Source organism: Cyanistes caeruleus, chromosome 15, assembly GCF_971803275.1.
Source record: "Cyanistes caeruleus chromosome 15, bCyaCae1.hap1.1, whole genome shotgun sequence".
Classification (NCBI taxonomy): Eukaryota; Metazoa; Chordata; class Aves; order Passeriformes; family Paridae; genus Cyanistes; species Cyanistes caeruleus.
The window spans coordinates 17,426,369-17,567,716 of record NC_141715.1 but is presented as its reverse complement, the minus strand read 5'-3'; the positions used below and the strand labels follow the sequence as shown (position 1 = coordinate 17,567,716).

Genomic DNA, 141,348 nt, shown 5'->3' with positions numbered 1-141,348 from the left:
GGACCACCTCTTGTGAAATGAAACCTAATTAAATATTTGGCTTCACAGCGGAGGTGGGGAGTAACCATCTCTTTCCAAGAATTTGGTTTCTGATCTCTAAATGTCCTCTTATTTTCAAATCAAATGACTTTCAGAAGTGACATTATGTTCCTAAAATGTGTTTGGCATGAAGTAAACAGACACTGGCAGCACCACACTTCTGGAGAGGCAAGGGAAGCTGGCTCTGCCAAAGCCCTGCCTGCATTACCTCCAGCTCCCACCCCTTCGTGGTGCATGAACTTCTGACCCACAATGCAACCAGAGCCCAAGGGGAAGAATTCAAATTTGCTGTTTATCATCCCTCATTTTTCCTTCCAATTGTTAATTCAGGTTTGGGATTATTCTTCAAATTCTGACAGTCAGAGAGCACATTCTGCTTTGAGCTTATCTCTGCCTACAACCCAATTTAGCACCAGCTGCAGTTAAGTCCTAACTCTCACCCTTGGAAACAGTCTAGGAGGATTTGGTCAATCTTTGTGGTAAAATAGCAAATGACAGGATTTTTGCGCTACATCAAGTATATTTTACTGTATTAAAAAATCACAACCTTTGGATTTGTTTTTAAAAACAATAACAATTATAAATATATAACTCTAGAAATGCTAATATGACTCCCTAAGCTCTAACCCTCTGACAGAAACAAGATGATCTTATTAAAGATCCAGGCAAATATTTGAAGAAAAAACATTTTGGTATTCAGAGACAAAAATGCTTCATCACATCTAAGATGGAAGCCTTAAATTTAAGAGCTTCTCCACATTGCTGTGAAACATGGAAGAATGGGGAAAGTACAAAACTGTGGAAGAACAACAAAAACAGGAAGAGGAAGAGAAAGTTAACCTTAAAGCTAAGTTTAGTTTTTATTGGTACTCAGTCTCTACATTTTAAACACTGTTCAAAGCTTCTTTTGACAGCCCTTTAGGGAAATCATTTGTGGAAAGTACTTTAAAGGGTGATTTATTTGAAAAATTCTAATAGACATTTGGAAGTCAAAGAATTATTGAGTCCTTGACTATCATCACAAATATCAACCCCAGTCCAGGTCAGAGACCTGGCAAAAAAAAAAAAGGAATATTTCAGAGGGCTTGAGGGAATAGGTAAGCAGGGGAAAGTCTGCTGTGGCAGAAACACACTCATTGGTACAATACATTTTTAAATCCTACTCTTTTCCCGCTCTCAGCTATTCAAAGACTGGCAATTCTTTTATAATTATTACTGATATTAGGGTTGAGAGAAGCATGAGGGGCTTGGGTTTTTCCTACTTGTTCATCCTAGCAAGAGGAATTCAATTCAGGAGCTTTGTTTCTGTGCACTGAAAAGCAAATCTACAGCAACTAAAGAAGCAAAGCATTAAAGAGCAGATTGGGATAATCCAAAAGCCCTCAAAACACCTTCAAGGAGTCCTACACAAATGTTCCACTTATACAAATGAGTTTCAGAAGAATAACACTAAAAGTGAGTTACAGTAATGCCAAACTGTTTTAGTGCTCTATGCAAACATTTTCATGCTGCTTTTTGCCCACTTTCTTTACAGAACTTAGCCTGAACTGTGCAGAAAGCAAGAAAATACCACACTAAAAGCTCTTAATCCCACAGGCTTCTTATCATTGCAGTATCACCCTCAAGCCTACAGGGAAAATCCATCTCCCCTCCAATAACAGAGAAGATCATTCAGCTCACAGGTAAATATCAAGTTTGGTTATATTTTGCCTAGGGCGTATTTCATGCTCAGTTCTTTATCTTTAAATGTCTATAAATGATGTAGCAAGGTTTATAAAAAGGTATTTGGAAAATACATTATAGCTTCCAGCAGAACCATTTTACAGCTGGATTCAGAGTTGAGGATAATTTTGTTTTCTGAGTGCTAAGCAGCACAAATTGCCATTTGCCATTCTGCAGAGTGGTTCCATTAGCTCACATCTGTCTTCAACATCAAAACACATTTCCCCACTAATGAATTTCAGACCAATAATTTCCCATCCTGAAATAAATCCATGACAGTCTGTGGTGAAACTTCAGAGCTTTGTGGTGAGAACAGCAAACAGAACAAGACACATTTTCTCCTGCTGGCAGAATACTGGGATGATCCTGATTTATCAGAAATATTTATATATTTAAATTGATTTATATTTAAATATATATATATAAATATTTGCAATTATATATATATTTATATTTAAATATGATTTATCAGAAATATTTATATAATATACCAAGCAAGCCCAGCTCTGTAAATCTCAAAACAAGATAAGCAAAATTTTATATCTGAAGCTTCTTTACCACTGATGCCCCTGTGGGTTCATCATTACAGGACTGATGATTGTCCCTATCAAACCACTGCAGAGAGGAAAATCCTCCATGGGGACCAAACCTGTATTTGCAACAGTCAGTCAATGCTTTAGAAGTGATAAGTTACATTTTAAATATTTGGTGTTTAAGGCATCAACCTCAAATCACCTTCTGAGCGAGTGTTGCCAGTATACTGAACATTCAGCAATACAGGGAATTATCTTGGAGTAGTGTGTCCGAAACCTGCTATTTTATTAAAATCCTTGCTCTCAGAAGAGTTCCAAAACTCTTTAAATGCAAAAAGGATTTGCAAACACCTAACCCAAAGCACTTGTCAAGGCAGGGAGTTGCTGAGGGTGTTTTTCACATCATCCCAAGAGCAGCAGTGGCACTGATTCATTGCTGCAACATTCACCAGCTTTGGAACCCCAAAATCAGCACCATGACCTGCCTGCAGACAGGATAGATAAGAACACCCACCTCTATATCCTGGATTATCTTTGGGTATAAGGACCTGTAAAACGAATTGGGGGGCCCATCTGTTGGTCTGTTTTTAAACAGGTACTGATCCCTAGAAAGAAGAAGAAACACAGTTCTCAATGTACCACAAAGGATCCAAACTTCACAGGAATGCAAAGCCTGCCCAGAACAAACCCTCAGCACATATGCTCAGAAATACTTGGAAGAATTTTTAGTATCACTATTACAACCCTTGTGACTTTGTGATGTGACAAATATTTAAAATGTCCAAGGTTAAAAAGATAAGTGTTTTCCAGTTCTGATTCCCTGCTCCACAAGGCTTCCAGGCAGCAGGGAGCCATCCCCTCGCTCTGTCCATGCCTTTGCTCAGGCACACCACTAGAGAGCATAGGGAAACAGGTTTCTGAGGCAGAACTGCTCTCCAGAATCTTGGGAAGGACAGGAAAACTCCACTGCCACAAACAGCAAGGGCTCCTCTTTGAGAGGCTTCTGCAGCCCAAGCCGTTATTTTATGCTTTAAGAAAAAAACCCAAAAAACCAAACCAAAAACCAACCAAACCAAACGAAGCAAAGAAAGGCAAACTGGAAATACTTCAGTCGAGAAAAAAGCCTGCAAATGTGCTGCCATTGTTTTTTGTGAGCTGATGGAATTGATGGTTCTCCCTGCAATACGGAAATTCCAAATTTGCAGAGACTCAAGCAAGAAAAAATGGTGACAGGCACGGGAGCACAAAAGGACAGGGACAAAGCCAGAGCAGAAAGGGGAGCTGACAGCTTTGGCCTCCAGTCCCAGCAGAGATCAGGAGCTCAGCAATAGGCATTTCTTCTAACCTTCCTTGTGGGCAGAGCTGAGTGTGAGGGATCTGGGCAGGAAGGCAGTGCAGTACTTACCAACCCCTCCTCTCCGAGAGCCCCTTCCAGAGCGGGTCTGTGCGTACCATCCTCTCAATGAGCTTCTTCCACAGCATCCCCTCCGAGATGACTCTCTGCCACTCCTTACACACCAGCTCTGCTGCACATAGGGATCTGGCATCGAGATAGGAAAGGATGTTTTCTGCTATGTGATCTAAGCCTTGCTCTACAAAGAAATGAAGAGCAGTCAGTGAGTGCATGGAAACAACCAAACCAGCTTTGCAAGACACTGAGAATCCAGAGCTTTGGGGCCCGGCAGCAACATGAGAACAGTGCCATTGGCAGAGGCACTGCAGTTACAGCTGAGGGCACGGAGAGACACCAAAATATATCCAAGGTTTTATGTCTTTTGTCTATTGGACTCTCCTTCTTCTTGTTCTGGAGGGAGAATCAGCACAACAGTGCAGCAAAAGCAGTGTGGACAGGCCTGGGGAGGGATTGTCCCCTGCACCCTGGTCTCTGGAAATGCCACCTGGAGCTGGTGTCCCCAGCACAAGGACATGGAGCTCTTGCAGCAAGTCCAGGGGAGGCCACAGAGCTGCTGCAGGGACAGGAGCAGCTCCCCTAGAAAGCCAGGCTGGGAGAGCTGAGAATGTTCAGCCTGGAGAAGGGAAGGTTCTGTGGAGACCTCAGAGCCCTGCCAGTGCCTGAAACGGCTGCAGGAAAGTTCTCTGCAGCAGGAACTGGAGTGCTAGCACAGGGGGAATGGCTTCGTTAGACAGATATTGGAGAGAAATCCTGCCCTGTGAAAAAGTCACTGCTAGGTCTGTTCCTTATTTCAGAGGACCTGCAATTTTGCTTTCCACAAAACTCCCCTGAACCTGAAATGGCAAATAACTTCATTTTCATGAGTAACATACACCCCTTGGCCAAGCATGAAAACAACCTTTCAAACCAGGAGATGACGACCTTTTCAATTTTCCACTTTATCTCATGACAGCCCACTTTAGCCTTCACATAGTCCTGACAAATCAAAGGAACTACTGTTATGTTTTTATAGCATGAAGAAAGTGTGTTCATACAGCTCTCCACTGCACACTGAATTTCACATGGCCTTCATAAAAATGAACAGCAGCAGAAAGCAGAAACTAATACATGTATGTCTTACTCATTTATTGATTTATTCTACATAATTATTCTACATAATAAGTCTAGTAGGTCTGTCCTTTGTGTCTGTGCTTTGGACCTGTTCCTATTATGTTAATTAGGGTAAATATTTCAGTTGACATCTCTTTTGAATGTAGCAATTTAAATCTGTGCACTTCTGTTAGCAGTAAAAATCTCAGGAATAGATTTGATGTCAGACAACATGCAGGACTAAGTTTAAGATACATTAAGGCCTGAAATAGCTGCATATCCCTATTTTATATTAAAAGACTGGGATCTGCTTTAGAAAATTTCTGAAATAGGTACTAAAACCTATTCATTTTCTGAAATAAAATGAATTTGACATCTATTGGTAGACTTTTCAAAGGAAAACATGACCCCCATCCCTTATGCCTCTGTGGAGCCTTTGCAGTTTTACAGAAAATGGTGAAAAAGAGCTCTTGTTGATTATAGAGGGAGCAACTGGAGGTTTGGTTGAATTTCAATAATAAATTCAAACAATTAAAATTCACAGGGATTTCAAAGGTCTGTGTATAAATATCATTATGTATGACAATGACATGCAAATGTGGGATGTCAACTCTCTAACATTAGATACAAAACAGTCTCTTAGATCAGGCAACACACCACAGTTACCACTCTGTCCCTGAAAACAAGGGAAGATTCCATCAGCTCTTCTTTCATTTTTCCTACATTTTCACAGGTGTAAAATTGGTCAGGACAGCAGTAAGCAAAAACCACTCGTGTTTAAAACAAAAGCATTTGACTTCTTCAAGACAAGTGGAGCCATCTTTTAAAAAGGCATCATGGAATATCCTGAGTTGGGAGGGACCCACAAGGATCATCAACTCCAGCTCCTGGCCCTGCATAGGATGACCCCAAAAATCCCTCCATGTGCCTGAGAGTGGTACTCCAGTTATCCTTTAATGGGACTGCAGCCCAACACAGGACTGACTTCAGTCAGCTGGGATTAAGTTCCTGGGTAAATTTAGACAGATGTTCTTTGCACACCACAGCACCTGAATATGGGAACAATTCCCAGTATTTGCATTGGGAAAAAGCAACAGAAGTTGTAAAGATGTATTTTGATATATACAAATGTGGTGTAAACAAGTGTCCTCTTATAAAGCTCCCCGAAATTTTCTTAGGCAGAAATATGTTACATGAAAGAACTGCATAACTCTGTATCAGTGCTGAGGTATAAAAGCAAACAAAATAAAATTTCAGTTGAAGATCAGACTTGCACACGAAGGGTCTGGGGAGTCAGTCCTAGGAGGAGCAGGTTTGATTTGGATTTTTAGGATTTAGCTATTAGGCTCTACATGGCATCCTGGCATTCCTGGGATAACCCCACAGGACACACTGATCACCTACCCAGGCTGACATTCCACTCTACAATGTCCACACATTTCCCTTTCCAAGAATCAAACACATCACTGTCCCCAGCAGCAAGAATCCAGAGATACAACTTCTTCCAAAGATTAATGGAAAAACAAATACAACCTTACCAGCAGATTACAACCTAGAGATTCTATATATCCACTACTGCTGCTCTGCATTTTTGAGAAAAAATTCACAGAGCAAGTGTAAAGACAGATTTTGTATCTGAACTTATCACACAGGCTGACACTTGTGGGTGTCAGAAGAGGTTGTGAGTAACTGAAAGGAGGAACCAGGGCTGGATGACAACATAAAAATCCACAAGAGTTTTTGCTCTCAGGTCAGCAACAAGAGTAGACAAACCAGATGCACCCATCTAAACAGAAACTCAGCACAACATTAGAATGTTGCTCCTAAACTAAAATACCTCTATATTAGTATTTTCTGTATGAAAAAGGAGTTCAGACCGAAGCTTGCAGATACACAACTTTTGTGACAACTCAGTTCCAATTCCAGCACAAACTCTTTGGGCTACACCAGTCCAACTACTTTAACGTGGAACAACACTGGCATCCAGTGGCCAATTCAATTAATCACAGAAGGGATTCAGCCACCCTGCTGCCCTTCTCTGCACCAGGAAGCAGCTCTGCAGCTCTAAGAGGCACTGGAAATGTGGAGGAGGCTCCCAAGAGGCTGCAGACCCCAGAGCAATCCCTTGCTCCGTGCCTGGGATTTACCTGGCAGCGCAGTGATGAAGTCCCGTTGTAACATGGGCTTCAGGTAAGAGTTAATATGTCCATGCTGATAGTGACACATTCGGGAAATGAGGTGTTCCACAAATTCCACTTGATCTGATTCAGACCACTGGTCAAAATATTTTATACACAAGTCTTTTTCCTTTTCGTAGTTTCCTTCCGATGGTCTTTTTCTTGAGACAATCACAGATGAAGTTCCATTACTTATCTGGGGGTGGAAAAAGGACATTAGTTATATATTAGTATATATTTAAGTATTGGTATTTATATATAAACTATAGGAACAGCTTACTAAAAACTCTCTCAAGGAAGAACATGTAAGAAGATGAAAAGAAATAATCAAAACTACATTTTAAAACATTCTTTAAGAAATGAGTTACATCAGATGAATTCCAAAGACTTTGCTCCTACATTACTTCTTACACTGGAAGTCCTGAATTCTTCCCCTACACCTCTTACCACTTAAACACTTTGTAAGAGATGTAATTGTTTTTAGAACTACCTTTCCCAGCTCAAAGCAATGGTGTCTGGACACACTGCAGCTTGTCTCCACAAATGTTATGCTCAGTTTCTGGCAGTTAAAATAAGAATTCAAGACCCTCATGTGAGTGTTGCACTGGTTGTCCATAAATAAAAGCTGAGAATCAAGGGCTTGGTTTGTTTTTGCAAAACAGCTCCTGTCAATGTTTGGGACATCCACATGAACAGCTCATTAAAATCCTGGGAGCTTCAGCTCCACATGAGGATACCCCAGAACACACTGGCAGGAGTCACTGCTAATTAGTGAGCACAGCCCCAGAGTGATGCCAGCTCCTCTGAGCCCCTCAGGAGCCAAGGGGCTGCTGGGGAGCAATTGGCAGCTCCAAAATATTCCCAAACTTCTTCAAAGCAAATGGGTTGCAAGTCCTTGCCATATTGAACTTCTCTTTTTAAACAAGACTCTCAGAAATATAAACGAACTTTATTCCCAAGGATGCTTTGACACAGCAATGTCCTTCTGAGGTCAGCACTAGCTACAAAATCTGAGCAAAACTGGCAATTTCTCCAGGATACCCACTGGCATACTTCACTCAAAGGCTGAGCTAATTTTAGGCGGATACAGCCAACATCATCCCAGGATGATTATGCAGCCCTGAGATCTGGACATTTCTCAAAAGCAGGAGTGTACAAAATCCTGGCACCTCTCCTACATCCATGTGAGTCCTACCTGCCACAGGGTATTTTTCTTTGGAGACTCATCTTCATTCTGATCCTCCATTACTGACGTGTTCTGGAAAAAAAGAACAAATATTACTTCAGCTCTTTACTCTGTGACAATTTCTTGCTCTACAAGCATTACGAAAAAGCAAATCAATTGAACAGATAAAATTCATTTTCCCAGTGAACGGAATTCTCAAAGACTTCTGGCCACAAAACCTGAGTATTATAAATAAATTCCCCTTTTAACTGACATGTTTATCAATTCCATTTACTGTAAAGATAACTCCCCAACCCCGCTTCAATTTCCTTTGACAGGTTTTCATGCAGCCTTTCAACGCTTTTCTCACTGGGAAATAAATTCACTTTCATCCTACTCAAGCCAAAGCAATTAAACCTGTCAATGTATTCAACCAGCACTTTCTGCCAAAGTTAAATTGCATACAGCTAGGAAAAAAAAAATAATAAAAAATATCACTATACACTACTTACATGCAACAGAATATACTTTTTTCCCAGCTCTAGGAATAGGGATCATTCTCTGCAGAACATCTCTGCAATTCACTGCCCAGGCTGTGTCTACAACCCTTGGCAGGCACCCCTGCCTTTATTGCAGTGCTCTTCCCACAACACAATTGCTCCTTACTACTGCTTCCCTCCCTTCCCCAGCAAAAGATGGAAAGATTACTCTAAACCTTCAGTTGCAAATGCTTCTCTGAGCTCACCTCTGTCTCCCAAAATCTTTCCCTCCTTTCTGCTCCTGTTGTTGATGAGCTGCTCCCATGGCACACCCTCCATCTCCTCCCAAGTCCCTCATTCCCAGGCAGTTCCAGCTTCCCATGCCCATGCCCAGGAGACTGGCAGAGGGTTAGCAGGACAAACTGAGTGTCCTCAAGCACTGTCTGTATTTATTTCACCCTTCTTCTCTTCTGTCTCAACAGACACAGGAACTCAGATAAAACACACAATGGAGTAAGTCACACCATTCCCTTACTCCTGCCATCCTGGATATTGGATAACTCCTTAAAAACTACATCCACCCCCACTCAAAACACAGTTCCTCTCAAAAGCATTCATCCCCTCCTCTTTATTCCGTAAGGAGGTGCTGCACAAGCCCAGAGAACCTGGAGAACAAGCACTATATAGCAACCCTTCCTCCCCTGCCAGCTGCCTCGGCTCCAGCTTACCCGGAGTCCTCCCTGAAGGTGTGGGAAAACATGTGCCACGTGGACTTTGGATGAAAGGATAACTGTGGCCACAGAGATGGACAGACTCAACTACCTGGTTATGACACACATGACAATGACATGCACAAGCTCAGGGAGGTGGTTGGAGGGGAATCCAGAAAGGGATAAAGGCAGGAGGTGTTTGGAGTGACTCCACAAAAACATGGATTTTAGTGTTTCTGGACACAGACAGAACAGACAGCCACACCTTCCATGGTTTATGAAGCCACAGCCTCTGCAGGGCCATCCCAGTTATCCACAAGTCCCAGCCAGCCCCTCTCACTGGGGTGCAAAGCAGAGCAAGGGAACACACAGCAGCCCCTCACTGGCTGGGGCCTGGCCAGCCCACAGCACTTACACCATTCTGGAGAGCAAACATGCCACCAGGGAACTATGCAGGGTATCTTTGATTTCATTTTTTCAATATGAATATGTAAAAATACTCATTAGAGTGATTATATGTTGTTAACAGTGCATCCAATTAGCATGTCCTTAAAAGAGTAAGGAACATCTCATCTCCTCTGGCAGCTGAAGGCTAAATAAACCCATGGATCCTGGGAGCTCTGAGCAAGGAACACTGAGAACATCAAACAGGTGGCTTGGGTCAGCAAATTCAGCAGAAATCCCACATTTTATCCATTTATCCCCCCAACCTTCCTTTAGCAGGCTATGATGGGACTCTGCCATTGCATTTCTCCCTTTATCAGAAAATATCTCAGAGATCTTTGCCAGCTTTCCCAGGGATGGAGACTAAGAACTGCCTCCTGAAAATGATGCATTTCTGGGAACAGCCAAAAAAACTACACCACAGCAGCGTTGTGACACAGGAGTGCAGGGACACAAATGCCACCAAAATCACCAGAATTCCACATCAGCAGATCGAAGTTTCTCTCTGTGCTGTGCCTCTCTCAATTCCATTGTGCCTCCACTGATGCCCAGGGAAAGAATTGGGCAGCAGGCTTTGGGGAGAGGATAGAGCCCTGGAGTGTCACGGGATCACAGGATCAGTAAGGCTGGAAAAGACCTCAAGGACCATCAAGTCCCAGCTGTGCCCGATGCCCACCTTGTCCCCAGCCCAGAGCACTCAGTGCCACCTCCAGGGATGGGCACTCCAAACTGCACTGCTGCCCAGAGGCACTCCCATGTCCTGTCACCATCTGAGCCATGGCTGCGGGGGCAGATAACACAGCTTGATTTTTAGGCTGGACATGAACACTCTATCCAGATACTTCACCAGGAAGTTGGCAGCTCCATAAATTTAATGGCATCTACTACTACAGCTTGTGTTCTCTTTTCCCATCCTGACTCATTCCACACTTTCTTACTGTATTTTAGAGCTTTTAAATCTTTCATCCTTTCCATTTCTGCTCCCAAATACATTTTTTCCCCCTATTATATTTTCTTAATAAGCTTGCTCTTCTCTCTTGAAACGCTTAAAACATTTTGGGGTCATTTCCCCCATCACACACATCCCAGTTCGGACTCCAATCTCTCTCTACAGCACTTAAGCCTATAATGGAGACCAGATGATGGGTGGATCCTACCCTGCTGTCTGGAAGAAGCAATTAGACAGCTCTGATATGTCCTGTCCATTCCCAGCACTGGCAGAAGGAGGGTTTCAGAATTCCTGACAGCTCGTGTCAGCAGTCCTGGCTCCTGGGCTCCAGCCCTTGTGCAAGAACACCGATAGGCATCTCAGAGTGCAGCTCTCCCCTCTCCTTCACCCCACCCACCTCCACACACAGCCGGTTTCCCAAGTGCCTTTGAAGTGGCATCACCACGGAATTCAGCCCAATTCCCTGCAGCTCTGCTGCTGAACAGCTCCAAGGCCTGATGGAAGCACTGACATCTCATCCCAGTGACCCCAGCAAGGCCGAGCTGCCCTTGCACACATTCCCCAGGCGTGACTCCGACCCTACAGGAGCCTTGCAGCCTCTCACACTGCAAGCAGAGCTTCTAAATATTGTCAAATCATCTTGTTTATAGGTTCGTTTTTTTCCAAGAGATTCCTGTGAAGTTGCTCACGGCTCCTGCAAAAGTAGAATGATTATTTCCAACCAGCTGTCATTCCTTAATTAGTCAGCCTGGAGTAAGTGCTCTCCATCCCTACTGGGAGCAGCATCGACAGCCAAGAGATAACAATGGGTCCAAGCTGGGATGTTTTGTTGCTGCCTCAGAGTTGTTAAAACCCAACTGAATCGAGTTACACTGAGCAAAGCCCCAGCCCCTATTTCCACTGACTGTAACCAGAAATGGCAGTAAAATTCACACACTGCTCCACAAGCTGGGCAAGTTTAAACGCTCATTTCCTGGAGATTTGCATCCCGCATTCCTTGCTTAGTCCCGAAGAAACTTCAGGCTTTCTTTAGTCTTTCTACTCCACAATACCTCAAGTTTCTGGGATTTCTGTGGGGTGCAGAAAACCATGGCAAAAACAGGTTCACAAGTTACTTGAAGAGAAAAAGGTTCTGACAAGCCTAATTACATCGAACTAATTCCCTTTGGAGATTATGAACAGCTTCTGAAATAGAAACAACTACGAATGATCCTCAAAGGCAAAGAAATCGTAGGTATTCTAAAACTCCATAAATCAGAGTGTCAATTAAGATCCTTGGATCCCAGGTAGCAAGTGATGTCTCAAGCACAGCAGCTCCATGGCTGTGAGGGGCAAAAGCACCCCACATTTTCCTGCAGGTGAGTGGGACTTCAATGCTCCCCTTGCTCAGCAGGTGCAAGAAAAGCTGCACTTTTCCAGCAGAAATCCACCAAACCTGGACAGGCTGCTCCAGATTTCCAGCAGGCTGCTCTCAGCCTGGGTCTGCAGCAGGCTCCAGGAGCTGGGAGTGCCTTGAGTCACTCTAATTGCCTGGGCAGGGGAACAGCCCAGGGCAGCTTTGTTCTTAACCCACTTGGAGCTCCAGTATCGGGAGAGCAATTATGGAAGTGATAGCAGGAAATCCTGGGAACTGGGGCAGGACACACGAGTTCCAGCACTGAGCCAGGCTCACAACACTGTTAAGTTTCTCTGATGATCAAGTTTGCCCTGACAAAAAAAGGATTCACAGGATACAGAGGATGGATGGGCAAAACAAGACAAGAGCTGTGTTACCTTGGAAAAAAGAAGAGAGTCTTATGTTTGAGCTTCAATGAAAGGAAAATGAAAGGAAGTAAGAACCTCCATGTCCCACTGCCCTTGAAACTACACCAGTAATTCTCATATCAGTTAAAGACCCAGCTAAGTCTTCAACAGTCCCCAAGATTCCCACTCTCTGGAAAAAAAACACCAGGAAATTTCAGTTAAAGTTACAAAGTAAGCAACACCAATTAAAACAATTCAGCTAAACAGGCTCTGATGCCCCTTAACAAACCACATCTGACTTCAAAGGAGCTGAAGAGCCAACACAAAATAGCTAATACATACATGGATACCTCGGAGTCAAAACTACAGGTGGAGCACACGGAGCTGGAGCTTCAGTCCCCTCCTGAAGCCAGCTCTGCCACACAGGGACTGCTGGAGGTCCTGGCACACATTTCCCAGGGAAAGTGAGGAATCTGCCATCCTCTGGGACAGCTGGAGCCAGCAGAAGGGAGGGAGCTGGGCAGCCATCTGCCCCGGCTCAAAGTGATGAGCACGTGCCCCTCGTGCCTTCCTGCTTTTAACAGAGCCAGGAACTGCCAAGTGCTGCAGAACATTTTCACAGGGATGTGAGCCTCTCCTTGGGAGAAAAGGGCAGCATTTGCTAACCCAGGAACCTGCTAAAGAATGTTTATTAACAACATTTTGATACTTGATCAGAGATAAGAGGAGGTTTTCCTCTTTTAACTGTGGAGAGGCTCTTAGTAAAAATATCCTCTGGCACAAATATGAAATTAATCTGGAGAACCTCTCACCTAGACTGCACAAGATGGGAACCAGCCCCTCTCACAGCAAGGACCAAATCCTTTCCTTCTCACCCTCCTCAAGATCTGTCTGTGAAAAAATGCAAAAATGCTGATGTCCCCAGGTTCCATTGGCCTCCCTGGCCCCCAGGGACAGCTGGCTGCCCACCAAACATAAAGGTTCTCTCTGCTGACCATGGCCATGTCTATATTTGATGTCTGTATTAGTAACTGCTTGTTTCAGCTTAAACTAAACTATTTATGTAAGCACTGGGGATCTGCACGAAGCAGGCTGAACATGCTTCAATTCTTACCTAGCTCGCTGCTCTCCCAGTTGCCAGGTTTTATTTTAGTGCAGCTATTGCTGGAAGTTCAAACAAAAATATACTTAAAATACTTAAAGAGTCTACCAAGAGCCAACAGCTGAAGGCAAAATTAGAAAAAAACCCTCATAACTGAAAATAGGGCATCAATTTTTATTTGGCTTCTGACTAACCACCAAAAAGTTTAAAGGAAGACATGCTGAATTCAGCACCAGTTCCCCAGTTTGTGTTCCAAGCTGCTGCAAACTCTAAAGTTTGACCACAAGTTATAGATGGTAAGTTTACAAAAGATACCTAATGCTCCTCCATACCTCAGTTTGACACCTCACAAGGGTTTGTTTTGCAGGTTTTGGCCAGAGCAATAAATTCCCCAAAACTAGAATTGCTTGCTCTTGCCTCTGCTCAGAGAAGGAAAATCTCAAACCATTCCTCACCTAAATGTTCCAGAACAGCTTTTTATGCAAGTTCCAAAGACTACAAGCAGTCACTGAGCAGTTCACTCTGCTGAATCACCAATACTTTGATGATTGGCACTTAGTACCACTATTTTAACTTTGTTTCAAGAGTATCAGTCCTCACCTTAAACTCATTACAAATTAACTTGGTGATATTGTGTTTGTGCATATATATATATATATATATATTATCTCTGAGTATTTGAGTATTCAGTATATCTGCCTTCACACAGAACTAATAAAATCATGTGAATAATCTCTCTCCATGTTTCTTGTCAGCTCTCCCTTCAGCTCCTGGAAGGCCAAAATTCCATCTCCTTGGAGTGTTCTCTTCCCCAGGCTGAACAATCCCAGTGTCCTCAGCCTTTCCTCATGGGAGAAGTGCCCAATCCCTTTGATCACCCTGGTGGCCCTCAGAAGTCAGGTCAGTGTGGCTGTGCCCAGAGTCACACCACACAACTTGTTTTTAAACTGAAATTACACATGAAGATGCTCAGCAGCTCAGGATTACCTTTCTGATCCAGTTCCATGAAACACTAAGCAAGAACTCCAGCTGCAGCAGTGAGCCTTTGCTGATGGCACATCCTTTTACCCATCAGCTCTGTTCCCAAACCGCAGCCTGAGCCTGCCTGGCAGGGCAGGAACTCAATCCCTACCCCACAGGACCCCAGCTGATGGAGAACCCTAACAGCAACGTCATTCTGGGCCTTTTAGAGCTTCTCAAATAATATATTACATGTCCTCAGAAAGATTTACATCAAAAATATTCACTGACTGACTGCTAGTTCAATTTAGGTTGTCATAAGAAACAGAACAATTGCACTTGTGTCCAAGTTCAGAGCTGTTTTCCAGCAGGCCTCCATTTCCACACAGCAAGCTGATGTCACCAGAAAAACAACGTAATTACTGCAATCCCAGGAGACATCCAGTGGGGGTTTGGTTTGGTTTTGTTGGGTTTTCAATACGCAGTAACTGGACAGTTCTTACGGACAGCCTTACCTCAACAGGTACTGCAGAATGACATTTAACAACACCTTCCTTGCTGAACTGTTTCAAAGACACCCTAAACTCTCATTTAATGCTCGGAGTAAAGAGTCAGTAACCCAAACCTGCCCTTACCCATGCTATAAAAACACCTCGTATTTACAAGGACAATGAGCAGGGAATTGTGTAATTGTAGCAATTTGATGACTCATCCCTGCACCACTCCAGCACCAAAGCAAGGCCTGCAAAACTCAAATCCTGCAAACCCTTGAGCTGGGTGGAAAAGCAAACACACAGAGAAACCACTCTGTGCACTGCCCCTCAGACACACAGCACCACTGATGCAGGAACAGGAGAAATAGCAAAAGTAGCTGGCACTTCAGGCCAGGGCTACATTAAGGTGCCCCCATGCTCAGCTTGTGCTGCCAGGGGGAAACTTTCTATCAAGAATAATAAGAATAATAATAACAATAATAACTGTAATACTCTCCCAGCTTGTGCAAGAGCAGCCAGCAATAAGAGCAGCCAGCAAAGCCTCACCTGAGGCTCACCCCTATGAAAACTGGATTCATTTTCCCACCCCTGCCCAGCCCAACAGGAGCTTTAATTCCACCTTCTGCCTGCAAGTGGTGTTTGTTTTCTAGGTGTCTCAGGTTGTGCCTTTCACTGTCCAGTCACTCAGCCTTCCTTGGCAGACACTGCTGTGTGCAATAATCCCAATCCACACTCCTGCCAGAGCAGCAAAATCTCAATACTCAAATTGTGTATCAAAGCATCAAGCTTATCACTGATATCACTGCTAACACTTGCAGTCACTTGCCTAAAACATCTCTCAATTAACTTTCACTACTCTAGAGGCCAAATACCTGAAAAGAAAAATCCTTACTGCCTGTGAATAACCTTTTTAAACATCAAAATGTTTAAACCAGAAACATGGCCCTGACAAACTGGCTGTAGGAAGGTACACAGATGTCAGGAGCAGGTACTGGTTTGCTTTTTCAACTGATTTTTTTAAGTTATGAGAAGTTACCACAAGTTCTCAGCTACAATTAGTAGTAGTAGTAGTTTTGCACTAACAGTTCATCTATTTTCCACATAAATTCATTTATGTAGAATCTGCACTTTTAATCTTAATTCATCCCAAAGCAGAGGAGTTTTTCCTCTGTACTTTTAAGACTCAGGGCAAACTTCACACCATGTTATTTACATAGTGAACTCACTGAAAGTTCTGAAGGAAAAGCAGAGCCTAAGTTTTCAAAGCTTTGCCTACACCACGTTACACATTTGTTCAGAACATCTGCACCTACAACTGTATTGAAAGCTACTCTAAATAACTGGATTTTGTAGGCACTCAGGAAGATTAGGTATGTCAAGCTTTTGGGATGGTTTTATTTTTTGTTATACTGAAAACATTAAGTCATATTTACTACCTTAGAAGCTGTCTCAATGTCTAGTAAAGAGCCCCTTTAGCTTTTATTTCCTGCATTAAAAAAGCATCCAAAAACGAAAACTTGAAGGGAAAATACTGGGTCCAGATGATCATCCCTTTTCTTCCTTTAGAACAGATGCAAAGAGACCACTTCAGATCCACTCATCTCATCATTTACAGGACTTGTAAAAGGAAAACAAACTATTTAAAGCTGCATTTCAGTGCTGACTGCTCAGATTAACACATCTGACCGAGGGTTGAGCACAGAGCAGCAGCTGAATTCCACTCCAGAGGCAGCTGAGGCATCCCTGCAACACCCAACTGCTCCATCAGCACTGCTGCTGCACAGCCCAGAACCTGCCCCATCCTCTCCTACAAGCTCTGCCATTCCCAAGGAGCATCCTTTCCAAAATCCCAGGGGCTGTGGGACACCCCCACAGCCAAGTCAAGGCAAAATCAAATTCCAAAAGCTCCAAAAGGTTTTTCTCTGCGCCACATTCATGGCTAAACAAGGCAGAAGACAGCACTCCGCCCCACAATTAATAAGTGTTAACAGTATTCCAGATTAAAGGTAGGATAAGTAACATCTGGGAAGCAAATTTCAGGCTAAGCTAGTAATTAGATCAGTTCAAATTCATCAAAAATAAATTAGCCTCTGTTAAGATTAACTACACATTTGCAACTTGGCTGCCTGGTGCAAAGTTAAAATACTTCAAAGGTTATTCCTGGTTTCCCAGAGGGAATTTAGGTTCAGATCTCTCCTGCTGTTTCCACATTAAACCAAAGGGAGTTATCTCAAATTGCCAGCCCAAAGCACAACCCTCAGCATGAGAGGCTGGAAGAGCTGTGAGAGGGACAGGACACTCAAGGGCCTCAGACACTGCAAAACTTTAAGCAGGTTTTGAACAGGCTTCTATACAAACTTTTACAGTAAAAGCTACACAAAGGCTACTCAAAGCCACCAAACAGTCTGAAATACTAGACCTGCAGTAACCCTCGATTATTCATCTTTTGAAAAACAGAAGGTATTTGCACACAAAAGAAATACAGAAAAAGCAGCCACCACAATCAAAATTCAGTAAAACTGCAGCCTAGAATCAGTGAGCCACTCCAAGGAAGAATCCTGTCCTGTTTGAAGTTCACTTGTTTCCTCTGGAGATGTATGGCACTGTATTCCAGACTTGGCAGCTCATGAAAGTGTATCAATCTTCACAACTCCTCAGGAAATTCTAATCACTCACTAATAGTCTGAAACACAAGCTTTTGTTTATGCACAAGTTCAGTATGGGTTTGGAACTGCTGATATCCAAGCAGCCCAGAACCTGGAGAAAATCTTATCTCCAAGAGGGCTGCAGCCTAACTGCAGCTAAAGGAAAATACCTTCAGTAATACAAGATGTAAAAAAATACTCAAATAATTTTTTTTGAATATCCACCCAGCCTTGCCTGGGGTTAGGCAGACACTCTGCACCAGAGTGCTGATTTTATCTGGCTATTCAAAGGCATGTGCAATTGCATAATTTAGATTTCACATGATTTATATAATGGATGAAAAATGTTCCTAACCTGGAAGGTCAGCGCCACTTCCCTCTACAACTTCAAGATCCAGCTGATGAATACAAAAGCACCTCACTGTAAGACTCTACAGAACAGGATTTGAGAACAGCAGGAACACTTGCCCCACATCTCAGGTTATTTTCCATCCTGATGTCACAGCACAGCTCACACAAGTTGTGAGAGGAAGGTGGCAGAGCTGTGGCACAGGGCAAAGCAAGGCAGGACCACCTGAGACCCCGTGCACTGCAGCCCCAGTGCTGTGCCCATGGCAGTGCCAGCAGTGTCCCCTCCCCATGGGGATGGCACCAAGGAAGAAAAGCTGCTGGCCCTGGCTTCTGAACCCAGGGCCAGCCCCAGAGAGTCCCAGCTCTGCTGCCTGGGGCCCGACCCACCATCTGAAGGGGCTTTGGGAAGGGTAACTCTGGAGTCAGCAAGGCTGAAATAGAACTTCACAGATACTGCAGGACCACACAAATCAGTTACAGCATTGGTCCTCGAGGGCAACAACATCATCTCAAACTTCTCAGGAATCCCAAATCCACTTGGGAGCAATGAGAGACCATCCTGCACCACAAAGCCAAGCCTTTCCACAGTGGGGTTTTGCAAACAGGACTATTTTGCCACAGAAATATTACACAGAGGAGTAAAAAGCTCAATTTATAGTTCCTCCTTTCTCTGCTGTAGCACTTCCTCCAGCCCTGCCAGAGGGGGATTGGTACAATTTGCTCAATCCCCTGCTGTGTCTGGAGTACTCCTGACCCTGATGCCTCCCTTGATGTACTTGGATTCTCCCACCATTCCAAAGGATCACCATAAACCAACCACCAATGTGCAGACTCTTATATGTCAATCCTGAAGGCCCACAAAACAACTCATCAGATGCAGATCTCGGAGGCTCAGGGAAAGCTGGGAAGGGGCAGCCTGCTCAGCACCCAGGAGTCTGTCCTGGCAAGGGTAAGTGTCCCTTTGATGGTGACTCAGAGTGGCACCATCAGTATCAGCGAAACCATCAACCCTGGTACCCACACAGCTGCTCAACTCCCCTGAGAAAGGGACCTACCCTCCTGCCAGGGGGGTCTGAGGAGGAGTCTGCAGTGCAAAGACACTGCACAAATATTGTTTCAACCTTGGTGGGAAATATTTGGTTATGTATTTCTGTTTCCTAAAAAATTCCTCTGTGGGAAAGAGACAACACCTGCAAGGAAGAAGACTGACACACACCCAGAACAGACTGCCTTGTATCTCCTGCTCTCCTCGGGCAGATTTCCCTCCTCCATCCCTCCCAGCATGAGCCAGAAGGGAGGCAGGGAGCAAGACACGTTTCCTAACACATTTCTTTCCACCGTAACAGGATCAGAGAGAGAAAAATCCTCTCTTCCACAGGAGGCTGAGAAAGCATCAACACGAGGCCGTGGCTAACAGCATCCCTTCTGCAGAGGCTTCCAAAAAGCCCTCAGCAATGACAGCTCCTGCCCACCACTTGTGAAACCTCTCAGGCTTCGTGGGACTGTGCTGTGCTTTCTGAGGGACACGATTAATGTCTGACACTGCACTCGCTGCTGCAGCTCTCAACAACAGGCACCGGATCTGCCAATTTGTCCAGTGCCCTGTGGTGATCCGTGAATTCAGCATGGAGAACCTGCCTCCACAGGGACATCTCCTGCCCAGTGTGGACAGATTGGGATCTCTGAACAGGAGAGGAACACTAACAAAAGGCAGGCCAGCGAGGAGGTAAGGCCCAAAGGAGAAAGGATTGGATATCTAAGATCCCATGACTTTTGCTGTATTCAGAGCCCTTCCTGTAGCAGCAGCTTAGTGATGTATCCCAGAGGGACTCACATCACCATTCTGCCTCATCTGGCTCACAAAGACCACTGATTAAGTAAATTACTGGCTCCTAAATACCAATAACTTCTGGAGAGAAGACCACAATGAGGAGCAGGCTCCTGAAAGGGGTCACTCTTCTGTTCAAGCCCACTTGGCAGCCTGGGGATGAAGTGTATGACCTTTAGTGCTCTCCAAAAACCACTGAAAACAACAAAGTCCAAAAAAAGCACTCATGTGTATCAGGTTGGTTGTAGCAGCGAAAGTCCTTCCCCATGAGCAGAAAGGTCAATGCTTGGCAACACCCAAATGGTGCCAGCCAAGGGAGGCCACCACAGGTGACCCCAACCTGCCACGTGGTTTCACAGCCTGCTCCCTGCCTTTGCTGAGCACAGGGAATACAGCTGGAATCCTCAGCAGGAGCCACAGCCAGCTCTAAGTGACAGATGCACATCATGTCCCAGACAAATCAGGAACCAAAACCCACAGATATTTACTCCATTTTTCTGCTTCTCACACATCAGGGACACATTTCTGCTCCTCAGCTGGGGAAAGCAAAGAGCAGAGCTCTGGCTCAGAGCTCAGTCCTGGAATTTACTTACAATCACTTCCACTTCCAAACAAACACTGGGAACTGACCCAAGACAGAGAAGGTCCCTTCCTGCCCCTAGGAATGAACAGGCTCAGTTGAAAACTAAAGTCATAAAGCCCAAAGCACTCAGATACAAGAAGGACACCAGAGAAGTGCTTACCAAAATCCTTCCCTTTGGATGAAAAATCATGCTTGGAAAAAGTAATCCCTGCATTTCACATTTCCCCATCCTCCTGGTGTCTGGATCCAGCACCAAGCCATGGCTGGCCACACCACAAGAAGCTGCTGTGACTGTAAGAGGTGCCCAGAATGCTCATCCCAATTCAGGAACTCCAAAGGAAACAGGCTGGGATACAGTGGAGACAACCAGGATGGCCAAGCACCGAAGCACCAGGGGAATACAATGCAATGGATTTGCAAAAATAACATTTGCAAAATACCTGCAGTATGTGCAACTGCCACCAAACTGAGCTGTTGGATCAGGCCTCAAAATCTCTAACACCCACACTGAGAACTAAAAAAAACGTTATTACAAGAAACTGCTGAAAACAAACCCCAAGCTGGTGTTACTTTTCACTGAGAGGATACTCCAGCCAGAAGGAACAATGCTGGAAAGCACCACTGATTACCAGAGGGAAAACTGGCCATTTCTACCTCGGATTTAGGGACTGGGGAATCCAGGCCATCCCCAGGCCCACACTGCCCCCAGACCCACCATGGGTAGCTTTAATTGCTTCTACACTGCTGGCCTTGGTTTGAAAGCTCTGTGTCTCTGTTTGAACACAGGGAACAAGCACAAATATTTCAGATATTGGAGAGAACATTCTGTTCCTTTAAAGAAAATGAATCAAATATGTATTTCTTTTTAATGGATCTGTTGGACTGTTTCCAAAATGAAATGGTAACAGTTCCACTGTTTTGAGGCAAAATACCAGAAAACATGTCAGAGGTGTTTGTAAATTACTTCAGACCTAGCAGAAGCAGCAAAGCAGTTGTCTGGTTATGACAACTCATTTCAACAGCTGCAGAGAATAACATTTCCAAAGGGATGCAGGCTGCAGAGCGACAGGCCACTCATCATTTCCCATTTGTGATTTCATGCTCTGGAGGAGAAAGTTTGAGCAAAGCCCATCTCTGGCACTCACTGTGGTTTTATGAAAACTGCATCATGTCTGTGCCTGAATTTGTACTGCGAAAAGAGGATGAAAAAGTTTTCATGTTCAATTCTTAGCTTTCAACCAGAAGTTTTTCCAACCACACTTTCTGTTGTTGTGCTTCCCTCTGGTATCAGAATAGAAACATCAACAGAAGCTCAAAATTAGTAAAGAAAAACAAGCATAAGCTTAAGCAAGTTAATGCTAAATTGTAACATCAGTAAACAGAAAGATAAACTTCCTTCTGGAAACTTCTGTGTTTAAACTGAAAGAAAGGAAATTTTTGTTAGATACCCAGCCCAGAGCACTGAGTGCCACCTCCAGGGACAGAGACTCCATGAAAAGGAAAATGCAGACCCAGGAGCACCTGTGGAGCTGAGCATCCCTCTGGGCAGAAAAGGCCAGGAAAGCCAGGGGTGCTATCCCTGCACTCCGGAGAACTGGGAGGAGTCAGGGAAGACTCAAGTCTGAGAAAGCCACTGCAGGAAGGTTAAGATCTGGTCTGTGGAGAAACAAGCTGACATCTCCCACTGGCAGCTCTGGAAGGGAGATGTTTCTTGTTCCTGCAGTGAATGAACTCTGCTAAAGCTTTCAGGCCACGCAGCCCATGTGGGAACACACAGGGAAAGAGGAGCAGGGCACTATGTGCCATTAGCTGAAAACTTCAAGAACAGATGGAAAAGTGTAGGAAAGAACCTTTTCTAAGAACCCCAAAGACGTTGGGAGGGTGTAAATAAGCATGACAAAACCTAAGTGGAGTTTCAGAAGAGAGATAAAATTATTTTTTTTAAAAACAGAAGTGGAAGAGTGGAAGAAAAGTGTAACTGAAGACAGGGAAGAAACTTGGTGGGGCAGTATTTGGTTACTGGGTTAATTTCATTATATCTCTCTAATAATTCATTTCCCAAGACTTATTTCATCACCTCCTACATTATGCAATAATTCAAAGTGATGCCTGGGCTCTGATCTTCTGCTGCTTAATGAGCAGTGCTCACTTCACACTGGAGATGTTTACTCAAAGAGCCCAGAACCCTGCCTGTCTCTGTCTGGCAGCCCTGCTGGAGCCATTTCCCAAACCAGCACCACAAAACCCACTCCAAACCCTGCCGTGCTCCAAGGATGAAGCCATGGAAGGTGCTGTCTCCACAGGGTTGCATCACACACCTGCCAACAGAACCAGTTTCTCTAAACACCTAAACAAGAGTTTTGGTTTTAATCTTGCAGAGAAATCCATATCAAAGCAAATGAAAACAGGAGCTATTGGATACCTGCGTGTTCATGTACAAAAACATCATTCAAGGTAACTAAGCAGTTATAACTAAGGCCTTGTAGCAGTTTCAAGTATTATGAACTGGCATTTAATAGGTACTTCTCCATGCAACAGAAACAAGTGTTACATGTCAGGGACTTTATTTCCTAATAATATCAATTAAACCAAAAGCCAGATTAGATGAGAGCAAACCTCAAGTACCACAAATAGGAATAAATATTTTTTAATAAATTACCTGCTTCTCTTCTGCATTCACTAACAGCTCACAGAATGCAGAAAGCAAATATTTCTCCAGTAACCTGCAGGCACTATGGAAGTATTTTACTGGATGAGGAGAAGCACAGAATACACACCCAGACTGTGTACAGTCTGGAACACCTCCCCCAATCCATGGGCAGAGGGGATTTGCTGAAATGCTACAGCTTGATTTTAAACAGCCTTGTTAGGGTTTGATGATTGCTAACATCATTGTTAACAATCCCTCCTTTCCTCCTTTAGGTGGATGGCAGGTGACTGCTGAAGCCCAGAGGTTTGAAAAAGCCCCAGCACTGAGTAAGAGCTTCCTGGAGAGGTTCTCCAAGGCTCGAGTGAAGGCTGCTCTTCCCCCCCTTTTCTGGCCTGTCCACTGGTTCCTCTACACACACCACACACAACAGACACAGTCCCAGATCACTCCTGTCAACCACCCAGGAGCTTCTGGACTTCCCTTCCAGCACTTTCTATTAATCATTTCACCCTAAGTGAATGTGTGCTACTGAACCAAGAGCTCCTGCTATCTGTGCCCCACCTGATTGCTATGTGGGCTTAGAGCTCAGCAAACAATGAAGGGCAAGTCACAGTGCCAAAAATAATAAATGGGGAAAGCAGCTGGTGCCACTTTTGCTTCCAAGTTCCCCTTCAGGCATCACTGAGTCACACACCCAAAAAGAGAACTTTTTTTAAAAATAATCCTTCACAGACACTTCCAAAAGTCTCAAAGCCTCTTCTGTTGCAGCTTTACAAAAACAATCCAACCTTAATAAAAAGAAAAGAGCCTTTATTTTGGCACAATATTTCACTGAACCATGGAATATCCTCAGCTAGAAGGGACCCACAAGGATCACCAAAGTCCAACCAGTGGCCCTGAAGATACCCCAACAATCCCACCATGTCGAAATCACAAGTAGCTGCCAAGTATTGCCAAGACAGACACCAAACCTCTGGGACTCTGCCCTGACATGACTTAGGCATTCTTCTATAAGCACTATTTGGCCATGAAACTGTTCATTTCTATAAAACTGAATTATCCATCTATGAGTTTGTCTTGGACATGAGTTTTTGTCCTTTCTTTGAATACTGTTTCAATGTTGGAAATATAAAGTGTTCAGGTGGAAAAACAGATCTGTATTTTAACAAAAATTTCAAAGGAATTTCTTGTTCTGAAATTCAGAATTGCTGAATTTCAAGTGGCCACATTTTGCAGGTGAGAGGAGAGGTTTTGAAAAAACTGATTACTCTCTAAGGTAAGACACTGATGTTCTCCAGTGGCTGACCTCAAATGGAGTGACACACAAAACTCAATTGTTCATTTTCTTTCACAAAAAAGCAATTTCTTTTAAGTACCCATTTTATACACATGAAAGAGTGAACCATTGAATGTTACCAAACAGACCAACGTTAAATAATCCTTGTGTTCTGCTAAAAAATGTTACATTGAGAAACACTTTGGGAAGTGCCACACAGTTGCTACACATATTCAGCATTTTCTTTCCAAGGTAAATACCCTGGGAATTCAAAATTGTTAACTGGTCCCAAAAGCTCCCTTTTCATCATTTTCAGTCCCTCACAAACCAATGAAGCAGCAATTCCCCATCTATAAATTATGCAGGCTCAGCTCCAACAGCTTACTAGAAGAAAAACAACAGAGAACTTGGGATTTAGTAGTTTTCTATGCAGACCAACAGCCCCCCCCACCCCCCATCCCTTGTTCTTCCCTTCTTTAAAGTTAAAAAACTGAGTTAACAGGGCAACCCAAAGACCCCAGGGCTCCATGCTCACTATTCTGCATTCAAACATGTGCAAAGACAAAGGTAAAGCTAAACCCAGAATCACGCTTAGGAGCAAATAAAAGCTTATCCTTTCTAAATTAAATCACACAAATATCACAGGCTGGTCAGTTCATTGCAATTTAAGAGAAATGGCAAAGCTCAATATGTTATTTTTAAGTTAAACAAGAAAGCAAAACGTAGCAGGCAACATGCAGAACTATGCTACTGATATCACAACTTCAGTAAACAGGCAATAAAACACAACAGCTCATCCCCCCAGCCCTACCGCACAGAAAGCCCTTAAAGAGTCACTCCTACAATGCAGTTAAGTAGAAGATTTCAGAAAAGGATGCACAAAAAACATTTAGCAGACTTAACAATTTGATTAAACAGAGTCCTGAGAGTTTAACACAAGTTCAACAGCATAACATTTACAACAAGAAAGAAGAAAGGCACCTGGAGACATCTGACACTGGGCATGCTCTGCAGGCATCTCAGTGCGCACATGCTCTCTACCAGGTTGGAGCAGCCTAGCCACAAAGACCTTGGCACAGAACACTGCAGGGTGACAAAAAGGAAGGAAGAGAAGAAGCAGTTAGATGCCACAACAAATCACTCAAGGCAGGCAACTCATTAGAATGTTAACGTGGGTATTTATCGATGTTATTTCTACATTCATCACAGTTAGCGCCAAGGGTAAAATAACCACTGAAGATCCTGTGCAGCAATCAAGGACAAGCCACCCCTCTGGCCTGTCCAGGACAAGCCACCCCTCTGGCCTGAGCTCCTTTTCCCCCTCTGTACCCTCATGGCTTTAGTGCCCAGCTGAAGGTTTTCACTGACTCCCAAGCAGCAGGAGAGTTTCAGTTCCCCCATGCCGCTGCCCACAGCAGAGCTGCTGGGGCAGAGCCTCAGCCACAAACCCAGCCTGGCCAAAATCCCTGCCCTGCACAGTCCCCCAGGGGACAGGAGGTGCCACTGGGGCAGCAAGGCTTTAGAACCCACCAGGAGGAGCTTTGGGAATTAAGGTTTAGCACTCCCCAGTGTCTCAGGTTTTTCAAAATGTGGTTCTTTATTCTGCACTGGGACAGACAATCTGACAGTGGGAGCATGTTTTAGATAGGAACCAAACTTCATTAAGCTCAAACTGCATGACCAAGTTCTGCTTAGTCAAGGAATCCTATTGAACTGGGGAGAAATGCTGGAATTATAGTTGAAGATATCCTAAAGCTGAATTATCCCCTGGTTACATTTACTACTCATCTTGCCACCCAAACTTAGCTACTGAACTTCCCACTGCTGACACGACAATTTAGGAAAAGTCTGGAGATCCCTTTTGTTTCTTTTCTGAAGATGAAGAAATTTCATCCAGACAGACTCCCCAGAACGTTTGTAGCTCCCCAATATTATATCCCAGTTCATTTTAAGGACAGAGTAGTACATGCACTGGATAAAGTTAGGGAAAAGGATTCAATTCTTCAAGCAGTGCACAAACCCAGCTCCAATATTTGGCACAGAGTGAGCTTTCACTATTTTCCACACAGGCTTCCAATTTAGTTACAACAAACACCAAAACTTTCAAAGAAAAGCCCCATGCAGGTCAAAAACTGAGAGTGGAATAACTGGAGGTGAAGCCTCATGGGAAGCAGTTTGTGCTAGGATCGAGGAGGGGGACAGAGCTCACAGCACCTGAAGGGGTTAAAAACTCTTTTTTTGGTTTCATATCTTATGAATAAAACAAAAGACTCATCTTTTCATCTCCATGCTAAGGAGAGAAATTACAGCAAAAGCAGCACAAGAATGCCCCTAGCAGCACCGAAACACATTGAAATTCCCTCTCTTATCCAGCAGGAAGGTGCTGATTCCACAGGGATGTGCTGTGCTATGCACTTGGCATGGCAAGAGTGGGAGAATGTATCTTATGGACAGGGGTAAAAATAGTCATGTTTATGTTTTATTGTATTATTCTTTCTTTAATAGCAAAACAAACCCACAATTTTCAATTACTGGAAGGTTTTAAAACTTAATTTCATATTTAGAGAAATGGGATTTAGATATAAATTACTCCAGTGTATCTGTAATTACTCTGCAGCACTTAACTGACATATCCTCACACTAACATTGGAAATTTAGTTCCCAGGACACTTCTAAGACAGTCAACCACCACTGACAACAAGGAAACTACCTTAACTTCAACAAGACACCAAAAAACCAAAGAAGTTTTCATATTTTCAAAAAAGATGGGATGTACTGTTAAAACCCACTGATTGAAGACACACTTTTAAGGTCTGCTTTCCAAAACAAGAGTGTATAATTTAAGGAACTCCCTTTCCAATCTGTTCCATTCTTTGTTCCTATTTATTTTTTATTTATTTAAGACAATATCTTCATGGAGGTTCTGCAACACTGAACCAGCAAAATTCAGGGTATTGCTGCAGGTGTTGATTAAAGCCCAAAAACATTTTTAAACATACAGGCCTGGTAGAAAAAAGTCACTTTGGTCACGTGACTTAATAAAAATCATTGATAAAAAACACAGCACAGTCCTCTCCTGAGATGTTCAGATCAGGTGTACAAAGCTGAGTGTAATGTTCATAATGAACTTACATCTGTAGGTGTTCACAAATTATAAGCTAAAAATCATTGGTTTAGAGGTTATTATGTGGCAGGGTTTATGAATTACTCTGGCTAAATAAATTGAATTTTAACTGCTTAAGAGAAAAATGGGTAACTTGAGAACATTTTTAAAAATTTAACTCAAAACGCATTAGACACCGAGGCCATTTCCATGCCAAGGTCAAGCCACACAAAAACCTTTCACAGCATTATGAAACCCTGCATGAAAGGGTTTAGAAAACTCCCTGGACACTCAGCTGCAGCACTGCTATTGCACAATGCTACAAATTCAATGTTGTGTCCCACTTCACACCGAAACAGGAATGTGCAAATATTTGTGTGCTTCCTTGACATGTTACTGCTTGACCCTATCATGAATAAAAACTTAACAATGTTCCAAAGGCTTCACTTTGCACTGGCCCTTCTTCCCAGGAGGTAAAGCTCTATTTAATAAAGTCTGAGAAGGGGAAAGTGCCCGTGGCTGACAGGCACAGAATTAAAGGAGAACACAGAGAACAGAACTGCACAGGTTAAGGTAAGGCCAAGTGAAACTCAGATTTTAAGGAATAAGGTAATTTGCAATGCAGAGCTCTAACTGCCTCACATTCTGAGGGCTGTGGATCACCTGTAGGTTCTGTTTGCAGAGCTGAGAGGGGCTCTGAGCTCCAGGGCAAGGAGGGAACAGACACAGAAATCCTCATACTGATCTCTTCAATGCTTTGTGCTTGTGAAGATTAGTACTGTAATTTTATTATTAGATGATTGATGTTAATTCCATACACAAAGAACTGCTTTGGTGGTCTAGTCCCAGGAATTACATTTCAAGCTTTACGTTTCAATCTTAAATCTTAAATCTCAAATTTAAGCAGCCTATACAAAATGCTGCATTCCCAGTGAAACCTGAAAATCCTCAGTAAAAAGGGAAGATGCTTCAATGTCTTCAGGACTCAAATGTTAAGAACTTCTTTTATTAAGAGCAAAGCACACAGCAGTGTGCATCCAATAAACCAAATCTGCAGCTGGGAAGTTTAGGATGGAGGTATAAAAAAACCCTTTTGGGCCCTGAATTATCCAAAGTTTTCCTTCACTCTGGACTTTTCCCAGGTTACAGCACAGCCTGCTTAAAGCAGTGTAAAATGCCCGGAAATTGTTTCTTTCAGTGCATCTTATACTGTCACAAAGAAATCCGCACACTTTTGTATCCCTTAAAAAAACCTGGCCCATTAAGTTGCTCAAGCAATGCCTATAGCCTGTGCCCCTGATGGAATCAGAACACCTTTGCAACCCAGGCATGGCAATATTGCAGTGTCATAATCAAGAATGATAGCATTTACATAACCCAGACTTATACTGCAAGTCTTATAAAACACTCAAATTATGACCTCGGACTTTTGCACTGCATTCATTTTATTTATACAAGATAATTTAGGGAATCCAAATTTATTGGTGTGTTTATAGTTTGGGAAATCCTGGTCTCAAGGCAAAAATATGCAAAAAAGGTACAACTGAATAACCTCAACCTTCACTGTGAATTTTTTTCAGGTTTTTAGCTATAAGAAACTCACATGCTACTCACCATTGGTGATTTCCTAGTTAGTTTTTCTTTGATTTAGGCATGGACCGACAACATTGGTATTTCTTTTTTTCCATCAACATTCAATACTGATAATTTTAAGGGTAAGTGGTGCTACTGAAACCCCCTCCATGGCCCTGGGCTCAGTTTAATGCAGCCCAAGGAGCGCTCTGAAAGGTAGTTTGGATTTGAGGGCAGTCTGACAGTCTGGGAAAGCTTTATGCTCCCACCTCCAACTTAACGGCAAGCTCAGATCTCCTCAAAAATCAGCATAAACCACACTAAGACATGAAAAATACGAGCAGTACCACTGTTTCAAGGCCTTCAGTATTATTTTACACTGGGCAGGAACAGCAGCCAACACCAACTCCCTCCCAGTTTGCAGGCTGGGATTTCCTCCAGATCTTACCTGGTGCTTTTCCCGTTAGGGCTTCACTCAGACAGTGCCAAGCAGAGCAGTGGTGCAGCCCTGGCCTGGGAAAGTGTCCCGAGTGCGCACGGGTGGGAAAGCAGAACATCCAAGGGTCTGTGTGAACACTGTGGACATGCAGGGAGCAGTGCCACGAGCTCCCGCGGGGACGGCGCGGCTGCCAGGGGACGGTCCCCGCACGTCTCTGGGGGCACAGACACGAGTGCCCGGCCAAAGGAGCGCTGGGAGCGCTGCCCTGAGCAGCCAGGCTGTGCCCAGGGAGCTCCCCGTGCCCGCGGGCTCCGCACCAGCCTGCTGGAACCGGTGCCATCGCATCACTGCCCTTCCCACGGCCAAACGCAGCCTCGCCGGCCGCGGGGATTCGGAGGGCTGCTGGAGTACCATCCACACAACACGCTCCTCTGCAGGGAGGTGCACATGTGCGTGCCACAACCGGACTCTCAGGTCAACAAAGATGTTTTAGATGTAATTTACTCTTGCATTTGTTTCTGCTCTTCTGTGAGCTACAAATGCAAAAGTGAATTTGTCAAAAATAAATAACCACAGAGTGGAAAACTCATTTTAACTTGTGAAAATTTTTTGATTATTCTTTTACAGCTATCGGATCATTCTAAAAAAAATAGGTAACCGATAGCTGAGTCACAGTGCCATTGGGAAAATCAATTTAGCCAAATCATTGCCATTCACAATAAAAACTGCTCAATGGGACAACCTTCCAACAGCCATTCGAGATCGGCACATAAGCTCTTGCATTTGGGGAAAAACACTAAGTGAGGAATCGGGAAATTTAAAGCAAGACAAAGGAAAAGAATTGGTCAGAGAAATTCTCCTCATTACCACAGTGATGCTCTAGATAGGACACTGAATTCACAGGAAGCTGATGGATAACGCTGTCCCACTCTGCTCCTGAAGATCAAAGTGTGTGTTTGCTACACACAGTCAATGCTACAAAAGGAATATGGGTTCAGTGGAGAGAAGATTAAATTATTTCTTTGAATAGAATAACCATCTTACTCTATTATAATTTATTCATCAGGATAAGACTCAGATGCAGATGCTCGATTTCAAGAAGATACAAAGGACTGGGAAGAAAATCCTAAGATGTTTGCATAAGCCACTCTGAGCATTAACTGAAATAATCTCAATTTTCCAAAATACACAGCATTTAGATTAGCCCTTGCTTCCCTCATGTACATACACCCAACTCCCGCAGCTGTGTGATACACCTTTCTGCACTAACACCCCATCTTTCACTAAAAAGGCCATTTCTAAAGCAAAACACTTCGTCCTGCAGCAGAACAGGGGCTTACACACATCTCCAGCACACAGCCAGCAGCTCAGGGCAAATCCTGACTGAGGAACACTGACACAGGAGTACTGCCAATCTTGAAACTTGCAGGGTGTCAAACACAGCAAAAAGTGTGGCTAACACATTAAAAGCTGTCTCAGACCTTTCTGCATTAGGTTTTTGAGGCTGAGGCCTAACAGAGCTAACAATAAATCCTATAACAGCCAAGGCAGGGTAGAAGCACTCGACAAGTTCTGATACCTGTGGAGCCTGGGCTGCCAGGAACAAGCCCAGGATTGCCAGACAGGGGCAGCACATGAACACTGACACAGCTCTGAGAGCTGCCCCATACCACACTCTCTGGAATGTAACATTCAAACACAGGAAAGAGCAAAGCCTCCATCCTGCTCAGCTCTACTGCTGCCTTCATAGGGCTGGCTGATGTTTCCAGAGTTAAGCAATATTAAATAACACTGAGGATCTCGATCAGCAGGAGCACTCATTTATGCTTCCTCTTTTTTTCCCTGCTCAGGGTATTTTAAATTATTTCCTCTTTTCAGTTTCATCACTGAAGATGCCAAGTTCACTTCTGCCTCCCTGGTCTCTCATTTTAGAAAAAGGCACACCCTGAACAGCAAATATTCCACAGGAAGATGTTATTTTACAGTTTTAACTCCAAAGTGAGTCTGATGGGTGTGTGGAACAAATTCAATTTGATACTAGATGAGAATGCAAGAAGTGTGTCAGTCTAAGGTTAGTAAGTATTTCCCTTAAATTCTCCCTCTGGTTTAAAGAGTCACACTAAAACAGACTTCTCCACCCTAACCAAATACAATTCAACTACTTGAAAAATCAAACCAGGAAACAACAGCACTGTTTGCACATGTAATTCATTACAAATGTACTTATCAATTAAATTCAAATATAATTTTGGCACAAAATACCACACCAGCAAAACAAACGCAGAACTAAAACCATGCATGAGATCAACAGCACCTACAGGAGTTTCTGCTATAGGAGGTTAAATACTGAGGCCTCAGCATTCACTGCAGTAACTGCCTACAAAGGAGAACACACAAGGCCGAGCCTTACTGCTGTTACTGTCCACAGGAATCCAGGCACACTGTTTCATATAACTTTGCAAATAAGCTGCCAAGTCCATCAAAGCACCAATTTACAGTAAAGCTGGGCACTGGGAGGTGCAGCTCTCCCATTCACACCAGATATGATATTGAACTCACATAACTTTATTTTCCTGCCAGCCAGGGACCCAGCTTGCCTTCCTGAGGCACACAGACACCTTCCAAACCCATCTCCAAGAGAACCTGTTGTAGCCTTTTGTAGGTATCCCAAATCTCAGAGCAAAGTGGCTGCAGGTACAATTGCTCTCCCTCACTGAAATAAACCCACTGTGAGGTACCTCCTGCCACCCCTGCCCCGAAACAGCTGGGGCCAGCACTTCACACTGCCATCTCAGGAAGGGTTCAGGACACTGACTCCAGGTGCTGCCCACAACAGAATTTCAAATGGCATTTCAGCAGGAAAAGCTAAAGGAAACTATCCTAGGAAGAACCAGAGTTCCTTCAGTTCTGATGGACAGAAGACAGGGTTCTGAGGACAGGGACAGAACTCAGAGCTGGGACTCCCTGAACTCCACGGGGAGCCCAAGGCAGTCACTGGCGAGGCTGCTCTCCCATTCCAGAAGCAGGATGCGGCAGCCAACGGCTCCGTGCCTGTTCCTGCACACACACAAATTCACCTCGTGCTCCCAGGCCTGTGCTCCACAGCAGACTGGCAATTCCCTGCAGTACTGCTCCTGTACCTCCTGGCCATGCCCTGTCTGGCTGTAAGCTCAGCAGCTGACTCCCTGTGCCCTAACACTCAGGGGACACGAAGCAGTTAAAGCGAGGGACTGAATGTGCGGACAAACTCATCTAAGCAGAAGCAGCAAGATATAGTACAGGGTGACTTCTTACCTGAAACTTTGTTTCTGGGCTTCAGATCCACCAATCCAGAATGAAAGGGGATTCGAATGGGTTTTCCTTCTCAGACTTGTCTGTTAAAAGAGAGCAGCCAATCATCTTCAGCTTGGTGTATCTACTTCTTGCTTGAATGAAATCCCAATTACTGCTAATGCTGTTAGAGACAAGGCAGCCCAGGCACCTGCCCAGCCCGGGACCGACTACGTTAGTGGGGTCGTCGGATTGGTGGATCTAAGACAGAGAAACGCATTTACAGACAAGAAATTCCTCCTTCCCTTACCCTGGCTCACCCAAACAAGTGTTTTGGGGTACAGCTCACTTTGCTAAGATTAAGGAAGATGAGAAGGAGCTACAAAGCAAATAACAAAGCAAGTCTTAAAGCTTCAACCACCAGCTCGCACCTCGCAGGCCTGCTCCAGGAGCACAGGTTCGCACAACAGCTCGATGCAGTTCTCCTGGTCTGCCACAAACATCCTCTAAAGCACTTTACTGCAATGATTATTTCCCTGTTTCCAGGTTCAAAATGACCTCGTTTGCCTTACATGTCTGCAGCACAAAGATGGAGTTGTCAGGATACTCCTGATCTGAACGGCAGCACTGAATTCAGTGCATCTGCAGTACTGCTGTGTCTCTGGAATCTAGAACCAGAAGAGAGTAAGGCACTGTACACCACTCCTGAGACAAGAAACAGTCACCTTTTGCTAAGCAGGGAGACAGAAGGCCTCCAGCCAGTCCTGCCAGCAGCACAGTGAGTGTGACTACTTTAAAGCAGGTGGAACAGTGATACCTCAGAGAAGATGGGGTCTGCAGTCAACTCACACTCCACGTGCAACAGAAAGCTCAGCCTACAGAGATCAAACTGTGCAACCTCCACCAAGAGCTTCAAAACTTTGGGCCGTGGCCTGCAGAGCTTCCCCTACCAGCAGTGAGAACAAAATGCTGCAAGATTCCCAGAGGGACAGCATCACCACCACCTCCTCTCACCTCTGCTCTGCAGCCCCTCCAGAGAGCTGAACCTCAGCCTCTACTGCTGTGCCCCATATCTCAAACTCCAGTAACTCACAGAAGGGTGGAGAAACTGTCCCCAGCTGTGCCAAGACTGTCTCCATGAGGACAGGACTGTCCCTGGCTGCCCACTGCTCCCCAAAGACAGGAGTATCTCCATGCTGGGGTGATTCCTGCCTTGCCAGCCTCTGGCAAAGGCGGTCACTCCCAGGGCAGCATCTCAAGGACAAAGTGGCGCTGCAGGCCCAGTACCATGTCCAATGCATGATTTCTAAGGCTGCCAAGGAAAGTGCTAGGATGTCAAGGCATATGACTCAGAATTTTCAGAGTACAATATAGCTCAGCAAGAAGCCAGCTATCAAATTATATAAATGTACCGATTTGCTAAGTCACTGCAGAGCCAGCAGGGTGCTGGAAGGAGAGGCACTTCTCCAGGAAGCCAAACCTTAACATTATTTGCAAGTGTAACAGCACAGGTCTGATTTTTGTCTCTAGAAGGACTGGTGTGCTGCAGACAGCCTGAATAACAAGTTTCCCTGGCTAGTCCTCCCTTGCCCTAAGAGAATTGCCAACAGAGATTCACTATCAAGTCCAAGTTGGAACTTACTAAGTTTTGCAGATTCTGAGTATAGATTTTCAAAAAGCTTTAGGCATTTTTGTCTGAAAACCAAAAATTTGCTTCACTGCAAAGGTTGGAAGACTTGAAAACAGCCCCATCGTGCAAACCATGCTGAAATAAAACCTCACGCCTCTCAAAAAGGCAAACAGTGCACATTGGCACAACTTTTGTACCAAACTCCACATTCAAGAACTCCTCAACAGGAGTTGAAACTCAGAGCAAACTTGCAACACTGAATATATACATATATCTAGTGGTTCTTCTCCTCTCCTCTAAGTCAATGAGTAAACCAAAATTCTGTAGTGTTGCCAACAGCTTGAAGTTGACCCAAAAAGCTTTTTTTGCCATTTTACCCAGAAAACACATCACTCCCTATTCCTAGCAAGTAGGTCCCTACCTACATCTTACAAATTTCCATCTGTATTCATCCTACAAACGAGCCCAGGAAGCTCAACTACTCTTTGATCCCAAACAAAACTGTTAATTTCCTGGGGTGGAAGTACAAGGATGCAAGTCCTGCGGGGATGTGGATTAACAAAGCACCAAAGAAACAACATGCCTTCAAATGTTCCCGTTGTTAATTTAGCCTGCATGAAAAGCAAATTAAGTTTTCAGAAAGAGTCAGTGCTTTTGGTTGTTAAAACACCAATGACATTTCCTTATTTTTGCATTATCTGCTCTCGGTCATGCATTGTTCATATTGGGAAATGTGTGGAAGTTGCACAGGAAAACAGAGTAGGTTGTCAGATGTCACACCACTGAGCTCATAAATACATCAATAAACTGGGGAAGGAAGGGATTTTCCAGAAAAAGTGGATTTTCTGTAAATAATGATGCCATAAAAATCAAACCAGGAAATCAGATTATGTAACAACATAAACAGTGGCATTCGTATAAAGAAGACGTCACCCAAGGAAAAAGCTGGAAGGAAAGGATTGTTACCCATCAGCATTAATTTAAACAACTCAGTCAATATTCTCATTTTCCTTCGATTCATTTTCTGCCCTGCAACAAAAAAATTCCTTGTCACGGAGCAGCCCTCTCATAAGCACAGTCTCTTGTTCTCTCCCACACATCATTCCTCTCGCATTGGCACATTTGCTGCAACATCCACTCCATCTGAAAGCCATCAGCAATCTCCCTGAGCACGCTGCTGCACGAGCACGCCGAGCTGCCCAGGGATGGGCAACTGGAAATGCCAAAGCACCAGCGACCTCAAAACCGCGCAGCAATAAACCCAGCGCACCCAGAGACACACGGCAAGCTGATTTAACAAGCAGCAGAGGTGGTTTAGAAAACATGAAATGAAATGGAAAGGTACATCCATCCTTGAAAGAACGTTCCCAGGTCTCGCTGAGGGTACAGCTTGTAACAAAGCAGGTTGTTTTGCTGCGATGCTGTTCACAACACTCCTCAGTGACCCAAATCTTAGCAGCGCTCAAAGCTCTGTATCCTGAGGGACACAGTCTGACATGCAGCAAAGGCAGACTTTTCAAAGCAGCAGCCCCAGAGCACTTCAGAGAGGGCAGCTGCACCCACAGCAGCTGCCTGCAGAGACAGGATCTTGTAGCACACCTGGGCAGGCATTTACTCCGGAGCTCTGGGGCAGCCCGTGGAGCCCAAGGCTCCCGGTCACACTCACACAGAGGAGCCCTGCACGTGCTCCAGGCTGCAGGGAACTCCCTCTGCTGCACCCCACTAGCAGCGGGCAGAGCTCAGGGAATGTTGTCATGTTAGAAAATATAAGTGCATCGTGAGGTGAGACATCTCTGAATCTGGAATGAAAAAAAGCCTCAGGTGAAATACCAGGGCTTAGTCTCCCCAAGAATTGTTAACTTCCTTTTATTAAGAACCAAAAGCAATTTAGCTTCAGAAGTTCCCCCACAACTGGCACATCTGCAGCTTTCCTTCACCTGAGTAATCTGATGGCTACTGCCACCATCACCATAAACCTTAGATAACTTTTCTTTACACACTTCTGCATCTTTATAGCCTACTTCCCTCTGCCATCTCATTTCCCCAGCCAGGCCATTGCTCCAGCTAAACCCTCCCAAAAGATAAAGCTTTCCACACACCTTTCACCACTCCACTGGCTCTGAGTGCAGTTGCCTTGCTCTAATTCATGTTCTTAAGCTCTTCCTTCCCATTTTCTGCACCACAGCCAAAGTCACAGAAATCTCTTCAGATCTGCATCCTCCCTCTTTGAGGCACTCTCTGAAACAGGACTGTCACTCTGAGAGCCTGGCAGCAGCACAGACCTCACATTCCCTGCCCCAAGGCTCATCCCAAGGCTGTGCCCTCCTCACATTCATCCCACCACCACCTCTTCAGCCACTGGCTCCAGCAGCTGCATTACCCATATGTGAAACCCTGCTTGTCCAACGTGCAGCTCTCAACTCTGCTCATTTATCTACTGAACATTAAAAAAAGACACCAGCAAGGCAAACAGATCGTTATCCTGCTGAAAAAAGCACATCTAGGTTACACAAAGGTTTACAACTGCCTTACTAACACTCCATCTTCTCCCAGGCTTCAGTTAAGAACCAGTGACATTTCAGCTAGAACAGTACCTCCTTTGTTTCAGCTGCAAAGATGATCATTGCCTGTATCTGTGTTGCTACAAAAGTCAACTCTTTGAAGGATTCCTCTAAGAATATGTGGGAAAAAAAATCCCACAAATCCAACTGCCTGCTTGGCTTGCAATGACTGAGAAGAAAAAAACCAGAGCACTACAGCCCTACTGAGATATATATACAGCAGAATATTGGAATTTATTTTGCACTTTAAGTTTTAAATAGTTTGGGGGCACAACCATCTCCAGCTGCAGTAACCCAAGGAAGTTCAGGAACCCCTCGAGTGATTTACAGCAGGAGCTGCTGCTGCTCAGGCAGGCCTGTGTGAAATGCTTCCTTCTCAGACTGGTACCTCTGAATTGAACACCTCCACCTCACATCAAAGTCCTGCCAGGAGAAACAGAAAGATTTTTGCCAAGATATTCAATTATAATTCTTCATTTATTATTTACCAAGGTACTTAAACACTAGATGTTTTTATAAGAGCCAGAGAGAGGCATTCTAGATGCTGAGGGCTGTGTGTTAGGAAGATTATTTCCATGTACATAACTTCAAGATACAAATGATGGCAGTGTAAACGCTTGCCCATTTTATTCCCAGGCATGGCCTGTCCCAAACTTTTTCATACTCCTACCACACAGCAGAGAATGCTGAATTTAACCTGCCAGCACAGGGATATGTGTTTGGAGAGCAGCTTGGGCAGCAAGGCCACAGTGAAACACAAGGGTCAGAAGCTCAGTGAGGGGCAGAATTCCCACACACCTGGATTCCTGCTCAGGAGCCTTCTCCTGTAGGTGGCTGGTGGGTACAGGAATCTGAGAGCAGCAGGTTTATTTTGTTAAGCCATCCACATCTGAAGCTGCACAAAGTCCTCCCCATAATGTATAAAAAGCCCCCCAAACTACTCGCCACTCTGATGCATTCTGTTACAGCCACCTCAGCACAACCTACGCAGATAACCCCCCACACTGTGAAAGCTGCTGGTAACACTAAATAACAATTATGGGAAACTTGCTGGGAAAATGAAGAACACAAGGCTTTTAGCAGGTATTGAAGATAAACACAAACCAAAGGGTTGATGCAACCAAACACAGATTTTATACACAACTTGGATCTGCAGGTAACAAAACTTATTCACAAAGCATTGCTGTCGGTTCTTTAAAAGAGCAAAAAGGTCACAGTTATCTAATTTCACAGAGAAAACCAAAACCAGGGGCAGAAAGAACCCTTTCAGTGACTGTGGCTGGCCCTCCATCTGTTCTGGATTACTTCCTCACTCCTCAGCTGCCTGCTCACATCCAGCATTTCCCTGAGCCCATGACCGGACCAGCCCCAACCCTGCCAGACACTGTGGGCCTCAGCCTGGGCATCCCAGTCAGTCCCAGTGAACCTGGGGGAATCTCACCCCTACAGGTGGGCACCACCCACACATGGAAGCAATGGAATGGCATCACTCAATGCTCATGCCCTTGGGAATGACAGGACCCACGGCACAGGAAGCCTTCAGCTGTCCTGAGGGACACAGCGGCTTGGGAACACTCACTAGAACTTCACACAGCAAATCAAAGTTGTCATTCTGAAACCTTAAAATATTTCTCTGAGATTCCAGCCTTAAAAATAGAACAGTATTATTTCCATGACTGATTTTCCTTTAAATAAATACAAATGATCTATCCAGGGAAGGCACAGTTGAGGGCTAGAGCAGCATGTTCTGAAACGTACATGCAATTAACATGTTGACACATTACCTCATAGCAATCAGCCCCTCAGAATTAAGGTGTATTTGCTCCTCAGAACTTTCACATCCCACATTTGCTTCTGTATTTACTACAGATTCATCCCTGGCACTGGAGGGAAGTGACTGAGCAAAAGTGCACCAAACCCCATCTCCCTGATCCAAGAGAGGCATAAAACTTATGCTTTTAGGAATGTGGAACACTCTTAGAGAGAGCAGCATCCCCCTGAGTCTGCCAGGCAGGGATGATCCCAGGTTTGGGATGTCTCCCACAGCACTGACTCCCATGTTTCCAGGTCACACAGAAATCCCCAACAGGGAACTCAGCCCAAACAGCTTCTGCCCTGTGGATTCAAACAAATCTCCTGGAGAATCTCCCCTTCTGCACCACACCAGAAGGCAAAGCCTCCACCTCTGCCTTTAGGAATGATTTTCAATGATTTTAGGGAAACATCTCCACTCAAGCACAAGTGATCCTGTGCAAGCCTCCACTAAGGTTAAAGTTAAATTCAACTACCAACTACATTGTACAGAGCACCATTTTCTCCTGGAAACTACAGAATTAATTGTAGTTCTTATTCAATTTTATTTATCCATTTCTTATGAAAGAGACAGAAGTGTGTTTCTAAAACCTCCTACTACGTACTAAAACTCCTACTAACCCCACTGATAACTGCACAGATTAGCACATTTCCCAGCTCCAGCCAGTGGAGGATACAACACTCACCAGCAAAAATCCCATTTGCTTCCTCCTCATAAAACCTGGCTGCAAAGAGGAGAGACTAAAACAGGAGAGCAAAACCACAAAGAAGTGGGGGCTTTTGAAAGTCCAGGGAGCCAAACCTCCCAGCTCCAAATGCTATTTGAGCACCTCACAGAACCCAGAGCTGAGGAGTGTTGGTGCCTTGTTCCAGTGAGGAAAAAAACACCAGAGCACAGTTCCTACTCGGGAATTGAGGCGGCATCTCTTGGGATCAACCTCTGGGAGGCTGCTCCCGAGCAGGATGGCCACAGAGCTGCCCCAGCCTTGTCCTCCCTGCTGAGGGCACTGAAGCGCTGATGTCCCCCAGGGCAAGTGCGACATCACAGCCCCAGGGCAAGAGGCTCCCTAAGCCCCCGTCCTCAATGATCAAGAAAAATAATGAAAGATACACAAAGGCTTTGTAGGTTTCCCTCTCATTTTATTTCTGCTTTTCGAGACCAGATGGCACAATTAAAGAAAGTTCGTATTTTCTGGACCAGGTAGTTTAGCAACAACTCCACTGCCAAAAAAACCCATTTATGTCTCCACTGAACCCAGCTCACCTTCAGAATGCCTTAAAGGGAAATTATTTGAATTTTGCCCCTCAGTTCTGGAGAACTGCATGAAATTCAGTATGCGAGAGCTAATTATGCTTAAGAGAAAAAGCAATTATGCTTATAACAAATAAATTAGAAGATATTTACCGATTACTATTCTCTCTCAGCTCCTAACTTAATTTTACTCATGCCTAAAGGCAGTAAAACGAGGGGCCTCTGATATTTGCCTACAGAGATCTAATTTGCTTATATTAAAAAAAAAGCCCAACACCTCTTTCTGCTGCTCCCACCTGGCTGCCTCTCCACTAACGCGTAAGAATTTAACGGCGTAAGCGTTAATTAGGGGCATAACCAATACACCAATTAGGTCTCGTTAGGTAATTCCGTGGGTGCCGGAGCGGAGCTGCAGCAGCGGCGCTGCCCCGGCCCGGAGCCCCGAGCCCGCCCGGCGGGGTTTGATCGGCCCCGGGGGCTCGGGCCGGGGCAGGAGCCGGACCCCCCGCCCGGAGCATTTCGCTTTCGGTTCGTGCAGCGCGGCCGCTCCGCTGAGCGCCGCCGGCCCGGGCCCGCCTCCCGGGGGGGTTAATTGGTTAATTGTTGTTATTTATTTCTTTTCAATGAGACGGAGGCGCTTGTGGCGCGCAGGGCGGGCCGCGGCGGAGGCGGGAGCGAGCGGATCCCCCCGCGGGGGCAGCGCGGCCGGGCCGGGGCCGAGTGCGGGCTCAGCACGGCCCCCGCAGCGGCGGCGCCGGACCCCGCGGGCCGGGCGCGCCGGCGGGGCCTGAGCCGGGGGGGGCGAGAGGGAGCGGCAGGGAGTGCGCGGGGGCCGGGGGGACTCACCATGAGCTCGATGGTCTTGTCCTCGATGACCGAGTCGGGCTCCATCGCGGCGGCCACTCCGCTCCGCCCGCCCGGCCCGGCCCGGCCCGGCCCCGCCGCCGCCGCCCCGCGCCCGCCAGGCCCCGCCGCGGCCCGCCCGCCCCCGCCACGCGCACGCGCACACGCACGCGCGCTGCGCCCGCCACAACGTCACGGCGCGCGCGGAACGGGCGGGGCCTCGGGGAGTCAGGCCCCGCCCCCGGGAAGCCCCGCGCTGCCCCATTGGGCTCGGGGGGGCGCGCGGGGGATGCCGGGAGTGGGGGGGGGGGGACGGCATGAGGGAACGGGAATAGGGAACGGGAATAGGAATGGGGAAGGGGAATGGGGAAGGGGATTGGGGAATGGGGAATAGGGAACGGGAACCGGGAACCGGAAGCGTTGCGGCAGCGAGCGCCTCGTGGGACGGCGGAAGCGGCTGGAGCCGCAAAGCGGAGCAGAATCGCGCGGGAAAGGCCGAGGCGGGTTTAGAACTGGACACCGGGGGATGGAAAGCTTGGAAAGCGCATTCGAGACCCCCCCAGCCGCTCCCTCCGTGCCCTGGCACAGGTGCCCAGAGCAGCTGGGGCTGCCCCTGGATCCCTGGCAGTGCCACAGGCCAGGCTGGGACAGTGGGAGGTGTGGCGCTGGATGGGCTGTGAGGTCTCTTCCAGCCCAAAGCTGTCTGGGATTCTGGGATATATGGACCCATGAGATGGCTGTGCATGTTGCACTGCTCACCTGATAAACAGTTCTAATCTGTGCCTTGGCCCTGGTCTTGCTGCCACCACTGGGCATTTCTAGGTAGCTGACCTCAGCCCTTGGCAACGAGCAGCTTTTCCAGCCTTTAGGGTCTGGATCCTGCTGGCAAATTGCCACTGGCACAGGAGCCACGGAGCCTCCAGGAGCCGTCCAGAGCTCAGCTGCTTTGGGGACCAAGGACCCTCGGGCTGCCCTCTGGCCATGCAGCAGGGACCAGCTGCAGCCACAGGCAGTGGAAATTGGAAGCAAAACTGTCCTAGGCAGCAGTGTGATGTGACAGCACAGCACTGGGCTTGCCATGAAAATGGACCTAGAGCTTCCTGCTAAGCATTTTTTCCTGTTACCTGTTCAAATCTTTGCCAAATGGTGAAGAGATGGAGGATGAGCAAATGGAAATGGTGCAAAGTCCTTTCTTCCTGACAGTTCACCTGCTCCACAGGGCATTGATGTCAGCAGAAATGTCCTTCATCCACTCAAAATCACTTAGAATACCTACCATGAGGTCTAAGCCCTTTTTAGAGCATTTGAAAGGAAAAACAAGAGTTTCAAATGTCCATCTCCATCAAACCCCTGCTGCTGCTCACAGCCTGAGGGTGACAATTTGATGTGCCCCAAAAGCTGCTCCATTTCCATTCATGGGGACAAAGCCAAACCCAAAGATGCCACTGCCCCAAAGTCCCTCTGAGGCTACAAACCCAAATGCACCCAGGGGTGCCCACAGTCTGCTCACCCTGACACCCCCGTCAGGGTGTCAGGATTTTCCGTGGAAAATCCATCCTTTTCTTGCTGCAGCTGAGCCGGCCCTTCCCACCTTCCCATGACAGCCCCCATGCAGCACCCGCAGGTGGAACCCAGCACCCCCACACAGAGCTGCCACTGAGAAACGAGGGACAAAGCCCAGTTCTGGGTCTGATGTCCCTGGCATCAGCCCTTGGCTCTGGACAGCACCCAAGGCAGCAGAGATTTGTTTGGGACACCGAAGTAAAAAATCAGCATGTCTCAGTCTAAATATACCCAGAGCAGGGATCTGCTGACAGCACAGCGCTCCTGGTGCTTTCCAAAGCACAGCCTGCTGTTCTGAGTACGGCAAAGATTCCCAGGGCAGAGGAAATGAAGAGAAAATGAAAAAGAAAAAGAAGGGGGGAAAAAAAGTCTTCCATTAATTTGTACAAAGAGTAAATCAGTTTTGCCATCCCGGCAGTTCCAGGGGCTCCTGCACCACAGCAATGGATGCTGCACATGAGGATGGGTCTCACTCTGGCAGGAGACCTCAGATGCAATTGGAGTTCCTGTAACCTGCTTTTAATGGTGTGGTAAAAGCAATTCCTATGAGAGGAAGAGAAAAATATAGAAATTAATTAAGGAAAGCATTATAAAAACATCAAATGTTTTGCCTTTAGTGTGGAGCACCAAGGAAAGCAAGAGTGGGGATACCAATCCCTGTACCTGTACATTCAAACTGCTTCTGACCAATGCACAACTTAAGACCTTATGAGGACTGAACAACATGTCCAAGGCATAATAAGATGAAAAAACAACTTTTGATAAATTTATTCTGAAGAAACTCACTGGGAAAGAGTCAGTCCTAGAAGGAGCAGCTGAGGGAGCTGGGAAGGGGCTGGAGCTCCAGGAGAGGCTGAGGGAGCTGGAAAGGGGCTCAGCCTGGAGAAAAGGAGACTCAGGGGGCCCTTCTGGCTCTGCACAAGTCCCTGCCAGGAGGGGACAGCCGGGGGGTTGGGCTCTGCTGCCAGGGAACAGGGACAGGAGGAGAGGGAATGGCCTCAGGCTGGGCCAGGGGAGGCTCAGGGTGGACAGCAGCAGGAATTTCCCCATGGAAAGGGAGCTCAGGGATTGGAACTGCCCAGGGAGGTTTGCAGTGCCCATCCCTGGAGGTGTCCCAGGAAGGGCTGGAGGTGGCACTGAGTGCTCTGGGCTGGGGACAGGGTGGGGATGGGGCACAGCTTGGACCGGATCTTGGGAGATCTTTTCCTCCCTCAATGATTCCATGAGTCAAGCACAATATTGCCATGCCTACCTGGCTCTAGGAATGCGAGGAGCAGTCTCTGGGTGTGCCCTGCTCAGACAAGGCTGTGCCCATGACTCCTCCCCAGGTGTGTGACAGATCTGTGTCACATCTGCACAGCAGCCACCAGCTGCTCATTAGTGCTAATGAGGGCCCTGCTCAGGTGGAGGCACAGCAGGGCGGTGGGGCAGTTCCAGTCCAAGAGAACTTGCTCTGCCAGTTCTCCTGTGAGGATGAGAATGAGGGGGAAGTGGAAGGGAAAGTCCTGGTGCCACCTGGAGATATCTCAGTGTTGTGCAACAGGGCAGGGATTCCTTGAGGGTCACCTCAGCCTCGCTGTGTGGAAGCAAAAGTAATCCCGTGCCTAGAAAAACCTGGGAAAGCCCCATCCCCCTGGGCTGATTCCACTGGAACTCAGCCATCAGCTCAGGCTGTGTTTTCTCATCCCAGGGAAGGATTTGCTCTCTGGAGCTCCCCACCCAGGCTGTGTGTGTGTCTCACAGTCCTGGTACCGCCACAGCACACCTGGGGCAGGATACCACAACTGGCACTGTTTGATTTTGTCTCACCACATCTTTTTTGGATAAAGAGCTGAACTGTTTCTCCTGACATCCTCCCACACTGGGCTGTCCTGGACTCAGCCAAGCTTCTTGTCTGCACAGCCCAGTGTCACCAGGGTCCTTCCAGGATCCACTTCCCCTCTTACCTCCACAGGCTCAGAGAGAACTGGAGATCCTGAGAGCCTCAGCCAAGCTGATTTGAACCTTTTGGAAGATTCCCCTTTCCAAGCAAGTCCTGGAGTCCAAGCACAGAGAAGCAAAGCAGCAAAGCAGCCCCTTGGGCCTCTCCAGGCACATGGCAGGGAGCAGCCAGGCAGGGAACAGCTCTGAGGATCCCTTAGCCAGGGAGGAGGGGGTTGTGCCAGTGTGGGAACCTGGTGGCCAAACAGGTGAAGTGGCTTCTCAGGGGACTCCTGCCCTGACACTGAAAAGGAGAAACTGTGGGTGAGCAACAGCTTGTGTCTCACAGCTCTGGAGATGGCTGGGAAGGAAGGGGAGAGTCCCACACCAGGGATATTCACTCATCTGGACTTACAGAGGTCCTTCAGCAGCTCCTCCTCCATCCCAGCTGTCCAAGAGCTACCACGTCCAAGGTGGGCCCTGCGGTGGCTCTGGGGAGAGCAGAGCTGCACACAGGGCACAGCAGAGCCAGCAGGGCCACCTGGGGACACAGGGGGAACAGGGGAGAACTGACCCCAAAAGGGGCACAGTGAGATGAGCAAGGAGCCCAGAGCCACCCCCATACCAGTGACCATGGGACAGCTGCACAGGGGGGACAGACAGGTGGCTGTGGCAGTGACAGGGCAGTGTCTGGGACAGTGACAGGGCTGTGGCTGTGGCAGGGCTATGATAGTGACAGGGATGTGACAGGGCTGTGGCAGTGGCTGTGGCAGGGCTGTGACAGGGCAGTGGCAGTGGTTGTGGCAGGGCAGTGGCTGTGACAGGGCAGTGGCAGTGACAGGGCAGTGACAGTGGCAGGGCTGTGGCAGTGACAGGGCAGTGGCTGTGGCAGGGCAGTGGCAGGACAGGGCTGTGGCAGTGGCAGCAATGTCTGACCCCTCACAGCCCCTTCCCAGCTCCCCACCTCACCCATTCCCAGCTCAGCCCTGCAGCAGCTCCAGGTCACCTCCTCACCCGGCTCCTTACAGCAGCCAGAACCTGCCCTTTGATTTATTTAAGCACTGACAGCGATTCAAAAGTGTTGGAAGTGCAATTTTTCACCACTGACTAAAAATAGCGGAATGAAATTCCAGAGCTGCCTCCAGCGCCGCTGGCCGGGCCCGGCTGCCCGGGACAATGGCATTTGTAGCCCACGAGTGACAACAGCACAGGCCGAGCTCCAGCTCCCAAAATAACAACTCAGAAAGGGCAAATTCTGGCTTTAATTCCAGCCAGACAAAAAGGATCGGTTCAGAAGAGCATTATCAGAATATCTGAGCACGTGGTGCCAGCTGGAAACTGAGCGGGGAATGCAGAGGGAGTGGGGTGGTCTCACCACAGACACCCCAAACTCCAGGTATTCCTGAGGGAGGAGGCAGCTGGAGCTTTCAGAAGAGCTGAAGCCTTTGGCACAAGGAAAGGAAACCCTTCAGGCAGCCAGAAGGAGCTGATGATCCACGACAAGGAGCCTCCAGCCCCACATCCAAACACAGGTGCACACAGGGATGGGCCCTCTGAACCTCTCCAACAAGCACAGAAGCAGCTCCATGTGGCATCCTGGAAGTGACTCTTTTTTCTCTCAGTTTCACATAATCAAGATTGATCCCTTCTGGGGGATAAGTTATTCCCCAGCAGAAAGCCACCAATCCTTCCTGGCTTCCCACCCCAAACCTGCTGGAAGTACCTAAACATGGCCCCATCGAACTCCCTTCCCAATTCCAGCAGCCATCCCAAAAACTTGGGATTTGTATTGCTTTGGATCCAGAGAAATTTGGATTTGGATGCAAAGCAACCACAAAAATGTGCTGGAGGCAGTTGAGGTTCCTGCATGGGAGCCCTGGCAGGTGATGCCCACCTTTACAGGGCAGGGAGGACCCACCTGATGCTCTGCAATACTTGGGTGTGAAAAAAGGCACTTTTGGATACAGAGCAACGTGAGCACACCTGGAGTGAAAGCCAGGCTGCAGCAGAGCTGCTTTCTGAAAGGGTGAAAGGGACCCAGCAACCTGAGCCCAGCAGCTGAAACGTTTCACCACGTCTCTCTCCAGGGCCAGCACTGAGGGGACCCAGCACACCAAACACAGCTGTGCTCCCACTGAAACGTGCAGGGGAAGAGCCAGGAACCAGCTCTGGGCATCCCCCACAGCAGCCAGGCCTCGCTGCTCCTGCTTCCTTGGAATGCACAGCTGGGAAGCAGACACCAGGCTTGGTGCTGCCAGCGAAGGGTCAACTGAGAAATGTTTGAGATTTTATTAAACAATACACACCATGTGCCTGGCTGCAAGTAGGGAGACTGCAGGAGCAGTTCTCTGCAGGCAGCAGCTTCCCCTGACTGCGCCAACTGAAGAGATTATTTTTATATTTAATTTAGTGCTGAGCTCAGCTTGATGCCTTGACCTACACCGTGAGCTGAACAGTACCACTGGGTCACAGACAGTGTGAGATTTGAGCATCACTTTTGTGTCTGCTCCAGCAGAAACCTCCCATGTCCAAAATTTGTGAATCCAGAGAAGAGAACAAGCCAGGCTGCTATGCCTGGCCCAGCTCAGATCAGAGACTGAGGCAGGGCACAAACTGAGAAGTCTCAGCTCCCAGGAATAACTGCCCAAGTGTGACAGCAGCAAGAGCCTCAAACCCAAATCCTGCTGTTCCCATGAAAGGTGGAGGCTCAGCCTCGGCCAAGAGCACCTGCTGAGAGGGGATTCAAAACATCCTTTAAAAGCCCTGATATTTAGGATGTCCCTCACAAACTGCCTGTCCAGCTGGGGGAGGAGGCAGCCGTGGCTACACCTGGGCTGGCCCCAGGACAGGCCAGAAGGATCAGGGCAGGCCCGTGGAGCCAGGACACTTCTGTCCAGGTTGGCCTGGCCCCAAGAGGCAGAGCAGAAAAGACTTCTTAAAAAAACACCTCGGAGTTCTGGGACTGGGGTGTTAAGGGCAGGCACTGCTGCTGTCCTTCCTCTGCCTCAGGTGTTCAGAGCAGCCCAGGTAACAGCACACCTGCCTTTGGACTGTATTCAATTTCTCCCTCCTTCTGAAGCCACAGTTTTAAGCTCCAGCTTCAAAGAGCAACTGAGTGTGCTGGAGAAACATAGAACCATGGAATCATGGAACCACTGAGGTTGGAAAATCCCTCCCAGCCCATGGAGTCCCAGCTGTGCCCCATCCCCACCCTGTCCCCAGCCCAGAGCACTCAGTGCCACCTCCAGCCCTTCCTGGGACACCTCCAGGGATGGGCACTGCAAACCCCCCTGGGCAGTTCCAATCCCTGAGCTCCCTTTCCATGGGGAAATTCCTGCTGCTGTCCACCCTGAGCCACCCCTGGCCCAGCCTGAGGCCGTTCCCTCTCCTCCTGTCCCTGTTCCCTGGCAGCAGAGCCCAACCCCCCGGCTGTCCCCTCCTGGCAGGGACTTGTGCAGAGCCAGAAGGGCCCCCTGAGTCTCCTTTTCTCCAGGCTGAGCCCCTTTCCAGCTCCCTCAGCCCCTCCTGGGGCTCCAGCCCCTTCCCAGCTCCGTTCCCTGCCCTGGACACGCTCCAGCCCCTCCAGGGCTCTCTGGCCATGAGGGACCAGAACTGGACACAGCCCTCAGGGGCCTCAGCAGGGCCAGCACAGGGAAAAACATCCAGAAACACAAACTGTGAAGAGCTGCCTCCAACCTCCAGCCCTGAAGCTGGCACCGAGCTGAGAGCAAAAATCAGGAGTTTCCTGGACTAGAGAAAACAAACCAGGAGTCTGTACTATATTCTTAAATATGGTTTAATACTCTTCTCCATTTCTGTACATCACAACACCAAGATATCACTGCTTGGGATCTCTCTGCAGAGGCTATATAGTATGCGAAGGCTAGGATCTCCCACCCCCACTGAGTGTGTTTGCATGTGTAAGTGTAATACATATCAGTATATATTGATATACACATCAATATATAATGCAATATATATCACTGAAGAGAACACATTGATTAAAGAAATACAAAAAATTTGGCATCATTTCCAAACTTAAATAGTAAAAATAAAAACTACAAAAAGGAGCTGCATACCCTAATGTATCATGTGAAACAACAAGCAGTATATTCAAAAATGTAAATTTACATCCAATTTTTGTGGTCTTGTCATGTCACATTAGACCCATTTACAATGGCAAAATCCAGAACATACTGCTGTGAGGGCCAGGGCTGTGCTTAGCCCTGAGCAGACCCAGCCCCACCTCCCGGGAGAGATTCCAGCTTGGATGTGAGGACAGCAGCAAAGCTGCCGGCCAGGTTAGGGACAGGGGGAGAAATGGTATTGCTCACAAGGACAGGAATTTTGGACCTCAAACAACAGCGTGGCAGAAATTTGAAGAGAAGCTCCCTCTGTTCAAGTGAACCAGGACAAGAGGCAAAGGTTTGCAGCTGGAACAGGAGCTGCTCCTGAGGGAAGCACCGGGAGCGACGCTGGGAGAGCCCCCAGGGAGGGAGCAGGACCTGAGCTGTGCCACTGCTCCCCTGGACCAGGACAGGACCTGAGCTGTGCCACTGCTCCCCTGGGCCAGGACAGGACCTGAGCTGTGCCACTGCTCCCCTGGGCCAGGACAGGACCTGAGCTGTGCCACTGCTCCCCTGGCCTGCAGGGCCCCAGACCCCCAGAGTGTCACACCAGCAGCCTGGACACACACCAAGGATGAGCTCCCTGATCTGTGGGTGCTCTGTGGCCCAGGCAGGACACAAAGCCTGGGCAGTCTGGGATCTCCTAGAGGTGATTCCTCACCCCCTGTGGCACTTCCCCACAGCACAGACACTGCTGGGAGCTGCCTGTGCCCAGGGCTGTGCCAGCACTCCACGGAGCAGAATCCAATATTCCACACTCCCAGCACAAATTCAGCCTTCACTCCACTGACTCAGTATTCCTGTCAAACACCCACATCCATTAAAGACCTGTGGGCTCAAATTCACATAATCAAGGAAACCTTACGCAGTCCTAAAGCAGAAAGAAAAACTTACTGAGGAACAAAAAGCCAAGTGTACCTTACTTCACTGAAATCTCATGTTTATTTTTGTCAAGACTGAAAAAAAAAAAATAAATTCCTGAAGGCTGCACTGCTCAAATCCAAATTAAGCCCAAGACTCCAGCAGCATTTTCATTGCAATCCATGAAGTGCATTTCCTAGTTTGTAAGAGCAGTGTTTCTGCAAATAGATTAAAGCACGTTTGGCTGGTGAGCCTCCCCAAACCATCAGAATTTGCAAGCCACATGTAATGAACCAGCACTCAGGTCAGTGCCTCCTCAAGTTTTTGAAGAGAATTACGGCTCCAACCTCATTCCATTTCTTCTGCAGGCTAAGCTGAGAATGCCATGTAAATGGGTCACGGTGCTGCCAAATGCAGCAATTGATTTCTCCAATCAAAGTATAAAGAAATAAACCAGTAGGATCTTACTTCTATTAATTTTGGAAGGAAGAGGTTTACAGCAGTTAATGTATCATGAAGGTTAAAAAAATCATTTCCATAAAATACAAGAGCAACCAATTTCACCATTGAGTAAAAGTAAAAACTGGGATTCTTTTTAAATTAGTCCAAAGTGGCATATAGGAACTTAGTAGTTTGCTGCTGTACTGACACTATGACAAATCAAAGTGTAGGGTTTTGCTTTCTTAAATCCAAATGCTCGCGGATCAAGTTCTGGAAATGTTCCAATTCTAAGGCAGGGATCTGTTGTGTTTTCCACCATGAGTTTGCTCCTTGGGTTGGATGCTGGAGGGGCGAGGCACGTGTTGCCGGACCCAGCTCGACTACCTAGTAGTCATCAAGGTCAAAAAATTCATCGTCTCCTCCTTGGTACTCCATGCCCTGGAAGTCCACCCGGTACCGCAAGATACCTGCCAAAGAAACAGCCTTTAGCTTCCCCAGATTCCCACAGCCACAGCTTCCCCAGCCCCGCTTCCAGAGCTTCCCAGCCCTGTCTGGCTGAGGCCTGGCAGCTGCACTGAGAAATGCCACAGCACCGGGAAGGTCTTGCCCAAAGGAAGCTGAGCCTGCTCTGCCAGCCCAGCCTGGCAAAGCTGAGCCTGCTCTGGGGCTGCCCCTGTCCAGCCTGGCCTGGCAAAGCTGAGCCTGCTCTGGGGCTGCCCCTCCAGAGAGCACCAGGGCACATCCCCGGTCCCTGAGGCAGCGCCCAGAGTGAGGCCTGGCATCAGGATCCAGAGGGCAGCTGCCAGTGCAGCTACCTTCACAATGCACTAACAGCTCAGTGGCTGTGTTCCACCCCGAACACCAGCCCAGGGCTCTGGAAATCCTGGAGCCTGGAATCATTTACTGAAGTGAAGGACATTTTCAACGACATTTCCTTTCAAGCCTGCAGAGCATGGGAGTAAGGAAGATCCCACCATGCAGAGAGGCTGGATCTGGCAGGAAATGAGACTCCTGTGACTACAAACCTTGAAAACCTGGAAACCTGTTGCTCCTTATGAAGCCAAACAGCCCGAGGTTCTTCCCTCCCGACTGGTGCTCTCTCTAGGAGTTTCCCTAGAAATTCCTCTTTACAATGCACTCCATCCATCAAAAGCAAGCACAGCCAGTGGCCCGGCTGTGCCCTGGAACCCCTGCCCAGGCAGGACATGGAGCATGGCACATGGCCCTACAGGATTTGTCACACTGGCACAGGGACCAGAGCTGCACCTCTGCCCGGTGTGGCTGATGCTCACTGAGCTCCAGAGCAGGACTGGCTTCCAGAGGCCTTGCTGCTCCAGGAGGGACTAAAAATCCTCTTCTTTAGAAAAGAAGCAGAAGATGAGGGAGCAAAGTACAGGGAGGCTCTGAGAGGTGAGCAGGAGCTCTGAGTGCTTCAGGAACAGGGCTGGGGCTGCCACCAAAGCCCTGTGCACAGACAGGGCCAGAAGCACAGGGCCTTCCTGAGCTCCAGCAGCTACACGGGGAGCCAGCCCATCCCTGAGCCCTCCAAGGACACAGGGATTGAGGAACATAGCTGTAAAGGGACAGGGCCCAACACGGACCAACATCCAGCTGGACAGGGAATGAATCCACCCTGGTGAACACAACTGTTTGTTGAACTGCTTTCATGACTAACAGGAATAAGATTAATCCCACTTGTGCTGGCACCAGATTATCAAACCAACCAATAAACAAGACAAACACATCTTCCTCTTGCAGTTTACCTCCAATTCCACCAAATCCTTTCACAAATTGGGATCCTTCTTGTGATTTGTCTGTAACAATTTCCAATGTTGCTCCAAATTTCTTGTAGTTGTTTGCAAACCACTCCAGGAGGGGCATACTTTCTATGAGTTCATGTTCCTGCCCAGTCTGTGGAGACATTGGAGGGGAGAAATAAATAACAAAATCCTGTTACAGTCACTGTGTGCTCAGTACTGAGAAAATTCCCCCCCAGTTGGCTCCGAGGCTTTGCCAGCCCTGGAGGGACAGCAGCCCTCATGCTCCACAGGGACATTCCTGGGGGAAGGCATTCCTGGCACAACTGCACCAGGCAACGGCAGGCACAACCACCAGCTCCTGGTGCTACAAAACTCATCACTGACGGTGTTTTGGGTCTCTAATATGAAATTTACTGCAGAAGCAGGAGAAAAACTACTTTGATTCTTCTGCTTCAGCATCACCCCATGCTACAGCTAAGCTTCACTGCTCATTCAGACTTGCTCTGCCCCCTGCACAGATTGCAGCCCCTGTTCTCAGGCAGGATCACTGATCCATGCAAGCACAGAGCCAAAAGGCACCGTTTTCTAAGCAGGAAGAGCAGTGATTATGGTGAAATAGAAACACCTCACTGCAGGTCACACTGCAAGCCCTCCATGCACAGCAGGGACTGGCAGTCCCCCCTCCAGGAGGGAAAACAGCTGGAAATGGCCCCCTGGCACAACCAAAGTGGGACAGATCCCACCCTCCTGACAGGGGACACTTTTTTCCCAGTTCATTCTGCCCAGTAACACAGAACCCTGGTCCACCAGGGCTGTTTGACCTGCACAGGCAGGAAACTCAGGCAGCAAATGACAGCTCCACGTGTCAAACACATCCCAAAGCAGACTCTCCCTTGGCACCCGACCCAGGCCACGATTCCTGACCTCACAGTGGTTCTGCATGGCCAAACCGGTGCCCCACAAGCAGGAAGCAATGGTCTGGGGCCTTGCCTGCATGGTGGCTACCAAACCCTTGTAGATGATGGTTTGGTGCTGGTCGAAGATCCCACACTGCCCATTTACACAACCCTGGCAGCAGGGAAGACTGGAGAAAAGCAGGTGTAGAATCCAGGGGCTACACAGGAAGAGCCACAGGTTCCTGCCCTGAGGTGTCACCGAGTGCCAGAAGGTCCCTGTGCTCATGTGCTTGGGACTAACTTAGCCCAGGTGTCCAGAGCTCTGCACCAACACACTGAGAACAAACCCAGAAGGCCCAAAGCTGAAATACCTCCTTGTCTGTGAAGTGGGATTTATCCTTCTCTTGCTCTGGTGTCAAATACAGGATCTTCTCCTCTGAGAAGGGGGGAAAAATTATAATATTAGTTTGGGTAAGGCTGCAAGATGCAGTTTAAAGACAGCAGGCGACTGAGCACAGCCAACAACTGCAACACAGAGGGTCTGGGCACTGCCACTGCCTTCCTCCCTCTCTGAAGCTCTGTGAGCAAGCCCACAGGAACAGCAGCTGCAGAGCCATCACAGAGAGGGACAGGTCCTGCTGCAGGCCCAGGAATTGTGTTTCTGGCCACAAGGTCAGCTCAGTCTCCCCTCTGGTATCACACTCACAAAGCTGGAAGGAGGTTCCAGGCTGGCTCTGTGACCAAGTGCCCCCTTGGCACTGCAATTCCCTCTGGAACCCTGCTTCTTCCAGCTTTGCCCCCACAGGGGCTGGGAAGCTGCAGGTTAGTGACCTGCAAAGTAACACAGACCTGCACAGCATCCCTGTGATCAGATGTCCTCAGGGACCTGTCCTTTGTCCATCTGTCCTTTGGACTCAAACCCACCCCAGTGAGGCACCTCAGGTGTTAAACCCCGAGAACTTCCAGTGTCCCAGAGCACACGTACCCTCCGTGCCTTGGCAGTGCAGGACGTATCTCATGATATCCAGGTTTTCGTAGACTATCAGGATCTCTACTGCTCCCATTTCCAAAGCTTTTAGTGTATCCTCCACACCAAAGCAGTACTTGCCCGTGTCCTGGCTGATCTCATCGAAGTATCGTCCTGCAGGGCACACATGAGCACTCAGCTCAGCACACACTCCTCACCCAGCCTCACCTGAGGGCAACAAACTGCCAGAGGCAGCTGCCACCACGAGGCCTGGAACTAAGGGGATCTCTCAAGGAAGGATAGAGAAAGTCCAAGAAGTCTGGTGGGGCAGAAGAAACCAACCACACCCCCTCCATCCCAGCACTTGAGGTGTCCAGGTGGCAAAAAGAACCAGAGCAAGTGTCACTCTCACCCCGCAGGGCAGGGCTGGGCCAGCAGGGCGAGAGCAGCACACTCAGTGCACACACCTGGCTCTGCAGGAGCTGCAGTGCATCACGTACCTATTAGCTTTTTCTCTTGGATGAATTTCACATTGGAGAGGACCTCAGTTGACAACTCAATTGCTTGATTGAAGCCATTTTCTCCTCCGTATGAAATATCAACTAGTTTGAGCACTTTGGATTGCAACCGCTGAACGAGAGAAGGAGGAGACACGAAAACATAAATCCACTGCAGAGCAGGGCTGTCAGACTCCTCACCCTGCCACAAGAGCCTCTGCACCCATTATTGCACTTCACCAGAGGCAGAGGGACCTCTGAATGCTCCAGTACTGAACCACACCTTTCAGGCAACAGGGGCACACGTTAGGTTTACTGGAGTTCAATTCCAACAAAGTTTCCGCTTTAGATTTGGGAACACAAAGAATGCAAATGCCAGTTCCAAACCAAGGAGGAGAGGTTTCTTATTAGCCCTGTTTTAAGAACAGGGGTTCTCAGCTCCTTGCAGGAGGTATTAGGAATGGGAGACTCCTTTGGATACAGCAGGTTCTTAGTTTTGATCAAATCTCTTCAGACACCAGAGTTATGTTCCTCAGGAGGAGCATCTTGTATCAGAGCTACTGCTACAATCACCAGACTCAGACACGTGGGTTTGCTCAGAAAAGGCCACTCACCTGATCAAACATGTCCGATTGACTCAGCTCAGTTTTGAAGTCAGCCGAGCCAGCCAGGACGAGCCCGGCCACGTTGACCTTGTCCCCGGAGATGAAGAGCTGCACGGCTGTCTCGGCCACCTTGCGCACGTAGTTGTGCCTCTTCTCCATGCGCAGGCGGGCGAAGCGCAGGGCAGACTGACCTCCTCTGCCTGCAGGGAGGGATGGGGCAGCCATGGGGGACCCACTGCATCCCAGCAGCGCCCTCAGCACACAGCTGGCCCCGAATAACCAAAGCCAAGGGCAGCTGCAGCCTCCTGACTCAGGCCTGCCGTGAGCCGAGGGGCTCCCATGGAATAAAGAGGGTTCGTTCCCACCAGGAGATTTTTCCCCACAGAGGAAAATGTTTCTTTTCTTCCTATAAAGACTCACAACTCTGTAGAAACTGAACATCTGAGCACATCCTCTCTCCCTGTACCTTGAGGAGAAGCCATCTCCTTTGTACACTATCTCCAAGCCTGCTGACGCAGCGCAGCCCAGCAGCCTCTGCTGCACAGCCTCACTGGGGACACTGCTCTTACTGCATTTTGTCCCACCCCACTCCACAAAGGACAGTGGGCCAGGAGTAACCAGCAGACAATTTGCTGAACTCATCAGTGGCTGGCTACAACATGGCACCAGAGTGGAACTCGAGTTTTCCTTGCTCCATGAGCCCTGTGCTTCCTGCAGAGCAGCTTGCTGCTCCTCACTGTGCTGTGCACACACCACCAGCACATCACACCTTAACAGTCCACTGAGTGGCATTACTGCTTGTGCTACTAATACTTAGTTACAACTGTCCCAAAACCAAGTAAAGGGTCAAATGCAGCAAGAAATAAGTGCCACTTCTAAGATCAACTGCATGCTACTGTGATTCATTAATTCTGACAGAAGGCTCAGACTGGAGGCTTTGCTGTCAGATTCCAAGGGAGCACAGACTTGAGCAGAGCTAAACCCCCACAGGCTAAGTTCCCCACTTGCACCCTGCCAGCCCAGCCCAGGTCAGGCTGCTGCACTCAGCAGAGGCACAGGAGTGTGTTACCGTGCTTCTTTGGAAGATCCACAGTGAATTTGTGCAGCACTTCTCGTGTGTTTCCTTGGAGAGTTCCGAAGAGTGCCCCGCTCCCATCTATTACAATAAAGCCAAACTTGCTGTCGTCGGAGAGCAGCGCCGTGAGGGCCTGGAACAGAAAGGGGCTGTGAGGCAGGGCAGGGCTCTCACCAGGGACAGCACAGCCCCAGCTGGCCATGGCTATTTTGTCATTAATAAAGTGGAGAAAAAGCAGCACATTCAGGAGCTGTAACCGTTCCAGATCACTACAGAATCCCAGGGTTGTGTAGGCTGGAAGTGACCTTAAAGACCTTCCCATTCCACCCCTGCCAGGGCAGGGACACCTTCACCATCCCAGGCTGCTCCAGCCCTGTCCAACCTGGCCTTGGGCACTGCCAGGGATCCAGGGGCAGCCCCAGCTGCTCTGGGCACCCTGTGCCAGGGCCTCCCACCCTCCCAGGGAACAATTCCTTCCACACATAATCCCATCCCATCCAACACTGTCAAGAGCACAAAGGAAACTCAAGCTTAATTTTGATCACAATCTCCCAGCTTTGCCAGTTCCCCACCTGAGGTCACGGGCAGATGTGTCAGCAAAACCCCAGAGATGGGCTCTGGAGAGTGATAAGTGAAGTGGATCCCACCTCTCTGAGGCTGCCTCACCTCTCTGGCTGGCACAACTGGAGCACAGTAACTCTCCTGGCATTCCAGCCAGGAAAGCAGAACTTGCTCAGTTCATTGTCAGTTCAGTTTTGCACTCCAAAGCACAGACACAGCCTCCCTACCACCACCACTGGTCTGCAGCACCTGCTGACTTCAAGTCCCACAGGCAGAATGATGAAATAAATCTACAGTGGCCATGGCAAATTCAGCCTTACAAAGCACAAGGAACAGCAGCAATAATTGCCCTGGGCATAACTGGCTGTGGAGAAGACAGCCAGAACATTTGCTTCAAAATGAAGTTACCCTTCAATTTTCCTCCCTTTAAAAAAAGGCAGCTGAATATTTCCCACTAGGTCATTTAAGTTGCCCAACCAAAGCACGGTGCAGTATCGAGGTTTTTGAGTTGATTTTGCCCAAGCACCCAAACCCTGCACTCACTGCTCAAGGCGATCTCTCAGCTGCTGTTCCCTCAGGGGCTGTCTGAGTGGGCAGAGACATCCAGCACACACACACACTCCTGCTCACTTACACATGCCCAAAAAAGCAATAGCCAGAATCCTCTTTCTGGCTGGCAAAACCACATCAGTAGGATGGGGAACTTGTCAAAACTCCAGATTGCTTGAAATCACCAGTTTAACACTGAAAGTGATGGTGCTGGGTTACTGCACGGGACCTCGAGCTGCCTGCAGGGCTGTCAGCCTGATTACTGGGCTGAACTGAAAGGATAAAACCCATCAGTCATCCTCTTCCAAAATCCACACAAGCCAGGCTGCAGCTCCCAAGCTTAGAAGAAACAGAACTAAGGTTTAATGGAATCTCCTGGCCAAAGTAAATATTCTGTATTAATTCCTCAGCAGTGGGATGAATGAGAGGAGGAAGTGGCATATTACACTGCAATCTATTTAACTGGGACAGAGCCAAGCAAAACGTGTGACTGGAATGAATGCTCCAGCCAAGGTATCAAAGTAAGTCATTGTAAATCCTACCCCTCAGACACACATCAGGGCTCACAGTCCCCTGGGGGAGTTACTTCAGTTTCACACAGGCAATAAAATATCTAGAGGAAATCTTATCAGATGCTCTTGCCAGGCAGCACATCACTACAGCTCTGATGTTCTCGATTTGCTCTTATTTTCAGACAGTACCAATGATCCCCTGAGCCAGCTCTGTCAGCAACTGCACTGTTTGACCTGTCAAGCACCAAGAAGGGACTTCTGCCTTCGCTCTGTTCTTTCAGCCTGGCCTGAGCTTCCTCCTCTCTGCAGCTGTAGCCCAAAGGTGAAGCTCAGCTCCCCCTGCTGCTCCTTCCCACCCGATGTGCCCAGGAAAGCTGTGGGTGCCCGAGCAGCTGCCCCAGCTGCTGGGAACCCTGGGGCTCGAGGCTGCACAGCCAGACAGGGGCCAAAGGCAGAGCTCGGAGCTCTGCAGGGCAATCCCCAGGGAAATGGCCCCACACCCCCCAACCAGGGAGAGCACAAGGAGAGCACAGAACCCGTGCAGGGAGGGGCTGGCAGTGACCCCATCATCAGGAGCAATTCCCACAAACTGCCCCCAGGTCACTGCCACTCCTGCTGAGCAGTGCCACACAGCAGCACAAGTGGATTTGCAGCTGCTCCTGGGAACAGCCTGCTGGGACTTCTGAACTGAATCAGTGCCCTGAGGCAGCAGCTGCAGAAAAGAACAAATGAATCCATCTCCTACAGGGCAGGAGGAAACCCAGCACCCTCCCGCTGCCCATGGCAGCAGGGACAAACACCTCCCTGGGCTTGCCATCCTGCCTCTCTTCTGAACTCTCTTATTTGCCTCTTGCTTTCACTCATCTATGGACACATGGACCCAGCAGAACTCCAGACCTGTGCCTGTGCACAGGTTCTTGTTCCTGAGAGGTCAAAGGTGTGTTGGGATTTCATCCTTTATGAGGAGACAGAATAGTAGGGATGGACCTGGCCTGTGCAACAAGCACACCTTTCCCTGCTGTACTCCTGCCCTCTGGAAGCCACTTATGGATCACACCTCCACAGACACAAGCAGAACCACATCACTGGAGGGCCTGCCAAGCCCATGTCACACGGGTTTGACAACAGGCAATTAAGTCTCAGGCCACACATTTATCATGGGGAACATCAAGGACGTGAGGGGCACTGCAAACATTGAGACCTCTGCACCTGCCATAGCAAAACAGCCTCAGAGGCAATACACTGACTGCTGTCATCCACATTTCTTTCAATACGCCTTAAACCATTCATTTAACTTAATTAGATGTTGGATAAAAATAATCCCACTTCCCCCCAGACAGATTAGGCACATGCCAGTTCTCCATCAAGGCTCTCAGTTAACACATCTGATAGCAAGACTGGCAACACTGATATTATCTTGGCAGCATTTTAAAGCCTGAGTTGGAATAATATCCATGGGCCTCTGTGGGTAAGAAAAAACCACCCTTCCTCCAGTTACAGAGAGGAGCTCCTGTCTGTGGGTTACACAAACGTCGGGGTGGGAGGAGCAGGGCAGTCCCTCAGCTCCTTCCAGCAGGCATTCCCCATCTCTGGCCAGTCCCAAGCCATACAGTGGCCTCCCCAGGGCACATTCCTGCTGCTCTCCAGGCTCAAGCCCAGCAAGGCTGTGCCCAGGCCTTGGCTCCTGCAATGGGAGAGTCCTTACCTCCGTGTGGAATTTGTTGTCACACAAATACAACGACGTATTGATTGGTTTGAAAGGTTCAAAGTCAATGTTGACTTTCTTCTCTTTTCCTTCTTCTGTCACAATTGTTCCACAGTAAACAACCAGACCATTTGGAGGTACTACAAACGACACAATGCAGGTTTAGATCACTAAGGAATGTGGCAAGCTGTACCCATCAAAAACTGACTGCCAGCCCTTGAGAGTTGTTTCAGAGTCAAAATTCAAGCTCTCTAACTTTTCCCTTTTCCCCACCTCATTCCCTCCCAGGTCTCTACAATGGGAAACTCATTTAGTGCACCTGTAGCAGACATGCACCTGCCCATTAAAGCCAGGAGTCTGCAAGATCATAGTACCCAGAGAAAGGCTGAGCAGCCCCTGAAGCCCTGCTGGTCCCCACACAAGGATGTGCAGAGTGACATGCCACTGTTCAGTAACAGTGAACTCTTCCAGAGCTCATGAGATGGCCTGGCTCTGGTTCTCCCCCCAGAACAATAGCAGCTGCTCAATGCCATGCATTAGGCACACAGAAGTTTCTGCTTGACAGGAAATCACTGCTCTAATGCAAATGAACTGCTATGGAATATCCAGCTCTTAAGTCTGGCCAAGCTTAGCAGAGTCAACACTAAGAACAGAATCATGACCCCACTCTTTAGAGACAAGGACCACCTTACTATTCTAGTCCCAAAGTCCACCCCTGAAGTAGCCATCCAAGGGCAACATACCTGGAATATCAGTGCAAAACAGCAGCACAGGCCAACAGATTTGATTAGGAGAAAACTGCATAGTGCAGGAACTTAAGGCTGCTTCCAAGAAAGGGAAGTGTGCCAGCATCCATACAAGCTAGAAGTTACCTTTGTTATAGAGTTTCAGTCTTTGCTGTACAGATGTAATGGCTCCCAGTACTGAAAGGCGATTCACTCTTGACTTTATGTTGGAGGCAGTGCCAAACTCGTCCGCTAACATTTTTGCCACTCGCGAGATCTGATCTTTGGGGGGAATGATCAACGAGATCATGCTGGTACCATTGCTGGGGAGGGAAAAAAGAGATGTGAGCAGGCAGCAAGCACTCTCCCACCAGACTCCATGTGCATGGTCCTCTCCTCCCTCCCACCCAGTGATGCTTCTTCACTGTTATGGTGCAAATCCCCTTCTGCTGGACAGCAATGGGAGAGAAAACAAACCAAAACAGGCTCTTCTTCAGTGCTTGGCCTCTACCAAGCAAGTCCTCCAGAAGCTGCTTGTTTACTCTGGGGTACTACTCTGAGAAGCAAGAACACGTCTACAGACCAAGGACTGCACAGACCAAGGGCTGGGAGCAGGAGGAATGGAAGCAGCTCCCAGCAGAGATTATTTAAAACAAAGCAGCCACATACTTCAAGGACATCTTAGAGCCCATTCAATGGAATGTTCTCAGACAGCTGGAGCACTAAGCAGCCCAAGTGCTGTCTTAACACTTTGTTTTCCTCAGATTAATACAGAAAACTGAACGGGAAGGATCCCTTTGTCACGGTGAGTCTTTTCTGCTTTCCCACTATCACTTTTCTCCCCAGAGCAGCTCATCAGCTCTGGCAGCTGCTTTAACTAAACTGTGCTAAGCACACACTGCTGCTTCACCAGCACCAATGCCAGGCACAGAGTCAGGAGATAAGCCCCCCACAAATCACAGAACAGGCTTAAATTAAAGGAAAATAAGTTTGATACTCATTTTTCCTAGGGCTTTGGGGTGGGTCCTGCAGAAATCCTAATCCCCAAAGCTGCCTTGTGGTTCAAATCAACCCAAAGCCAAAAGAAAATAGGGGAAGTTCCCGTCTGCCTTCCAGCAGGTACCTCCCATTTGCCATTGAAGTATCCCAGATGTCTGAAGTGCTGCCTCTGCATTGTCTCAGATTTAACTCAGACCTCATGCTTCCCATTAGAGTAATGACATCAAAATCAAATCCCTCATCGTATCCTCCAGCCCTCTCAAGGGCAAACCAGCTAAGCTCTGTGAAAAAGCCTTTTCTCAGGATTCTGAGTCAGAGAGGCAACAAAGTGCTTTTCAAATATCAAACCCCAGGGTTTTGCTCTTTTACATTTCTTAGGGGAGGAGGAGCCTAGCCCAGCCCCTGCTCACTGCAGTTTCAGGCTGTCACGCACCAGTGTCCTGCTGAAATGTTTGGGCTACAGAGGCAGCAGGGAAGTGCTTTAAAAAGCATCACTTCATTAGACTCTTTACACAAGTTGTACAGCCCTCTCCCGAAGATCCTCAATCCAGGCCAAGTTGAAACGGAGGCTGGTAGGTCAAATAAGTCCCTGACCTTAAAGACAACTAATTGGTTTTAATATCCCAGCTCCCCATACACACCAATCGAAGTCACAAAGCCACACTGGCCCGTGGTATTCCCAGGAGGAGCTCTGAGCCAAGCTGGCAACTCCCAGGTCATCCCAGCCAAGAATACTCCATCTCCCACTCAATTAAAGCAGTTCCCACCCCAGGGAATGGCACCAGCCTTAGGAGACAGAGAATGGCTCTCATTCCCAGCAGGCTCCTTTGAGCAGAATGAAAGCAACTCTTTTCTGAAAGCAGCACTCCTGAGTTATCTCCTCCTCAAAGTCTTAAGACCGTGCCCATGACACCTAACTTCCTGCACCCCCTAAGGGCATCCCAGTGTGGCAGGTGGGAGTGGGACTGTTACCCCCTTGGGGACTCCATGGCTCTCCTGCTAGGAAGAGATTCCACACAATTGCTCCTGAACTGAGAGGACAGAGGGGAAAGAGCAGCCAGTCCTGTCACAAGCTGCCTGGAAGAAGAGCCCAATCCCCCATCTACAAACTCCTTACAGAAATTTGCAGAGAGCAGGAAGGTCCCCCCCAAGGCTCCTTTTCTCCAAGCTCAGCTCCCCCAGCTGCTCCTCACAGGACTGACTCCAGATGTTTCCCCAGCTTTCTGCACAGCAGGAGGAAGGCTGGGTGTGAACCCCCACCCCACGAGCAATTACTCAGTAAAAAGTCATTTGAAAAGCTCCCTTCAGTTTTTGAATGCAAGTCACCCATGAGATGCCAGCCCCCAGCCTTGTGCTGTGTCACACAAATGCCAGCACTGAGCACCCACTGGGTCCTGCTGGGGCACTGGAACTGGGGGTTACTTATCCCCCACACAGCACCTCATCCACCAGGCAGGGGCACAGCACTGCTCCCCAGGAACAGCCCACCCGAGGTAAAACAGTGGCCTGCACAAGCCCTGGTGTTTTATTACTGCAAACAAACAAATGAAAAGGGTCTCAGAGGATGCACTCCCCCTCATTTCAATCTACAACTACTTTAACACAGCACAGTACTGTGCCTGGGCCAATCCTCCAGCGAATTCCAGTCTGGATTTGTATCCAAAAGCACCTTCCACTACCAACATCAAGTGCACTTCTTGGGTTTGGCATGCTTCTCCACTATTTACACAGCCAGAGCTATTTCAGGCTCTAACCAATTCCTGCAGAATACAGCAAAACAGCTGGCAATGCATCTTTCCACAGGAGCAACCTTCCAGGCTGCTGGAAGCCTCAAGCATGAGGAGCCAGCCAGCTTGTCACCCTGTCCCCAGGCACCCCTAGGGGTCCCTAAACAGCCAAACAACCAGAGACTGAGACCAGCAAAGAAGCTGAAGCATATGGGCACCAGCAGAACTCCCTCACATGCTGCCAACACAATGGTATCTGACCATGGTAGAGCAGCTTTCCTCTCTCAAAGCAACCTTCTACCTGTCTGTGACTCTAAAGCAGCATGGCAGGGTCTAAAAACCCGGTGGTGCATCTGCTAAACTCACCCCAAGGAGATAAAACACAGCCAAGAGTTTCTAAGAAAGCTGCTGTTCAAAAACACTCAGAAAAAGTAGGCTATTCTGCAGAGTAAGGCAATTTCCAGGTCTCCTCTGGGTCTTTGCAGCCTCAACAAGATAAAAGGTATTTCTGCAAATCCCACCCTGTCCCCTCTGGAGTGGAGGGTACCTGGGAAGGAGGGAAGGACTGTCCCCACAGCCATGCTAAAGCCTCCCCAGTGGGGCTCAGCTCAGCACAGCCCTGCTGTGGGGCACACCCAGCCTCACTGAGACCAGGGACACTACTGCTGGGCAGCTGCAATGTGCTGGGAGCTGGCTGTGCCCCACAGCACCCACAAACACCACCAGAGTAGCTGATGCTCTGGGAGCCAGCTGAGCCAGCTCTGCCCCTGCTCTGCCCCAAGAGCTGCCAGTGCCACCCAAGGGCAGGATGCTCCAAGATGTTTGCAGGGAGCAGCATCCCGGCCACGGGCCAGCACCACGAGCGCCACTGCTCAGGGGACCGGGCCCGAGGAAGATCAGGAGCATGAGGGGCACCAGCCCACACACTCCAAAGAACCAAGGGGGCAGCTCAGTGCCAGCTCTGGAGAGGCAGAAGGCCTGCACTGCGGGCACTGCTCACGGTGCCAGCCCTGCCAGGAACGGACAATTAGCTCAGATTTATCAGCACCTGCCATGAGCAGCATTAGGTATCTCTAGGAGAGAGGATGAGGATCAAAGCTCTAGCATTCCCACACAGGTGAGCTCTAGCTTTCTCCCACAGTGTGCTAGAGGGCTTTTTGAGGGAAGAGGGGAAGCAAAAATAAGCACATTTCACTCTCCAGAGACAGCAAGTTCTTCAGAAAATCAAGGTTTGTGGATAGGACACCCTTTCTATTATTAAAACTCCAATGTTACTACAGTTGGCATTTCAGACAAGTGTGCCACCCAACAGCTCTCCCAGACACAGAGACCTGAGAGCAGCTCTGCCAAGGGATCAGAGCGAGCCGTGTGGGCAGCGCTGCATCACCACTGACCCAGTCCTGAGAGGCTGCAGGGCAGAGCCATGCTGCACCTCCTGCAAGCAGCTGCTGTGGTACCTGAGCAAGGAAAGCGAGATCACCCCAAAGCCCTCCCTGTGCTGTGTCCCTTCCAGAAGCAGGGCTAGCCCAGAGGACACTGGCACCAGCTGGTTCCCTGCTCCCAGCCCACACCACACTCTGTGCCAGGAGCAGGGCCCTGTGTGGATGTGCTCAGTGCTCCAGCACGAGGGAGGCACCAGAGCAGGAGCCAAGAGCACAAAGCAGGCACTGCACCCATGTGGCACCCCGTGGCTGCTTGCCATGACAGCTGCCAGAGGAGCCTCCTGCTCTGGGTGGCCACCTCCACCTGCCGGGCTTTGTCACTACGTTCCTACTCTCCTGCCATCAGAAGCAACAGCTGAGCAGATCCTCAGACCTTTCAGCTGGTACAGACAGTGATGTAGTGGTTTCCCACATGGCTCCCACCACCCTACACAGCGCTGTGCCATGGTCCTGCACTGCCACACCCCACACCCCAACCACAGCTCCCCTCACCTGGCACACAGCCAGCAGCACTCTGAGGAGGAGCAGGCAGTCAACCTGCCTCCTGCAATTTGGGCTATGAGCTGGCACGGGAGAGCATTAATTTCACAGCCTGCTATATAAATAGCAGTGACTGGCCTGCCCTGTGCTATCAGAGACCTGACAAACAGCAGCTGAGCTGTAGCTGTTCCACAGTGAAACATTTCACACTACCAGCACACTGTGCAATCTGGATACACAGACAACGGAGGGCAGTCATTCCCTACAACTCCAAATTTTACAGGTCACAGCTTCATGAGCACCCTGCTCTCCCCAGGAACCGAGGGCAGCACCAGGACTGTGTGTGACTGCCAGAGACTGGCAGGAGCACAGAGCCAACAGCTCCCAGATAATCTGATCCCAACCACATTCCACAGGCAGGAAGCTTTCTATGAAACAACTGTTGCCACACACTGCTCCAAGCCACGTTACCTTGCCCAGGTCACCTCTGCTGCTCTCCACCCAGGACTGTGCGTTACTGGGCAACACAACACACCCCCTGTTATGTGATGGCTAAAGCAGGTCCATGCACAGCAGATACCAGCACTATCTCTGCAGTGCAAGCAGAACTCCATCAGGCACATCCCAGAGGTGCCAAAGAGCTGCTTCTGAACCAACACCCTCAGTGCTGCAGTGGTCCTTCAGTGAAGGGCTGAGTGCAAGGCACAGCCCACAAAATCAGTGAGGTGAGGAAAGAATATTTGAAGGGTTTTGTGCTGCACCTGAGCAGATGCTGAATGGAGAGCTATAAAAAGGAACAGGTAAGTAACTTGCCTTTGGTACAGGAAAGTATAAAATTGTTGATTTGGGTTCTCTCACAACACCCAGGCCATCAGACACTCCCCACTCATCCCTGCTCTGTGTGCAAGAGCACTGACCTTGCCAGAGGGAAGTTCTACACACGCTCTTGCAACTTATGAATTATGGCTGTGAAACAAACAGGTCACAGCTGTGCTCTTTAAAGACTTAATGTCTTTTAATAAGACAAAGCCTTCATCAAACGAAGTAGCTCGAGTCCACTTGAGATGCCAAATCTAGAGACAACAGCAGATGCAAGAGCTGCACAACTTTTCCTGGAAAACCTGCTAGGAAAGAGCATGGAATCTCAAGAGTCCCAGATCCCTCAGTGCTTCAGAGGCCACATCATCTGGGAGCCAAAGACTGCACAGCCTGTGAGACTATCAGCTGAATGCTCTGCAATAAACCCAGCCAAGCCTCACTGCTGGAGGCACCAGGGCTTTGTGATGCCCCCAGCAGATGAACTCCCCCTCCCTGCTGAGCCCAAGGGCCCAGCTGAGCAGGACACAAGCACTGCACAGACACCCAGGCAGAGCACACAGCACTGGGGAGCTGAGCAGGACCCACCACAGCTCCTCTGAGGTTTAATGTGCAGCTGAGCCAAAAGCCAGGCAGAACTTTGTACTGCACAATTTCAGCAGGAACCTTACAGTCCTCCAGAGGCATCCTGCATTTCACCCCAGGATGCAGCAGAACTCTGGATCATCTCCTAAGAGACCACATCGAGTCATTCCTCAAATGCTTCCACATAATCCAAAGAAGGGTTTGAAGGCATGGAAGGGACCATTCCCAAGTAAAAGTAAGGCAGAGTTCACCTCTCTGGATCCACTGACACCTCAGAAGCAGAGAAAAAGGACAAGATGGGGGCAGGGTGGTATGAGGAGAGGATTTGCAGAGTCAGGAAACCAAGTAATTCATTCTTCAGGAATCCTTTTCAGCATAAGCATTAATTGGAGAAATCGAGGCCCCTCTCCCCTGAACTGAAGAAACACTCCAGACACCAAATTCCTCCATCAGTCTCTGAATGCCACCTCTCCCGTGGACAAAGGAAAACCACTTAACTGCACAGCATGAGACTGTGCAGCTATTCCACCATGGCTCAAACAATGCCAGGCTCTCCTGCTGGAGTCCTGCTCCAAAGCCCACAACAGGAATCTTGTACATCACTGTCCTCTAATGCTGGCAGACTGGAGAGAAAAAGCACGTCATGTAACCAGAATCAGCTTGAAGCAGACATTTAGACTGTCCTGGAGAGGTATCCTGCCCTCCTACCCTCACCCACTGACCTTCTCACAGAGGAAAGGTCTCCAGATGCCAACCAGGCTCTGAGCGCCAGCCAGAACCCACCCTGAAAACACAAGGGAGCCTCATTTCCTCAGTGCACCCCTGGCTCCAGCAGCCAGGGAAGGCTTCCCACAGGGAGGCAGCAAATGGTTGCTCAGCAAAGGAGCAGAGGCAAGCCTGGCTGGAGCCTGAGAAGGGTCAGGCGAGGCAGTGCTTCCCCCTGAGCAGCCACCGGCCGCCTGCCAGGAGCTGCCTCCTGAGCTCAGCCTCCCTCACTCCCAGGACACAAAGGAGGTGAGACAAGAATCAGGTCACGGACTTCTACTCCTCCACACAGCACAGTTTGGCAGCTCTCCTGTGTCTGAGGGCTGCAGAGGTAGCAGGTGACAGTGAGCCCTTGGCCTCTGGGCCACCACACACCACCTGCCCAGAGGGACACATCAGCAGCTCTGTCCCCAAACTGGGGCTGGCTCCCTCCCCAAACCAGGGATATTCTGATGCTGCTGCTCAGGCCACCACCAGCACCCCCACCCCAAATCAGATGTGCAGCAGATCCCAGCCTCATCCCAAGCACTGGATCAGCACAAAGGCATCCTGCACACCCTACAGAGAAGGTGAATCAATGCCTCTCCAAAATCCTTGGATCAAAGGCCGCACACCACAAAATATAATTGCATAGGCATGTTTTGAATAGGCCTTATTGGCTGCATCTGACCTCATGCAGAAAGCCCGGATGCCCAATTACTGGGAAGTGGAACAGACATTTCTGCACTTCAGACATTTGTGACTCACTGGGAGGCTCAGTTTTGCCACAGCTCCCCTGTTCTCCCTCCTCCTTCTCCAATTATTAATGCTCCAAGTTTAAAAGACTTGTTGCATTATGCTAATGGGCCATTTGGGTACAAGATGTACACTGAGGGACTGAAACAAATCCAGATTTGCTTATTAAGATGCTAATGCCCCAGAGCTACATGGGAATAGGTGGCTAACAAGGGGGAAAAGAAATTCAGTTGCCACAAAGCAAAAAAGTCTGTCCTCTTTTGAGGTGCTCGTTCCCATCTCCTACCACGTCATTCCTCAGGGGCTCATTCATTAGCTCGATGTGAATGATGATCTGTGCATGAATCACACTGCTCACTAATGATTCACACAGTTGTAAAAGAGGTACCAGGCTGCTGAACAGCCACAGGCTGTCAAGACACTCGCTGGAGTTCTTATCTGGAGACACTTTTCCAGCTCAGGTTCTCCTCAGCCACTTGCTAGTGAGCACTCTCCAAACAGCACTTCCTAATTGTTGCTGTAATTCAAAAGGAACAGGTACAGCAGGCAGGTGAGAGCCCAGGAAATGTTTTACAACCATTAGACCAAGGCAACCAGCAGGATGTCAACAACCCTTTGGACATTATCCCTGGCTCCAGCTGTCTTCCCACCTGGCACATCTTTCTCAGACCACCCACTCTCACTGAAACATGAGACTCGCTGCTTAGTCCTGAGAGGTCTGATCAGCCCTGCTTACATGAAATCGCCATTCAGCTTCTCCCCCAGCACTGCAGACACTGGCAGCCTGAAGAGCTCCAACAGAGCAGGGGAATGGTGTGGAAGCAGCTGCTGTACATTCCACATGGTTTCCTGCCACAGTGCCCTCAGCTCTCCCTTCTGCCCTGGACCCTTTCTATTCCAGCCTCACTGCAAACACCTCCTCCCTTTCCTGACACCACCAATACAGCAAAAGGCAGTACTGACACTGTGGCCTTTGCCTCTCACAGAAACACAACCTCCATTGGGAACTCCCCCTGCCACAGGCGGGGTGAGAAAGCACCACTCGGAGGAAGCAATCTGCCTTGGGTAAGAACCTAAACCACAACCTCTTCCCTAGACGCTCCACGCTAATGGCAGACCAAGTCAAAGCAGAAAACTGTCAGTAAAGCTCAATTCCTGCAGACCCTCCTCCTCCCGCCCTTGTCCCACCCATGCCTCACATTTCCCAGTGTGACAGCCCAGCTCAATTCCAGCTGGAGCAGGACTTTCCTGCAAGACAGGGCCACTGCAGACACCAGCTCACAGGAGAGGTCCTCAAGGCTATCCCATGGCAGCAGCACAACGTAACAGCACTGCAACCTAAATACCATGGCACGGGTTGGAAAGCCAAGGACCACCCTGGCCTGGCTCTGCCCTTCCCAGATGGACCTGCTCACCCAGGCCTGGGGCAAGGCCTCCATTGTACCCCCATCCAAGGGCGAAAGCTACAGAAACAGCTCCTGTATCAACAGCTAAACTGCCCAGAGCTCAGACCTGAGGTACAGCCATTACAACAAACAGATCCTGATAAAGAAGGCAGGGAAAGAGCTCTGCTGCCAGGCTGGGAGCAGGGAGGGAGCCTCTGGACTGACACATGTCTGGCAGTGCTGGCAGACACCCATCAGTGCTGACAGATCCCACCAAATGCTCCTCCTGGTGTGTGACACCCCCTTGAGCCAAGAGCTGCTCTGGTACCTGCCTGGGCACAGTGGTGGCATCACACTGAAGCAGGAGCACACCCTAAATGTGCTGTGCTGTGTCTTGTACGAGCAGAGAATCCCCACTGGGGTTAACTTGGCCATGACCCTGTCCCACAGTTGTCCCAGCACAATGACCACACGCAGCACAGCGCTGCAGGAGCCCTGCCTAGCCGGGAGGGACATGCAGCTCACTGAGGCAGCACAGAGAACCCTGACTCCCCAGGACCTGGTTCAAAAGAAGCTGGGAACAAGGCAAAGGTGTCCAGGACACACCTGTCACTGGTCCCAGCCATCCCCTGCCTGCCCCCAGCTGCGGAGCTGCCGCAGCCGTGCCCACGGTGGTGTTAACTCACAGCCAAGCGGGCTCTCAGCACACTTCTGGAAAGGCCCAGCACCCTCACCGTGGAACAAGGTCAAGTCTCCCTTATTCCCCAGAACCACCAGGCTGTCCAGGCACATCTCAGCCCTGCCACACTGCCTGGTCCCACAGCAGCACCATCCCAGAACAAGGTGTGGAGAAACACAGCCTCCTGCTCCACAAGGCTGGGAAACAGCTGCAGTGTGTGACTGATTCCAAGGCTGGGCTTTTCCATCAGGACCAGCAAGATTCCAGACAGACTGCAACAGAACCCATCAGCAAATGATGCTGGCCAAATCTTTTCTGTCTAAGCAACAGGTGAGCTTGTCCACCCTCAAGCAGAACTATGTCTCCTTTTCCAGGAATTCAAGCAGAACAAGGTCTCTCTTTGCAGGAACCCTCATGTATTTTCAGGTCTCTGTCCTTCACAGTGACTTTATTTCTCTCACTTTTTGTTTCTTCCATATAGAACATGGAAGTCTCAACATGGCAGAATCCACACCCAGGTAGGAACTGCAACACTCTGCTTTCCTCCCAAGGCTCTGGAGACACCTTCTCTTGCCATTTCTCCCTCCTTCAGCTTTGAAATGTTTCTTCCAGTTATAACCAGAATAAGTTACTTGTTCAGACTTTGTTTCTGTATTTGCCCTGCTCGACCCGAATGTTCTTCCACACACTGGCCTCAGTTGTGTTTGCAGACAGTGCCCTGAGAGACACCTTTATTTTCACCTCCTCTTTTCCTGTTCCAGTAAAATAACCAACAAGGGCTCCTGCTCAGGACAGGGGAGATGTCTCCAGAGAGCAGGTTCCTGAAGGTTTTCCCACTGTAAGGGAGCTCCACACCCTGCACCACCTGCACTCTCATCTGGCATCTGGAAGCCCATCTGGCCAGGGAAGTGTCAGTACTATTTCCAAGCAGAGATGTTTGCAGAAGAAAGCATTTCTAAGATTTGGAGAAGTTTCCAAACATGATTCCAACGTGACATCTCAGGTCCTCTCCCAGCAAAGAGATTGCTAGTTGCTGCTGATACTTGATTTTGCCAAGCATTTACAGCTTAGATTAGCAAAAAACCCTGCCCATAGGCCAGCTAACTGTTTAGAACTGCAGAGACCAAATGAACAAAGAGGGATTGTCAGTTTAGCACTGACACTGGAAAACTGCATGAAGGAACAGCAGAAAAGCCCCGAGAGAGAGGATAAAGGAAACCAGAGTGGTTAATGCTGCTTCTACTTGGGCTGCTGCAGATCCACAGAGAAAGACACAGCTGCAGCTTCTGGGAGGCCCAGTGCTTCCCCAAATCTGTTCCACAAAACTGAACTGTGGACTGAAAGCAGAATGAATCCCTCAGCAGGGGAGAAGCAGAGATGTCTGTCTGATGAAAGTCTGAGCGCTCCAAGCCCTCCGAGATGAACGACAAGGTTAAACTTCTGACAAGGCCACAACTGGCTCAACAGCAGCCTTTTACTCCCATCTTCTTCTGGCCTCAAAGGTTAATTGCCTGCAGTGCTCCACTGGCCCCTCTGCTCCTCCTCACACCCTGTGCAGAGCCCAGCTGCCCTCCTCCACCTCCCCAGATCAGAAACACCAATTCAGCCACTCTGTACAGGATCACACAGTCTGCAACTCAACTTCAGAGAGCTGGAAGGAGATAACTTCTGATTTGGGAAGCAATACACAGATAACAGCTCCTTCTAATTCCTGTCAGCAGAGACAGGGCTTTGAGGTGGGGTCAGGGAGTTAAAAATTATTTTTCATTGTTTTGAGTTGACAGATTCTTTCTATAGGGATCAGTGAGAAAGCCAGCTTTCCTTAACATGGCTGGGAAAGCAACATAGGCCATTCCTGCTAGGATGGTACCTACCTCCAGGTCTGAGAGGCAGACCTAGCCTTGCTGGCCTCCAGCTGATCAGCTTCTGGGAAAGCTGAGGTTTTCATCTTTCCCTTGGGTGCCCTGACCAAGCACTGCCCCTTTCCTCATCCATCCCATAAAAGCACTTCCTCGCTCTCCTGCTCACTTGGCTTTTGTTAACTCCCCACAGACTCCACTGAGATTTTACCAGAAGAGCTGGATCACAGCAGAGGTGCCCCAACCACCACATGCCAAGGGAACATCTAACTCCAGCTTCCTCCATTTCCCATCCCTTTGATCCCCTGCAGGAACAGCCGGCACTGAAACTGGGACACTGCTGCTGGGTCACTAATGGAGCACATGAGTAAGGGAAGGTGGGGATGCCAGCGAGGCCCTGTCCCTCCACATCACCCTGCTGGAAGGCTCTGCCCCCTAACCCACCCCAGAACAGGTCCTCCTACTCCACAGGAAGAGGAAGCGACTCTCCAAAGGCCGGAAAAGCCTGTTCCACTGCCCACACCTCCTGAGCCTGCTGGGGGCTGAGGCTGCAGCACCTCTTCTTACTGGACCCAAACCAGGACAATTGTGGCTGGGACTTCCCAGAAGACACTGAACCAGCATCACCTTGCTCAGAGAAGACATGCTGGCACCAGCATCGCCTTCCCCAGGAGCTGCTTTAGCAGCTGGCACAGATTAAATTGAGGGACAGCAGAATCAGCACACCAGGGGATGTGCTGGATCCAGGGGGAACAGCTAAACCCCCAACATGGATCTGACCGTGCCCATGACATCTCTGCTGCACAGCAGAGCTGCTCCAGGGATCACTGGAAGAGAGAATTCAGGGCAGACACCTGGGCTGTGGCCCCAGGAAGCCGATACCCATAAGAGACACCTGCCCCTGGGCCTCGCAGAAGCGCTCCAACACCAGCTGGAAACTTCTCTGCAACACTCATCTATCCCAAACAACACCAGAGCTGACACTGAACTGGGCACAGTTCAAGCCAGGGAGAGACAAAACTCCAATCCTACATTTCTAAAACCTACCCAGGCTCCCTCAGTGCTCTTACACAAAGCAAAGTCACAAGTTCCAGAGGATGCCTGGAGCTTCCTGGGACCCCTGTGAGCACAACCCGTGCTGCCCACACCACGCACAGGCACAGCCCAGTGATCAGCTGGGGCAGCCAAAGTCCACTGTGCCACAGGGAAGGGCAGCCCAGGCACCCCACTCCCCTCTCCCACCCACCATCCCTGCACAGCTGCATCATAAATCAGAGTGAAATATATTTAGGGAGACCTGTGGCTCAAGTTCCTCTCCTGCCTGGGTTAGTTTTCAGCTGAACAACTCCACAGGCTGACACTACACACAGAACAAGCACCAGCACTAAGGACATAGCGAGACAGCAGCTTGGCCTCTGCCAGCTGGCCCAGGCTTTTGGGGGGCCACAGAACGATGCCAGCGCTGCCCCAGCTACAGCAACACCTGTTCAGGTAAGCCTGTGGAAACTGGAGCCGCAAGGGTGGCTAAGGAGTGACCCTTCATTTTTATTTTATCAGGCTGTCTGCCGAGACACACTTTCTCTGCTATTTTACAGCCCCGGAACCCCAAGATCTCGCAATTCCTCGGGCCCAAGAGGGTTCCCAACCGATGGAACCAGCGCTGCCAAGCTGCCCTCTCAAACAGGCACCTCTGGCACGGGGCAGACTGCAGGAACAGACATTCTGGGGGGGCAAAAAAAGAAATTAAAATGCAAGGATTAAAGCGGGATTAGAGACTTTAAACTCCCCCCATCTCAAACTCTGGAAGAGTTTGTTTTCAGGGAAATGGAGCAGAGCACCTTCGCTGGGAGGGGAAGGGGTGAGAACGATCAAATAACTGTCGGTAAGGAAAGCACCGAGTAAGTGCTGCCTCAGCCCCTGCCTCCCTGCCCTTACCCCGCCGCCTTCCTCGGCCCAGCCGCTGCCTTAGGAGAAGCCCAGGGCTGCACTAGGAGCAGAGAAGCGTCTCCTCCGGCTGGAATCCGCCTTTCCCCGGTGCCAGCTGGCACGAGGCGGCCGGACGGGCCGGGAGCGGGGCGGGCACCGGGGACACGCACCTGTGCCACCCTCGCCGGGGCCGGGGGGAACCGCCCCGCCCGGGGCCGGCTGCGGGAGCAGCTGCGGGGCCGCGCCGGGGCCGGCGGAGCCCGGGGCAGCCGCGGCCCTTTTCCCTTTTCCCGTGCGGGAAGCGCGGTCACGCTTCCTCTCCGCGCCCCGCAGGGCCCTGCCCGCCCTCCCCGCCGAGCCCCGGCCCCGAGCGGCCGCACAAAAGGGCCCCGGGGCCGGGCAGAGGCGGCCGGGCCGGGGCTGCGCCTCCCGTCCCCCCCGCGCCGGGCGGGCCCGGGCAGCGCCCCGGCCGCGGCCCCGCTCCAGCCGGGACACCCGGCGCTCCGGGGCGGCGGGCCCGGCGCTCACCCGCGGGCCGCCTCCAGGCTCTTGATGAGCTTCTTGATCTTCCAGATCTCCACGTTGCGGTCGGCAGCGCTGGGATCGTCCGCCATCTTCTCCCTCCTCCTCCTCCTCCTCCTCCTGCTCCTGCTCCTCCCGCGGCGGCGGGCGCGGCGGCGGGCGCGGCGCGGGGCGGGCGGGCGGCGCGGCGCGGGGCGCTGGGGCCGGGTGTGTCCCGGGCGCTGCCGGTGCCGGTCGGGCCCCGCCGCTCGGTGCCCGCTCCCCCCGGCGCGCGGCGCTGACGTCGCACGCGGTGCTCGCGCTCCCCCGCGCCGCGCACCATGTGTTGCAATCGCCTCACGTGGGGGGCCCTTGACGTCACTTCCGGGGGGAGCCGGCAGCGGGGCGCCGCGCCATTGGCCGCCGCCCCTCCCAGCGCGCGCGCGCGGGGCATTCTGGGGCGCGTAGTCCAGGGACACACCGGCGGGGCGGGGCGGGAGAGCACGGATCTCGCGAGAGCGGCGCGGAACGGCCCGCGCGCGCTCAAAGGGCCCGCGAGGGGCGGCGGGGGCAGAGGGGACGGGCGGGCGCGGCCCCGGGCACAGCGGCAGCGGCCCCGCTCCGTCACACACCGCTGGTGTGCAGCTGCACCGCAATAGCCCCAGGGAGCCACACGCCACAGCCTCTCGGCACAGGCTGCTCAGGGCTGAGCGCGCCACCCTCGGGGGCTTTGTGGCACCGGAGAAACCACACTGATTCCCCCCTCCCCAAATCATCACTGCACCGTGCTGAACACTGGGGGACACCGCTCAGGAAAGGTCTCCGCGTTGTCCCCCCAGCCAGCCCACAGTGCCCGGCTCTGCCCACGGGGATTCCACCCGAGAAAGCGCCAGAGCCTTGCTGAAGCCAGGTGAAACAAGGTCCAGTGCTCTCCCCTCACCCACCCAGGAAGGGATCCACTGTGGGAAGCAAGCTCACGGGCGAGACACGACTTTCCTTTAATGAACCCACACTCACTATTCCTGGTCACACTCTGGGCCACCTCTGTCCTCCCCCGTGCAAGCTGTCGAGCCCCAGAACAAAACCCATCCTTTCCTGCCTGCTAATACTTGAGCTGGCAGGACAAAGCAGCTGCAAACCCGGTTTTCATTCTAGTTGAAGAGACACAGAGTCTCCCAGAGATGCAGAAAAAGAAGGGAGACACAGCTACATTTATGCAGCTCCCTGGAAGGCTGGGCTGCTGGAAGCACAGAAGCCAAGTGCTGCTCAAGCCTGGAGCGTGTTTCATAAGGATAAGCCCAAGCACAAAGTGCCTGAGGGTGAAGTCCCACTGCTACTGCAGGCGTAGGACTTGGGGCACCCCGGGAGAGCAGCACCGACACTCTCAGAAGAGCCCAACCTTACACCAGAAAGCTCCTGCGCCTGTGAATGAAGCAGAAGTTTCACAAAGTTACAGCTTCCTGGCTCTCCCTCTGCAGCTGTCACAGGCACTAAAGTGGCTCCTATTCTCCATCAAAGGCCAGGAGACCGGGAACTCCACATTGGACACTTTTCTGCTTTTATTTTAAAAAAATCCAGAATGGATCCAGTAACAGTTTTATTATCAAGGAAATTGTTTTACCATAAGCAGAGAACAGACACAGGATGGAGCAGAAGGCTCAGACAAGCAAAGTATTGAACTTCCACACTGCCTCTTTTGTAAGAAATAATGTTACAGCTGAGTTTGAAGTAGCCCCTTTCCTTCAGAACAAAGGTACCAGCCTAGCTCAGGGCTAAATGGTCTCCAGCGAAGTCCCAGCCTTGCCCCTGCTGCTCACAGGCCTTCACCTGCCCCCAGCTCCTCAGACCCACATGGAGGGGCCATGCAGGCCTTATTCTCCTCCCCATTCCCAGACATTCCCATCTCCGCCCTCCAATTTCATGACATGGTTTCCAAGCTTGGATCTCGGATTTACTACACCATTGTGTCAAGTATTAAATGATCAGCCAGTCCCCAGGTGCTCAGGGGAACACACCAGGGCCAAACTCCTAACTTTGTCTGGCATGAATTAACTTTCATCAAGTGACAATTTATCTAGCAGACACATCACTAAGTTTATACATTGAAGAATTTTATATATAGAATACTGCAAAAACACAGTAAGTCTGAATTCTGCCCCTTGCTGCTCAGGAAGGTCCCTTCTCTCCCAAGCATCAAGAAAATCGACCTCTTCATCATTCTCTCGTCAAGGCAAGACAGAGTCTCCTTATTGCTTCTCTTCCTTCTGATCTCCTGGACTTCCAGAACCCTCTCGCTCCGAGGCCATCTGTGAACAAACGGGTTTATTACTCGTGGTAACAAGAAACTGCTTCTCCTGGCCATTTTTCCCTGGCTGGCTGCTCAGGTCAGCTCCAGCCTGGAGAACCCTCCTTCAGGGCAATGAGCAACGTCCACTGAGAAGGGAAATCTTCATCTCTGCATGAGCTCTGAGAGGGAGGAAACAATCTTCCCATTATTCCCTTTCCCCGGGGATGAAATAGGCTGCCAGTGCAGCACTGAAGGTTTGGTTTGACATCAGGAAAGCAGCTGTCCCCAGTAAGGACAGCTCAGCACCAAGGTCACCTGGGCACCGTGCCACAGCCATGCTGGGACACCTTCCTGCACAGGCAAGCACAGCCTGGCCAGGTGCCAGTGGGTGGGAGGGCCTTCCACTGGGAAGGAGGCGGAGAAAATCCCAATGGCCTTTACTGTGGCTTCAGGCAGACTGAAAAGGAATCGTGTTTTACAATCACCATGGAGTAAGTTCAGGAGTTACTTTACTCCTTCAGGCACTGAGGGGAAAGCCCTCTCCTTGCTCTTCTGGATGCTCCTTACTAGAAGCTTCCCCTTTTTCATGGAATGCTGTACAGTAACGGAACACCCAGCCTGGAAGCATGGCCAGGATTTCAGGCCTTCAACTCTCCCTGACCTTCCACAGCTTCCCCTTCAGCCAGTGTCACTCAGGGGGATCTGCAGAGGCCCAGCACCACCTCCCAACCAAAAGTTTGTGTCCTGGCTCCCCCCTCCCCATCTGAGGGCTCTGAAAGGGAGTTGGCCATGCACCTACCTTCTTGTATGCCATCTCAAAGAGTTTCAGGGAAGCCTGCTGCAGGCTGGTTGCTGCCTGCCTGATGTTCTCTCCTGTTTCACTATCTTTACGAGCCAGAAGTTCTCTCATTTTAGCAATTTCTTCCTTTAATTTGTTGCACTGCAAAAAAGACACAAACGTGAAATTGGTGAACTGTTAATCTCCATCCTGTCATTTCACCACCTGTTGGCCACAGCAAAACCACCTTTTCGTGCCAGAATCCATGAAGCTAAGCCTCAAAGTGAGTCTGCAGGGCCTAGGACTGTGCCCAGTTCCCAGTGGGCACCTGTCCACTTCACTAACAGTGTCCCAGTTGGCATTAATGGGGCCCTGTTTGCTGTCTGGGCAGAGGTGCCAAGGACAGAGCCCTGCAGGGCCTGACAGCTGGCCAAGGCCATGCTCTGAGCCTGGCACAGCTCACCTGGCACAGCCACACCAGGGCAGCCACAGCAAGCTGGTTTCCATGGGTGTTTAAGGCCCTGCTGGGGAGCTGGCAAGCAGGGCTGACCCTGCCCTGGTCAGTCCCAGGGCTGCCCACGGAGCAGCAGCTTGGAGCAAACCAACAGAAGAGGCCCAGAGCCATCTCAGTCCCTGCCCAGGCTGGCACTGCCTCTTCCCCTGCCCAGAGGGCTCCTGGGCATGGCACGGGGACAGCAGTGACAGCCACCATCAGCACAGGCTGTCCCACCTACCCAGGGAAGTCACAGCAAACAGTCCCTGCAGGGAACAGGGATTTAGGGAGAGGAAACTCACATAGTTCCAAAGAAAGAGCCAGCCAGTATCAGCCCAGAATGCTGTGGGTGGGAAGCGACCTTAAAGATCACCTCATGCCACCCCCCTGCCATGGCCACTCAACCAAGTTGCTCCAAGCCCTGTCCAACCTGGCCTTGGACACTTCCAGGGATCCAGGGGCAGCCACAGCTGCTCTGGGCACCCTGTGCCAGGGCTTCCCATCCTCACAGGGTTTAAAACCACTGCCCTTTGTCCTGTCCCTGTCTGCTGGCAGAGAAATAGCCTTTAACTGACCAGAGGCTGCTACCAACAAACTGCATTCCCTCAGACACCTCATAGCCCCCAGGAGCCCTTTAATTCTGCTTCCCAGAATTGTTAAACTGGTTATTTGGGCACACTCTTCTAAACTTGGCTTTTGAAATTCACAGTGCACCACCTTAGGGCGGTGTGAAAAGCACTCCTGGATATTAAATATCCATTTAATTTCTAAGAGAGAAAAACTGGAGTTAGGTGGATGCTGATTACTATTTATTGCCCCCAGGTTCTTGGTCACCGTGCATGCACTGCCAGAGCACAGCAGCTCTGCCTCTGTCCCCGTGCTAACAAAGGCAGGCACTGTCCACCATCTCCAGCCTTGGAGCAAAGCCCACTGAGGAGCCAGCCCTGGCACAGCCCTTATCACAGCACTGCAAGGCCATGCCAAGGCCACAGCTCTGTCACAAACCTCTCAGCAGCAGTCCCAGGCACTCGCAGCCTCAGTGACACCCACCCTGCACTTTGTAAAGGGTTATCTGCCAGCACCCAACCCTGTCCCCCTAAGGATGTTTGCCCATCCTCCCCTCAGCCACACTCACCCTTCCCATTGAGGGCCACAGCCAGAGGTGCAGGGCTGTGCCACCTTCACCCAGCATAGAAACACGGCCAGAGCTGGAGCCACTGGCCAGATCCAGCTGAGAGTTCAGTGGGAATGTGAGCAATGTGAGGAATTTCATTTGCTATAGCACTCCAGGATGAGGAGCCACCTACCTCATCTGCTGGCAGCTGATCCTTGAACTCTTCCATCTTGGACTCCGTGTCATGGATGATGCCCTCGGCCATGTTCACGGCCTCTACACGTTCCTGGGGGAGAGAGCTTGTCAGGCCTGCTGCCCATACCACTGGTTACACAAGGGGTAACATTTCATGCCCCAAACTGCCAAACTCCACTAAAGTTCCCACCCAGAGTCCTTCTTAATGGCACCAGGGCAAGAAGAAACGCAAGCCCTCACTTCTAGGTGCACTGTGGCCCCACGGGGTCCTGAGAGGAGTCTGTGCCAGGCAGCCCTCAGGGTTTCACTCCCCTGAACCACAAGTGACCAATGCACCACACGCTGGCACATGGGAAAGGACAGACACCTCAGGGACAACATACTTTGCTCCTTGAGAAAGCAGCAGAGCTTTTGGAGAATATCCTGAAGTTTCTTCAGCAACAGGGGCACTAGAGACAACTCAAATGCTGGGTGGTTTTACTCGTGGTCCCTTAATTACAAAAACTCCCATTTATGCATTCCTTTCATCAGTAAAACCAGGATCAGAAAAGCGTAATGAGGCAATTTTGAAAACTACAGCTAAAACTTGACTACAGTCAAGTGTTAGTTAAAATAACCTGATCACCTTGCTCTGTGAACTCAATGAACAGGGGTGAGTCCCACTTCAGTATTACAACAGAGAAGAACTTATCCAGCAATTTAAGATCCAAAGTAAGGCAGCAGGACAGTTCCCAGTGCAGCCTCTTCAGATGCCAGACCTCCCCCTATGCTTCAGGGTGATGATGAGGTTATTCAAACAGTGCGACTTTCAGAGCAAGGTCTTTGAAGGTTCTACAGCTAACCTAAAAATGCCCATCAGCCACTGCTTTGTGGCTTTAGAGGTTCTGAGGCCAGTCAGGGCTGGCTTCCTGGGAATTTATTCCATGCCTTCTCCCCTTCAGTCCTCTTCTGATCCCTTCCCTGCTGGGGTTAACATTTACAGCACTGCCTGGACACCTGAGACAGGCTCCTGCATACTGAAGGACACAATGCAGATCAATTCCTTGTGCCAGTTTCAGCAATCACTAAACACATGCTGATGCCACATCCCAGAGTCAGCCTGTGCTGTGTCTGCTTAAAAATCAATGCTCTCTATTTAGTTGCATAATTCATCAGTACTACCCTCATTAAACCTATTAATTCCACCCATTAATCCTGTGTGTAGCACAGCTTCAGTCAGTCCTCCATGGCAAGTGCCAGTCTTTCCTCAATGAGGCCAGTGAGGATTTCCATCACCTCCTCCTCCACCTGTACTGAGGCCAGCATGCTCACACGGACACAGCATTCCAGGTGCCAAATGCACAGCCAAGGGGGACAGTGGAGAGCAACAATTACAAAACCCCTCACCAGAGCTGCAAAGCTGTCTGCCATGAGCAGCAGGCAGGTGAGTTTGCTCACTGCTGCCTCCACATCCCAGGAACTCCCCAGGGAGCCGTGAAGTGGAGTCACACAGGGCAAGGTATCCAACCCCAAGGCCCAAATGCCTCTGCAAACACCTTCCTGCAACCCTGGAGTGTCAACGTTAGGAAAGGAGCAGAGATTTGGGTAAGAGCTCCCAGAGCAGAGCCCCAGGGTTGGGCACAGCTCAGAGCAGAGTGCTGGAAGCAGCAGTTCCCTGACCCCGTTACCTTTCTCCGCCTGTCCTCCTCCGCGTATTTCTCTGCGTTCTTCACCATGTTCTCAATTTCATCTTTGCTGAGGCCGCCAGATGACTGGATAACAACTGCAGCAGAGAAGAACATGAATAAAGGACCTGCTCTCACCTTTGAGGAGATGATTGTTCCCCAGCCTAACAGCAGCAGCCTCACTCAGAGACTGCACCGAGGGAGGCCCCGTGGGCAGGACAAACACTGTGACTCTTTAAAGAGCCACTGATGATGCTGGCAAGGCAAAAGCCTCATCTCCTGGATCTGCAACTCCCCAGCTCTGCTACATACTCCCTGCCTGCTGGTCTGCAAGACATTCTGGCCAGTCTTCAGTTAATCCTCCTGCAAAGTGAGAGTGCACCAAAGACCTCAAACCAAAGGAGCATCACAGATTAGAACCCCAATACTAAAAAAAAAAAATAAATATCAAAACTAAAACCCCTCAAACAAACAAACCCTCCAGCAAAGCCCCAACCAACAAAAAATTCCGAAGAGAAGGAATGGTTTCACCAAAGACTCCTTTCCCTGTTGGAAAACAGCCCAGGCTTGGTGACAGGGTAAGACAACACTTCCCACCCAGCTCCTCACATTGCCCTTAATGAAGAACTGGAGCATGATTCTATGGGCAGGCTCTTACACATCCCTTCCTTGGTCTTTTCCCTTTATTAGTGTCAAAAAGCATAATCTATATTCAGGCTTTACTGCAGGAATTAGTCTAATTTAATTGCAACAGGACCAGGATATCTCAAAGCCCGTAAAAGTGCATGCTACAATCACAATTTAAAGGAACTTTTCTGTGGAGTATTTGTCAGTGAACCCTGAACAAAGACACACACAGAGGTGTTCTTTAGATACAGATGTGGGATAAGCAGTTTTGTAATTAGGACCACATCTACCTACAGGCAGGCAGTTAGAGGTAATTCTGATTGCCTGTCACCAGGAGCCTTTTATTCAGCAGAAGAAGGCTGCCACACATCCAAGATCTCCAAGGAAATCCAAGTAACAAGCAGGGTGCCAAACTGCTGCCAAAAAGCCAAGCAGTGTGATTAAAAGCAGCGTACAACCTCCAGTTGTGCATAGTAAATACTTCTGCTAACTGAGCATTTCACTGCTCAAGGGTTCTCTCCAAGGAACAGCTGAAGGGCAGTATAGAGCCTTCCAGTCACAAGGAAAAAGAGAATTTTATTTTCTATCAGGGGAATCTGTAAAAGCTTCAAATTAATCTCCTGAACCCACCACAGAGCTTTAGAAACTGTCGACTGTGTCATTAATTACAGCACATGGGGCCCAACACTTCACTGCACCACAGAGCAGAATACACTGACAGCTTGAACTCCCTGAGCCTCCTGCCAGCTGAAGACACTTCCAGCCTAAGCAGAAGAAAATGAACATGGTGGTCACAGGGAAAACCTGCTGCTTCAAAATATCCCAATCTCTAGACCTTTATAATGGAATAATTACAAACAAACAGAATCTTGGCACAGGGCTGGTCTGCTCAGCTGTACATGACACACCCTGGAGTCAGAGATCTTCCTGATCTGGTTCTCCATTAAATGCTGGCACCTTCATGCAGCCAGGCTCACAGACTGCAATCCCTGTGTGCTCCCAAAGAACAGCACTCCCAGCAGCACAGCTCAAGACAACTCACACATGGTGCTGCCTTCCCAAAGCCCAATTTCTGTCCCCACAGGGTAACACAGGGCACACCTGACTAACCCAAACACCTCAGTGACAGAGCACCAACACCAGTGAGCCCTGAGTGAGCCAACCTGTGTGCCCAACACCTGGGCACTGGTACACAGCTGGAAACAGCTGCACTCTGCTCAAGTGTTGCTGCAATTATTCCAGATGGCAACACCAAGGCAGGACTGTCACACAGGACAAAAACGCTTGGAATTTGGTGAAATCCTGCCAGTGAGGGCTGCCCTGACATTGGCAGGGGCTTCATCTCCACTGGCAGCAGCCTCTGGCAGCAGGTTACTGGAGATGGCAGAGGCTGTGTGCTTACAGTAGCTTTAGTGCCCTACAACAAAAACCCACAGCTCAGCTCTCACTTATCCCTTTGTCCACTCTCCCTTCCAGGGGATAACAGGCTCAGATGACTTCAGCTGCATCTGTGCTGCCCTGGCAACAGGCTGAAGAGTAGGGGTGACCCAAGCATGTGGCCACATGCTCCATCCCCACCCCAGATAGTGGGACGCCCTCCAGGCAGCACTGGAGCACACTCTGTTGCCCCTGGAGCCACTCAGTGTCACCCTCAGCAGCCCCTGCTGCCCTCCCTGTTAGGCCCAGGGCACTCACTCTGCTGCTCCCGCCCGGTGCCCTTGTCCTTGGCTGACACGTGCACGATGCCGTTGGCGTCGATGTCGAAGGTGACCTCGATCTGGGGCACTCCCCGTGGTGCTGGAGGGATCCCGACCTGAGCAAGGACAAGGGTTGGCCATCAGCTCCCACAGGGACAGAGCTCAGGGGACCAGGGCTGGGCATATCACCCTGGGGATCTGATACTGAATGAACAACTAACCAAAGCTCAGATCAGAGTCCTCTAAGTACCTGTTGGCACCATGCTGTGCACTGGTATCTTGACAGGATCCAGGTTTCTGCCTTGGACAAGTGCACAGAAACCACAAGAGAGAACCTCCAGGTTTGGTTCCAAGGTGATACAGGTTCTGCTTTATTGCTACTCAAGCCTTCCTTTCACAGCTATGGCAGGATACTCTATTTCCTCAATTCTGGACACAGATTTCACTGGCCACCTCTGGGGAGCCATTTTAAGACAGTGAGAGGCAGCTTCCTTCAAAAGGACAAAAGAAAGGCAAAGCCCTTCCTCTCAGCAGGGCTCTTCCTAGGAAGTTCACACTAACTTGAACAGTTTAACAGTGCCAAACTTGGCCAGCACTGACCAAACCCATTTTGCTCAGGATTGCTGCTTGGGCAGCCCCTCTCTGCTCTCAGCAATCCTGGAGCACATCTGTTCCCCAGGGTGCAGGGTGTGGGCTCAGTCCACAATGTCTCCACACAATTCTTCAGAATGACGTGTTGACAGTTTAACATCATAGCACACACACTGCAATTCCAACCAGGTCACAGACTGACCCCCTGGGCACCTCAGCTCACACCAACTCCACTCCCAGGGTCTCACTAGGCTGGCATGGGCTCCCCTAGGGACTGCAGGTATCCTGGAACTGCTCCAGCTCCCATCTTTGCTACACCAGAGGAGAGGCCAGCATTCAGGTTATCTGCTGGTCCTGGTACTGCATGGGCTTTTTTACACCCAGAGCCCTTCCTGGTGGCCAGGCCCTGAAGCTGCAAGTACCTGCAGTGCCACATGGGAGTGCTCAGAAACTTCGAGATCCATCTTCAATGCCAGGTGGTCCTCAGCCACAGAAAGGCTGTCCTAGGGCCAGGCTGTGCCCCTGGAGGCTGCTTTTGTACTACAAAGGGGTCAAATGTCCTCTGTAAGATGACTCCCCCTTCAACACTGCCTTCAGGGGGCAGCTGAAATGGAGAAGGCTCTGAACGTCTCCAAGAAGGTCAGGTCTAAGGTCAGGAATAGAGAAGCCAACGTACCAATGTGAACTGGCCAAGCAGCTTGTTGTCACTGGCCATCTCTCTCTCTCCCTGGCACACTTTGATCTCCACTTGTGTTTGCCCATCAGCAGCTGTAGAAAACACCTATGGAAAAGGAACAGGAAGTTACTGTATAGCTAGTTAGAACACAAACATCTGCAGTTACAAGCTGACTGAACAAGGAATAAAAGGAAGCTACTTGGAAGGGAAAGATCATGAAATGCTTGCTGTTCTCATGTTCCTCTGACAAAACTCCAGGGTATTAAGGCTAACAAGAGCCAAGCTCACTGTTGTCTTGTCCTGTATGCACCTGGGAACACAAAAACTGGCCATCCATGGCAGCAGCAGGTTCCAGGGCAGCCACCACACCCCAGAACATCTCCCCTGAAGCAGCAGGCTGCAGCCCACGTCCCAGGCAGCTCAGGCATTATCACAGAGCACACAGCAGCAGGCCCTGACAGTGCCAAGGGAAGGAAAGGATCACACCCAAGGCACCAGGACATGACAATGCAAAGATAACCCCTCCCGAGGCACTCAGGCAAGCCAGGGCTCTCCCATGGGCGTGGTGCTCAGTCCCAGAAGAGCTCCAAACAATCTTTCTTCAGAATGACGTGTTGACAACTGACATCATGGCACACACACTGCAAGAACGAACCCTCATCAGGCCACAAACATCCTGGCAGATCTTGGCATCGTTAACTCAACTGCCCTCCCCTCTTGGGCACACCAATAATCTGAGGGGCTGACATAAAACCTGATTTCTCCACTGCTTCTCTTGTCAGAAGAGGCAAAACCATCTACTGGGATGTTCTGGGTGGCCTTTCCTCAGCTGTCTGAGAGCACCAGCACAGTCCGACCCATCCAGAGTCAGCTCTTACCTGGCTCTTCTTGGTGGGGATGGTGGTATTCCTGTTGATGAGCTTTGTGAAGACACCTCCCAGAGTCTCAATGCCCAGGGAGAGGGGAGTTACATCCAGCAGCAGCACATCTGTCACATCACCAGCCAACACCCCACCTTGGATGGCTGCTCCAATGGCCACAGCCTCGTCAGGATTGACCGCTTTGCTCGGAGCACGGCCAAACAGTTCCTGCACTGTCTGCTGCACCTGAGAGGAGACACAGCACAGCTCATCTGTGGGGGAACCACCACAGCCACAGCAGCCTGGCTCAGCTGTGTCCTTATGCTGCTGCCATGGAAGCCTGAGATAGAAACCTTAGCTCTGTGCCTGCTCCCTCACTGCCCAGCCTCCTGCACAGCACTGAATGCCCTTGTTCCAGCCCAGACAGCCCCTTCCCCAGGAGACCCTGTGTGCCAGCTGCCAGGCAGCCCCCACCAGAGCCTTCCCACAGCCTAGCCACATTCCCAGGGGATGTGGGAGGCTTATCTGCGAGTCAAGGACCGCTCCCTGGGAACTGTGCAAGCCAGCACTGAGCAGGACACAGCTGCCAAGGACAGTACAGCTGTGGAGGAGCACAGGGAAGGTAAAAAAAACCAGCAGCACAGTTCATGTGGTTTGTGTGCAGCAAAGGAAAAAAAAAAGGGAATTGTATAAAGAGCAGTGTTTTCCAGCTCTTTATTTGGTGGGCTGTTTCAGCAGAGGAGATGGGCTTTGTCAGCACTGTGAGCTCTGCAGCCAGCTCTGCCCATTCCCAAGGACTGTGCCCGTGATCCCAACAGATTTCCTGCTGGAGCATCGGGACAGGAATGCACTGAGGGTCTGCCCCAGAGCACAGCTCAGAACTGCCCTGCAAGGGAAGGCTGTGGGGCTGGGCCTCCTCTCGCAGTACTGGTGCTGGGCACATCAGCACAGGTGAGTGGGATGTGCCTGGAGAACTGCTGGAAGCAAACACCCAACTGTGCACTGCAGCCAGGAGACACCGGTCCAGAGTACTCATTACAGAGGAGGACTCTGTGTGACAGCATGTAATTAAATGCAAGTCTTTCCCTCTGGAGGTGTATTTTACAGTACAAAACAATACTTGTAGCCACCCACAGTCCATCTCCTGGAGTACTGGCCATGGCAGAGCTCCAGAGAAGCCACATTCCCTCCCAGCAGGGGAAGAGAGCAGAACAAGGTGCCCAAGAGAAGGTTTGGCTATGTACAACACACTGGCACCAATTTCAGAGGCAGAGCTACAGGCACACAGGAAAGCATTCTGTCAGCTCAAAGCCACATATGCTGGCGGTTATGAGGGGAAGAAGGAAAAATAAAGACCAGTATTTAAATTCTGTCTTCAACCCCTAAAGGATACAATCTCTCAGGAAAAGGTTTTGTGTTTGTCATCACGTTCTACACAGGTAATCACACCATTTTTCCTTTATCCAGCTGAACAACAAGGACTTTGGGAACATATAGCAGTTACTTCACTTGGGCTTTGGCCAGAGCAGGAGCTTCTGTTTATCTTGCTGTTCTGGCTCCTCTGCCTGGGTGACCTTCTGCTCACACCAGTATCACCTCCAGCTACCAGGCTCATTAATACAGGAAGAAAAACCTTCCCACCAAACCCGAAATCAACCCCAAGCAGGACCACGCACACACCTACTGTCCTAGAGGGGACCCGCAAATCATGAAGCAACAAACAGTCAAAGCCTGAGAGATACCTCTGGAGTGAGATTCTGGTGCTCTCTGCAGGAAAGGCCAGGCTGCACCTACCCTTGGAGGGAGCAGTGAACATCCCTGTTCAGCTCTGGGATGGAGGAGCAGCAGGCATGGCTGGAACAGCACCAGTAAATCACCTGCAGACAGCACTTATCTGCACAATTGTGCATGTCAGCACAGCAGGCTTTAAAGCTACCTGCTGTGCTTATCTCCAAAGATTGGAAGGGCCAGGTTTTAGATAAGGAGTGTCTGAAAGAGCCAGGTAAATGGGCCTGCCAACAGCAGCCTCTGATTACACACAACCAGCAGGTCCCAGAGGGGTTCTGCTCATGCAGGTTCTTCACAGCTGGAAGTGCTGGAAATCCCTTGGAAGGCACAGATTGCTGACAAGTGGCTGTCACTGAAATGCACCTTTCCCACACTGAGCCCACAACAAGAGGCAATGCCCCGTCCCTCTCAGCAATGCTGCTCGTGTCCCACGCACACAATGGCAGCTGCAGCTGGGCTTTCACCTCCCAGCACGTGCCCCTTGACTCTGTACAGTGCAGCTCAGTCTGAGCCCCAGCTGAGATAAGCAAACAGGAGAGGTTCTGGGCAGTGCTCCCATGGGATCCTCACAGAGGATCTGCCCTGAGACTCTGGCTCCTCTGATCCCCCAAACAGCAAGCACAGGGCAACTGTGCCAGCCCTGCCTGAACAGGCCCTGAGCTCATACCTTTGGCATTCTGGTCATGCCACCGACCAGGATGACTTCCCCAATGTCACTCTTGCTGACTTCAGCATCCTGCATGGCTTTCTGGCAGGGGGCCACTGTCCTCTTGATCAGGTCAGCCACGATGCCCTCAAACTGCGCCCGACTCAGCTTCATGTTCAAGTGCTTTGGTCCAGAGGCGTCCATGGTCAGGTAGGGCAGGTTGATGTCAGTCTGTGGCATGGAAACAGGTTCAGGGAAAACCAGGAATGGGCTTTACATCACCTTACAAGTTCTGCTTGGCCTGTAATGAGGCATCTGCGTGGCTGTTACCCTCCAGCCCCCTTTAAGTGGCAGTAGGCACGTTTATGTTTGACATCTCAGAAAGAGGACAATTATTTTGTTCCACACCTCATGGTTACAACTGTTAAACCCCAACTTTAACAGTTACTTCAAGGTCTTTCACTGTTGGGCAAAACAATCTGTCACAGCCAGGAGGTAAGAGCAGAAACACTGGAAGTGACAACCTTAATGCTGTTCCTTCAGCACAACCCAGAAGCCCATCTGCAGAGCTCCAAAGATTCTGCCAACTGACTCACATTCCACACCAGGTAAACTCCTTGAAGGTCTTTCCTTCTCTCTTGAGTGTTCTCTAAATACCAACAGCTCATGTTCAACAGCCACTCTGCTGCCATTTAACACAAAGTGAATTAGAGCAAGGAACCATAATCTCCACTTGCTTATGGCTGTTTGTCACATGCTGGATTTTTAAAGCAAATCTTATACTGAAATCATCTGATTCAAGTGCTGAGTCATGTTGACATCGAAAGACACTACAATCCAAAGCAATTAAAGCATTAGTGCTTTAAGCTCTGGAGATTAAGTTTAAGAATTAAAGCCATGCTGCTGACCAGAGGTGTGCACTCACTTTATACACAGCATGGTCAAAAGTATTGGGGGAAAACAGGACCAAAACCAAGTTGAAGTGAAGTTTTCACTTCACTGCTCAGGAGTTAAGGAATTAATCTTTCCTGGTATGAGCAAACTGCATTTGCCAGCTCTTGAGCTCCTAAAACAGAGCCTGCTATGTCTCTGGCAGAACTATGCAGCCATTGTGACTGCCCTCAGCTCCTTGCTATGAGCTCCCCACTGGCCAGTAAAAAGACCACCATCAGATAAAATTAAAGATGCTTATTCAGAACCTAGAACTTGGCAGAGTCCCCATTTCAATTACTATATAATTGACCTTAATTTTACTTAGCCAGGACTATTACACTCCCAACTTGCTGCTTCTCCAGTTCCTTATTCAGTAATGAATAAAAGACATGCTTGACTGCATTAATATACAAAGCTGATGGAAAAAAGAAGGGAGGGTGGCTGCTGCCCATTGTCCAGACAACTCATCTATAGGCAAATAAGTCAAGATTCTGTATAGGAATTACTACACAAATTAGCTGCTTCAGTGGAATGAGTAGCACCAAGGGTTTGGAACTGCTTGTACAGATCTGCAAGTGGTTCCAGTAACCCAGCATTGGCTGAATTCCCTGATGCCCATCACAATTCTGAAGTACAGAACAGGTTGGCAATAAGGTCACATTTCCTGCAAGATCAGATGATGTGGTGCCAGAAAAAGGGCAAAACTCAGCACCCAACAACTCAGCTTCCAGCAGCTCCCCATGCTCTGCAGCCCACCCTGCTGAGTGACCTGCTGTGCCAGTTACACAGAAGAAACGTGTCAAGAGAGCTTTGTAAACAAACCCAGTGCAGAACTCAGTGTCTCTCAGTGTTGTAGTGGATGCTCTGGAGCCAGGCACATACCTGCACAGATGATGAAAGCTCACACTTGGCTTTCTCTGACGCTTCTCTCACCCTCTGAAGGGCCATGTTGTCTTTAGTCAGATCAACTCCCGTCTGTGTGACAAAAACAGGGTTAACAAACTCTCTGTGACTGCTAAGGAGTCACTTCCCTGCAGGTGACCTTCTCAGAGCTCTTGACTGAGCAGCTTTTCCTAGAGCAGCCAGCCATGTGCACTGTGTTGCTCTCTCCCTGCTCCAGGTGTAGTCAGCATTCCAACCTGCCAGCCCTCTCTGCTCTGCAAGCAGCCATTCAGTGAGGTACACACTGAAGCTCGGAAAGGCTGCTGCAGCATAGAGTGAGAAGACAGAACTGAAGTAACAAAGGAATTGTTGGAATTACATTACAGGTTCCTCCCAGCAACTCTTGGTTGCATCTGTCCTGTCACTTCAATTGCACCACAGATGTTTACTTTGAAACATAAGCAGACTGTGTGCAGGACAGTCCTGCTATACCACAGAGAAGAAAAGGCAGAAGTTCTGCTATTCTGTGTCTTCCAGGAAAGGAATATTCCACTTCAAAAAAACAAGTTTAAGAAGTGGAAGCTGGCTAAAATGTGCTTAATCGTCTTAAATTCCAGACAGAGGTGACAAATCAAGTGCTAAGAATTGAAGAGAATTCTCTCTTCTACAGAAGTGAGGCTGAAAAGCAGTGTAACACAGGACTGTGCTCTGGAGAGACACCTTACCTCCCTCTTGAACTCTTTCACAATATACTGTAGCAAAGCCTGGTCAAAATCTTCTCCACCCAAGAATGTGTCACCGTTGGTGGACTTCACCTCGAAGACTCCCTTCTGGATTTCCAACACAGAGATATCAAAAGTGCCACCACCTAGGTCATAGACTGCGATGCTGCAGGGAGAGAGGCAGTACAAAGGTGAGACTCCCCATCCTCAAGAGATGATATAAGAGCTCACATAGCTGCCCACACAAACTCAAAGCATCTTTAGAGACAGCAGTGATCCATCTCAATGTGTCCATACCCCCTGAGCACCCAGAGTCCATGTGGGACTGGAAGATGTGCTGCACCAAGCCTGACCTTGTCCATTTTTTCAGAGAGGGCAGCTCCTGCCTCTCCAAAACCAGACACTCTCACATCCAATGACGTGAAGAGTGTCCCTGAAGAGCAGGGACATCTGAACTATTATGAAAATGCTTTTTTTATCAAAATGTGAGGCTTTCCCAGCATTATCAGTACCTCAGAAATACAGAATGTGTAACAAAAGCCTGCACTTCTGTAACCATCCCTGACAGCGACAGGGGGCTGAATGCAGACAGGGGAGCTGCAAGGGGAGCTGGCACAGCTCAGCATAACTCCCCTGCTGCCCAGCAGCACCTCTGTTGACAGCCTGTCACCCAGCTGTCCTCAGCCACACCCACCCCTGCCACCTGCGAGTAAGGTACCTAAATTGACACTCAGCTTGGATAATTAAGTTGTAGCTGCAAGTTATGAACTCTCATTAGCAAGGCTGGCTGGCACAGAACAGAGGTGACATTACAGAGATCTCACAGCTCTAAGTCCACCCTGGCAGAACTCCAAGCAGTGCTCTCAAAGTCAGCAAGCAGAGGAGGCAAATCCCAGCAGGTTTGTTTCAGAGGGCTGGTGCTATGCACATGCACTTACACTTTGTCTTCAGACTTGTCCAGCCCATAGGCAAGTGCAGCTGCTGTGGGTTCATTAATCACCCTCAGGACGTTCAAGCCAGCAATCTGCCCAGCATCTTTGGTAGCCTGAGGAGGAAAGGGGAGAGTGCTGACTGCTGAGACGAACTGTATGCGATTTATGAGCGCTAAAATCTCCCAGCTTGATGAGTACCTGTCTCTGAGAATCATTGAAGTAAGCAGGGACTGTGATTACGGCGTTCTTTGCTGCGTGTCCCAGGTAATTTTCTGGAAGAAAAAGGACACAAACCAGAAATTATCCTTGTAAGAACACCAAGTTATCCTTCACAAAATCAGAAAATGGGCAGGAGGCTCATCTCATCCCAGCTCCTGCCATGGCAGGGACACCTCCCACTGTCCCAGGCTGCTCCAAGTCCCATCCACTGGCCTCGGGCACTGCCAAGGATCCAGGGGCAGCCACAGCTTCCCTGGGCACCCTGTGCCAGGGCCTCCCCACTCTCCCAGGAAGAGTTTCTTCCTACTGTCTAACCCAAACCCACTCTGTTTGAATCTAGCCCCCCAACCCACCATTACATGTTTTTGTAAATAGTCTCTCTCCATTAATAACTAACTTGAAATTATTTCTCTCAACTAACAGGAGATGGGCTTGCTGTTTTCTGGGAAGATGTAGAGGGAGCTGTGCAGAATTCCAGTCCTTCCACAAAACACAGAATAGTTTGTAGACTTCTGGCAGCACAGCAGTGCACCTCTGCAATTCCATCAGTAACTAGATGCCACTTTAATGAATTTATCTGAGAGTTTGTCTTTTTAGAGTGTGAGGCTGAAGCTGTACTCCATTTTTCTGCATGTGAGGCACTTAAAAGTTACTAATTTTTATCCCATTTATAGAATCTGCTGTTGCTAACACTTAGTACAAACTATGTACATGTCCCAACTTTTAAGTGTTTAAGACAGCAGATGTCAGAAAAATATACATTACACCTTGTTTTAAGGTAAAAAGAGAAGTCATCAAATGCACATTGAGACCTGCTAAAAAATACCCATGTGCTCGATGCAGTGAGGATGCACAGATAGGACTCACGGCTCTGCAGCAGCCCTGCACAGAGCTTACACACTGCACTGCTCTCTGCTGCCTGCAGAGCCACAGCTGAAATCATGCAGCACCCAGGCCAAAAGCCAACATCCCCCCAGGAAGGAGATCCCTGCTGAAGGCAGAGGAACCTCACCCTCAAATTATCTGTCATCTCTAAATGCTCACACACCACAAACTTGTATTTTACTGCTGGGTGGAGCTTTAGCAAGTGCCAAGGACCTAACACAGAAAATACAACCACCTCTGGATGAAGCTTTAGTCCTGCCCTCCTCACACTCACTAGACACACTGTTTAACAAGTAAGGGTGCAGAAGGCACTCTCCCCTCTCTGTACAACACTCGGTTTCCCCAGAAACCACTTTAGGAATTGAGAAAGAGAAGAACATTTCTCCAGGCCAGTGGATATTTTCCCCAGTGAAGATTTAAAGTCACCACTGGCTATCTGGCTATCAGGGCCCAAGAACTGGGTCCCCTGAACACTCCCTCTCTCCCTGTGTGCAGCTGAGTAGGAACAAAGCCACTCCAAGCCTGGCTGCCACAGCTCATGCTCAGCAGCAGCCAGGGAGACACAAGGACGGCAGCTTCCAAGGAAATGGAGCTCCCCTTCCTGAGTGAGTGTGAATTCAACTAAAATCAGAATCAATCAGCAACCCATTCTGGTATGAGTATCTTTGAAGTAAAGCACTGATATTTTGCGAAAGATCCAAGACTGAGGCAGGCACTGATCTCCCTTGAGGTCTCCTAGCCTGCTCCCTTCCCCCATCCACAGCCCTGCCCTGCGAGGGTCTGGCACCCAGGAAGCGCCGTTCTGGCTGCAGCACTTCCATGTACCAAGCAGAGAGGCAGCAAAGAGCAAGCTGTACCCACCTGCAGTCTCCTTCATCTTCATGAGGACAAAGGCACCGATCTGGCTGGGAGAATAGAGCTTCCCGTGAGCCTCCACCCAGGCATCTCCATTGGAGGCACGGACAATCTTAAATGGGACGTTCTTACTGAAAAGCACCAGAATTCACACTCAGTTTCTGCAGCAGCATATACCCCTGACCATCAGTGTCAGCAGATAAACACGTGCAGTTCTAAACAAAGAACAATGAACTGGCCAGCAACAGCCCCAGATCAAATCCCAGAAGTACCAATTACAGATTGCCACTGCCAACACTTGTATGGTACAAATAGTGCACATATACCAACTTTTTAAGTGTTTGAGACAAGTCCGAAAAATATGTATTACACCCTATTTAAGGTCTCAAAAAAAGATACTTAAGTCATCAAATGCATAGACAGGAGTCATGCCTATGCATCAGCCCTGCAGAGAGCTTACACACTGCATTGTTCTCTGCTGCTTCAATCAGACACCTCATTTCATCACAGGCCTGAGGTATGATCACACAGCTTTGACTGCAAATACCCTCAAGAATTAGAAAACTCTGCCCTGCAAGCATCAGCAAGCCTTTTTTCCTCTTCTCTGAAAGCCTTAACATGATGAGCAGTGAATGCAACTGAACACAGCATGGCCACTTCCCACAGGGCAGCGTTTTGAAGCAGAGCAGCTGGTGAGACCCCCAGTGTTTGCTGCCCTGGCGCTGGCAGTGGCACTGGCCCCTGACTCACATGTCCTTCTTCACTTCAGAGTCGTCGAAGCGGCGGCCGATGAGGCGCTTGGTGGCGTAGAAGGTGTTGTGGGGGTTGGTGACCGCCTGGCGCTTGGCTGGCATCCCCACCAGGCGCTCGCCCTCGGCCGTGAACGCCACCACGGATGGTGTGGTGCGGGCTCCCTCCGAGTTCTCCAGCACCTGGGGACAAGGGGAAGCGTGACAGCCACACCCTCACCTCGGGGACACCCCGCAGGTAACGCACCCATGTTACTCACCTTTGCCTGTTTCCCTTCCATGACGGCCACACAGGAGTTGGTGGTACCCAGGTCAATCCCAATAACGGCACCTTTGATCGCTTCGGAGCTGGAGAGCACATCAGGGGAAAATAAAATTACCACTGAAGGAAAATAACTACATAGCAAAAACATTTTCAGTCCCAAAGAAAGGACCAAGCGATTTTCCACTCAATGTTGAAGCAAATCCAGGCTGTATCTTCACCTAAGATGTTCTCTGACACTTAGACTGCAATTAAACCTTGTGCCTTTGTTCTGAACCAGATCACTTACAGGTAAACCCTTACTTATTAAAACAAGCATATAAAATATCATTCTTTCCCAGAATATCTTCACTACATGTATCTGTATCTCCTCAACAACCCTTAAGAGCTTGGTTTCAAGAAAGTCGCAACTTACTCTGAACCTACAGACAGGAGTTGTTTTGGGTTAGTTCTGATCACAGAATCCCAGACTGGTTTGGGCTGGAGGGACCTTAAAGCTCATCCAGTGCCACCCCTGCCACGGGCAGGGACACCTTCCACCGTCCCAGGGTGCTCCAAGCCCTGATCAGCCTGGCCTTGGGCACTGCCAGGGACCCAGGGGCAGCCTCAGCTAGGCAACCCTGGTGTTCAAATTTGTTTGAAAACATTCATCTGAATAAATTGCATTTGTTTATTTATTATTGCTTAGCATGGGGAGAAGAAACCACAGCAATAAATCACTTGGCCCATGCAGAGTGCTCTGAGCCGAAGTCAAAGCAAAGCACCTTTCCCATCCTCAGGAGCAACAGGTAAATTTGATCCTGAAAAATGAGAGTGGTTCTCACACAAGAGAAATCTGAAGCCCCCTCCTCTCTCTGGGAACGGTGCATTACTCTCTCTGAGGCTCAGAGAATCCCTGAACCACAGCTTTGCTTACAAAGGCACGTTCTGGGATAGAGAAGGCATTCTGAGCAGAGCAGGACCGTGTTTGTTTCCAGGAATGTCACCCTCTCTGTGCCCAAGCTGCCAGGGGCTCCAACTCCAGTTCCAGTAACAGAGCAGTGAGCTTGGAACATTAAGCTGTACCCAGTGAAACCCAGCTTTCCCAACACAAACAGATTTCCGAGCCCATGGCCTGAATCACCATCAGCCACAAACATCTGAGTAAGTCACAAAACCAACTGCTCCCTTCACCCATTATCCTGCAACATGAAAAAGGAGTAATTCAAATGCATGTTTGAAATGAACTTTATCTGCAGGGGAATGGATCCAGGCATCACCCATTTCATGGCACTGTAAAACAATTTGCTCCATCAGGGCTTTTGTTTTAATTTTTGTTTGGTCGGTTTTAGTCAAACAAATCTCAGCAATCCATGTTTTATGGGCACTGCTGGTGGGGGAGCACCAGGGAACATCAATTCTCAAAGCTTCCCTGGAGAGAAACAAGAAATAAAGAAACAGCCTTGGAAAAGTTATGGGCAGAGGTTCTAGTTTTATTCTGCTGGTTTGGCTCTGTTACCCAATCCCTGGCTCCAACAATCAGTCCTGGTATCAGCAACAGGGGAAATATAAACACCAACAGCCAAACACGACCACCCCCAGGAACACTTACGCGTATTTCCTGCTGGATGCTGCTCTGAGAACATTTTGGCTGAGGCCATTCCAAAATGTCTGTAAAACAGAGACATTCTAATGAGAATTTAGTTTAAAACATCAAGATGTCTTCAAACCAAGGCTTTCAGAGGCAGACAATGGCTGAAGCAACACTGTCCTACTAAGAGTACGCTCTTTATGCAAAGGAACAAAGAATTTGAACAAGACTCAGACTCACATAAATGGCCTCCCGAATTATTGCACTAATTAATCTCCCATAACGCTAACTTCTATGACCAGAACTGAGCTTTTTCCCTCACACAGAATAATCTGTGACAAAAGACATCTCAGTAGGCCAACCCTGAACCTTCAGTCCACGAATAGCAGCAGATAAACATTAACGCCATTTCTCAGAGCTTTGTGCCTGGTCAGCAACAAATGCCCCACAGCATCCCTTGAGGAACCTGCAGCTGCGATTCTGCTGCACAACTCCAGCTTCACCCCTCTGCACATGCCAAGCTGCATCCTGCAGAGCTCGGGAAGCATTATCCTTCCTTCTGAGGAAGAACTAACTTCTGACAAGATAAAGTCATGCCAACGGCACCGAGCCGTGACTCTTTTGCGGGTATTTAAAGACCTAAGGCCCAGGCCCAGCGCACAGAGCCAGCAGGACAAGCACAGGGCGGGGAATCTGTGGTCCCCGCCTGTCCCTGAATCGCCGCCGCGTGCCCTCCCCAGCCCGATCCCCGCTGCCACCATCGCACGGACGGTGAGGAACCGAGCGGCCTTCCCACAAACTTCCCTAGCAGCAAACAGACTCAAACACGCAAAACAGGCTCCTCTACGCCCTCCAGGCCCGCATCCTCATGCACCCTCATAAGCCTTCTCTAAATAAAATCTCAGCACTGAGGAGCCATGGCCTGAGCCCGGACTCGCCTGCGGGCAGCGCCCTTTGCCGCTCCCACAGTCCGCAGTCCCCCCCCCCCATGTCTATGGCAAACGCTCAGCGCCCCGCAGCCTCTTGCTGTCCCCGCGGCCCCTCGCTGTCCCCGCGGCCTCTCGCTGTCCCCGCGGCCCCTCGCTGTCCCCCGGCCCCTCGCCGTCCCCCTCAGAGCTCTGACCTGCGCGGGGCGCGCGGGCGGCGCGGGCGCGGCGCGCGGCAGCAGCAGGGGCAGGCGGCTCGCGCTCAGCATGGCGGCGGTCGGGGCGCGCGGGGCCGCGGCTCTTCTGGAAACCTCCACCCACGTGGGCCGCGGGGGGGCCGAGCCGCGCCGCAGGACCCCCGCAGAGGGCTGCCCGCAATAATGCCTGATCGCGCCGCTCGCTTTCGCCGAGACGACCAAACTCTGGCGATGGCGGCGCAGCTGCACGCCGGCTTCCCGACACCGGCACAGAGCTCGCTGTCCCGGCAGACACGCGCCGGGGCGGGAGACGGGCAGCCAAGCGACGTGGCGGACACCGGCGCAGTGAGAACACTCCGGGTCCTGCGGCGGCCGCGCACTCAAGGTCGGACAGGATAAAGCGCAGGGCGATTGCAGCGGCCTTGCGTCAGGCTGAGAGCTGCGCACGCGCACATCCAGGGGGGCGCCGCCGCATGTGCCAGGGCTCCTGGGCCACCTCCACCCCAATGCCGCGCATGCGCGCCGGGGCCGCGGGCCCTCGGTGCGGCGGGGTGGGAGCTCCCTCTGTCCGCCCGGGGCTCGCACAGAAACCGGCAGCACATAGCTCCGGTCCCAAAGCCCTGCAAACCAGTCCTACCGCTCCCAGCAGCAGTAAAAAGGGCTGTGGGACCAGGTGCACCTGGAAAAACGCCTGTGAGAGTTGAAACTGATACTTCCTCAGGCCCAGAAGAGAAACGGGACCTGAAATCAAACCAAGGAGTTCAGAATTCCACAGCATTCCCAACCTGAACTCAAACCCAGCACTGAGCCAGTGCCTGGGAAGAAAGGATCCCTGTCCCAGTCAAATCCAGAACAGAAGGAACACTCGGACAGCTCTAAGAGAGAATCCTTATTTATTTAACATCTATCCTAACTTATATATATATCCTACATCTATCCTAACTTATATATATCCTAACTTATATATCCTAACCTATCCTAACCTATCTTAACTTATTTACATCTATCCCAGCAGGGCTCTCCTATGACTGTGTATGCCCTACTGGGGTCCGGGGGCCGTCTTGGCCGAGCCTCCTGGCGACCCCACAGCCTCCATGGTCTCCTGGGGACCGTCTGCCACCGAGCTCGGGCTGTCCCTGGCTGGCTCAGGCACGGCGTCCTGGGAGCCCTGGGGTGGACAGTGGTAGCTGCAGGACACTCAATGACTCTGCCAGCTGCTCCTGGGAACACTTCTCTGCCTCCAGCTGGGCTCCTGGTTTTGCTTCCTGCCTTTCCCTGGCCATCTCAATGCTCTGAGACGCATCAGGGCTGTCGATGTCCATGGCAGGTTGCTGATCTCGAGAGGAGCAGGGAGAGCTGCCCAGGGCTCCTTCAGTGTCTCAGCCTGAAGGGCTTCCTTAGAGGCTGGGAGGGATCGTGGCCTCCAGGAGTGATGCCCTGGGAGTGAAGCAGGAACATGGGTCTCCGCAGGCAGACATTCTTGAAGGGCTGGGGTCTCTCGTAAGAAGTGGACCCTCTGGGAGGCTGCTCTGAGGAACACAGCGTCTCAGCACTGGCGAGATCCTCAGAGGGAGAGAGGTGGTCAGCAGCAGCAGGGGTCTGGCAGTCTTGGAGGTCCTTGGAGGCAGTAGAGGCTGCTGGAACGTTGCATCTCTGACCGCCTGAGCTTCTCGGAGGTGACTCTGAGGAACACAGCATCTCAGCACAGGCGAGATCCTCAGAGGGAGGGAGGCGGTCAGCAGCAGCAGGGGTCTGGCAGGCCTGGAGGACCTTGGAGGCAGTAGAGGCTGCTGGAATGTTGCATCTCTGACTGCCTGAGCTTTTTGGAGGCGCAGTCAGTCCCCAGCGGAATCTCCTGAGATGGCTGGAGGCCATCCCAGGAATGGCCGTTCTGGGTGGGAGCAGCCTCTTGGAGGGTCGGAGGCGCCAGGAGCAGTGGGTCGCGGCACAGCAGGACAGGCCACCACGCTTGCTCAGCCGCTTCAGCTGTGCCCACAGCGCCCACCACAGCTGGGAACACATCCGCGCCGATGTCCCACGCAGAGGCCGGAGCAGCAGCAGCAGCTCCTGCAGCTGCTTGGCCATGCTCACGCAGGGCCTGCAGCCGCAGGGCTCGTTCGGGGAAGCAGCCGGAGCATCCGGACGCTCCCCAGGGGTCGCACCAGGCCTGGAGGCCCTGGCAGCCACAGGGGCTCCCGGGCTCCTCTGTGGGCCCCTGGCCCGCAGCCCGGGGCGCTTGCGCAGCATCTGAATGCCCATTTGCTGCCGCCGCGCTGCCCAGGGCCCAATGGCCCAGCAGACAGCCACGATGGCCAGCAGCAGGGCAAGTGCAGCCAGCAGGACACTGACGTCACTCATGGCTCCGGCATGTGCCATCGCAACTGCACTGGTGACTGTGGGGCCCCCCGACTTTTATTGGGGTAGCCTAGGGACGTCACAATGCTGGGGCCACCACACCCGGAGACATCCCGAGGCTGGGAACACCCCCTTTGTGCCGTCACAGCCTGACCCAGGGGCAGCAGGCCCGGCTCAGCCCTAAGGGCGCTCATGGCCCAGAAAGGCCTGGAAGTGAAAATGGAAGCTCAGCCCATGCAACTGATGCCTTGCCAGGAGCAAGAGACACATCAGGAAGAGCCCTGGTGCTACCAGTGCCCAGCCCATGGCTCCCCAGATGCTGTGGCAGTGACAGCTGGAAACAGTCTCTGCTCTGTGCCTGAGGAGATCCTGTAGACACAAAGTGACCTGGAGTTGCCCATGTCCGGGGAGCTCTCCTGACCTGGCTGCCAGCTCCAGCTCCTTAACCTATCACCACAATTCCTGATGCAAAATTGCTTCTTCAGCCCCTTGGAGCTGCTTTCAGACTCTGCAAGGCACTAGGAGGTCTCCCCACAACCTTCTCCAGGCTGAGCAGATCCAGCTGTCTCAGCCTGTAGCCACAGCAGTGCTGCTCCTCTTAGCAAGCTGGTGGCTTCCTCTGGACTTGTTCCAGAGCACTTGTTGCATGTGCTGATGTTGGGCACAGCAGAACTCCAATCCCTGCTCCAGGTGCAGCCCTGCCTGGGCAGGTTCATTCCACAGGGTCAGGATCTGTGTCTGGCCGGTCAGTCCTGGCTGCTGGAACTGAGCAGGACTTGTGCTCTCACAGGGTCACCAGAGTGCTGCCCATGGCTCACAAAGCCTGACCTCATCCCTCGGGCATCTCTGCTGATGTAAAGCCCAGTCTCGCATGGGCAGGCTCCGGACTGGCAAGAGGGTGCCTGTGCCAGCCTCTCCTGTCGCCAGGCAGGGGCAGCAGCCGGCCGTGCTAGTGCTGCTTCCAGCCTGCTCTGAGTCACAGGCCTGGAGAGTGACAGCTTCATTCCCAGCCCCAGCAGCTCCCAGCGCTTGGCAAGGCAGCGCTGACAAGGCAAACACCCTGGGAAGCGGCTCTGGGAGCTCTGCTGTCCTTCCCCTCCCAGAGACCAGGGCTGGTGTCCCCTCAGAGCCCCAGCCTGCGACGGGAGCAGCTCACGCAGCTGCCCATGGAGCAACAGGCAAATGTTTCAGCAGTCCAGACAGGAAATAAAAAGAGGAGTCAAAGGAAATTCTGCCCTGAAGCTCACAAAATCCCCCTGTGCCTGCTTCTGTGTGAGATGGGGCCTGCAGCGGGCCTGGGCACAACGTGTTGGGCTCTGCTGACTCAGGGTGTCCGTGCACAAAGCGTGTCCATGTTCCCAGGCCCTCTGAGCCCCCAGCAAAGGCCAGCACACACCTTCAGCCTCCACTCCTCAAGTGCAACAACTTCTTCTGCTCTCTCTGGGCTTCAGACTGCCCTCAGTTGCTGCTTTCAGCTGCCCCACTTGCAGTGTGCTGTGGCCCTCCTGTGTGCCCCTCTTCCCACACACCCTGATCCCTCAGGAGGGGCCTGCCTTGTGCCCCCTCTGCTCCCCAAACTGTGCTCCACAGCCAGAGCCCTTGGTGGCAATGGGGTCACAGCCCAGAAGCCCTGCAAGGGCCCCAGAGCTGCCTTTAAGTGACCCAGAGGAGGCTCTGCCGTGGGCAGGATCAGCTCCTGAGCCTGCACTTCCCTGCCCTTGAGCCTTCCTGGGGGAAGGGGAAATCTGGCAGGGAGTGGCCTGCAGGGTGGGGCGATGGAATTTCTCTTGGACAATTCACAGCAAGGATCAGGCAGGCCCTGCCTGCAGCATGGCACAGGCATGGGGGCACAGGCATGGGGACACAGGCAAAGGGACACAGGCAAGGGGACACAAGCAAGGGGACACAGGGACACAGGCAGAGGGACACAGGCAAGGGGACACAGGCAAGGGGACACAGGGACACAGGCACGGGGACACAGGCATGGCCCTGTGGCTTCCCAAGGAATTTCATCCCCATGCAGTGCTGCCGGACACAAGGCTGCTTTGAAGCACTGCAGAGGCTGCTCTTGCAGCGGGGCAGCCCTGGGCAGGTGCAAAGGCAGAGCTGCACATGGATGTCCCAGCCCTGCTCCGACAGGGATCAGCAGCAGAGCGTCTGGAGGAGCAGAGTGGGGCTGTGACTCCATCCCTACAAAGCCTCCAACCACTGGAGTGCATTTGTCAGCCCTGCAGGCATCTCTCAGGAGGATGTCAGTGGAAATGACAAAACTGCAAGGAGTTACCCCCAGTTTTCCATGGAGGCAGCACATCAGAGGCATCTGGCAGTGCTAAGGCAGGCCAGGCCTGCCAGCATTGCTGCAAGGCCTGTGGGGAGCTCCACATGAACTCCTCCACATTCCTTGTTCCCCAGGGATTTGAGGGCAGCTCCTCCTCTCTGGCCCCAGATGCCGTGAAGTTACCCTGAGTGATGCCAGCCTGGCTTCAGGTGATTGGGTGTGAAATGGCTCATGGAGGCATCTGCCAAAACAGCCAAACTTCAGCTGCTTTCCTGCTCCTGGGGTGGAAGGAGATGGCAAGAGCATGATGGCTCAAACACAGCACGACATCAGGCTGCACCCTGAGTCAGGCTGAGTCACACCACCCCACACACTCTGTGCAGGAGGAGAGAGCAGCCCTGGGATCAAGGGTTATCCTCCAGGCTTCCAGGGGGCTGCCTGGCAGAGGACATGAGCAGTGGGAAGGGGCAGAGGGCAGAAATAAACCCAGTGCAGGGGTGGGAGGGATGGAGGTGTTTGACTCCGGTATGTAATTGCTGCAGTGGTGCAGTGAAGGATCAGTCAGATGCTTGGCTAAATAATCATCTCCGGGGAACCACAGCAGGAGCACAAGGACTTGGGGTGGGCCTTCAGCACAGAGCTGGTCACCCCACAGCATCCTCCCAGGCTTCCCTGGTTTCATCCCCATGATCCCAGCGGGGCTGGCAACAAGCATCGGCCTGGAGAGCATCACAACATAAATCAGAAAGCAACCCTGAGGCAGCAAGGCAGCAAGAAGGCAGCTGGGAGGCTGCCTGTGCCTGCCAGCACTCACCAGCCCTTCCTACAGGGCAAGTGACAGAGCCCTGTCACTCAGCGAGGATGCAGGAGACCAGAGGGAGCACAAACCACATCTCACCCCTCCACAACTGCAGCTGCCTTAGCAAGGACCCGAGGTGCCTCCAGGAGCCATAATAATGAGGACAATTAGTGCAGTACAAACGAAAATTTCCAAGTGCTGCACTCTGTTTTTACCCTGACCTGAAGCAGCTGAGGTACAAAGCCAGTGGTTTTGGGAAGGCTCTGAAGGCTGGTCCCAGCGCTGCTGAGGGGACAGGCCGGCGTGAAGGTCACCAAGCTGTGAGAGAAGGCTGTCAGGCCCAGCCTCGCAGGCAGGGGAAGGTCCTGGGGACCCCTCTGCTTAGGGGCTGTGCACTGGCACGAGTCTCCCTTTGCTCCTTGCTGGCCTGGGCTGGATGCACTTTCCCTGGCCCATGGAGGGGTTTTCCAGCCCAGCCCAGCCCAGCCCATCCCAGCCCTTCGCTCTGCCCAGCCCTGCCCAGCCCAGCGCAGCCCTTCGCTCTGGCCTGGAGTCTCGGAGTAGGCTCATCCATTCTCCCACGTATCCTTCAGCACCCCAGCACAAGCCCCAAACACGGCCCTGTTCCTGCTTCCTAAACTTTTCCCTTATCAAGTGGCTTTGGAAGGATCCCATGCCCATGCTTCACACATCTGTTCCTCCCTGCTGGCCCTCCTGTCCTCCCCACTGTGGTATTTGCAAAATCACCAAATTCACAGCTGTGGGAGCTCTGAGTGCTCTGTGCTCTCTCCTCCAGGCCATCACAAGGGTGTGCCACTGTGTCCCCACAGCCTCCCCTCTGAGCCAGCTCCTCATTGCTGAGACAGCTGCCCATTCCTGCTGTCCTCTCACCTGTGCTGGTTTCAGCTGCTCTCTGAGGTTCTGCCAGCAGCAAGAACCAGCACTTTCCACTCCCAATGCTGCTCAGAGGATGCAAAACTCCCCAGCCAGCTTCTTTGTCTTTGGAGGAGGAGCACAGCTTTTTGTTCTGGAAACAATAAGAACCACTCCATTGATCCATACCTGCTCTTCCTTTTGTTATTCTTCAGTACCTGTCCTTCCCTTTGGAAACGTCGGAGCCAGAAGCCTCATCAGCTGCTCTGTGCAAACACACTTTGCTTTGTACTGGCTGTCTGAACACAGAGCCAGGAGAGAGAGCCCACGAGCTCCTGTTGGATCAGCTGTTGCCAACACACGTGGCCCAGGTAGAGCCTGTGATTTATTTAATATGTACAGTTACAATAATTTCATTTTGGAATCAGCCTCGTGAGACAGGTGTGAACAAAAGGGTAACATTTGGAGGAGAAGAATTCCTGATTTGTGCTCAGACAGAAGAAATTCTCCTCTGCTACCTTGGCAATAACACAATGAAGGAGGAAAGCAAAATCATTCTCATTCCCAACTCCCTTCTCTCCAGTAGCACCAACATATATTTTGAAGAGCCCCAGTGCAGGTTTTTATGGCAGAAAATAAACAATGAATCGTGTCCCCCCCCAAACAGAGGCAAGAATAACATCCTGACTGCCTGCAGCCTCAGCTGCTCACCTCCTGCAGAGCTTTCTGGCTTGACCAAGCCACAGCACAAACAGATTTGACACTAGCCAACCCCTTCATTGCTGAAGGAGAACACATCCAAGACCTCCACATCTTGAATTCCAGGAGCTCCTGCAGTCCCTGTTTAGCTGGGGGCAGGGTGCTCAGGGTCATCACCTGCCCTGCAGAAGAAGCAGGACTCGGGTTATCAGAGCCTTTTGCTTCCCACTTGATTTACATCTTGGACACACCCAAAAAACCAAGGCACAGTACTACTGGACAGAGTAGTGGATCAAAAAATGCTCAGGCTCAGACTCACCCAGCACTTGAGAGGGTCTGATATTGAACTCCACATTAATTTTGAGTGGATCTGAGAAAACTGCGTAGGTGGGAAAAGGCAGAGAATTTTGACTTCTTTTCTGTCTTCCATCATCCTTTTCCAGCGTAATTAACTCATCACAAATAATTCAGGCACTGAGTTCTTTCTCTTCATTTTCCCTGTGATCAGGCAAGTGCTGAAATTCCTCGAGTTTATTCCTTGTTTCAATCTACTCACTGAATCATTGTTGCTGATAACTCCCCAAAGGGAGGAGGAGGAGGAGGCTGCTCCTCAGCATCTCACCGTGTGTGACAGCCAGAGCTGGAGATTTGGGCCAGACAGGTTAATTCTGATCAGATCTGGAGTTTGCTCCTTTGATTTGCTGAGCATGAAATCTAGAAAAGACTTTTAGGGGAAAAGATGATTTAAAATTTTCACTTGCCACTAACGTGGCATTGGATTGGCTCCCAGCCTGCCCTGAGATTTCTGTGATTTCTGTGTTGCTCTTCCCAATTCTCCTCTGATTTTGTGGTTCTCAGATTGGTGTAACATCCTGGTTTTCTTGCCCTGCTGCCTGCAGAGCACTTCTCCAGGATATGATTGAGAACTCAGCCCTGGGCACCAGCATAGCCAAAGGGAACGTCCCCCTCCATTCCAGCAGCTCCAGGGTTTCCACCTCCTTGTTGTGAGGTGCCCTTCAGAGAAGCATCATTTTCACTGGAGTGGCAGCTGATGCTTCCCACTAATTCAGAGCTGAGATAAAACCTCGGGGAAGCTCTGGAGCTGCAGGACCTTCACAGCCATAACTCTTCCCTCTGGGAGTATTTATGTTCTTGAGACTGATTAAGCTGGGCCTGAGCCATACCTCACACTCCTTGAGGGGCTCTCCTCCTGCAGAGGGTGACATCTCCTGGGAGCAGCAGTCAGAGATCTGGGATGGCAGGGAGTGAAAGCTGGGAGCCCACCAGGAATGATTTGAGGTGAAACCTCACAAGAAAAAATCTGAACTCCAAAATCCAGCACAGTTTCCCACCCTATCTGCAAAGGGAGGGAGCTTTTGGGGTGATTTCTCTAAGGATGAGGAGGGGGGACTCAAATCTTCCTTTGATTGTTCCTCCTGGTCATCAACTAAAGACAGGGAAGATATTTCTGTGGGAAACACCACTGCTGGATGTGTCATCTCTCACTTGGAACATCCCCCAGGGACAGGACAGGGCAACAACAAAATGCAGCTAGAAGTGGGGAAAAGGAGAGGAAAGAGAAGAAGTAAAGAAAGTCAAAGTGAAAACAGGGAGGAGCTGCAGGGTCCTGCTCCCTCAGGTCCCTGCTGCCAAGGCAGCATCCAGGCAGGCACAACAAACTGGCTGGGGCTGCCACATGGGATGTGATTAACAGGAAACTGCATTTTCCCCTAACATTTTGAGTTAAAGGGGAAACCCTCCCATAGCCCGGGGAACTGCTCTCACTCAGAGGGGTACATGGGCCAGCTCCCCTGGCTGCTGGCTGGGGCGGGTGGCTCTGAGGAATGCTGCTGTGCCCAAAGGAATGAGGTGCCAGGGATGGCCAGCCCCAGGAACCAGGCTGCAGCAGCCACAGGCAGCAGCGCTTCTCCCTTCCCTCTCATCCCTCTGTACACGTCCTACTTCTACAAAGCTCCTGACCACCCCAGCTCCCAATTTCCCTCTCCTTTCTCCAAAGTGTGACATTCCCACCATCTGTAAGGCTGCCAAACAAGCGACTTTGCATTTCCCTGCAGGGCTGCGCTTCAATTAAAAGCTTTTCTTGATGTTTTAACTTTCACCTCGCTTAATTGAGGCTCCCTTTCCCAGCCTCCTCCTCCTTTTTAATGAGAGGCTGAAATTCTGGTTAATGGTGTTTGCAACGGGCAACACCAACTACGCTTCGGAGGGCAAAGGCTGCTCCTGGCCTGGCTGAGATCCATGGAACCTGGAGCAAAAGCCACTGGAAAAATATAGGATCCAGGCCACAGAACCAGTGATCCTGGCCTTTTATGTGATCCTGGCCTTTTACGTGATCCTGGCCTTCCTTGCTCAGCACTTCAGCAGCAGCACTGCTCCTTTCCCTGTTGGAAAAGCAAGGACCCAAGTGACAGAGCCCAAATTTCCCTTTCTGGAGCACCACTGCAGCACTACCACCCCCAAATATTTTAGAAGCGTGGGCTAAGTTAAATGTAGTGAAATAAAAAAAAAAAAAAAAAGAAGTCTGTACAACCTCTTTAATTTGCCTGCTAATTTATGAGCAGGTAAGCTGCTCCCCTGCCAAGCTTTTCTTCACCAGAAAATAAAAAAAGGTTAGAAACACTTCATAAAAAATACTGAGCATTTCAGAAATTCTACAAGTCCTTGTGCAGGGGTGGGGATGATGTTTTGTGATGTACCCATCTTTTAAAAAAGATAATGTGTGTGAAACAAAGGCCACCTTTATTTTACAGCCAGCCAAGGCTGGATTCAGGAGGTTCCCATTAGGTACACCCAGAGCTGCTCACTGATGAAACCAAATCTTCTGAGGAAAGAAGGGATTGGAAGCTTCCAGGGAATTTCCCTCGTGCTGCTGGGAGCCGGGGAGGATGACAGAGCCATCACTGAGCTCTGCTGGCCGCTCCCCATCCCTCTCCTGGCCCAGCCCTGCTGGCTCCTGCCAGTGGCCCCAGGTTGCTGGGAATGGAGCAGCTCTGGACTGGGATGCACGGGAGTTTTTGGGGCTCATTGCAAAGGGTTTCCTTGCTCCAAGGCTGATCCTGCTGCAGGCACAGCCCCATCTTCCTGCAGAAGGTTCCCCCAGCTGCTCCCCAGAGCGGCTGCGCTCGCTGAGCCGCTCCACCCAGGTGGTGCCAGATGTCCTTGAAGCGCCGCCAAGGGAAGGGACAAATGTCTGCAAAATCACTCATCTCTCACTGTCCCGACCGTTTTATTTCATCCCTCACGCTTGTACAAGCTGGGACCCTCCTCGCCAGCTCTGCAGGAGCTTGAAACCCGAGCTGCTGCGCTGGAACACTTCCACAACTTCAGGCACAGCTTTTATTTCTGGCCTTGGAACAATATAAGAATTTCTGATCCTGGGTGCTTGGTCGTCTCTAAAAATCATTCATTTGCAGCATTGCATCGCCTCACAGTGCTGTGGTGTGGGATTTGGGAGGGAAGAGCAGGAGCTGGAGCAGAAGGGCAGCTCGGAGCCCGTGCTGGGGCCTCGCAGATGGACGAGCAGACGCTGCCAGGGGGGAGCATGGGCTGGCGGCGAGGGAAGGGGGCCAGCAGGGCCGGGGGAACGCAGGAGCTGCAGCCAGGAGTAGGATTTACCAGCCCCGAGGGCTGACACTGCCAGCAGGGAGCCAGCACAGGCAGCTCTCCCGTGCCAGCGCAAAGGCAGGGCCGAGCTGGCTGGAGGAGCCCAGCTGAAGCGATCTTCCCTTAGCCCCCTGAAGTAATCCACGCTAGCTCTGTCGAATGGAGGGGTCAGGGAGATCCTTTGAGACCAAGAAAAGACCAAAAATGCTGCTTCTCCCTCCGGGGTATCAGAGGATGTTTATTCTGGCTAGCTTCCAGGGGAGAAGAGACCGGGTTTCTCCTTCCCGGACTCTTTCAAACCTCGGGAGAGGGGCGGGGGGACATACAACACCAACCATTGGGATAACGTTTCAGGGACAGGGAGGGGAGGGGAAAAACACGTCACAGCTGCAGGGAGGGTCTACACAGAAACCAGGTAACTCCCAGAAATATGCACCACCACATCTGCCCCTACTTTGATATATGTAATTAAATGAAAGGTAACGAGCTTATATGACTTACTGACCTGAAGCGGCCCACCAATTCCCATTTGCAGGCTGGTGAGGGTTACTCCGGTCTGCCAACTCTATATGGTTGACATCTGAGGTAGCTGAGATTAGCTTAACTATGCTTCTGTACAGTATTTTGCTTAGCACTCCAAACACTAACGCCGTTAGCAAAACAATGACTAGCAGTGACAGAATAGTTTTCACTACTGAAGCCCACCACCCCGAGAGTCCCCAGTTTTTAAACAGTCCATTGAACCAGTCATCTGCTTCTTGCTTGACTTGTCCGATCATGCTTTTCATCTCTCGGAGCGTGGCATGGATGTTAGGAGCTTTTGATGTCAGGTTCATGCAGCAGAGACCCTCCAACTCCTGGCACTCGTGCCCATGGAGCAACAGGAGAAAGTCTATTGCAGCATGGTTTTGAAGTGTCACCTGCCTGGTAATTTCCTCATCTTCTAGGAGGGCACTTATGGCATTAGATGTTAAATTTGCTTGTTTTACCACCCAGCATTCTAGGTGTCGCAATTCACCTAGGGCCTTGGCTGCAGCCACCCAAGGAAGGAAAATGGATGCAGCAATTCTTTTTGATTTGGACCAAAGGAAAATCTCTGAGTCACAATTTTCATCTAATTTGGTAGCACTTCTCTTTTGAATTTTCTTGGTCAAATTGTTTTTATGGATCCACTCAGCAATTAATGTTTGATTGGGCGCTAACAGTGATAGACACCCTCTGGTACACGGCCCTCCGAGGAGACGGGATGGAATTCCTGCCCATGCACGGTCCCCACAAATGAGGAACAGTCCTTTGGGGAGGCTTTTGGGATGTGTATGAGCTGAGGAGTGCACTTTGATGTAGCTTAGTACACGGCACCACCTTTTTGCTGTGAATTCTTCTCGATGTTGTACTATATGGTGGAATGTTTCTTTATGAGTTGGAGGACTGACCCTAAAGTGTACACAGTATGATGCTGGGGAGGAACCCAGCAGCTCTAACTCCTGGGGTTCCTGGCTTGCCTTAGGAAAATGGGGTAGCCACTCTTCGGCGGGGTTTCTTAACTCTGCTTCTACATGAGTGCTGAGTAGTTTATTACCTGCTTCAGGAGTCAGTGTACTAAAGCTGTGTGTGAATTCATCATGCTGCAAGGGAATTCCTACCAGGCAGGTAGACATAGGATTTTTTGCTGCTGCAGTAGAGAGACAAATGTTTTCCTGTTGGAGTGTTTGTGCCAGTGTCTTGGTTCTAGAAGACAGGTGTCTGCTAGGGAGAGCAGGAGCCTCCCTTGGGATAAAAGAATGTAGACCCCCTCCCTCCGAATTTTTATAAATTTGAAATCAAGGGGCTTTCAGGCAGAGATCTGGGGATAGGAATAACAGTTCTTTACTAGTATAACCAGGCAAACAAACAAACAATAACTACAGCAATAACAAAAAAACAGAACCAGGGACCCCGGGACAGCCTTCTCGGCTGAGATGGGATGGAGGAGAGGCTTTGTTTTCAAAAACCCCTCGGGCAGTCAGTCCCGGTGCTCCTGCAGGGCTCCGAGGAACAGTCGGCTGGAACAGCAGGGACGAGCTGAGATCCTGGGCCGGTGGCTGAGGTGGATCAGCAGGGATGAGCTGAGATCCTGGGCCGGTGGCTGAGGTGTATCAGCAGGTCCGCGGCGGTGCCTGGCACCGCCACACGTCCCGGCATGGCTGGGGGTGCGAGGCCACCAACAAAGAGGGGAGAAGGAGAAGCAGCAGCAACTCCGTCTGGGTGATGGCAAAATTCTCTTCTCTCCACCGCAGCAGCTCCGCGACCCAGCACACGAACGTCCTTCCCTGAAGCCGAAGAAAGAAAGCCAGCCAAAAAACTGTCCCCACCCTCCTTTTCTGCCCCCTTCCCACCCTGCCCTGGGCCCGGCCACTCTTTGTCCGTTGTCAAGCACTCCTAAGTACCGGTAGTTAGGTTGTCCCAGCACATAATGGGTAAAAATTCCCCGGGCAGGCCAGAACAACAAAACAAACAACGAAAAAGGACACCTAACCCTCAACACTATCCACCCCGAATTTTTTCCCATACCAAAATGTTACATCAAATATTAAACCTTTAAATTATACACGAAAACATACTACTTTAACTATATACATATGTACATACAGATACAGATACAGATACAAGCACAGTGTCATGGGTAATTCACCCTAAAACCAGGTCTCCTTGGGGTATGCACTGGGTCTCTCCATCTTTTTGCATCACCCACCAAGTGCAACCCGGTCCCTGAGCAAAGACAACCCCACGGATTGGACTGTCTTTGCTGGAGGCAGACTTAACCCAAACAGTTTTTCCCAGCATACCTCTCATATGTACCACTGGAACCTTATCTCCGTCTGTCGCTCTAAAGGGCTCAGATTGGGCAGGGCCTGCTCGGTTAGTTAGTGTAATAAAGAATTGGGTAAATAAAAATTCGGAATAAAAGGTTTAAATAAAGTATGTGTAATTATAACTAATGAAAATATGGAATAAGGAATTCTCCTCCAGGTCGAGGCAGAATTCCTTTTCCAAAGTCACGGATTGCAAAAGAACCCCCCCCAGATAACAAGCTTCAGCAGGCTCATCAACTCGGAGGAAAGGACAGGACACAGGCCATCATAGAAACAAAAGAACTAGCCTGAAAGTCTACCTCCAGATAAAGGCAACGCCCGGCCGATTTCGGCCGGAGACCATCAAGCAAGACAAAAGGGACGAGCCCCAGGAAAATGGTCGTTGCCAGAATCGAACACCACACCCGCCAAACCCATACTACAGAAACTCAATCAAGAAAGACAAAGAAGAGACTACTCCTCCGAGATATCCATCGGCGCTAGCCCGGATCCCCCGATTCTGCTGTGATGAAATATGTTAAAATACATACAGACTCACTTTGCATTTGAGGAGACTCTGCCCGGATACTTACTGACTCAATGTTCTAGGCCAGGAAATCCATTCACCCGACAATCAGGGACACTTGGTGAATGGAAACTGGTTGGAATTCTAGCCTGGGGACATAAAATCCCTATAAAAACCCAGGCCAGAGAACCCTCAGACGTGGATTTGGGAACACCTATACCTTGCGTATAGACCCTGTCCACCCAGCGCTGCGCTGTCCATTTATTGTGGTTTTTCCTCGCTGTTCGTTGCTTTATTAATTTATAATAAATTTATCTTTGTTAATCTTTAATCTGCCGTTGCATTTATAACAGATTGGTGCCGTGACTCGGATCGGAAGAAACTGTGGGAGAATCTCGCTGTGCAGGAGGGTACCCCCGCTGATTTCAGCGGCCTGGGGAGCAGAGACCCTCCGCAGTTCGCTCCGATTGCCGAACCAAATTTAGGCTGAGGAAAGAAACCATAATAAAGAGGAAACGGATCCAGAGAGCTCGGGAAGGCGAGGAGCCTTCGGGAAAGCCGCGGCTTGGTAGCTCATAAAAAGTCATACGTGCACGAAGACGCCCTCGCAGGAAATTGCTGTAAGTACTGTGAGGTTGAGCGGGTGATCGGGCGAGTTTGTGAGAGACGTGACCTGGTCACGAAGCGAGTGTGGACTTCAAGGCCGCGTTTCCATCCTCCCGCGAGGGAATTGGCCGGCCGCGAAGGAAGCGATTCTGTGTGAAAGGGTCTCTCTTTCCTTACTCGTAAAGCCTGAGGCTAAAGGGAGTCTCAGGGGACCGATCAAAGGGGGGCTGAGAGAGGAAGGAACGTCCAGTCGAGCCCTGGAACTGGTAAACTCTCTCAGCCAAAAGATTTAGAAAGTCGAAACACCGAGAAAACCCCGGTACAGCTAACCGAGAGGTAAGTATTGGTGCGATCTAGGACTTTCGGAAGCGAAAAAAGAAAGACGAACACAACGCAGAGCAGGTAAGAATCGTAAGAAAATGGGACAGAGAAAAAGTAGAGTGCAAAAACTAGATAACGAGAAAAGCCCATCAGAGGAATCAAAACAAATGCTAGACATCCCACCGGAGAGTCCTTTAGGGTGGATGTTGAGAAATTGGGAAAGTTGTCCTGAAAAACGAGGGAAATCCAAGGCAAAAATGATTTATTACTGTGCCGAGATTTGGGGAGGACAGGAATTAAGAAACTGTCTCACTTGGCCAGTATTGGGGACATTTGATAAATGGACGTGCAGAGAATTACTCGCACACATAGAGAAAAAGGTCTCGTCAGACGCTGAGGAGAAAGAATATGCCAAACTCTGGTTAAATACCAAAGTACGGCTGTTTCCAGTGAAACAGAAAAACGAACGTAAAACAGAGACCTGGGAACCCCTGGATCACTTACCCCCTCCGTACCGCGGGCCAGTAGAGCCTCCGGTGATGGACCAAGTAGTACCATCAGCACCCGAGGGTTCCATGGGGCAACTAGCAGAAGCACGCTCCCCTCAACCACCGGGAGTAGTGCCGGAAACCCTCACTACCCCCCCACCTGCAGAAAACCCAGCCACCGCACCCTCTTTGGAGTCGGTGTTGGCGCAAGGATGGGGCTTACCCCCTCCACAAATCCCGGTCCGGCCACCACAGCTGGGACCACCGAAAGTATCAGAAGGGAACCCTCTGAGTCACTTAGCTGCGGCAGACATCCCGCCAGCAATGAGGGGAAAACCTCCCGCAAACTCCAGTTCCCCTCCTGCAAGCAGGACTCGGTGGAAATCAAAAATAGGGAATGGAGAATGGGGAGAGACAGAAAATGGGCATCGAATGTTCCCTCTCAGGGAAGTGCCAACCGCCCCCGGAATAATTGGATTTGTAAACGTGCCCCTTAACTCAGGGGATGTACGAGCATTCAAAAAGGAAATGGGGCGACTGCTAGATGACCCATTTGGAGTGGCCGAAAAATTAGACGATTTTCTAGGGAGTAGTATTTACACCTACGAAGATCTCATGGCCATCCTGAGATCCCTGTTTAGCCAGGAGGAGAGAGAAATGATTAAGCAGGCGGGCATCAGAGACTGGGAAAGGCGGCACCCGCAGGGAACACCCGGTGACCAAAAGTGGCCGAGTGTGAGCCCGAGTCGGAGCGCCCAGACCGAGGAAGGAAGAAGAAGCATGATAGATTTAAGGAATATCATCGTGCAAGGAATAAGAGAGGCGGTCCCCAGAGGACAGAACATTAGCAAAGTATTTGGGGAATGTCAAGGAAAGGAGGAATCCCCTACCGAATGGTTAGAAAGGTTGCGGAGAAGTCTGCAGATTTACTCCGGGACTGATCCCAGTTCCCCGGTGGGGGAGGTCCTGCTTAAAACGCAGTTTGTGGCTAAATCATGGGAGGACATTAGGAAGAAACTTGAGAAAATTGATGGATGGCAGGAGAAGAGTCTCCAAGAGCTTCTAAGGGAAGCTCAGAAGGTTTATATGAGGAGAGAAGACGAAAAACAGAAACTTCAGGCCAAAATATTAGTGGCTGCAGTAAAAGAAGTTCAAAAACACGAACAGAAACAGGGTAAACCGATACCTAAAAAACAAAAAGGATCTCAGAAGGAGGAAACTCCTCCTCGAAAGGATCCTCCAGAGTGTTTCTACTGTAAGAAAGTAGGACACATAAAAAGGGATTGCAGGAAACGAATAAAAGATGAACAAATATTTAAAGAAGATTAGGGAAGTCTTGGGCTCTTTCAAATGGGGACAGTAACAGCAAAAGAGCCCTTGATAAAATTGAAGGTAGGTCCCCACCGCCAGGAAATGAGTTTCCTGGTTGATACCGGGGCTGAGAGAAGCACCCTGCAGAAGTTACCTATAGGGTGTGAAACGAGTAAAGAAAAAGTAATTGTAATTGGCGCAAAAGGAGATCCATTTAAAGTCTCGGTAATCAAGGAGGTGGAAATCGAGTCAGAAAATAAGATATGTTTAGGAAATTTGTTGCTTGTGGAAGAAGCAGACTACAATCTATTGGGAAGAGATATGATCATAGCTTTAGGAATAAATATCGTTGTGAAAAATTCAGAGTTAGTAGTGAAGGTGTTGCATTTGACTTCAAAAGATGAAAAAGAAATTGACCCCCGAGTATGGCACTCAAAAGGGGAAGTGGGAAAATTAGATATTGCTCCCATCAAAATTGAAATTGAAAATCCAGAGAATCCGATAAGGATCCGACAATACCCCATCCCAGCCGAAGGGAGGAAGGGTTTGAAATTAATAATTGACGAGCTGCTTAAAGGAGGCACGCTCGAGCCCTGCATGTCCCCACATAACACCCCCATCCTGGCAGTAAAGAAAGCCGATGGGAACTTCCGATTGGTTCAGGACTTGAGAGCTGTAAATGCTAGAACCCGAACCAGGTTTCCGGTGGTAGCAAATCCTTACACTCTACTAAACAGACTCTCACCAGAGGATGTATGGTATAGTGTAATTGATTTAAAAGATGCATTCTGGACATGTCCTCTGGATGAAGGGAGTAGGAATTTTTTCGCTTTCCAGTGGGAGGACCCAGATACCAATCAAAATCAGCAATTGCGATGGACAGTCCTCCCACAAGGATTTGTCGAATCTCCGAACTTATTCGGACAAGCCTTAGAGCAACTACTCACTCAATTCACTCCAGAGGAGGGGACAAAACTATTACAATATGTAGACGATTTGCTAATCGCCGGAATCACGGAGGAGCAGGTGAAGAAATGTACCATTTCCCTGCTGAATTTTCTGGGACAAAAAGGATTGAAAGTATCTAAATCCAAGCTGCAATTCACAGAGCCCGAAGTAAAATATCTTGGACATTGGATATCACAAGGGAAAAAGAAATTAGATCCCGAGAGGGTGGTGGGAATTCTTGAACTTCCTGCCCCACAAACCAAGAGACAAATTAGGCAATTTTTAGGGCTCATGGGATATTGCAGACAATGGATTGAAGGATAAAGCGAAAAGGTGAAATTTCTGTATGAAAGGCTAAATACAGATCGATTAAAATGGACAGGGCAAGACGAAATTAAATTTCAGGAATTAAAGAATGCCCTCGTCACTGCTCCAGTTCTAACACTACCAGACATAAGTAAAGAGTTTCAACTGTTTGTTGATATAAGTGGACAAACAGCACAGGGAGTTTTGACCCAGGAATGGGCAGAAAAGAAGAAACCCATAGGGTTTTTGTCCAAAATCCTAGATCCAGTCAGTCGGGGCTGGCCTACGTGTCTGCAAGCAATTGTGGCAGTAGCACTGTTGGTTGGGGAAGCCAAAAAGGTAACGTTTGGAGCTCCCCTGATAGTTTATACTCCACATGATGTAAGAAACATCTTACAACAAAAAGCAGAGAAATGGTTGACCGATTCAAGGCTTCTGAAATATGAAGCCATGTTAATCAGCTCGCCAGGACTGGAATTAAGGATAACCTCTGCACAAAACCCTGCGCAATTTTTGTACGGGGAACCAACGGGAAAGCTACTACACAATTGTATTGAGGCAGTAGAATTACAGACTAAAGTAAGACCCGATCTGGAGGATCAGGAATTGGAAGGAGGAGAAAAATGGTTTATCGATGGTTCCTCGAGAATGATAGAGGGAAAACGTAAATCAGGATATGCCATCGTAAACGGCATAACAGGACAGACTGTAGAATCGGGTCCCCTAAAGGCAAATTGGTCAGCACAGGCATGTGAACTCTTTGCTCTCCTAAAAGCCCTCAAAGGCTTGAAGGGAAAAAGGGGAACCATCTATACCGATTCAAGGTATGCATTTGGGATAGTGCATACCTTCGGGAAAATTTGGGAAGAAAGGGGTCTGATCAACACTAAAGGAAAAGGATTGGTACATGAGGAAATAATTAGACAAATTTTAGAAGCGGTCAGAGAGCCACTGGAGATATCTGTGGTTCATGTAAAAGGACACCAGACCGGACGACAACTCCATACAAGGGGAAACAATTTAGCGGATAAAGAGGCGAAAAGAGCGGCATTGTTGACCGTAAGTATTTCTGAGCTAGTCCCAAGGGAACCTCCAGAGGTTTCAGTGCTTCCTTCGGAAAAGGAGCAGGAAGACTTCAAAAAGGTAGGTGGACATTTCAAAGAGGGTAAATGGTGGTTACCTGACGGGAGGGAGTTGGTCCCGAAGGGGATAGCAAAGAGAATACTCAAAAGACTACATGCACAAACCCATTGGGGAACCAGGGCATTGGCTGAACAATTTTTAAAATTCTTCGGGTGTAAAGGAATCTTCGAGCTCGCAAAACAAGAGGTACAGGGATGCGTGATATGCCAAAAGGTAAACAGAGCGAATTTTCGGCAAACCAATTGGGGAGGTCGGCCAATCTCATATCGACCATTTGAAAGAATCCAAGTGGATTTCACAGAATTACCAAAAATTGGCAGAAATAAATATTTGTTAGTTATAGTAGATAAATTGACACATTGGGTAGAGGCCTTTCCCAGAGCTAAGGCTACGGCCCAAACAGTGTCTAAAATTCTACTGGAAGAAATAATTCCTAGATATGGTATTGTAGACCATATTGATTCGGACCAGGGCACACATTTCACCTCAAAAATTATCAAACAGTTGTCCGATGCATTAGGGATCAGATGGCAATATCATACTCCTTGGCACCCTCAGAGCTCGGGGCAAGTGGAAAGGATGAATCAGACGTTAAAATCACAAATATCCAAATTGACAATTGAAACAAAAATGTCCTGGGTCAAATGTCTCCCCTTGGCATTGCTGAATATAAGAACCATGCCGAACTCAGAAACAGGACTGTCCCCCTTTGAAATGTTGTATGGAATGCCGTACAAGCATGGTATGCCGGTTGAACATCCTCAAACAGAGGATGTGCAACTCCAACCTTATCTCATTTCTATAAATAAAAAACTTACAGGAGTTAAGGAGAAGAGGATTGATTCCTCAGAGCAGCACGTTGGGATTTCCGATCCACCAAATTCAACCAGGGGACAAAGTACTGATCAAAGTGTGGAAAGAGCAACCCCTCAGTCCTCACTGGGAAGGACCATTCCTCGTCCTCCTGACTACAGACACCGCGGTTCGTACGGCTGAAAAGGGCTGGACACACTCTTCCCGAGTGAAGAAAGTTTCGGTTCACGATCCCCCCGAGTGGAAAATTGTAACCCCTCCGGGAGAATTGAAAATCAGGCTTCAGCGGAACAACAAATGAGCAGCGAAGACAGGATAAGTTGCACCAATTTTGAATGTTATTGTTTTCCTTTTGTACATTTTAAGTGTGCATATTGTAAACAAACGTGGGTGACTCATTGTTTGGGAGGGCAAAAACCAAGAGGGTTGTGTGCCGCGTGTTACAAAGAGGAATTAGAACAGACCAACCTTTTTCTAGCACTTGCTACCCGGGTGGGTATCTTGGAACTCGACTCTCCGGAGTGGTTCCGATTTTTTCAAAAGGGATTACGAGGCCATTTGGACTGTAAAGCGGAACCTCTAATAATCGAGTGCCGCCGAAACGTAAAAGTACCGTGCAGGAGCGGCACGATCAAGGCATCTCGGTGGGCAACCTTTAAAAGGAGGTTTGCCATCAGGACGTCAAGGGCCCCTGAAGACAGTCCTTGCTGCCGAGAAGATGGTTATCCCTGCCGTATGTTCTTGTACGGGCGGAGGGAATGGCAGAGGGATGCGATTGTGGGGAATCCTGACGATCCTGAACCTAGCCATGTGCTGGACCGAGAGAATGGGCCCCGAGGCGCCTCCAGGGACGACCTCCCTGGGGAAGTGTGAGCAGTGCCAAACTGCCACGCGAACCGAGCCATTGATCACTTGCCCTCCGGAATTGCACGCAGGAGAATGTTGGGCAAATGGTACCCAAATGGACCTGTGTAAGCTGGAAGGGAAAATTTGGTGCTCCACCCCGGGGATAGGTACTGGAAAAAGGCGACCCCATATCACAGGGGAAAAAGAGGTCCAAGCGACCCATCTACGAAGTAAGAGAGACATAGAAGGGGTTTCCCCAATCTCGGTCTGCGGGCAGTGTAATAAAACTGTCTGGATTGGAGGAAAGAAGCAGTCGACGTTCATTGCGTATCACAGAGTCAACCCCTTGTGTTACAATAAAGCAAACTTAAAATATTGTACCATGGGGGGGAAATTGTACTGGGAAGGGAGGAACCTGAAACACGAAATGAAAGTGTCATTCAGTAATGAACCGATAGTTTTGGATTTACTGAAAAATGACGATGACAGAGTGTGTCTACAGTTTGATCAGGTGATCTGTTTTGCAAAAGACGAGGATGGTTCAGACCCTGAAAATAAAATAAAACAATTGACTCTTGAACTAAAGAGGCAGGAAATGGAAAATAAGAGAAAAAGACTCGAACAAGAGAGGTTAAACTCTCTCAGTGAGCAATAAGAGCAATTAGAAAAACAATACGATAATTGGAAGCTACCTAGCCCTAATCAGAATCTATTTATAGATCTGATGCAGGAAATAGCTACCGAATTAGGATTGACTAATTGTTGGATATGTGGCGGCCTGAAATCAGCCGAAAGATGGCCATGGAAGGGAGAAGGATTAACCCCAGAACAATTACTTAAATGGACAGGATTGAAATTATCCAAAACAACCCGGCGACCAGAGGGGTGGGTGATTGACAAAAGAATCATTGGAACTTTTTGTGTCAGTTGGGAAGGAAGGGAATTCACTGAGCTAGTTGGTTACACCCCGTGTGTAAAAACTCTCTCGGTAAATTCAGATAAAAAGACAAAAATTTGGCAGCCGGAATCACCCGAGGGCTATTGGAGCCAATCTCGGGAAAATAATTGCGAATGGATAGATCTAATTGGTTTATGTTGGAACAAACAGGATGGGGCGAATCCCTTCCATGCCTTTCTCGGCCTGAGGGAATATTGGGAGGACCCGGCAAAACTTAACAGAGATTGGAAGGCACCGGATGGGATTTACTGGATATGCGGAAAGAAAGCATACAGTGAATTACCCAGAAATTGGAAGGGGTCATGCACACTCAGAATAATTCGGCCTTTCTTCTTTACATTACCTAAAGATGAAAGTAGGTCTTTAGGTGCTCCCCTCTTTGAAACTCTAGCCTGACAAAAGAGGGAATTGAAACGGGAGCTACCAATAGCCGGAGGTAACCACAAATGGAAGGGGGAGGAATGGCCCGCCGAAAGGATCATACAATATTATGGACCGGCAACATGGGCAAATGATGGCAGTTGGGGATACAGGACCCCAATCTACCTCCTCAATCGGCTCATTAGGTTACAGGCTGTGGTAGAAGTTGTTTCAAACCACACTTCAGAAGCCCTGGAACTCCTAGCAAAACAACATTCCCAGATGAGAGCCTTTGTATACCAAAACAGACTCGCTCTCGACTATTTGCTAGCTGAGGAGGGAGGAGTGTGTGGCAGATATAACGAGTCAGAGTGTTGCATGGAAATAGATGACTTCGGAGAAACTATAAAGGGTCTAGCTGCTGAAATAAAGAAAGTAGCCCATGTACCCGTCCAGAAATGGAATTCGATTTTACAAGCCTCTTGGTGGGATCAAATTTTTGGGCAAGGGGCATGGTGGAAAAAACTAGTATTCTTTATAGGATGTTCGATTGCCGGAGTCATCTTCCTACCCTGCCTAATTCCTTGTCTGATCAGACTGATACATTCTGTCGTTCAAGGAATGCAAATTGCCTCTCTCCCAATAGACCCAGAAAAGGCACAAGGAAACGCTACCCTTCTTTCAAAAATCATGAAGTTAGAAGAAGAAAAAGAGAGTAGAAATGCGGTCAAAGCATTGAGAGAATTTGAAAACAAACATATGTTGTCCCCAGAAAATGTAGAAGAGTTAGACAAAGAGGAAAACGACATTATCTAACCCGATATTCCTCTGAAGAAGTATGTAAACACGAATTTTTAATATGATCAAATTATTAGGTGGGGGACTGTAATAAAGAATTGGGTAAATAAAAATTCGGAATAAAAGGTTTAAATAAAGTATGTGTAATTATAACTAATGAAAATATGGAATAAGGAATTCTCCTCCAGGTCGAGGCAGAATTCCTTTTCCAAAGTCACGGATTGCAAAAGAACCCCCCCCAGATAACAAGCTTCAGCAGGCTCATCAACTCGGAGGAAAGGACAGGACACAGGCCATCATAGAAACAAAAGAACTAGCCTGAAAGTCTACCTCCAGATAAAGGCAATGCCCGGCCGATTTCGGCCGGAGACCATCAAGCAAGACAAAAGGGACGAGCCCCAGGAAAATGGTCGTTGCCAGAATCGAACACCACACCCGCCAAACCCATACTACAGAAACTCAATCAAGAAAGACAAAGAAGAGACTACTCCTCCGAGATATCCATCGGCGCTAGCCCGGATCCCCCGATTCTGCTGTGATGAAATATGTTAAAATACATACAGACTCACTTTGCATTTGAGGAGACTCTGCCCGGATACTTACTGACTCAATGTTCTAGGCCAGGAAATCCATTCACCCGACAATCAGGGACACTTGGTGAATGGAAACTGGTTGGAATTCTAGCCTGGGGACATAAAATCCCTATAAAAACCCAGGCCAGAGAACCCTCAGACGTGGATTTGGGAACACCTATACCTTGCGTATAGACCCTGTCCACCCAGCGCTGCGCTGTCCATTTATTGTGGTTTTTCCTCGCTGTTCGTTGCTTCATTAATTTATAATAAATTTATCTTTGTTAATCTTTAATCTGCCGTTGCATTTATAACAGTTAGGAACCTCAGGTGTTCACCAACCACGTGGCTTTTGCTAAATTAATCTCCCAGTTCTTGAAAGTTCCCCCACCCAGTGCCTTCAAGCTGGTTTTAAGCAAGCCATTGCACCGTTCAACTTTTCCAGCAGCGGGTGCATGGTAGGGGATATGGTACACCCACTCAATGCCATGTTCCCTAGCCCAGCTGTTTATAAGGCTGTTCTTGAAATGAGTGCCATTGTCTGACTCAATCCTCTCAGGGGTGCCATGCCTCCAAAGGACCTGCTTTGCAAGTCCCGGGATGGTGTTCCGGGCAGTGGCATGAGGCACAGGGTAGGTTTCCAACCATCCAGTGGTGGCTTCTACCATCGTGAGCACATAGCGCTTGCCTTGGCGGGTTTGGGGCAGTGTGATGTAGTCAATCTGCCAGGCTTCCCCATACCTATATTTGGACCAACGCCCACCGTACCATAGCGGCTTCAACCAGTGGGCCTGCTTGATCGTGGCACACATCTCACAGTCATGGATAACTTGAGAAATAGTGTCCATGGTTAGATCCACCCCTCGGTCCCGTGCCCACTTATAGGTGGCATCTCTCCCCTGATGACCTGAGGCATCATGGGCCCATCGAGCTAGGAACAACTCTCCCTTGTGTTGCCAATCTAAGTCTATCTTTGACACCTCTATCTTTGCAGCCTGATCCACCTGCTCATTGTTTCGGTGCTCTTCATTACCCCTACTCTTGGGGACATGGGCATCTACATGACGGACCCTCACAGACAGTTTCTCTACCCTGGTGGCGATGTCTTTCCACTCATCAGCAGCCCAGATTGGCTTTCGTCTGCATTGCCAGTTGGCCTTTTTCCACCTTTCCAGCCATCCCCACAGAGCATTGGCTACCATCCATGAATCCGTGTAGAGGTAGAGTTTTGGCCACTTCTCTCTTTCAGCAATGTCCAGGGCCAGTTGAACAGCTTTGAGTTCAGCAAGTTGATCCACCCTCTCCTTCAGTGGCCTCTGCGACCTGTCGTGTGGGGCTCCATACGGCTGCTTTCCACTTCCGGTTCATCCCTACGATGCGACAGGAACCATCAGTGAGCAGAGCGTAGCGTGTTTCTTCTGCTGGCAGTTGGTTGTACGGTGGAGCTTCTTCAGCCCGTGTCACTTGTTCCTGCTCCTCTTCATCAGTGAGACCAAAGTTTTCACCTTCCGGCCAGTTTGTAATTATCTCCAAAATCCCAGGGCGATTTGGGTTTCCAATACGGGCGCGCTGCGTGATGAGGGCGATCCACTTGCTCCATGTAGCGTTGGCGGCGTGGTGGGTAGCAGGAATCTTTCATTTAAACATCCACCCCAGCACTGGTAGTCGGGGTGCCAAGAGGGGTTGTGCTTCTGTGTCAATCACTTCTGAGGCGGCTTGAACTCCTTCATAGGCAGCTAAGATTTCCTTCTCTGTGGGAGTGTAGTTGGCTTTGGACCCTCTGTAGCTTTGGCTCCAGAATCCCAGTGGTCGGCCTCGAGTCTCTCCAGGCACTTTCTGCCAAAGGCTCCAGGACAAGCCATTGTTCCCAGCTGCAGAGTAGAGCACGTTCTTCACATCTGGTCCAGTTCTGACTGGGCCAAGGGCTACTGCATGAGCAATCTCCTGTTTGATCTGAGCAAAGGCTTGCTGCTGTTCAGGGCCATAGTGGAAATCATTCTTTTTTCAGGTAACCAGGTAGAGAGGGCTCACGATCTGGCTGTACTCAGGAATGTGCATCCTCCAAAAACCTATGGCACCTTGGAAAGCTTGCGTTTCCTTCTTGCTGTTGGGTGGAGACATTGCTGTGATCTTATTGACGACCTCAGTGGGAATCTGATGCCATCCATCTTGCCACTTTACTCCCAGGAACTGGATGTCTCGAGCAGGCCCTTTGACTTTGTTCTTGATGGCAAAGCCGGCTTCTAGCAGAATCTGGATGATCTTTTCTCCTTTCTCAAATACTTCCACTGCTGTGTTCCCCCACACAATGATGTCATCAATGTACTGCAGATGTTCTGGAGCCTCACCCTTTTCCAGGGCAGCCTGGATCAGTCCATGGCAGATGGTGGGGCTGTGCTTCCACCCCTGGGGCAGTCGGTTCCAGGTGTACTTCACTCCCCTCCACGTGAAGGCAAACTGAGGCCTGCATTCTGCTGCTAGGGGAATGGAGAAAAATGCATTAGCAATGTCAATAGTGGCGTACCACTTCGCTGCTTTGGACTCCAGCTTGTACTGGAGCTCCAGCATGTCTGGCACGGCAGCGCTCAGAGGTGGAGTCACTTCATTCAATGCACGATAGTCCACAGTCAATCTCCATTCTCTGTCAGACTTGCGCACAGGCCAGATGGGGCTGTTGAAGGGTGAGTGGGTTTTGCTGACCACCCCTTGGCTCTCCAGTTCTCGGATCATCTTGTGGATGGGGATCACAGCATCTCGATTTGTCCTATACTCTCGGCGGTGCACCGTCGAGGTGGCAATTGGTACTCGCTGTTCTTCCACCTTCAGGAGTCCTACTGCAGATGGGTTCTCTGATAGTCCAGGAAAGCTGTTCAATTGCTTAATGTCCTCTGCCTCCACAGCAGCTATTCCAAAAGCCCACCTGAGTCCCTTTGGGTCTTTGTAATAGCCATTTCGAAGGAAGTCCATGCCCAGAATACACGGGGCCTCTGGGCCAGTCACAATGGGATGTTTCTGTCACTCTTTCCCAGTCAGGCTCACCTCGGCTTCCAACAGAGTCAATTGCTGCGATCCCCCCGTCACCCCAGCAATGGAAACAGGTTCTGCCCCCACATGTCCTGAGGGCATTAGGGTACACTGTGCACCAATATCAACTAAAGCTTCGTATTTTTGTGGCTCTGATGTGCCAGGCCATCGGATCCACACCGTCCAAAAGACCCGGTTTTCCCGTGCCTCTTCCTGGCTAGAGGCAGGGCCCCTCTAGCACTCTAGGAGAGGTCATCCTCTCCTCCTTGGGCATACATGCTAGAGGTTCCTTCAAGGGGATCATCCTCTTTTCTGTAATATCTGCCAGTTTGGTCACGGGAGGTTGAGGCTACCTTCACTTTAGTGGAACCTTTCTGGTTAATGGTTCCTTGCCTGAGTTGACGCACTCGTGCTGCCAGGGCAGAAGTGGGTTTCCCATCCCACTTTCCCATGTCTTCCCCATGGTCACGTAGAAAGAACCACAGCTCAGCTCGTGAGGTGTACCCTCTCTCTCTAGCTGGGGGACGTGGGGCTTGGAGTTTTGGGCTTGTGACCCGCACTGGTGCCATATGGAACTGCTCTTCCTCATCTCTTCCCTCATTTCCCTCATCTCCTCTTTGAGTTCCTTAATCACAGCAGAAATCTTAGCCTGATGTGGGCCATGGACCATACTGGCGAAATGTCTAAGCCTGGTGGTGACAGAACCCACCGTTTCTCGGCTGTTATCGGCATTAATCGTTGCAATATAGGTGGTGTAGTCACGTGGCCCTAGATTTGCCAGACTCCACAACATCTGCCCAGTGCACCTGACTTTGTCGGGGTCATTATCATGCTGTCCACCCCTCCCAAAAAGGACCTCTAATATTGCCACTTCTCTCAGCTGTTGGATCCCTTCCTCAATGGTTTTCCATTCCCTTCTATGATAGTGCTCTTCCATTCTCTCTCTGTGGACAAACCTCTCTCTTACACTCATCAAAAGCCGCTCCCAGAGGGAAAGGGGCCCTTGCTCCCTGACGAATATCTGATTCACACCTGAGTCCTGGGTCAAGGGTCCCACATTCCTTGCCTCACCACCATCCAGCTGCACGCCTGTACCCATAAGGTCCCAGACCCAAAGTAACCAGGTTGTATAAGGCTCAAGCCCCCGCCTCACAATGTCTTTTTGTAACTTACGGAGACTGTCATATGTCAGAGACTCAGTAATGATTTCAACTTCTGGCTCGCTTGTGGGTTGTGAGGGCCCTCCTTTCTTATCCTTATCAACAGGGTGCTGTGATTTCATCTTAGACTTTCTTGTTTCCACAGGGGCAACAGCTCCTGGCTGTGACTGTCCTTGTGGTTCAGCTGGAACCTGGACAGTTGTAACGTCTGTGGGTTCCACTGCAGCACCATCAGACTCTCCCTCTTTGAGGCAGGGGGAGGGTTTCCCAGCAGCTGAGGAAATGCACTCCTTTAGCATCTGGCCCATCTCATGCATCTCCTTCACCAGAACCCCCACCCACTCTGGGTGGTTCATTTCTGAGGTGGGCTGTGGAGCAGGGGCAGGATCTAGAGCAGCACCCCCTGTCTCTGGGGCTGTGCCAGGCTCTGGATCAGCACTCTCTGTCTCTGGGGCTGTGCCAGGCTCTGGAGCAGCACCCCCTGTCTCTGGGGCTGTGCCAGGCTCTGGGGCAGCACTCACTGTCTCTGGGGCTGTGCCAGGCTCTAGAGCAGCACTCCCTGCCTCTTTCCCTTTGTCTCTGAAGGCTAAGTAGAACAGGCCTATCAGTATCACCAGCCACTGTAAGATGTCATTAGCATTCAGAGATGATTTTAACGCTTCGAAAACTTGCGGGGTAGGCCCAAGGAACTGGGTGAAAGATTGGGAGAAAATTTCCCCAGCTGTCTTTTTCTCCCAGTAGGTACCATTAATAAAGTAACCCAAAAACCATCCAGTTAGTGTGTGACAGCTCTGAATCCATGAGCCCGCCGTCCAGAGGACGTTAAACATCCATGAATTCCTCACCTTATCAATCCACAAAACAAGCTGGATAATAGCCACAGTAGCCTTAGTTATAGGACCCATATTTAAGTAAGGTACCGCAAATGGGAGAAATATAGCTGTGACCACATGTCCCCCGAACCTGGGTAAGCTCAACAGCATGGTTCTACCTAACAAGGTTTCTAAATCCAGCACACAAAAGTTAGGTAATTTAAGAACTGTTATTCTTTTTATGCCCTTTTCTCTCAGTGCCCCACGGATGGGCGCCAAAATCTGTCTTGGTTCTAGAAGACAGGTGTCTGCTAGGGAGAGCAGGAGCCCCCCTTGGGATGAAAGAATGTAGACCCCCTCCCTCCGAATTATTATAAATTTGAAATCAAGGGGCTTTCAGGCAGAGATCTGGGGATAGGAATAACAGTTCTTTACTAGTATAACCACGCAAACAAACAACAATAACTACAGCAATAACAAGAAAACAGAACCAGGGACCCCAGGACAGCTTTCTCCGCTGAGATGGGATGGAGGAGAGGCTTTGTTTTCACAAACCCCTCGGGCAGTCAGTCCCGGTGCTTTTGCAGGGCTCCGAGGAACAGTCGGCTGGAACAGCAGGGACGAGCTGAGATCCTGGGCCGGTGGCTGAGGTGTATCAGCAGGGATGAGCTGAGATCCTGGGTCGGTGGCTGAGGTGTATCAGCAGCTCCACGGCGGTGCCTGGCACTGCCACACGTCCCGGCAGGGCAGGGGGTGCGAGGCCACCAACAAAGAGGGGAGAAGGAGAAGCAGCAGCAACTCCGTCTGGGTGATGGCAAAATTCTCTTCTCTCCACCGCAGCAGCTCCGCGACCCAGCACACGAACGTCCTTCCCCGAAGCCGAAGAAAGAAAGCCAGCCGAAAAACTGTCCCCACCCTCCTTTTCTGCCCCCTTCCCACCCCGCCCCGGGCCCGGCCACTCTTTGTCCGTTGTCAAGCACTCCTAAGTACCGGTAGTTAGGTTGTCCCAGCACATAATGGGTAAAAATTCCCCGGGCAGGCCAGAACAACAAAACAAAACAAAAAAAAGGACACCTAACCCTCAACAGCCAGGGTCACCCAGATGTTCTGGCGTGGCTGTGGGACGATCCAGGCCGCTGTCAGGCTTCTCAGTGTGAGCAGGATGACAGCAGGGTTAAGGCTCATCATGGATTTGAGTAAGAGGTAGGTTATTTCTAAAAAAAAAAAGGAAACAGATATTCTTTAAAACATATTCACAGTTACAGTATGCAGGTCAGAGGCTAGAGAGGTTTCTTCTTGCTCTCTTCAGCGGCGTCTTCTCTTGGAAGCAACAGCCACTTGCTTCTCTTTTCTTCTTGCTGGGGCTGGATTCTTTGGAACAAAAGGTTTTACCCATTTCTGAGGAATCCATCGGGGGCCTGAAGGGGTGGATACACACGCGTAACCTCGCCCCCAGGTGACAAGTTCATAGGGACCCTTGGTTTGCCAAGTTTCAGGGTCCCTGATTAAAACCGGCGGATGCTGTGACAATTTAAACTGATCACCACTGTTAAAATGCCGAGTTACAGGAGGATTCATGTTTTCAAATGAGCAGTTTAGGAAATTAATGGTAAACAGAGCTTTAAGGAGTTTCTGTAGGGGAGACATCCACACTGCCTCGCTACCTTGCCTGGCTGTGACTTGTTGGAGCGTCTGGTGTGTACGCTCAATTACAGCCTGACCTGTGGGGGAGTGGGGGATGCCAGTTTTATGTTCCACTCCCCACTGCTGGACAAATTCCAGGAACTCCTTGGATTTATACGCTGGGCCATTATCTGTTTTAATTTCTTTAGGGATTCCCAGTACGGAAAAGGCCTGTACTAAGTGTTGTTTAGCATGCACAGACTTTTCTCCTGCATGAGCAGAGGCATACACCGCTCCTGAGTATGTATCAATACTCACATGTACATACTTAAGGTGACCAAAACTGGGGATGTGAGTGATATCTGTTTGCCACACCTCACAGCTCTTAAGGCCTCGGGGATTAACCCCAATGCCTAATGATGGCACTGCCTGGAGCTGACAACTGGGACAGGTAGCCACGATGGCTTTGGCCTGATCCCGTGTCAGCTGGAACTGACGAATCAGTCCTGGCACATTTTGATGGTATTGCTGGTGACTCATTTTTGCCTGTTGAAACACATCTGGGAGACATACCTTTTCAGCTGGCGCAGCAAGGGAATCCGCCTTCCGGTTCCCCTCAGCGATTTCACCTGGCAACGGGGTGTGCGATCTTATGTGCATCACATAGAAAGGTTGTTCTCGATTTGAAACTAAATAAATCAGTTTTGAAAGCAATCTAAAGAGATGTTCGTTCTCAATGTCCTTGAGAACTGCCTGTTCCGCACTGGACACCACTCCTGCTACGTAGGCTGAGTCAGTAACCAAATTAATCGGTTCTGGAAATTTCTCAAAGGCTCTCACAACCACAGCTAGTTCAGCTATCCGGACTGACCCCTCTACAAACTCAACATCAGCTTCCCAAAGCTGAGTCTGTGGATTTCTCCAAGTCATCACCGACTTGTGGGATTTCCAGATGCATCAGTGAACACTGTGAGAGCTTTGAGTGGCCTCCGGCTCCTTTTCTCACGAGGAATGAGATGGAATTCCTCATGAAACAATTTGTGTGATGGTGCATGAACTGAAATTTGCCCACTAGAGCTGTCCAGAGCTAACTGGAGGTTAGCATTGCTCTGCAGCAGATGCTCAAACATCTCTTTGGTCAGTCTCTCAGGGGAGTTTTTGCCTTCTCCAGAGAGCCTGACTGGGAGGTGAATACACATAAAGTCACAACCTGCCAGTTCCTGCAGCCTTACCCTGGCCTTTTGGATCAGCTGAGCCATCAGCTCTTGTGGCTTGGTGATAGTTTTGGGTCTTTGATGGGAGAGGAACACCCACTCTATGATTAAGAGTGCATCTCTCTGCCCCTCGGCCCACTGGAATATTAACCCATGTAGGTGTGGCAATTTCCCCAGGACAATAAATTTGAAAGGCAGCTCAGGTTTAAAGCGGTGTGCCTGTCTTTCTGTCAAGGCCTTTTGTGCTTTTTCAATTACAGTTTTTGCTTCTGGAGTCAGCTCCCTAGGAGACAGTAATTCTCTCTCCCCTTTCAATAAATTAGTAGGGGGCTCAGGTCTTTATTGGTGAGACCTAGCCATGGTCTGACCCAGTTTAGTGACCCGCACAGAGAATGAAGATCTGCTAGAGTTTTAGGATTACCAATAATTTCCAATTTTTGTGGAGCAACAGTCCGTGCAGTAATTTCCAGGCCCAGGCATTTCCAAGGTGGCATCCTTTGAACTTTGTCTTCCTGCAACTGGAATCCAGCAGAGGTTAAAACTTTAACCACTAGGTCAAGGGTACCTTTCAGCATGTTGTTATTGGGACAGCATATTAAAATGTCGTCCATGTAATGCAAAATGATAGCCTCTCTCTTTTCAGCACGCACTGAGGACAGCAATGACCCCACATACCACTGGCAGATGAAGGGGCTGGCTTTCATCCCCTGAGGTAATACTGTCCAGTGGTACCATTTCATTGGGGCTTCTCGGTTAATTGTGGGAATGGAAAAGGCAAACCTTGGTGCATCAGCTGGATGCAGGGGAATTTGAAAAAAGCAGTCTTTAATATCCAGTACTGCTAGTAGCCAATCTTGTGGTAGCATGGTTGCGGATGGCATTCCTGGTTGGAGAGATCCCATGTCTTGTATTTTTTTGTTTATTTCTCTTAAATCTTGAAGGAGGAGCCATTTATCCTTCCCTGGCTTTTTTATTACAAACACCGGGGAAGTCCAAGGGCTTGTTGTTTCTACTATGTGTCCTTTAGCCAATTCTTCTTCCACTAATTTTTCTAGCGCCCCAAGTTTTTGTTTGCTGAGAGGCCACTGGTTCACCCAAATTGGATCATTACCTAGCCAAGATAATTTTTGGACCGGACGCTCTACAGTGGCCTCCATCAAAAATCCTGAGGTGTCTCAGGAATTGTTACTTTCACCCCCCACTGGGACATGGTATCTCTCCCCCACAAGGGGCACTTGTAGTCAATCACAAAAGGTCAGACACTAGCTATCCTACCGTCTGGACCTTCGATCTGGACGATATCTTTAGCAATTTTTGCCAGTTTCATCCCTCCAACACCCTGTATTTTTCCTGCCAGGGGTTGTAGGTCCCAGTGTGAGCGCCACACCTTTTCTGGTATGATGGTCACATCTGCCCCAGTGTCAATTAACCCTTCTACATGGAGATGTTCTGATTTATGTGTTAAATTACATCCCATTATGGGCTTGTTTTCACCCACTACTTCTGCCCAGTAGACTCCCGGTGCTTTGTCTTCTACTGGGACTTCTGTTGGAAGAGGGATCACCTGGGCTATTCCCTGCCCTTTATCTATATAGAAAGGTGGTTGGGGGCACCTAGCTAAGAGAATGAGGTGTGTTAGGTCTCCCGTGATTGTCATGGGAGCCACCTCAATCTCTATTGGTGTGTGTGCTGTGTCTCCAATAACAAAATACCTACTATCCAGTCCAGCCAGGTCTTGTGAATTATCCTGCAAATTTACTCCCACGACAGTCCAGCGGTCAGATCTGAAACAAAAAGCTTTAGAAGTTACAAGTCTGAATCGCTTTTGCGGTTGCCAGACCTTATTAGGCAAACGTTTTTCACAATTATATTTTTGCAGTTTTTCCCCTCCGTCCCCCCTTTTTATTAAAGGACAGAGATTTGTTTCCACTTCATTTATGTCTGCGCGCTGAGTGGGTAAGCCCTGAGGCTTAAGTTTTTTGGCAAGCTGATATCTGTGTGTTTCTGTCGTTTTAAAGGACAGTTTTTATCAAAATGTCCCGGTTTTCTGCAGTGAAAACAAATTTGCTGTTGCTGGTCAGACGTCATCTGTTCACTCCTTGTCTCAGATGCAACTGCAGCAACAGGTCTTGGGGTGGTCCAGGGAGGTCTCTTTTCCTACGAAAACATCTCTGCTTTCCTTGCACAGGCTGCTGACATCTGTGCGAGTGTAGGAGGTGGCTCCAATGGCAAACCTAAAATGACTCTACAGCAAGATTCATTAGCATTTCTCTGAGCAAGTTCCTTGACTAACTCTGCCTGTACCACAGGGTCTTCTACCTGACGGGAGACTTGTTCTTTTCATCGGTCTAAGAATTGCAGGAATCCTTCTGAAGGCATTTGTTTTACATTAATATAACTGCCCTTAGTGTCAGCTGTAGGTAGCTGGGTGAAAGCCTTTTCTGCAGCTGTAGTGATTTTATCTATCACAGCCTTTGGCAATGCCCTAGTTTGGTCCTCAGGTTTTTCCCATACTCCTTCACCACATGAATGCTCTAAAGTAATAGGATTATTTAATAAATCTACATATTGGTGATTAGTATTTAATAATTCCACCAGTATGTTTTTTAGAAATCGTTTCCATGTGTTTTCCCATAATTCAAATTCAGATGGTGTAAGCAAACACCTAAAAAGATCTTTAATAGCTGTAGGAACTAAATCATTTGAGGTTAATGTTGTTTTAACAATGCTTTTAAATATTTCACTGTTACGACCAAATTCTCTTTGTACTTTGCAAATTTCCTTTTTGTCTTGGTACGAAAATGGCTTGCAAGTATGGTTTTGAGGTCTTGTTCCAGTAAAAGTTACTGGAGCAGCAGTAGGGAAAAAAGCTGAGTCACAATCATTTTGTTCTCCATTCCCGGGAGTTGTATTGAACCGGCAGGGGGGAGAGGCTTGTCCTGCCCAGGTATCGGGAAGGCTCGCATTCCCCCATCCCCCAGGGGCACCACGTGGCGGACGCCCGGGGCCATCAGGGCAGATTGCAGCAGCACGACCACACCTGCCTTTGGAATGTGGCGAGGCAATCTCACCTCCCTGCTCATTCCCGGGCCCGCCCCCCCGGACCGTGGGAACTGGGAGGGGCTCTGCCCCTCACCATCCACTCGGCCCAGCCCCCAGCCGCGCCCCCGGCTCCCGCCCCATTTCCAGCCGCTGCCCCAACTCCCGCCTCATCTCTGCCCCCAGCCCCACCCCCGCCTGGCTTCGGGGTGCCCGTTCCTTCCCCACACCTGTGGAGAGACACAGCTCCTCCCCCGCAGGAGCCGGAGGACAGCGCCCACCCCCCCCGCCGGGCCCAGGGGTTCCGCACATCCCCACACTGGGCCCTGGAGGCTCACACCCCCCTCCCAGGGGGCAGGGCCGGAGCACCCTTCCCTCTGCCCCTCTGCAGGAGCAAGGGGTGTAACTCTCTCCCTCCCCGTTCCTCCTTCCCCCGGGACAAAGGGCAAAGGGATCGGGAATAGGGTTACAGCCTCGGGGGGCAGGGTCATAGGGTGGGGCCAGGCAGGGATGGGGGGTATTGCAGGGTGGAATGTCAGGGGGAACAAAGGGGTTGTGATAAGGGTTGGGGGCAGGACCCGGTGGGTGGGAGGGATTATGGGTAGGAGAAAGGGGGTACACAGGGGGATTCACCATGTGGCCGGGTAACACGTGGCCAGCGTCATTTTGGCTCTGCACATGTTCTTGAGTAAGTTCAGCCGAGCCCTCCCCTCCTTGCAGGGAGGATTTTAAGCTATGTTTTTTGGGGTCTTCTGCAGGGAGGGAAGAGTCCGGGCAGGAGTTTTTGTCTGCCTGTAATGCTTCAGACAAACCCTCTGACCGGGGGGGCCGAGGGAAGCGGGGGGAAAAGAGCGAGCCGGAGGCTTTTGCCTCTGTAGAATGGCTTTCCAAATTAAAAGAAACAATGGGAGGTATTTGCCAGCTGTGCTGTCCCCCAGTTCAACTTGCATAGTAAGTGCTTGTCCAACCTTTTCCCAGTCAGGCAGGGAATCAACATTCAAATCCAGAAAATGCAAAAAAACCATTTTACTAATTTCCTCAGCTTATTTTTTGAGAAATTGATATTTCCAGCCTTTAAAATATTCTTAATATGGGAATATTTATTCCTTTCCTGTGCAGACAAAAAGGAACCTATGGCCAATCTTAAGGCTTTGATACACAGACTGGTCTAACCTTTTTTTTTTTTTACCACCGAGAAAAGCAGAAAAGATCCAAACTGCGGTCAGGATTTAAAAACCACCGCGGAGCCCAGGACGCGCCGCCGGCACCGCCCCCACACACACCACGTGTGCAGCCACGTGGGCTCCCTCGGTCCAGATACCGGGGAGAGGCTCTGGCACCGGCACTACCAGCACTGTGACTCGCAAAACCCGACAACAACCGCCGGATCTCCCGCACCCCCCCTCAATACCTGTTTCCTGAAGGATGCGCGGTGTTCGAAGAAAACAGAAAACAAAAAAAGAGGTTCTCAGTCCGAGTTGACTCATGTACTCACGGAGCTACCAACTCGACCCCCGTCAGTAAAGACTGCAGGGTAAGTGACGGTACCTAGGCTTGTTAAAACACCCGTGGGGTGTTTTCCAGCCGTCCCGGGGGGATTCAAAGCCCCTACGTTGGTCGCCACCTGAAGCGAACTTCCCTTAGCCCCCCGACGTAATCCACGCTAGCTCTGTCGAATGGAGGCATCAGGGAGATCCTTCGAGACCAAGAAAAGACCAAAAAGTGCTGCTTCTCCCTCCGGGGTATCAGAGGATGTTTACTCTGGCTAGCTTCCAGGGGAGAAGAGACCGGGTTTCTCCTTCCCGGACTCCTTCAAACCTCGGGAGAGGGGCGGGGGGACATACAACACCAACCATTGGGATAAAGTTTCAGGGACTGGGAGAGGAGGGGAAAAACACGTCACAGAGAAACAAAGTAACTCCCAGAAATATGCACCACCACAATCCTGCAACAGGGAAAAGGAGTGATTCAAATGCATGTTTGAAATGAACTTTATCTGCAGGGGAATGGACCTAGGCATCACCCATTTCATGGCACTGTAAAACAATTTGCTCCATCAGGGTTTTAATTTGGTTTTTGTTTTACTTTTTGTTTGGTCGGTTTTAGTCAAACAAATCTTAGCAATCCATGTTTTATGGGCACTGCTGGTGGGGGAGCAGCACGGAACATCAATTCTCAAGGCTTCCCTGGAGAGAAACAAGAAATAAAGAAACAGCCTTGGAAAAGTTATGGGCAGAGGTTCTAGTTTTATTCTGCTGGTTTGGCTCTGTTACTCAATCCCTGGCTCTAATAACCAGTTCTGTTATCAGCAACAGGGGAAATATAAACACCAACAGCCAAGCACGACCACCCCAAGGAACACTTACGCGTATTTCCTGCTGGATGCTGCTCTGAGAACATTTTGGCTGAGGCCATTCCAAAATGTCTGTAAAACAGAGACATTCTAATGAGAATTTAGTTTAAAACATCAAGATGTCTTCAAACCAAGGCTTTCAGAGGCAGACAATGGCTGAAGCAACGCTGTCCTACTAAGAGTACGCTCTTTATGCAAAAAAATTAAGAATTTGAACAAGACTCAGACTCACATAAATGGCCTCCCGAATTATTGCACTAATTAATCTCCCATAACGCTAACTTCTATGACCAGAACTGAGCTTTTTCCCTCACACAGAATAATCTGTGACAAAAGACATCTCAGTAGGCCAACCCTGAACCTTCAGTCCACGAATAGCAGCAGATAAACATTAACGCCATTTCTCAGAGCTTTGTGCCTGGTCAGCAACAAATGCCCCACAGCATCCCTTGAGGAACCTGCAGCTGCGATTCTGCTGCACAACTCCAGCTTCACCCCTCTGCACGTGCCAAGCTGCATCCCGCAGAGCTCGGGAAGCATTATCCTTCCTTCTGAGGAAGAACTAATTTCTGACAAGATAAAGTCATGCCAACGGCACCGAGCCGTGACTCTTTTGCGGGTATTTAAAGACGTAAGGCCCAGGCCCAGCGCACAGAGCCAGCAGGGCCAGCACAGGGCGGGGAATCTGCGGTCCCCGCCTGTCCCTGAATTGCCGCCGCGTGCCCTCCCCAGCCCGATCCCTGCTGCCACCATCGCACGGACGGTGAGGAACCGAGCGGCCTTCCCACAAACTTCCCTAGCAGCAAACAGACTCAAATACGCAAAACAGGCTCCTCTACACCCTCCAGGCCCGCATCCTCATGCACCCTCATAAGCCTTCTCTAAATAAAATCTCAGCACTGAGGAGCCATGGCCTGAGCCTGGACTCGCCTGCGGGCAGCGCCCTTTGCCGCTCCCGCAGCCCACGATCCCCCCACCCATGTCTATGGCAAACGCTCAGCGCCCCGCAGCCTCTTGCTGTCCCTGCGGCCCGTCGCTGTCCCCCTCAGAGCTCTGACCTGCGCGGGGCACGCGGGCAGTGTGGGCGCAGCGCGTGGCAGCAGCAGGGGCAGGCGGCTCGCGCTCAGCATGGCGGCGGTCGGGGCGCGCGGGGCCGCGGCTCTCCTGGAAACCTCCACCCACGTGGGCCGCGGGGGGGCTGAACCGCGCCGCAGGACCCCCGCAGAGGGCTGCCCGCAATAATGCCTGATCGCGCCGCTCGCTTTCGCCGAGACGACCAAACTCTGGCGATGGCGGCGCAGCTGCACGCCGGCTTCCCGATACGGCACAGAGCTCGCTGTCCCGGCAGACACGCGCCGGGGCGGGAGACGGGCAGCCAAGCGACGCGGTGGACACCGGCGCAGTGAGAACACTCCGGGTCCTGCGGTGGCCGCGCACTCAAGGTCGGACAGGATAAAGCGCAGGGCGATTGCAGCGGCCTTGCGTCAGGCTGAGAGCTGTGCACGCGCACATCCAGGGGGGCGCCGCCGCATGTGCCAGGGCTCCTGGGCCACCTCCACCCCAATGCCGCGCATGCGCGCCGGGGCCGCGGGCCCTCGGTGCGGCGGGGTGGGAGCTCCCTCTGTCCGCCCGGGGCTCGCACAGAAACCGGCAGCACATAGCTCCGGTCCCAAAGCCCTGCAAACCAGTCCTACCGCTCCCAGCAGCAGTAAAAAGGGCTGTGGGACCAGGTGCACCTGGAAAAACGCCTGTGAGGGTTGAAACTGATACTTCCTCAGGCCCAGAAGAGAAACGGGACCTGAAATCAAACCAAGGAGTTCAGAATTCCACAGCATTCCCAACCTGAACTCAAACCCAGCACTGAGCCAGTGCCTGGGAAGAAAGGATCCCTGTCCCAGTCAAATCCAGAACAGAAGGAACACTCGGACAGCTCTAAGAGAGAATCCTTATTTATTTAACATCTATCCTAACTTATATATATCCTACATCTATCCTAACTTATATATATCCTAACTTATATATCCTAACCTATCCTAACCTATCTTAACTTATTTACATCTATCCCAGCAGGGCTCTCCTATGACTGTGTATGCCCTACTGGGGTCCGGGGGCCGTCTTGGCCGAGCCTCCTGGCGACCCCACAGCCTCCATGGTCTCCTGGGGACCGTCTGCCACCGAGCTCGGGCTGTCCCTGGCTGGCTCAGGCACGGCGTCCTGGGAGCCCTGGGGTGGACAGTGGTAGCTGCAGGACACTCAATGACTCTGCCAGCTGCTCCTGGGAACACTTCTCTGCCTCCAGCTGGGCTCCTGGTTTTGCTTCCTGCCTTTCCCTGGCCATCTCAATGCTCTGAGACGCATCAGGGCTGTCGATGTCCATGGCAGGTTGCTGATCTCGAGAGGAGCAGGGAGAGCTGCCCAGGGCTCCTTCAGTGTCTCAGCCTGAAGGGCTTCCTTAGAGGCTGGGAGGGATCGTGGCCTCCAGGAGTGATGCCCTGGGAGTGAAGCAGGAACATGGGTCTCCGCAGGCAGACATTCTTGAAGGGCTGGGGTCTCTCGTAAGAAGTGGACCCTCTGGGAGGCTGCTCTGAGGAACACAGCGTCTCAGCACTGGCGAGATCCTCAGAGGGAGAGAGGTGGTCAGCAGCAGCAGGGGTCTGGCAGTCTTGGAGGTCCTTGGAGGCAGTAGAGGCTGCTGGAACGTTGCATCTCTGACCGCCTGAGCTTCTCGGAGGTGACTCTGAGGAACACAGCATCTCAGCACAGGCGAGATCCTCAGAGGGAGGGAGGCGGTCAGCAGCAGCAGGGGTCTGGCAGGCCTGGAGGACCTTGGAGGCAGTAGAGGCTGCTGGAATGTTGCATCTCTGACTGCCTGAGCTTCTCGGAGGCGCAGTCAGTCCCCAGCGGAATCTCCTGAGACGGCTGGAGGCCATCCCAGGAATGGCCGTTCTGGGTGGGAGCAGCCTCTTGGAGGGCCGGCAGTGCCGGGAGCAGTGGGTCGCAGCACAGCAGGACAGGCCGCCACGCTTGCTCAGCCGCTTCAGCTGTGCCCACAGCGCCCACCACAGCTGGGAACACATCCGCGCCGATGTCCCACGCAGAGGCCGGAGCAGCAGCAGCAGCTCCTGCAGCTGCTTGGCCATGCTCACGCAGGGCCTGCAGCCGCAGGGCTCGTTCGGGGAAGCAGCCGGAGCATCCGGATGCTCCCCAGGGGTCGCACCAGGCCTGGAGGCCCTGGCAGCCACAGGGGCTCCCGGGCTCCTCTGTGGGCCCCTGGCCTGCAGCCCGGGGCGCTTGCGCAGCATCAGAGTGCCCATTTGCTGCCGCCGCGCTGCCCAGGGCCCAATGGCCCAGCAGACAGCCACGATGGCCAGCAGCAGGGCAAGTGCAGCCAGCAGGACACTGACGTCGCTCATGGCTCCGGCATGTGCCATCGCAACTGCACTGGTGACTGTGGGGCCCCCCGACTTTTATTGGGGTAGCCTAGGGACGTCACAATGCTGGGGCCACCACACCCGGAGACATCCCGAGGCTGGGAACACCCCCTTTGTGCCGTCACAGCCTGACCCAGGGGCAGCAGGCCCGGCTCAGCCCTAAGGGTGCTCATGGCCCAGAAAGGTTTGGAAGTAAAAATGGAAGCTCAGCCCATGCAACTGATGCCTTGCCAGGAGCAAGAGACACATCAGAAAGAGCCCTGGTGCTACCAGTGCCCAGCCCATGGCTCCCCAGATGCTGTGGCAGTGACAGCTGGAAACAGTCTCTGCTCTGTGCCTGAGGAGATCCTGCAGACACAAAGTGACCTGGAGTTGCCCATGTCTGGGGAGCTCTCCTGACCTGGCTGCCAGCTCCAGCTCCTTAACCTATCACCACAATTCCTGATGCAAAATTGCCTCTTCAGCCCCTTGGAGCTGCTTTCAGACTCTGCAAGGCACAAGGAGGTCTCTCCCCAACCTTCTCCAGGCTGAGCGGATCCAGCTGTCTCAGCCTGTAGCCACAGCAGAGCTGCTCCTCTTAGCAAGCTGGTGGCTTCCTCTGGACTTGTTCCAGAGCACTTGTTGCATGTGCTGATGTTGGGCACAGCAGAACTCCAATCCCTGCTCCAGGTGCAGCCCTGCCTGGGCAGGTTCATTCCACAGGGTCAGGATCTGTGTCTGGCCGGTCAGTCCTGGCTGCTGGAACTGAGCAGGACTTGTGCTCTCACAGGGTCACCAGAGTGCTGCCCATGGCTCACAAAGCCTGACCTCATCCCTCGGGCATCTCTGCTGATGTAAAGCCCAGTCTCGCATGGGCAGGCTCCGGACTGGCAAGAGGGTGCCTGTGCCAGCCTCTCCTGTCGCCAGGCAGGGGCAGCAGCCGGCCGTGCTAGTGCTGCTTCCAGCCTGCTCTGAGTCACAGGCCTGGAGAGTGACAGCTTCATTCCCGGCCCCAGCAGCTCCCAGCGCTTGGCAAGGCAGCGCTGACAAGGCAAACACCCTGGGAAGCGGCTCTGGGAGCTCTGCTGTCCTTCCCCTCTCAGAGACCAGGGCTGGTGTCCCCTCAGAGCCCCAGCCTGCGACGGGAGCAGCTCACGCAGCTGCCCATGGAGCAACAGGCAAATGTTTCAGCAGTCCAGACAGGAAATAAAAAGAGGAGTCAAGGGAAATTCTGCCCTGAGGCTCACAAAATCCCCCTGTGCCTTCTTCTGTGTGAGATGGGGCCTGCAGCGGGCCTGGGCACAACGTGTTGGGCTCTGCTGACTCAGGGTGTCCGTGCACAAAGCGTGTCCATGTTCCCAGGCCCTCTGAGCCCCCAGCAAAGGCCAGCACACAGCTTCAGCCTCCACTCCTCAAGTGCAACAAGTTCTTCTGCTCTCTCTAGGCTTCAGACTGCCCTCAGTTGCTGCTTTCAGCTGCCCCACTGGCAGTGTGCTGTGGCCCTCCCGTGTGCCCCTCTTCCCACACACCCTGATCCCTCAGGAGGGGCCTGCCTTGTGCCCCCTCTGCTCCCCAAACTGTGCTCCACAGCCAGAGCCCTTGGTGGCAATGGGGTCACAGCCCAGAAGCCCTGCAAGGGCCCCAGAGCTGCCTTTAAGTGACCCAGAGGAGGCTCTGCCGTGGGCAGGATCAGCTCCTGAGCCTGCACTTCCCTGCCCTTGAGCCTTCCTGGGGGAAGGGGAAATCTGGCAGGGAGTGGCCTGCAGGGTGGGGCGATGGAATTTCTCTTGGACAATTCACAGCAAGGATCAGGCAGGCCCTGCCTGCAGCATGGCACAGGCATGGGGACACAGGCAAAGGGACACAGGCAAGGGGACACAAGCAAGGGGACACAGGGACACAGGCAGAGGGACACAGGCAAGGGGACACAGGCACGGCCCTGTGGCTTCCCAAGGAATTTCGTCCCCATGCAGTGCTGCCAGACACAAGGCTGCTTTGAAGCACTGCAGAGGCTGCTCTTGCAGCGGGGCAGCCCTGGGCAGGTGCAAAGGCAGAGCTGCACATGGATGTCCCAGCCCTGCTCCGACAGGGATCAGCAGCAGAGCGTCTGGAGGAGCAGAGTGGGGCTGTGACTCCATCCCTACAAAGCCTCCAACCACTGGGGTGCATTTGTCAGCCCTGCAGGCATCTCTCAGGAGGATGTCAGTGGAAATGACAAAACTGCAAGGAGTTACCCCCAGTTTTCCATGGAGGCAGCACATCAGAGGCATCTGGCAGTGCTAAGGCAGGCCAGGCCTGCCAGCATTGCTGCAAGGCCTGTGGGGAGCTCCACATGAACTCCTCCACGTTCCTTGTTCCCCAGGGATTTGAGGGCAGCTCCTCCTCTCTGGCCCCCAGATGCCGTGAAGTTACCCTGAGTGATGCCAGCCTGGCTTCAGGTGATTGGGTGTGAAATGGCTCATGGAGGCATCTGCCAAAACAGCCAAACTTCAGCTGCTTTCCTGCTCCTGGGGTGGAAGGAGATGGCAAGAGCATGATGGCTCAAACACAGCACGACATCAGGCTGCACCCTGAGTCAGGCTGAGTCACACCACCCCACACACTCTGTGCAGGAGGAGAGAGCAGCCCTGGGATCAAGGGTTATCCTCCAGGCTTCCAGGGGGCTGCCTGGCAGAGAGGGGCTGCAAAGGACATGAGCAGTGGGAAGGGGCAGAGGGCAGAAATAAACCCAGTGCAGGGGTGGGAGGGATGGAGGTGTTTGACTCTGGTATGTAATTGCTGCAGTGGTGCAGTGAAGGATCAGTCAGATGCTTGGCTAAATAATCATCTCTGGGGAACCACAGCAGGAGCACAAGGACTTGGGGTGGGCCTTCAGCACAGAGCTGGTCACCCCACAGCATCCTCCCAGGCTTCCCTGGTTTCATCCCCATGATCCCAGCGGGGCTGGCAACAAGCATCGGCCTGGAGAGCATCACAATATAAATCAGAAAGTAACCCTGAGGCAGCAAGGCAGCAAGAAGGCAGCTGGGAGGCTGCCTGTGCCTGCCAGCACTCACCAGCCCTTCCTACAGGGCAAGTGACAGAGCCCTGTCACTCAGCGAGGATGCAGGAGACCAGAGGGAGCACAAACCACATCTCACCCCTCCACAACTGCAGCTGCCTTAGCAAGGACCCGAGGTGCCTCCAGGAGCCATAATAATGAGGATAATTAGTGCAGTACAAACGAAAATTTCCAAGTGCTGCACTCTGTTTTTACCCTGACCTGAAGCAGCTGAGGTACAAAGCCAGTGGTTTTGGGAAGGCTCTGAAGGCTGGTCCCAGCGCTGCTGAGGGGACAGGCCGGCGTGAAGGTCACCAAGCTGTGAGAGAAAGCTGTCAGGCTCAGCCTCGCAGGCAGGGGAAGGTCCTGGGGACCCCTCTGCTTAGGGGCTGTGCACTGGCACGAGTCTCCCTTTGCTCCTTGCTGGCCTGGGCTGGATGCACTTTCCCTGGCCCATGGAGGGGTTTTCCAGCCCAGCCCAGCCCAGCCCAGCCCAGCCCAGCCCAGCCCAGCCCAGCCCAGCCCTTCGCTCTGCCCAGCCCTGCCCAGCCCAGCGCAGCCCTTCGCTCTGGCCTGGAGTCTCGAAGTAGGCTCATCCATTCTGCAACGTATCCTGCAGCACCTCAGCACAAGCCCCAAACATGGCCCTGTTCCTGCTTCCTAAACTTTTCCCTTATCAAGTGGCTTTGGAAGGATCCCATGCCCATGCTTCACACATCTGTTCCTCCCTGCTGGCCCTCCTGTCCTCCCCACTGTGGTATTTGCAAAATCACCAAATTCACAGCTGTGGGAGCTCTGAGTGCTCTGTGCTCTCTCCTCCAGGCCATCACAAGGGTGTGCCACTGTGTCCCCACAGCCTCCCCTCTGAGCCAGCTCCTCATTGCTGAGACAGCTGCCCATTCCTGCTGTCCTCTCACCTGTGCTGGTTTCAGCTGCTCTCTGAGGTTCTGCCAGCAGCAAGAACCAGCACTTTCCACTCCCAATGCTGCTCAGAGGATGCAAGACTCCCCAGCCAGCTTCTTTGTCTTTGGAGGAGGAGCACAGCTTTTTGTTCTGGAAACAATAGGAACCACTCCATTGATCCATACCTGCTCTTCCTTTTGTTATTCTTCAGTACCTGTCCTTCCCTTTGGAAACGTCGGAGCCAGAAGCCTCATCAGCTGCTCTGTGCAAACACACTTTGCTTTGTACTGGCTGTCTGAACACAGAGCCAGGAGAGAGAGCTCACGAGCTCCTGTTGGATCAGCTGTTGCCAACACACGTGGCCCAGGTAGAGCCTGTGATTTATTTAATATGTACAGTTACAATAATTTCATTTTGGAATCAGCCTCGTGAGACAGGTGTGAACAAAAGGGTAACATTTGGAGGAGAAGAATTCCTGATTTGTGCTCAGACAGAAGAAATTCTCCTCTGCTACCTTGGCAATAACACAATGAAGGAGGAAAGCAAAATCATTCTCATTCCCAACTCCCTTCTCTCCAGTAGCACCAACATATATTTTGAAGAGCCTCAGTGCAGGTTTTTTTATGGCAGAAAATAAACAATGAATCGTGTCCCCCCCCAAACAGAGGCAAGAATAACATCCTGACTGCCTGCAGCCTCAGCTGCTCACCTCCTGCAGAGCTTTCTGGCTTGGCCAAGCCACAGCACAAACAGATTTGACACTAGCCAACCCCTTCATTGCTGAAGGAGAACACATCCAAGACCTCCACATCTTGAATTCCAGGAGCTCCTGCAGTCCCTGTTTAGCTGGGGGCAGGGTGCTCAGGGTCATCACCTGCCCTGCAGAAGAAGCAGGACTCTGGTTATCAGAGCCTTTTGCTTCCCACTTGATTTACATCTTGGACACACCCAAAAAACCAAGGCACAGTACTACTGGACAGAGTAGTGGATCAAAAAATGCTCAGGCTCAGACTCACCCAGCACTTGAGAGGGTCTGATATTGAACTCCACATTAATTTTGAGTGGATCTGAGAAAACTGCGTAGGTGGGAAAAGGCAGAGAATTTTGACTTCTTTTCTGTCTTCCATCATCCTTTTCCAGCGTAATTAACTCATCACAAATAATTCAGGCGCTGAGTTCTTTCTCTTCATTTTCCCTGTGATCAGGCAAGTGCTGAAATTCCTCGAGTTTATTCCTTGTTTCAATCTACTCACTGAATCATTGTTGCTG

The 141,348-nt window shown here is 50.2% G+C and overlaps 4 protein-coding genes, 1 long non-coding RNA gene and 2 other non-coding genes across 18 annotated transcripts in view; 1 reads left to right on the top strand and 6 right to left on the bottom strand.

Annotated features, from left to right (window-relative positions):
* Positions 1 to 40,958, bottom strand: part of FBXW11 (F-box and WD repeat domain containing 11) — a 54,461-nt gene extending 13,503 nt beyond the window's left edge. Inside the window, exons 1-8 of one of the 6 annotated variants that reach the window (XM_086851785.1) lie at positions 40,839 to 40,928; positions 32,762 to 32,841; positions 30,335 to 30,442; positions 25,335 to 25,436; positions 8,170 to 8,232; positions 6,945 to 7,170; positions 3,700 to 3,886; positions 2,809 to 2,899 (exon numbers count right to left, since the gene is read on the bottom strand). In XM_086851785.1, coding sequence (XP_086707911.1) covers positions 2,809 to 2,899; positions 3,700 to 3,886; positions 6,945 to 7,170; positions 8,170 to 8,232; positions 25,335 to 25,385 — 618 coding nt within the window. In that variant the 5' untranslated portion in view covers positions 25,386 to 25,436; positions 30,335 to 30,442; positions 32,762 to 32,841; positions 40,839 to 40,928. Of the gene's footprint in view, positions 1 to 2,808; positions 2,900 to 3,699; positions 3,887 to 6,944; positions 7,171 to 8,169; positions 8,233 to 25,334; positions 25,437 to 30,334; positions 30,443 to 32,761; positions 32,842 to 40,838 lie in introns of all 6 variants that reach the window. The other 5 variants (XM_086851784.1, XM_086851787.1, XM_086851786.1 and 2 more) reach the window with 5 other exon arrangements.
* Positions 40,959 to 48,096: 7,138 nt separating this feature from the next.
* ETF1 (eukaryotic translation termination factor 1) lies at positions 48,097 to 73,743 on the bottom strand. Of its 5 annotated transcripts, none has more exons than XR_015276728.1 (11): positions 73,526 to 73,742; positions 59,747 to 59,922; positions 58,875 to 59,014; positions 55,542 to 55,680; positions 54,482 to 54,672; positions 53,871 to 54,000; positions 53,389 to 53,544; positions 52,775 to 52,839; positions 51,511 to 51,658; positions 48,938 to 50,214; positions 48,097 to 48,899 (listed from the first exon to the last, which is right to left on the bottom strand). XR_015276728.1 is itself a non-coding variant. In XM_086851781.1 (10 exons), exons 1-10 carry the CDS (start codon positions 73,609 to 73,611, stop codon positions 50,132 to 50,134), a joined length of 1,314 nt encoding a protein of 437 aa, XP_086707907.1. In that variant the 5' UTR covers positions 73,612 to 73,743; the 3' UTR covers positions 48,097 to 50,131. The 5 variants fall into 5 exon arrangements, 3 of the variants coding, with proteins under 3 accessions (XP_086707907.1, XP_086707904.1, XP_086707906.1); XR_015276729.1 differs by lacking the exon at positions 73,526 to 73,742 and adding an exon at positions 60,077 to 60,307; XM_086851781.1 differs by having other exon boundaries at positions 48,097 to 50,214; positions 73,526 to 73,743.
* LOC147650452 (uncharacterized) lies at positions 72,114 to 72,833 on the top strand. The gene is made up of 2 exons (XR_015276763.1): positions 72,114 to 72,562; positions 72,667 to 72,833. It is a non-coding gene; the product is annotated as an uncharacterized LOC147650452 (long non-coding RNA).
* Positions 73,744 to 75,039: 1,296 nt separating the features above from the next.
* HSPA9 (heat shock protein family A (Hsp70) member 9) lies at positions 75,040 to 96,565 on the bottom strand. 2 transcript variants are annotated; one of them, XM_023936185.2, is made up of 17 exons: positions 96,047 to 96,565; positions 94,945 to 95,003; positions 93,352 to 93,439; positions 93,093 to 93,274; positions 92,349 to 92,473; positions 90,582 to 90,655; positions 90,390 to 90,496; positions 89,455 to 89,617; positions 88,730 to 88,822; positions 86,936 to 87,145; positions 84,499 to 84,726; positions 83,621 to 83,725; positions 82,352 to 82,469; positions 80,033 to 80,127; positions 78,364 to 78,456; positions 76,585 to 76,725; positions 75,040 to 75,804 (listed from the first exon to the last, which is right to left on the bottom strand). In XM_023936185.2, the coding sequence occupies exons 1-17, from the start codon at positions 96,116 to 96,118 to the stop codon at positions 75,745 to 75,747; spliced, it is 2,013 nt and encodes a 670-aa protein (XP_023791953.2). In that variant the 5' UTR covers positions 96,119 to 96,565; the 3' UTR covers positions 75,040 to 75,744. The 2 variants fall into 2 exon arrangements, with proteins under 2 accessions (XP_023791953.2, XP_023791952.2); XM_023936184.2 differs by having other exon boundaries at positions 95,862 to 96,065.
* Positions 83,044 to 83,112, bottom strand: LOC111935757 (small nucleolar RNA SNORD63). The gene has a single exon (XR_002867852.1). It is a non-coding gene; the product is annotated as a small nucleolar RNA SNORD63 (small nucleolar RNA).
* Positions 84,185 to 84,256, bottom strand: LOC111935758 (small nucleolar RNA SNORD63). The gene has a single exon (XR_002867853.1). It is a non-coding gene; the product is annotated as a small nucleolar RNA SNORD63 (small nucleolar RNA).
* A 34,888-nt stretch (positions 96,566 to 131,453) lies between the features above and the next one.
* The window catches only part of LOC147650451 (uncharacterized), an 11,856-nt gene continuing 1,961 nt past the window's right edge, over positions 131,454 to 141,348 (bottom strand). Inside the window, exons 1-2 of one of the 2 annotated variants that reach the window (XR_015276634.1) lie at positions 139,399 to 139,597; positions 131,454 to 132,798 (exon numbers count right to left, since the gene is read on the bottom strand). Coding sequence is in view for 1 of the 2 variants with exons in the window: in XM_086851466.1 (XP_086707592.1) it covers positions 135,153 to 136,157 (1,005 nt within the window). In the remaining variant the exon portion in view is untranslated. Of the gene's footprint in view, positions 132,799 to 133,784 lie in introns of both variants that reach the window. The other variant, XM_086851466.1, reaches the window with a different exon arrangement.

Coding starts and splice junctions, on each gene's coding strand:
- HSPA9 (XM_023936185.2), bottom strand. CDS start 96,118: ATGCTGAGCGCGAGCCGCCTGCCCCTGCTGCTGCCGCGCGCCGCGCCC. Junction 89,618..90,389: donor GACAAGTCTGAAGACAAAGT/GTAAGTGCATGT, acceptor CTCTCCCTGCAG/CATCGCAGTCTATGACCTAG. Junction 76,726..78,363: donor ATCAGCTGCCAGCAGATGAG/GTAGGTGGCTCC, acceptor TCTTTTTTGCAG/TGCAACAAATTAAAGGAAGA.
- ETF1 (XM_086851781.1), bottom strand. CDS start 73,611: ATGGCGGACGATCCCAGCGCTGCCGACCGCAACGTGGAGATCTGGAAG. Junction 55,681..58,874: donor ACAACAAATTCCACACGGAG/GTAAGGACTCTC, acceptor TTTCTGTTCCAG/GCCCTCACGGCGCTGCTCTC. Junction 51,659..52,774: donor CCCACTTCACAGACAAGGAG/GTATTTCAGCTT, acceptor ATGTCTCCACAG/ACTGGGCAGGAACATGAACT.